The 144,179-nt window shown below is 38.7% G+C and overlaps 1 long non-coding RNA gene across 1 annotated transcript; it reads right to left on the reverse strand.

The window, feature by feature from the left end:
* Positions 1 to 23,482: 23,482 nt before the first annotated feature.
* LOC112646667 (uncharacterized) lies at positions 23,483 to 111,217 on the reverse strand. The gene is made up of 4 exons (XR_003127791.2): positions 111,048 to 111,217; positions 66,948 to 67,143; positions 26,359 to 26,462; positions 23,483 to 24,328 (listed from the first exon to the last, which is right to left on the reverse strand). It is a non-coding gene; the product is annotated as an uncharacterized LOC112646667 (long non-coding RNA).
* Between the last annotated feature and the right edge of the window lie 32,962 nt (positions 111,218 to 144,179).

Below are 144,179 nucleotides of genomic sequence, written 5' to 3' on the forward strand. Positions count from 1 at the left end.
TTTATCTGTAATCTTTTATTGGGTACAGTAGCCGAATTATTTAAGGCCAGGAGCTTCATTCCTTTTAATAATGGCAGATGTGGAGTTCGGAAAGGAGCTCCCCTATTACTAATTTTTTAAAAAGCTAGAATTCACATTTGAGTAATCCATTAACACACCTGGCCCTGTTCCCATGACAAATTTGAGGTGACCCCCTTCCTTTTCCACATAATTCCTCTCATGGTTTTTTTTTTTTTTCTTTTTATGGCTATTCCTCCGAACGCTTTCAATGACTATTTTAACTGGATTTTTATTAGAATAAAAATGTTGGAAGTTGGCACCACATGGACTCAATGTCCTAGGCATGCCTCTGGTCCTCAGTTAACTCTTGAGGAAAGAGATGTTGTTGCATTAGTTGCCCTAACCGCTGTCCAAGGTTCTGATACACTTTGCATAGACAGACATGAATGTCAAAGTAAACACTGCAGGAAATTCTGCCCTAATGACCACTCAGCTAAGATGAACTGTTCTAGTCTTAGTTCCTTCTCTTGCAATATCATTTATTTAGTATTTTGCTTAAATTGTGATTGGGATATACTGTCCTAACAAGGGGCATGGGGTGGGGGTCGGGGGCATTCTTCTTTAAATCAAATGATTCTTATCAGGAGTGATTTGGCAACATATAGAAACATTTTTGGTTGCCAAAATGGGATTGGGAGAAAGGTACAGAAGTATTACTGGTATCTAGTGGATAGAGACTAGAATATTGGTAAATATTCTGAAATGCACCAGACAGACCCCCACAACAAAGACTAATGCAGCCAAAAATGTCAATAGTGCCAAGGTTGAGGATCTTTATTTTAAATCAATCCCCAGAGAAAGGAACATTACCACGCTCCTTCTTCTACTATGGTAAGGTGGCTGGGTTCTGATGTCTGACAAAAAAGCTTTTTTTTTTTTTTTTTTTTTTTCAGAAAAGCTTCTAAAGGCAGGAACATCCTGGTTAAGAGTTTGAGCTTTGAGTCAGACAAACATGGATTTTACTCCCAGATCTGCCACTTAGCTCTGTGATCTTAGATAAGTTACATAACCTCTCTACAAAGGATTTTCTCAGGTGTAAAATTAGCACTGGTATTTCTTTATTGGGTTGCTATGAAGAATCAGTAAATTCACACAAAATGCTTGGCACAAACACAAGCATATGTTAGCTATAATGGCTCTTATTCTCTCTCACTCCAGTGAGAGTTTTATTAACTCTCATTTCAATACACTCAGACCAGACAGAACTAAGTCTTGGTGTATACCAGATCCAGAAGAATTCTCCAAAGGATACTCTTCCAACCTTTTTCTAATATTAACTATTTCTTAGCCCACTGTTGCTGTCGTGAACCCTTTCTTTGCAAAAGAGGAAGATGAGGATGAGAATGGCATGAACAACGTGGTTAGTCACTAATGTGGATTCATTCATTCACTACACCTAGCTGGGCTTGAGGGCAGGGGGAAAATAAGGAGGAGTAGATTAGCTCTGAGGGTGAAACAAAGATGATTAAGATGTGATTCCTAATAAAGGACTCAAGGTACTAGTTTAGAATGGGGGAACTAAGACACAGACACAGGGGAGGTAGATACAAAGTAAAAAATGATAAACTGCCAGGGGGATGAGACCAAAGTTCAGAGAGCTTTATGGGACTTCCATGGAGAAAAGTCTACTTCTGGATAGAGAAAATTTTGAGGAGGTGGTGATATTTGGGCTGGACCTGAAAATAAAGGGATTGTGTTGCTAGATAAAAACTATGCAGACAAAAGAGATGGCCCAACCAGTTAATCACACAGAAGCAATAAATCATTAGGTATATGGAAGATGTAATTTGGTATAATATGGCAGGCACATCAGTTATGTGTGATGAGATAAGGCTACAAATAAAGGTGGGGACTGGAATGCAGTAGCCCTGAATGTTGCATAGTCACTGCTCTTTGGAGCTCATAGGCCTTGGTTCAGACAATCCTCATGCAAGAGGTTAAGTTCTATCACAGAGGAAGGCATAGCAACTGTAAGAGGAGGAAAGGTCTGCCTCACCTAGTGGAGCCAGAGACAACATCAAAAAGAGGTGACCATTCAAGTTGAGATTTGAAATATGGGTAAGCATTTTCTAGGAAGGAAAAGAGCTGACCCTACACCATGGGAAGGTACTCTAAGCAGAAAGAACAGAATAAACATTGACTTAAGAAACTAAAAAGAATCTTTTGATATAGCTGAGCCAGGAGTTGATACAGAGGTGTGGAAGAGGATGAGATTTTAAGCGTAGGGAAGATCACAGAGGATTCTGTATGCCACATTACAGAATTTGACTATATGTCTGCAGCGATGGAGAACCTGAGCAGATTTAATACAGGGAACAATAAGGAGAGATCGGTTGTTCAGTACCGTCACTCTGGCAGCACTGGGAAGAATGGTTTGAAGAGATGAAGACTAGAAAAAAGAAAGAAGCTAGTCAAGCAGGTATCAATTGTTAAAACCCATGTGAGAGGCTGAGTCTAGCAGTGCTAGTGAGAATGTGCAGGGAGAGCTGAGTTTTCAGAAGGCAGAATGTTCATGACTGGATGACTGACAGGATCTAAGGTGGTGGGAGGAGTGAGGATAGACTCCGGAGGATAAAATTGGAAGTGACTAAGACACATGCTGTGATGATTGTTAAGAGCACAGGCTCTAGCGTCAGACTGTCTGGGTTTAAATACTGGCTCTATCACTTACTAGCTCAGGCAAGTTACTAAGCATCACTTTTCTCATTTTTAAATTGGAAGTGGTAAAAACTGTACCAACTTCATATGGTTGTAGGGTCTCCTGCAATCAAGAGAAACAAGTAGCATAGTTCTTGGCCTGGGCAAGTGTCCTGTAAATATTAGAATATCAGCTCCTCTTTCCATTTCCCTGCCCCTCTTCCTCCTCCTTTCCTTCTTCCTCTCTTTTTCTTCTTCCTCCTCCTCCTTCCCTGTATTATTTTTTTTTATCTTCAGCTTCAATTCATCATCATTATTATTTCTAAATAATTCTAGTTGAAATGGTGAGATGGTAAAGCTATTTTCTAATTTAACAAAGACAGTAGGAGGCACAGTGGAGAACTATTATCTAACCTTTTCAATATAATCTGATCATTTATCACAACGAGGCTATAGTGCACTCACCAGCTTGATTCATGCTTGTGTAGGTCAGAATCAACAAAGTAAAGTGAGCTTACTTTATATGTTCTTTTTAAAAATAGCTTTTATTTTTTAAGAGCAATTTTAGGTTCACAGGAAAATTGAGAAGAGACGGAGGTTTCCTTTATGCCCCTTGTCCCCATTCAGGCATAACCTCTCCCGTGGATAACATTCCTCACCAGAGTGGTACATTTGTTAAAAATGATAAACCTACACTGACACATTATTATCATCCAAAGTCCATAATTTTCATTAGGGTTCACTGTTGGTGTTGTACATTCTGGGGGTTTAAACAACTGTATAACAGCATGTATCCATAACTGTAGTGTCACACAGAGTAGTTTCACTGCTCTAAAAATCTTTTGTGTCCACCTTTTCATTTTACCCTCCCCACTGATTTCTTGACTGTCTCCACAGTTTTACCTTTTCCAGAATGTCATATAGTTATAATCATATAATATTTAGCCTTTGCAGATTGGCTTCTTTCATGTAGTAACATACATTTAAGTTCCCTCCATGTCTTTTCACGGCTTGATAGTGCATTTCTTTTTAGATGCTGAATAATGTGCCATTGTCTGGAGATACCACAGTTTCTTTATCCAGCCACCTACTGAAAGTTATCTCTTTGTTGCTTATAAGTTTTGGCCATTATGAATAAAGCTGCTATAAACATCCATGTGCAGGTTATTATGTGGATGTAAGTTTTCAACTCTTTTGGGTAAATACAAAGGTTGCAACTGCTGGATCATATGGCTAGGGCATGTTTAGTTTCGTAAGAAACTGCCAAGCAGTCTCCAAAGTGGCTGTATCATTTTGCCCTTCCCACCAGCAATGAGTGAGAGTTTTTGTTGCTCTATATCCTCACCAGCATTTGGTGTCAGTGTTTTGGATTTTGGTCATTTTACTAGGTGCATAATGACAACTCATCATTGTCTTAATTCTCATTTCCCTAATGGCATATGGTACAGAATATCTTTTCATATATTCATTTGCCATCTGTATATCTTCTTTGGTGAGACGTCTGGTAAGATTTTTGGCCCAGTTTTTAATCAAGTTGTGATATGCACTTTTAACTTGAATGAATTCAATTAAATACACTTGGCAGAGGGAAATAGAAAGCCAAGGGGGAAGTGAAAAAGAAGGCAAGGAGGAGATAGGAAAATTTATTTATTTATTTATTTATTTATTTATTTATTTATTTATTTATAGATTTTATTTATTCATGAGAGACTACACACACAGAGAGAGAGAGAGAGAGAGAGAGAGGCAGAGAAACAGGCAGAGGAAGAAGCAGGCTTCATGCAGGGAGCCCGACGTAGGACTCAATCCCAGGTCTCCAGGATCAAGCCCTGAGCTGAAGGTGGCACTAAACCACTGAGTCACTTGGGCTGCCCCAAGATAGGAAAATTTAAATAGTGGACCTAAAATAACCCACTAAATAAGCACTTGCCTCAGGGTTAGGGGCAGGAAAAGACTGTTTGGCCACATTGAGTGGTATTCCATTGTTTAGAGGTGTATGCTTCTTAAACTACATGTTCCCATGCACAGGCCAACCCTCTCTTCTGTGACCGAATGAAGACAGAGCTGTCTCAGCCAAGGCTAGTATATTAGACTCATGAGGTGGTTAGTCTCCAATGTGCCATTTTCCTAAGAACATTTTACAGGTAATTTTCAGTGTATATGATTTTTTGTTTTATGAGTTGGCATCAGAAACCAACTTGTATGTAAAATGTTATTCTACTCTGTGTACACTCTTGTTTCACCTTAGAAATATCTCTCATCCTGAATGTCCTGTGTGAATGCTTCCCCCATAAAATAATGCTTGATGCATAGCCGTCATGCTAAAAGTATTCATGTTTATTTCATTGATTACCTGAATGATATCTGCAGTGAGGTGATAGGCCAGATTTTCATTATAGAATGTGAAACTCTAAAGATATTTCCTTAGCAAAAACAGATTGAGAATTTCAGTTTTTGATGGAAGACATAGGAAGAGGGAAATTGCATTAATGATATCAGTGTCTAAACTATTTTGGGGGACCTCAGATGAATGAGATAATGACCTGCCATTGGTTGTAAATAATACCCTTTATATTTCTTTTTATGTTTATATTTTGGATTAAGGAACTGTCGGTGACTACCCTATTATACCTAGCTCTATAAAATGAAGGTTACTTTTTCTCTCAGTGATCTTGCCTACTGAATTTAGACTGAATTCAAATTCTGATTCTACCCATTCTTAGCCATGGGACCTCCGGAGGTTATTGTGACAACTCAAAAAGTCAAATAACATACCACATGAAAATGCCATGTGTGATAAATAGAAAGCTTTAATCAATCATTAGCTACTGCTGCAGTGATGCTCACTGATGTTATTCTTCCCTGAGCACAAGGTCAAGAGGCTTCAGTGGGAGCATGTAGCGTAGTTCATGGGGAAACCTGTGTTATGTACAACTGGATCTATGAAGAGCTGGTCATGCTCTGGCTCCCATTTTGATTCAATTCACTTTAGAGAAATAAAAGCTTCCCCAAATATATGTGATCTTTTCCCTAATAAACTCAAAGTTGATCTCTTGGGTCCTTTCTAGTGTCATGATAAGGGAGAGAATTTTCAATACCTGGTTAATCCAAGGTGCCAGCTAAGTACACGAATCACTCGAGCTGAAATATGGGGGTTGGGGTTGGAGCTTTCTGGTTTGGTTATGTCTGTTGGCCAAATGCACTGCATAATGACAAAATTTCCTCTTCCACCCCACACTCCAAATGCAAGCCTGTCTCTGGGATTTTGATTAGCATCAAAGGGAGGTCCAGCACATGCACACCATAGAAGTTGCTCACAGCAGAAATGAGATAATCTCCTCTTTGCAAAGGCCTTTGAAACCCTCAGACTGCATTGCCATTTCTTTGACCAAGAACATGACTAGAGTCCATTTTTTTCTTTTCAAAAATAAAATAAAATAAAATAAAATAATGCCTAGACATCTCAGGTGTCCTCCAGATCAAGGGCTTGTATCACTTCCCTAAATAGCAAACATCATATTTTCTGTCAATCTTTGTTTCTTACCAAGTTTAGAGCAATTTTATTCATTCCAAACCAAATAATTTATTAAAACGATTCCTGGAGTCTTCCCTTTTTCCCTTCAGCTTTGCTGGTAATTAATCACGGTTATTCCTGGCTTTTAATAGCATTCCACTTGTGCTTTACTATATTATTTTGATTGTCTTTTAGAAACTCAGCAGTGTCAGCTTACAACAATGCAGAGAATAGGTTCAGAAATGTAAATTAACCTTGATTCACCCCATCTCTTAGAGGGAGCTCCTGAGTCTTTAAGGAGAATGCTTCCCACCTTCCCCTGTCACTTCATGTGAAGTTATCCATTAGGAACCAGATGTCTGGAGTTTTTCACAGTGCTTTTAATAGGAGGCCCGATTATTTGGACCAAAAGAAGCATGTTCTGGAACAATACTGGACCATTTCCCTATTTAAATAGGATTACAGTGGTTCAGATCAAGAGACAAGAACATCAAAGAAGAAATATCGTAGGGGTCTTAAAATCTCTAATAAAAATTTATGTTGAAAAATATCACATCTTTTAAGACCTCTTTCAAAATAAAGAATTAAGTTTCTTATTGAGATGGTGATTTTGCTATTCCGAACTCTCTTGAAATTCTTATCAATATTTGAAGAGGAAAAAAAGAGGATGTAGTTAACACACACACACACACACACACTATAACAGTATGTAATTTCTCAGTGTTTGGAAGGTCTGTGGTGACAAAGGATCTGATTGGTGGCAAATACTGATAACACACTTGAAGGAGAGCAAATTTTCTTTCCTAAAGAACTTGAAGACAGATCCCTAAGTGGCTCAGTGGTTTAGCGCTGCCTTCAGTCCTGGGCCTGATCCTGGAGACCCGGGATCGAGTCCCATGTCAGGCTCCGTGCATAGAGCCTGCTTCTCCCTCTGCCTGTGTCTCTGCCAATCTCTCTCTGTGTCTTTCATGAATAAATAAATAAAATCTTAAAAAAAAAAAGAACTGGAAGGAAGTGATCTTATTCTTGAACAGAGACCCAAGGTCTGCAACAACAAAAAACACTGAAGCTAACCCAGTGTATTGTCTACAAAGTAAAAAGACAGAATGTGGAGGGGGTTGGTGGTCTGGTGGTGGAGTACTGAGTTTTGGGAGTTATAATTTCAACAAGTACATCGTGGAGTGTGGTGAAGACAGGAGGGGCCCTGGTCCAAGCAGGGGACCTTAGTGCTCATGTATTTCATCTTAGCTGCATGGAGAGAAGAGAAAAATCTAGGGAAGTTGGCTCAATTCAATCCTGCTGTGCATGGAAGGTATCTTAAGGTCATGAGATAGAAGCTAGTAGCCAAGCAGTTTAATTTGTTCTCCAGCTGTATACTTGAAGAGGGAATTCCACTCATATCTGAGGATATACTTGCCAGCTGCTCTGTTTAATATGCCCATCTACTATTTGGATAGTATAAAATGAACAATAGGCTAGAGCACCTGGGTGGCTCACAGTTAAGTGTCTGCCTTTGGCTCAAGGTCATGATCTCAGGGTTTAGGATCCAGCCTGATGGAGGCTGGATAGCACTCCAATCCAGCCCCAATCCAGCTCCAATGCAGCTCCAATGGAGCCTGCATAGGGCTCCCTATTCAGCAGGGAGTCTGTTTCCCCCTTTATCCCTCTTCCTGGCTTATGCACTCTCTCTTAAATAAATACATAAAATCTTAAAAAATAAAATAAAATGAACTGTAGGCTTCTGGATTGGTTAAGAAAATTTGCCTTTTCCTTTTGGTACACAAAAGGCTTTTCCTCTGTAAGTGGATTCTTTATAATCAGGGAAATGGGCCATCAAACCAAATGAAAGACTGAAAATCAGGAACAATGACAATACAAAGCCACTCATAATCTAATTTAAGGCAGGCCTCCTTTGTCAATGCTAAAACCTTTCTCCCCTTGTGTATCTCCCCTTCTCTTATTTACTGGGGTATTTTCTAGCCTGACCAAGAGAACACTATTTTTTTTTTCTTTTTTTCTCTAACTTTGTTTTCTCTCCCCAGTTGAGAAGCTGATCGCCAATAAGTTTGACAAATCCTCAAGTCATAAGACAGGTAGAACAATGGGACTATATTACAGTTTCATTTGGAGTACTGAATGTGATAATGCATGTAGAACACTCACTACAATGTCCCACACATAAAAATATAACATAAAAACCTAGAAAATGTCATGATCCAATACCCTCATTTGGGAGCAGGTCATACATACTGCTCTGTCAAAAGAGACTTGGCTTGCAGTCAGTGAAAAAAATCTGAACCCAAAGACAACTCAGTAGCAAAGGCAGGGGAAGCGCATCTAGGAGGGGTCACCTTGAACCCAGCAGGTGTGACATTCTGCTACATTGTATCCTTTTTGTTCAGCTATCAGATATCTCTTTTCTCTCATTAAAGGAAATTGGGCTCACTTCTCTTTCCTTCAGAAAACAAAGTAGAAACTTGTCCACATGATCTACAAGAACATTAGTGACCTCATCACTAGGAATTAGGAATTAATTCTCCAGCTGTGAGCTAGAGAGAGACAGGCTGAGAATGAGGCCATGCTGAGAGGATCTTTCTTGACACTCATATGAGGACCTAACTGGGGGCGAGGGGGGGTATTTTTCAATCTGCTACTGTAGTGAATCAGTGCTTTGGTACCTATAATCTTTATCTTGCTGGTTTACTATAGAGCTGTATCAAGGCAATGCTACATGCTCTAATAGATGACCCTCAACCTCAATGGTTTAACACAATAGAAGGTTGTTTCTCACTTGCCTCAATACCAAATCATGTGTTCCTAATCACAGGCAATTCCCTTCTAGGCAGAGATTCAGGAACTTAGCCTCCTTCCATCTTGAGCAAGTAGCTTCCATGAGTGTTTGAGTCAAGCAATTGCAGACAGAAAGAACAAGAGCCTTTGATGGGCTAGACTTTAGATAGCAGACATTACTTCTGTTCACATTTCACTTACTAGAACTTAGTCACATGGCCACACCCAACAGGGTAGCCTGGGAAATGTTGCCCAGTCATGGGACCAGAGAGGGCATGGTCAGTCATCATAAGGATCAGGACAAGCCATTCCATGAGGTCTGCTGACAAATGCATAGTCAAGAGAGGACTTTCGTCAATCTTGAATGAACATCCATGGCACACACACACACACACACACACAAGCACATACACACCTGAAACAAGGATTATGTAAAATCCTTTGAGTCAGGAAAATTCACAATATTTTAAGACTCTGTGGGGCACCCCACCCACAAAATTATTTAATCCAAGAAATGGAAAAATATGGTACCCTCAAATCCATAGGAAGGCATGGTCTCTTTGAAGCAGCTATGGAAGCCCCAAGGAGAGACAGGCTGAGAATGAAGCCATGCTGCAAATAGAGTCATCTTAAGAAATGGTACCTCATAGAAAATACAGCATCTGGCTTTTTCACATAAATATATATGATAAATATTTTCTTAAGCCATTCCATCCACTCTCACTGCTTTTGAAGGCTTACATTATACATCCAAATATTCATGATTGACACTTCTCCTCAGACACCTTCATTTTTTTTCTTCTGCAGATGTGTGGAGGTATGCTTTCTTATTTATTTTTTTAATAAAGTTTAGATCTTAACATACACAGGTATATTGGGAAAACTGATATAATGTGATATTGAATCTTCCCATCCAGAAATATATTACTCAATGTATTCAGGCTTTCTTTTAAGCCATTCAGTAACATTTTAAAGTTGTCTTCAATTTATGCACATTTACTTACTAGTAAACTTAACCAAGTCACTTAAACTTCCAAAGTATAAGTTTGCTTATTAGGATTAATAATAGTAGCTACCTTATAGGAGAGTATTGAATATAAAATGAGATAATAGGTATAAAAAGCACTTATCATAGTGCCTGACATACTAAAAAGTATTCAATAAGTGGGAACAATTATTATTATTATTATTGCTATATTTATTATAACATGTTTTCTAATTTATGTCAATTTTATGATTAGGATCATGTCCTCATGTTTTCTATTTTTTTGAAGATTTTATTTATTCATGAGAGACACAGAAAGAGAGGCGAGACATAGGCAGAGGGAGAAGCAGGCTCCGTGCAGGAAGCCCAATGTGGGACTCGATCCCAGGACCCTGGGACCACGCCCTGAGCCAAAGGCAGTTGCTCAACCCCTGAGCCACCCAGGGGCCCCTTTCCATGTTTTCTAATTGGCTTCGTAGATTTGAGGAAATAGTGTTTTTGTGTATCTACTAGATTCTGATTTACTAAATTCTGATCTTTTCTAATGGTTTTTCAGTAGATTATCTTGGTTTTTCATGTTTTTCATTATTATATTATTAATTTATTTTATTATAATAAACATTTGAACCAAATACCTCATTTTAGTCCTTATATTATCATATAGGTTAAAACTTCAAGGACAAAGCAAATTAACAGTAACAATAGTAAATGTGCTTGTCTTGTTTGTAGGCTATGAAGATGAAAAGTAGTTCTGTTAACATGGGATACATGGGCTGCTTGAACTACATAATATTTATACTATTAAAAAAAGCAAACTTTAACTGCTACTTTTTGGAGGGGAATGCTGTTTTTTTATTTAAAAATTATGTAAAATCATGTTGCTTTTATCATATACCTTATAGGAATAGGCCTGATCTAATACTATTTGAAATTAAATAAATAGAAGTTGTTGAACTATTTTCACATTACTAGGGTAAATCTTACTTGGTTTTGAGATGCTCTTCAATAAATGTCTGGGTTTGATTTCATAATATTATATAAAGATTACTGGATCTATATACTTGAGTAGGATTAGATTCTAGTATTTTTTAAGTCCATTGGCAGATTTTGGCGTTGAATTCATGAAATGATTTGGGAATTCTATGTCTATGTTCTAAAAGAGTTCACATAATATCTTTTTAAAAAGAGTTTGATGTAATTACTCATAAAACCAGCTGGAATTGGCACCTTTTCTGAAAGTAATTACTTGGCATACATTTTTAATTTCTTCTTAGCTTATTATTTATACTTCCATCTTTGATCTTCAGTCCATGTTTAAGTTATATTTTCCTAGAAAATCATCTACTTCACTAAGGTTTTCTTATAAAAAGGATAAGTAAAAGTACAGTGTGCTTTTAATTAAAATACTTTCTTAATTTGGATCCCAATTTCTCTATCTGTAAAATGTGAATAGATTCAATGAAAATTGTTCAAAATTTCAGAGAACTTTTTAAGTCTAACACTTTACAACTCTGATTCATTAATTAAACCAGGTCAATTACTTGTGTCAGTGGGAACAAAAGTAACTTTCTTGTGATATACTCATCTATTCCTTTGTACCTAGGCACCATCTCCCTGGCTCTCCCCATCTTCCTTATGAAATACTCCCATTCGACCCCTTTTCATTCAGTGTCACTTCCTCAAAACTATGTCAAGTATTAAGGCCAGATTTAGTTTCCTAAATTTAGTTTGCATACAATCCCTATTAGTGCACTGGTAATGCTTTCCTGTGATTACCCTCTACTTCACACTCACAGTCTGTTTCATCATATCTACACATGGCCTGAAAGCCTCACAGGATGTGATGCTCCCTTTTCTCTCAACACTTCATCTACTTCCTCCTGTGCAGCTCACCTCATTCTAGCCACTCTGGCTCCCTTGTTCTTCTTCCAACAATGCAACTTTTTTTTCTGCCTCAAAAGCTTTCACTTTTGTCTTTGTTCAAAATTCACCTCCTCACCATATCTGTCCGTAGTCATCAGTATACATAATATCAACTCTCATGACAATCTATCTTCTTACCTTGCTTTAATTGTCATGACCTGACAGTTTTATTATTAATTCATTTATTTAAATTTTACATATCTTCTCCACTAAAATGTAAGCTCCATGAGTGAGCTTTGCACATTACCCTGCAGTCTGCAGGAGATTGGTACAATAATATTCCCTTCAGTCTCCCTACTGCTACCACAATGTTTTCTTTGCAATTCATATGTACATCATCATGCTGAAATTAATATTTCTAAAGCCAACTTGCAACCCAATGACCAACTTGCATTAAGTTGTATGTTAAGATGTTGCTTATTGCTTACATAATTATGACAGAACTCCTCACTAGGATGACTTGATACAATCTTAGCCTAGATTTTAGATAATTATCTCTCACTATTCCTCTACTATTTATTTCAACCGAATTAGACTTTGCAATGCACTCAAACAATATACCCTAATCTCCACCTTCATTTTGCTGTACCCCCCAAATTTTACCACTTTAGAAGTCTTACCTCGAATCATTTCATCCTCATGAAGAAATCTCCAATTCTCTTTGATTGAATGTGACTTTTCCCCTAAACTTTGAAGAAGTTGGCCTATAACTCTTTTGTTGTACTTACCTTGTCTTTTTCTCTGTCCTCCATTTCATTACAAGGCCAAGACCATGTTTTTACTCATCTCCACATGACCCCAGCAAAGCAGTGTTCCTGACACCCAGTTGACATTCATTTATTGAGTACCTGCTGATTGTAGACAGGCTGAATGACCTCTGGTCCAGAAATAAAATAACTACCCGAGGTAGAAACTATTATTAATTCCATTCTACATCTGCAGTTGGATAACTTGTCCAAGGTCACAGTGGTGGAAACTAGGGCTCTCAACTCAGTCATCCTCTCTCCAGGGCATACTATGTGGAAAGGACAGTCACAAAGTACGTGATCTGAAAGAAGATCATGGAAAGACTTACTTGTAATGAGACTGCAGAATCTGGGGAATATAACATCTGGTTATTTGGGGTGTGAATTTTAGGATTTCTGTTATTCCTTCCTCATGGCTGGTGGCAAGGGTTTATTTCTGACACATCTCTGTGTGACATTTTATCTTTTTGATGGAAATGATTTGCCATCCAGATTTACAAGACTGTTGTGAAAAATATGCATTCTATATTTCTACTCAGTTGAGTCACCTGATATTTCAAGCCAGTCGACATTGCTTATCCAAAAACAATCAAGGGACCAGGGAGCAATTAGTCAGGAGGCCTTGACAGCCAGAGAGTAAATTACATTTATGAGCATACTCTGGAGCCATGACAAAAAGCTCTTTAATGAGAACATGGGCTATTTGTTCTTGTCCATTAAACAATATCTATATGGAGGTTGGTTGTTCATTTGTACACCCCTCAGCTTTTGTTTTTATAGGTCAGAGTGGAGATTCCTCACACATATTGTTGTCTGGACCACTTGCAAGGGAAAATGAGCTATATTGATCAGGGTACCAGCATTTCTTGGGCTTGGAATCCATACTCATCTTTTTTTTTTTTTTTTTTTTTTTCCATACTCATCTTTTGAAGGCACTTCAGCACATTTTTTTTTTTTTTTTTACTTCAGCACATGTTTTATTGGGTATTTGGCTATATGATATAACGGAAAATGTTGTTTTTTTTAAAGATATTATTTATTTATTTATTTATTTATTTATTTATTTATTTATTTGAAAGAGAGAGAGTGTGTGTGTGTGTGAGAGAGAGAGAGAGAGAGAACATGGCAGGGTGTGGTGGGGTGTGCAGAGAGAGGAGAAGCAGACTCCCTGCCAGGCAGGAAGCCTGACACAGGGCTTGATCCCAGGACCTTGAAATCATGACAGGAGCTGAAGGCAGACTCATAACTGACTGAGTCACCCAGGCATCCTTACAGGAAAGTGTGTTAAGCTTGAATTTGGGATTCTCCATCTTCATCTGACTATTTCATGACCTAGGCTGTCATTTTACCTCTCTAGTGTAAAATAGGGGATGGCAGATTAAGGTTACCTCCTACTTAAAAATTCTGATTGTATGTTGGTCATATCTTGATGTGAAGATGCAAAACTCTATAGTTTATAAAAACCTAGTATAATTTAGAGATAAGTCTTATAGTTTCTTGTAAGAAGGTTTCCTTAGCTTCAGGAAAAGATATTAATATGTGAGGGGTGCTTGGGTGGCTCAGTGGGTTGAGCATCAGACTCTTGATTTGGGCTCAGGTCATGATTTCAGGGTCATGAGAATGAGCCCCAAGTCAAGCACTGTGCTGAGTGTGGGGCCAGCTTAAGATTCTCTCTCTCTCTCTCTCTCCCCTCTCCGTTTGTTCCTTTCCCACATATGGCACAGGTTCTCCCTCTCTCTCTCTCTCTCCTTTCCCCTTTTCTCTCCCTCTCTCTAAAAGATCTTTAAAAATTAAAAAATATGTGAAACAATGTCTTCATACTTACACTTGGGAGAGGAACTAGATTAGATGTTATTGGTCAAAACCAAGCTCCAGAGTCCATGTAATGGGGTTGAATTAAGATAATTACCTGCGTTTCTGTTCCTTAGGTTGTACTGTTCTACCAGAACCAAGAAGTACAGTACCTCTTGATATGGAGAAATAGTAATGTAGCTCCCCAATTACCCTCAAGTACTTTTTTTTAAAAAGATTTTATTTATTTGAGAGAGAGAGAGACAGCATGAGAAAGAGAGCACAACCAGGGCAGAGAGACAGAGGGAGAGAGAGAAGCAGACTCCCCGCTGTGCAGGGAACCTCACATGGGGCTGGATCCCAGGACCCTGAAATCATGACCGAGCCGAAGGTAGATGCTTAACCAACTGAGCCACACCCAGGTGCCCCACTCTCAAATATTCAGTCTTGTGTAACAGATCATTAAAATGTGTTCAATTGGAACTAAAAGAAAATCCAACTTAAACTGCTATAAAAATAGAGAATTTTATTTAAAATGTTGTATACCTTCATGTATACATGTATGTATATGTATGTATGCATATAGCATATCTGTATAAGGTGCATAATATGTAATTTATAAATGTTATATGATTTAACACATACATAGCATATAAAATGGCTTTTAAACTTTTTACTCATTTGATATATTTGGAATTATAACATTATCATGTATATTATATTATACATTGTAGCATTATATATCTTTGATATATGAAACAATTTGAATTATTTTAACTATAGTACAGTGGTTGTCCATTTTAGGCAAGCCCTATACTTACCGACATTTAAATTGTCTAGTCATTTTCTTTCTTTCTTTTTTTTTATTTATTAATGAGAGACACAGAGAGAGAGAGAGAGGGAGAGAGAGGCAGAGACACAAGCAGAGGGAGAAGCAGGCCCCACTCAGGGAGCCTGATGTGGGATCCGATCCTGGGTCTTCAGGATCACGCCCTGGGCTGAAGGCGACGCCAAACCTCTGAGCCACCTGGGCTGCCCTAGTCATTTTCTTAAAGACAACATGTCAATGAGTTATTTGCCCATCAGAGCAAGGAGGCTTCTTAGCCCAGGCCATGTGTTGTGCCAGAGTCCTTCTTGCTGGTTCTGCCTGGCCAGCTTTTTGTGTGAACATAAGTTTTTACATCTCTGAGGGAAATGCCCAGGAGTGAAATTTTTGCTTTGTAGTCTTTCTAATTGGGGGGATATATTGTGGTTTTTTTTTGGTCTCATATATGATTATATGCAATTGGACAAAAGGGTAATCTCTGTTTTCAAATGATAATATTTGATAAATTTCAATTAAATATACCTTGTTGTGTCATTTAGATTTTCCAGTCATACTTACTTTTATCTATTTCATCTGTTCTGTGCTGAAAAATGTAGATTAATAAGTCATAAGGGATTTTAATCTACATTTTTCAGCCTGGGACATGTAGAGTTTCTTTTTATTTTATGAAGAACTTACTATAATTAACTATAATTTTTATCCTTCATGAGCTCTTATTCTGTGTTTTTAGATTAGTATTCATCACTGTCATATTTTTAGTGTTGATTATTCCTCTTATTATTATAATAAGTGCCTTATTTGTTTTATTTTATGCTTTTACTCCTAAATTCCACATTTTGTAATAGTAAGAACATATAACCTGCCTTAATTTTCTTGCATTTCCCTACTATGCCATTGTTCATCCTTTTATACTTTTCCAATGTTCTACTTTACTTTTTTTTGGGCTATGGCTGTTAGATACAGCATATAGTTAGACATTGGTTTATGATCAAATTTGGGAGTTTTAAACTTTCGACTGAGTGGCCTTATCCCACTTGTGTATGTTGGTAAAATACATATGTGGACCTAGTTGTGTCATATTTAAATTTATGCTTTTTATGTAATTTTCCTTTTTAAACAATATTTTACTGGCTGGTTCAGATTTGCTTTGCTTAGTTGTGTGTATGTGTGTTCCCTAGACTAATCTGGAAAGTTAGTTTTCTATTATTTTTATTTTAGTTCTGTTAATATAAACGTTTAGAACATCCATCAGTTTCTTGGTCTCCCATTATAAGCAAATATGAAATTAGAACACCACCAGCTGTGTTACTCTTTCCCTACTCTTTTCTCCTCCATCTGATTTAAGATCCGGTTTCTTAGTTTATTAACGATTAAATTTGTGTCTATAAGTATAATTTTGTAGCTGTTACATGATTTACCAACTTTAACTAATATATTTTGATCACCTGATTTATAATCTCTTCCATTTCTTGCCACTTCCCTTCCAAATTATATTAGTTCTTATATTTTTGTGTATTTATTGTGTCACCTTTACATTCTCTTTCTTGGCCACTGTTGCTTCCCATTACTGTTTTAGCTGGACGTGTTTGGTGCTTATCATCAGCCCTTTTTGCAAGTTTCTGCATTCATGTGTTAGTTGACAAAAGTCAGTCCTCAGAAAGTTTAAAAATAATGTTCAATCGTTTTTCTTTGAGGAGTTAGTAGGCATTGCATCAATTTATGGTTTTGTGTGTAGGTCTAAATGATTATGTTTCCTATCACAGGGAACATAATCCTTTTGCCTGCATACTCAAAATGTTCTTTATTTAGCTCTGACATCAGTTAACTTTGCTAGCATGTGTCTTAATGATGATCATCCTGTATCTTTTTATCTTTAACACAATATACGCTCTCTTTACTGTCTTTAGTCACGACTCTTCTTTGAAGGTAAGCTTAATGGTGGATGGGGCTCCATCTGTCTTCCACACTGCTGTGTCCCTTGAATATAGAATAATATAGTTAGCTCCACACTCTATATCCATGTCCTCGGAATATAGAAAATGCTCAATATCTGGAATTTCTTCCTACAATTGTAACTTTGAATCTTTTCTTCTGATCCACTATGCATTTATATTGGCAGGAGGGGGAGGGGTGACACACTAATTTTGCATATGTTATATATCCTTCATCTTCCAAATTAATTTTTCTCTCTAATCCTTTTCAGTTCTTCTCATTTCAACTTGCTCCTGTTGCTCAATTCTGCCTATCATTTATTTTGTTGCATTTTCACAAATATCTCTTCTCTAGGTTCCAAAGAGACCCTTATTTTCATGACTATTTTTTCCACTCACTTCTTTTCATAACTCCATGAGCTCATTTGTTTCTCCTAATATCTTTTTTCCTAAAGTTTCTCTGAATGCTGGCATTTCTACTTCAGCAGATATTTTTAAAATATACTATCATCACTCTCTTGATTTAATAGTTATTAATTTTAATGATTTTTATCTACTCTATGGTAACACTTTTCGGTGTGCATTTATTATCAGATATTTATTTTTCTCCTACTTTTCACCTTTTTAAATCTTCATTTCTATTTTGTCATATTTTATTTTATAGTTTCTTATTTAATTTTTTAAACAATGTTTTATTACATTATAGATTGGCTTTGTTTGATTGTTTGTTGGAGTTACTTTACTAACTAATCTGTTTGAATGAACTGTGTTCTAACTGGCTCAAGTATTTCAGGTGTGGAGGAATTTGGACACTATTCTGGGACAATAAGAATTTTCCTTGATTTCAAGAGAAGTCATTAATAACAGTGCATTATCTGTGACATGTTTAACTTTGCTTCTCCCATCCAACAAAGATTAGCAGCTGAAATATTGCTCCAATTCATATTTTATTTCCCCTAGCCTAGCTTACCAGCAAACTGTTTGCTGTAAACTTATAGTTTGTGTAGTCCTACAGGAGAAATCGTATGAAAATGAGAGACAGAAGCTCCTACTTTTGAGCCTTTTTCCCCCCAAAATGGGACTGTTGGGTTTGTTTCTTAACAAATGCCACCAAATTTGGAATACTGAACTCTGCAAGCCTTTTTGGCACTCCGCAGCCACAAAGCTGGACCTCTTCTCATATGTTCATGTGATACTACCTTTCTTGATATATGCAGATAAACTCATTTATAGCAAATATGGCATTTCTGTTGTGTTTATCCTTTTGGTTTGGGGACTGGTTCTGAGAAGAAGGAGGTGAAAACCTTTTCATTCTGCCATCTTTACACCAGAAATCCATCGTACTACTATATCCCAAAAATAATGGCCAGTAATGTAGGGTTTTTTTGGTTCAGGGTTCTGGAGTCAGAGATATTTGGAAGCTTCTACCTTCAGTATCTGATCAAAAATTAACACCAAACATGTCTTTGTTGGGATTCAAGGCATGTGACAATGGGAAGCATGGCTGAATGCTGCCTCAGCTTTTCTAAGGAGACCACTCAGTGTCCACATGAACCAAAGAGAATCTTTTCAGTTGGGATTTTGCTGCCAAAATCTTTTCAGTTGGGATTGCAAGGACCTGCCTATCTGATCTGGACAATTAATTCTATAGAAAATTACTAACTTATGTCTAACTTAGTGTATTAGTCTCCTGAGGCTGCTGTAGCAAATTGCCCTAAACTTGGCAGCTCCAGACAACTGAGATATTGTCACACAGTTCTGGAGGCCAGAAATCTGCCATCAGTGTCACTGGGCCAAAACCAGAGTGTAGACAGGGTTGCACTCCCTGCAGAGACTCTGAAAGAGAATCTGCTCTGTGCCTACTTCAGCTGCTGGAGGCCAGCAGAAATTCTTGGCTTATGGTTGCATCACTCCGATCCCTGGCTCTATCTTCACAAGGGCTTCTCTTCTGTATCTAATATTCCTCTGTCTTTCTCTCATAAGGCAACTTGAGATTACAATTAGGTCTACACAATTAACTTGGGGTGATCTCCAATTTCAAGATCCTTTGCAAATAAGGGAACATTTACAGGTTCCAAGAATTAGGACCTGATATTTTTAGGGGTCACTTTTAGCCCACTACACTATGAAAAACCCATTTCTAAAATTCCAGCAGTTAACACATCATCCACATCATTCCCACACACTCTCAGACTGACACTCATCTGTCTACATCTATAAATGGCTCTCATACAGGTTTTCAACTAAAAGCACTACTGTTTTTAATAGAGACATATAGGATTACATGAGCTAAAATGGAAAAAGAAACTTTAGAAACAACAAACAATCTTTCTCCAGTGATCTTTATCCATTAAGATTTAGTTTTTATCTGAGCTGGTGTGCAGGATAGTAGAAACAAACACAAACGAGCTTATCCATCAAGAAGCATGTGTGTGGGATATTTGTTGAAAGTCATCTAAAGTCAATGCCCTGAGTCTAAGAGACAAACTGCTGTAACCAGCAGAAAGAATTAGGTAGTTGAAAGGATTGTTACTTACAATAAGATAGTTCCCTCTGTCTTCTAAGCGTTATCAAAGTCAAAATTAAGTATAGCAGGAAGTATATAGCACAATGTAACTAATGGGTCCAGTGATTCAGATGAATGAAACTTGAATATATTTTATACTGAAAATATAACAAAGCCAACAAATTAACTCATCGAACATGAGCAAAATGTAACTGAAAGACTGCTTTACTCTCATTAAATAGATGTGTGGCTTCACTTCTCTGGAAATCTTTTTCATATCTAACTTGGTGTGGGTTTGGGGATTGGGCAATGAAGTGGCAGTTAAAAGTATGATGTCCAGCAATTCTTCAAGTCATAATAAAGGTGATGCCGTGATATCATGCCTTCCAATGTAGCTTTCCCAGGAGCATGAACTTTTGGGTTTCAGAACCTAAACATGGATATAATATTACAATTGGAAATAACCAAAGAGAAGACAATTGGATTAATTCCAGCTTTTATTTTTTGCAGTTGGTTAAAGTGGGTTGCATTGAGGTCAATGATGTGGGTTCAGTTCCTCTAAGGGCCAGATGACTTTGCTCTGTTTGGGAGCAAGAAGCTGCTATACTGGTCCTCTACCAGTCACCTCACTAATGTGTACCACTGGTCCTGGAGGACAAGAAGATAAATCAGAGTCCATGCCCTGTGAACAAACAGGTCAGCATCATTATGGAACCCACTATTTACAGAATCTCAGGGTTGAATGGAATAGTGTGACCTTCCTGAGAAAAAAGGAGAAATTAGTATCACTATTACTATGCTATTTTGAGACATAGTACTTTTACCTGTTTATTTTTGGCTTTTCTTTTCTCTGAGTAGGGAATTTCTTAGATTGGGATGATATATCACTTAGGGTTTCATAGAAAAGCAGAATCACTCTGCCTGATGTAGAGTAGGGTATTGAAGATAAGAGTTTGACTTCAAGTGACTCTGAGAACTGGCCTCTACCTCTGTGGCTGGGCCTGATCTCAGCAGGGCTGGCAGTGGGAAGGAGAGATGGATGGAAAGCGGGGAGGGCAGGTTGAACAGGAACTCACAAGGTGAACTGCTACTCATGGGGACATACTGGAACTCACATCTATGTCTCACCACCACCAGGCCCCCACCGTTTCATTGACATGGATGAACTGCTGAGGAAGAAGCTGGTATCCTTGTCCACAGATCTTCACATAAACCTGGTCAGGACTTGGAGAAATTGAAGGAGGTGGTCTGGCAGGAGCTAGAGGAGCTGAGGACTCAACTACTGCCTCACCACAAGGTGAACCAGTAGATCAACAGCCCCTATGGGCTGCACCAACATTGAGAGTGTAAAAAAGTTGTTGCTTCAAGCCTGTAGATTCATGCAAAATGTGACTTGTGACCCATGCTAACCTGAAGATATACAAAGATAAAGATTCTGGGAAACACACGTCTGGCTAAGCTAAACTGACAGCACAAATCTACCATAGATGAAAAGATTATACTTTAAAGAATAGTAAATGAAGTTCATCAGTTCCATATATGTATGTATAATTATGTGTATATATCTGTGTGTATGCATACACACACACACGCACATACACACAAGTCTCATCTTTCAAGAGTAATGATTGTATTACTTTTTCCCAAGAGTCTGGATGTTGAATCTCTCACCTGGGACAGACGGGTTGCTGGTGTCTTCCTTAGATTAGTAGAAAGCAGAAATCAACAAACTATAGATTGTGGGCCAAATTGGGGGCACTTCTTATTTTTGTAAAAATCATTTTCTTGGAAGTTAGGTACTTCCACTTATTATGTATTATCTACAGTGCTTCCCCAGTACAGCAGCAGAGCTGGGTAGTTGCAACAGAGACTGTATGTCCTGCAAAGTCTCAAATACTTGCTATCTTTCTGTTTACAGCAGAAATGTGCTGACCACTGGTGTAAAGCCCTACTTTAGGCTGTTCTTTTGACTGCACATTCTGCACCACCTTCAGACATCTTCCAACTCATCTTCCAACCATTCTGGTGATGAGAGGTAGGCAAAAAAACAAAGCCCTCTTACTCCAAGTATCTCCCCCATGAAACTGATTGTTCTGTCACAATTCTGAAAACTCCATGTTAGCATTAAGGTAAGCTTCAACAAAACATCTTCTAACACTGCCGATATACCACCAGGTTTTACACATTCACATTAAAAGCGATTAATGTGATTCCGTTAAAGCCAATTAATCAAGTTCATTTAATAAACACAATCCCGGAGAAACAGAATGCAGAACAGGAAGTCAGTGTTGGAGGTTCAGGATTGTGAACCAGTCATTTTAAATCTCAGGGCTCCATCTGTGTTGGACAGACCTCTCTGGGTCTTTAAACAAACAAACAAACAAACAAGAGCTAAGGATACCTATGCCCGGTGGTCAATTATGAGAGAAGTGAAAACAGAATACACGCTCTACTTCTCCATGTCGTAATTTTGCTAAGGATCAACTCTGTAAACAAGAGAGCCTGTTTCCTCTCCCAGGGTGAGCCAGTACAAAAATCAATCCAGAAAGGCTGAAAATTTTAAAAGAACACTTCCAGATTAAATCAGAGCAGTTAGGTCAGAATGTCTGCACCTAGTTTATAGCTGTAGGCCTGTGTATTTGACAGGTAATCCTTGACTCCATCAAGCTCATACTGTAATTGAAGCTCCAACTCTGTTGAGTCTGGCTAGTTCAGCAAGGGAGTCAATGACCACTCTTTTTTCCTTTTTCTTTCAAGATAAATCTCTGCTACAGGTATCTCCTTGGACTTCTTCTTTTCATCTAATATTGTGTATGCAGCAGGGTTCCTTATTTAGATGCCTGAGTTTCTTTCTGCAAATGGAAAACTTTATTAATAAGACACAGGGAAAATCTCAGGAGTGTTTTCTCCTGGGAAGTGACTTTCAGCTCAGTCTGAAGCTAACAACATGGTAAATAAAGGTTATTTCTCAAGGTCTCATGGGCTAGAAAGTCAGCAGCAATGAGAGCAAAAGAAAGGTCTTAACTATTATAGGGGCTGTTTAGTGTGGTTGTACAGCTTATTAATTACACAAAGTCACTTTATAAGCAAGAATGAGTGTTCTGTGGGGCTCAGTGTGTGATTTAAAATGGCAGGCTCAGTGTATCTTGAGGTTGCTATAATGATGGTGCTTGCCCAAGCTTTCCAAATCGTCCAAAACCTTTTAAACTTAATCCTTGCTCTCCTTGTTGATGTCCTATTTTTGAATGCTATGATTCCCAGTCTTAGAAACAAAAGCACAGTAAGAAAGTGTCCAAAGCATAAGAGAGAACACTCATAGCCTATAACAGTGGAAACTCGTGGTTTCTAAGGAAATGAAATCACTAAGCTTTCAAGAATGCAACACTTAATCCAAATAATCCAAAAGCAATCTACTTGGCAGTCTAATTATATTTCCTTAGGAGGAAAGTACGATAGTGTTTGTTTGCATTTAATTGCCTCACTTTAATATGTTTGTGTTGTACTCATTTCTGACTCCTTTCCCAATCTAAAGGTCCCTTGTAATATTTGACTTAGCTTTCCAAACTAACCCAGAGGATTATTCTTGGATTCATACATAATAGGATAAGGAAGATCTTATTTTGTGTATGTCAGATCTGATGTCAGTTTCTAGAAACAATCTTTTTTCCTAGACAGGTAGAAAGGAAAACTATAGATTTAAATCAACTCATCTGTTTTGTCCTACTGATGTAGTGAACATTGGCAACACAGAGAAGGAAAATTCTATGCCTCTCTTTCTCTCATTATATATTAAATGGTGTGGACAAAGGATACTAAGAAAATGACTCATCTTCAGCCATATGTAACAGAGCAATACCTGTTTAATAATTAGACTCTGGTGTGGGCCCCATTCCTTGATAGCAGTGACAATGCTGTTTATACTTAATTGGAAACACCACACTGACATGTCCTTCCTGAGTATTTTCAGGAATCTCAGAGGAGCTGGGTGAAGGTTGAGACCAAATTTCTTCTGACCAGCAGGAATGTCACACCACATTCTTAAGTTGAAATAGTCTTGCTTATATGTAGAAAGACAGGCATTGCTTTGAATCCTAGCAAGTGTTTTTCCTTTGTCTTGTGCTCTGGCATCACGATGGAGTTTCAATCCTCACTCTAGCTGTTACATCTTTTCACATGCTCTTCTTTGGCCTGGAACGTCCTCCCCAGGACTACTCTTTATTCCCGTCTTTTCTCCAGCACAGTGATGAAGGCAGACCGAAAGCAAACTTCTCTTATTAAAAAATCCTGCTAGACAAAATCTTGCTCAAATAATATTTCCTCTCTGAAATTGGTCCTAATATCACTCCTGACTCCAGAACCATAACATTTTGACATCAACCAGTTTTGATATAATATAATAAATGCTGCAGTGCAATAGCCTCCAACATAGTGTCCAAGGTCATATTTCTCTTGGTATCTCCAACATCTAATCATAGTGTCGTATGTGCTGCAAATGCTCATATTTGTTGAACAAATGGATGGATATCAATATTGTGATATGCAGTAAAAACCACCTTCTGCCACATTCAGGAAAGGATAATGTTGCACAAAGTCTTTTCATGCCCTTTTTAGATTCCACCCTTGGGGGAAAGAAAAAGATACATAATGAAAGTTTCTCTTGACTCAAGTAGGCATATTGATAAAATCTAGAGCTCCTGATAGTGAATAGGGTGCCTTGAGTCCACCAGGCCAGAACAATCTTTTATGTCAGAGGGCCCATTTGGGTTAAAAATTTCTATTTGTTAGCTTTTAAATTTTTCCCTTTAAGTGAACCATCCTTATGCTCCAGTAAAAATATTAAGAAAGTGAATAAACAAGTAAATGAATGAATGAATGAATGAATGAATAAAACAAAGAGAGAGTGCTAATTAAAATGCATAAAACTAAAAGTGGTAGCAGCTAAAGAGTATAGGGCAGTAATAAAAAGTGCCAGCCGTTGCAAGGACAATTTGAACTTGGCTCTGCACTATGCCCTCGAGGTCAGCCAAATGAGCCTCTGCAAGAAAGAATAAAGCAATTCCCGGAAAGGGGCCACTGTTTTTCTCTCCCTATCTTCTATGCCTAGTAAAATTCTTGGCCCCCAGATTCTGCTCATGTGAAAGCCATGACTTGGGAAGGGATCTTGGAAATCTTAAAGAAACTATTGTGAACATAGGGCAGAATTTTTCTACTTAACAAAATAGGAATCAATATATCAAACCAAAAGACATTTTTAACAGTGATTATCTCTCAATGTCCATCTGAGATAGATGTACTCATAACACCACCATTTGAAAGATATTCCAGCAAGCAGATGATGGTTGAGGCTGCAAAGATTTTGAATTAGAATATGTTTTCCAAGATACACTTTTATAATTATCAGACATATTCATTCATTCATTCATTCATTCATGTAACAAATATTTATTGAATATCTATTAAATATTCCAAGAGTATGAGGATAGAACAGTGAACAGAAATAGTCTCTGCTCTCATACAACTTACATTTTAATGCACAAGGATAAATAGGCAATAGCCAAACAAAATTAGCTGACAGCATGTCACATGGTAAGAAGTGGTATGAAAGAATATAAATAGAATAAGGGGACTGTTGGGTGGATCAATTTTAAGTAGACTTATTTGGAAATATCTTACCAACAAAGTGACTAACATCTCTCACTTAGTGATGTGGAGAGAAGAGAAAGATCTCAAGGCTGCACCATATAATTCCAACATTAGAAGGTCATGGAGGGGAGAAGGATAAGATGAAGAAAATGAGAATAAGTGGCCAGTCAGGGAGGGGTGCCCTGCATGCACAGGAAGGCCCAGGTAACTTGACTACAGACCTGAACAAGACTGATTTGTAGTGCCACAGTGATTGGGTCTACCATGTGACTACCCCAACAGAATGTCTGTTCTAGCAGGGCTCTGAGGGTAATAGTGATCTGGCCTATATTTTTGGGACATTGGAATCTTGACTGCTATGTCAATTTGGACTCAAGATTTTCCAGGGTCTTCTTAGCCATACCTGAATGAGGTCTTGCTATTTGGCACTTGAAAACAGTAATTAAAGGATTCATAATGTCAGAATTTTCTTTTTTTTTTTAAGATTGTATTTATTTATTTGAGAGAGAGATAGTGAAAGAGAGCACAAGCAGTGGGTAGAGAGAGAAGCTGGTTCCCCACTGAGCAGGGAGCCTGGGATTATGACCTGAGCTGACAGCAGATGCTCCACCAACTGAGCCACTTAGGCACCCATAATGTTAGAATTTAAAGCACAGAATAAACTGTGTAATTAAGAAAAAAACAGTAATTTAAATACAAAGTGTCTTCTGGTGTTAACTCCATCCTTCTTCCATCATCCAACAAGGTGAGAGTAGAGAAATTGTTCTATCAGGACTCTCATTTTGCTTGGTCATCATCCCCTGGCCTAGATTGCTGCGCTTTTTGTATATCCTCCTTCTTCCCACAATGGCCTCTTCAAAATTTACCAGGATCCAACAGGCCACTCATGGAGAGGTAACTGGGTGGTACAAGCCAAATCCCTCCTGCAAGGCCAGTTCTAGAGGAAGCACTATGAGTCACTGGTCAAGAACTACAATTCCTTGATGAGACGCGGTCAGCTGCTCACCATTACTTCTCCTTGAACTTCCTTCAGATCACACACATGCTGCTTCTCTCGGAGTGGACCTTGTGCTGGCTGGATAGGGTGTGTTGGTGCAGTGACCACTAGACCTAGAAGCAAGAGAGTGAGCAAGTGGGGTAGGTCACCTAGAACTATGGCAGGCCCTTCTGGAAAGGAAACCACTCACCAACAAGGTGCAAACTTCTTTCTAAGCATCTCTGTCCCTTTAAGACACCCTTAAGAAAGGAGATTAATAAGAAGTATTTGAGGTCTTCTGAAAAGTTTAGGAATAAACTCTATCTAGGCTGATATAGACACTTTCAACAATCATCTACTTTTCAACATTTAGTCATTTGTGTTATGGAATCTTCAGTGTTTCTAAAGCTGTAGCTAAGTGTGTTTTAATTAACTTTGTTAGATCCATGAAAATGTGGGGACTTGACAAGTCTTACTCTCCTACTCTGTGTTCTGTAAAGATGCCAGTCACAATTATTTGATGAGCCCCAAGAATGGCATCATCTCCCCCACAGGAATTTCATACATTTCCCTGAATTATGTCCAAAAAAAACACCTTTCAAGTTGAGTGTTAGAATCTTCCTTAGATAAAAATAAATATCTAACTGAAACAATTTAAAAAATCCATCTACTCTTTCTGTAGCAGACTGGGAGTTCTCAGTTTAAGACTCTCCTGCTCTCCCCACTCTAGTTTTGGGTAGGTTTTATTTTATTTTATTTTATTTTGGTTTTAAATTTTTTTAAAGTACATATATGCTTTTGGCTTGTTTAAATGATTCTCTGTTAGGGCTGTCCACCATGTGCATTAGCTTATTAAATACTTCTTTTAAAATTTATACAGAAAATGCCTACAGAATAACCACAGAATCATAAAGCCTAAGAAATTAATGCTCAAAGTAATTCAGAAATGTTTCCTATCTCACAGCATGGCAGGGGAAGGGCCTGGACAAGATCTTGGGCTTCACATACCTGTCTCACCACCTATAGCAGACACTATATGGATATCCTCTAACTATATGTTTATCCTATATCCCATATCTCTGCCTGTGTGAGGTCACTGACATCCAATGGAGACAGTTCCCAGCACACAATGGTCTTCCAACTAGAGCACCTAGTCACTCTTCTTGTGCTTTCACTGGAATTATGGGAGCATGATTAACTGTACACAGATTAATGCCCTTAGGGAAACCCTCCACAATTAAGGAATGAATAAATATGGTGGATTAAAGATTCCTACTTCCATGTCTTCTGAAACATGCCCCATGTGGTTTCTCAGAGGATCCTTGTAGGATTGGTTCCCAGTTTCTCACAGCACTCTTGATTGACTTTATCTCATTATCCTGCATTACCTTCCCCTTTTTTTCACTGAGCTTTTTGGAATTGCCTTTACAATAATCTACCAGCACCAACATCCTTGTTTCAATTTCTGTGCTAAACCAAACTAAAATACTATTATTGCCTAATATAGTTTATCATCTGTGAGTCTGAGTCAAATTTTCAATTGGAGTCCCAACTAATGCAAGTTACTGGATGGAAACTCAGCTACTTTGTGTTTCACATCCTATGGCCTTTCAAATATAGTAGCTGGTCTGTGTCTCAGAGATTTCTCTCTCATTAGGACATTTATCTGCATTGACTGGGTGGAAACTAAACAGTACATCCTACTATGGGTGACCCAGTTCTAGGATCATCTGAATGACTTACAGCATCACCAGAGGAAAATCCAGTTGTTGAGGACCTGCAAAGCCATATTCAGTAGTGATGGATAAAAGTCTTATGGAGATAGATTTTTTTTTTGACTCAAGAAGAGTCTCTTTTTTTGGTAATAGAAACATAAGAAATTTTAGGCCAAAGGTACATAATGTTATTTTATTTCATTGTTGATTTACTTCTATTTTGGCTTGGTTCTAGTGATTAGAACAGTACCTGGCACTCAGAACGGTGTACTGATACTGTATACCTTGGGCAGAATATTGGTACCATTCATGTGAAGACTGCCTGATGGATGAATAAGGCCTTGGTCAATATGACTGGTCAAGTTCTGAAACCAGTGGTCCTTGTGAAGTTAACTCTCTGCTGGTACTTACACCCCTTGAGCGCACAAATGGTACCTTGGCGGTGTTTATTCTCCTAAGTCATCTACCCATGTAATTTCTTTGACAGAGCATACATGTGTTCTCAATTTAAGAAAGGGCCCCTTGTGTGTAAAAACTTGAGGCACGTGGGCCCCTCCCTTTCATTATCAGGAGTCCCATCTACATCTTCATGCCTTCACAAAATAAGCATCAATTCTCATACTCCTCCCCTACAGGAAGCATAATGACTTCACCAGTAGCTACTAGTTCAATATAATAGAGTATAAACCTTTAGCTGTACAACTGGAGGTCAGGTCAATGGACTAACCACTCTTCTAAAGTGGAAGAAAAAAATCTATTCATTTTCTATTGCTGTATAACAAATCACCACAAACTTTGTCACTTAAAGCAACATTTGTTATATCACAGTTTCTGTAAGTCCGAAGTCCAGGCGTGGCTTAGCTGGATTTTCTGCTGAGCATCTCACATAGCTAAAATCAAGGTGTCAGCTGGGGCTGGGATCTCATCTTACAGTTAGGGCTCTCTTCCAAACTTATTTAGGTTGTTCATAGACTCAGTTTATTGTGGTTATAGGACTGAGGTCCCAGGTTTTTGCTGATTGTGAAATGCAGGTTGCCATCAGCTCCCAGAGTCTGCCCACTGTTCTCTGCCATGTGACCCTATCCACAACATCACTTTTTACTCCTTTGAAGTCAGCAGCAAGTGTCTCTGATGCTTCAAACCTCTAACTACCTCATTCTGACTTTTAGACACAGATTTAAAAGGCTCATAGATAATCTCCATTTCATTAACTCAAAGTCAATTAATTCATATATTTAATTGCATATTCAAAATCCCTTCAGTCATGCAAGGTGACATAATCACTGGAGTGAAATCCCATCACATCCACATATCCTGCCCACACTCAAGGTAAGGGAAACGTATAAGGCATGCATACCAGGAGTAGGTATCTTAAGGGACATCTTAGAATTTGCCTATTACAGGAAAGTAGAGGCTTCTATTATTTTTTTTTAAATCTTGTTTTTTTAAGCAGTTTTAGTTTTAAAAAATTAAAAAGGAGGTAGAGATTCCTCATTATGCCCTACCCCACACATGCACAGCCTCCTCTGGTATCAATCAATAGCATTCATCAGAATGGTACATTTTTTATGAAGAATGAACCTATATCAACACATTATAATCATCCCAAGTCCACAATTTGTATGAGGGTTCATTCTTAGTATTGTATGTTCTATGAGTTTGGACAGGTATAATGATATATACCTATCATTATAATGTCATACAGAATATTTAAAAATCCTCTGTGCTCTGTCTATTCATCTCCTCTCTACTCCTATCCTGCCTTGTTTTTTTTTATTGTTTCCATAGTTTTATTGAAAAGGAATGGGAGGGAAGGGACATCCTTGCTTGTATCTGATCTTCAAGTTCCTCATCATTAAGTATCCCATTAGATAAAGGTTTTTTTGTAAATGTTTTTTATCAAGTTGAGGTGGTTCCCCTTTGTTCCTAGTTTACTGAAGGTTTTTTTTTTTTAATCATGAATGGGTGTTGGATTTTGCCGTATGCTTTTTCTGCATCTGTTGATATAATGACGTGATTTTTCTGTTGATGTGATGGATTACATTAATTTATCATAGAATGTTGAACCAGCCTTGCATACCTAGAATAAATCCCACTTGATTATGGTATAAAATACTTTCAATGCTTTTGGACTTTGCTAATGTTTTGCTGAGGAGGTTTGAATCTGTGTTCATGAGAGATATTTGTATGTAGTTTTCGTTCCTTAAAATGTCTTTGCCTGGTTTTGGTATTAGGGTAATGCTGGCTTGCCTTATATAATGAGTTGAGTAGTATTCCTTTTCCTTCTATCCTTTGAAAAAGATTGTAGAGGATGATTTAATTTCTTCCTTAAATGTTTGATTGAAATTCACCAGTGAACCCAGCAAGGTCTGGTGCTTTCTATTTCAGAAGAAATTATTGAATCAATATCTTTAATAGCTATAGGTATATTGTTCAGTTTTACCTTGTGTGAGTTTTAGCAGATTACATCTTTCAAGGAATTGGTACATTTAAATTTTGTTACAGGTTTGTGGGCATACGGTTGTTAATTATATTTCTTTTTTTTATCTCTTAATGTCCAAAAGATCTATAGTGATGTAGCCTCCTTCACTTCTTATATTAATAATTTGTGTCCTTTCTTTTTTTCTTATAGTTATCCTGGCTATTAGTTTAACAATTTTATTGATCATTTCAAAGACCAGCTTATGGCTACATCAATTTTCTCTGTTGATTTCCTGCTTTCAATTTCATTGATTTCTGCTCTAATTATGCTTATTTTTTTTCTTCTGCTTACTTAGAATTTAATTGTTTATACCTCCTATGATGGGAACTATTAATTTTAAATCTTGTTTCTCTTCTAACATATGCCTTTAGTGCTATAAATTTCCCCCCAGGCCCTGCTTTTGCAGCATACCACAAGTTTTGATGATTTCTTTATTTTTAAGAGATTTTTATTTATCTATTTGAGACAGAGAGAGAAAAAGAGAGGGAGCAGGAGTGAGGAGGTGGAGGGGCAGAGGTAGAGGGAGAAGTAGGCTTCCCACTGAGCAAAAAGCCTGATCTGGGACTCAATCCCAGGACCCTGAGATCATGACATGAGCCAAAGACAGACACTTAACTGAGCCACCAAGGCATCCCAAGATAATTTCTGTTTTCCTTTTCATTTGGTTCAAAATATTTTAAAATTTCTCTTGAGATTTCTTCCTTGATCCATGTTTTATTTAGAAGTGTGTTGTTTAATATCCATGTATTTTGAGATTTTCCACCTGTCTTTCTGTTACTGATTTTTAGTTTAAATTGATTATAGATTGAGACCAGATTTTGTGTGATTTGTACACTTTTAAATTTATTAAGGTGTCTTTTATGGCCTAGAATGGATGTGTCTTGGTGAATGTTTCATATGAGCTTGAGACAAATATGAATTCTGCTGTTAGATAGACTATAGATGTCAGTTATATTCCATTTATTGATAATGTTGAATTCAACTACATCCTTACTGATTTTCTGTCTGCTGGATCTGTTTCTGACAAAGGAGTGTTAAAGTCTCCAACTCTGATAGTAGGTCCTTACAATTCTTCAGTTCTTGCTTTCTGTAGTTGTTAAGGGCATATATGCTAAGAATTGTTAGGTCTTTTTTTGTTTTTTAAAGACTTTATTTATTTATTCATGAGAGAGAGAGAGAGAGGCAGAGACACAGGCAGAGGGAGAAGCAGGCTCCATGCCAGGAGCCTGATGTGGGACTCGATTCTGGGACTCCAGGACTGTGCCCTGGGCCAAAGGCAGGCACTAAACCACTGAGCCACCCAGGGATCCCCCGAATTGTTAGGTCTTTTAAAGAATTGACCCTCTTTATCATTATGTAATACTCTTTTTTATACCTGATAACTTTTCTTACCTTGACATCTACCCTCTACCCTGTCTGAATTTCATATAGCTATTCCTGCTTTCTTTTGATTAGTGTTAGCATGGTATATATTTCTCTATCCATTTACTTTTAATCTATATAGGTCTTTGTATTTAAAGTGGATTTCCTATAAACAACAAATAGTTGAGTCAAATTTTTTGATTCACTATGAAAATCTATCCTTTAATATGTGCATTTAGACCACTGACATTCCAGGTGATTATTGATATAGTTGGATTAAGAGCTATCATATTTGTTACTCTCTTCTATTTGTTGCCTTTGCTCCTTGTTCCTATTTTTGTCTTCCACTTTTGTTTTGTTTTTTTTTTTTTGCCTTTTAACTGAGCATTTTATATGATTCTATTTTTTCCTCTTTCTCTAGCATATTGGTTATACTTAAAAAAAACTGGTTTTAGTGGTTTAAAGTATGCAATATATAATTACACAGCTAACCCACATTCACTTTCAAATAATGCTATATCACTTCATAGATACTGTGTCTTAGAATAACAAAAGAAGCCTTACTCCTTCCTTCTATCTTTGTGTTATTGCTGACATTCATTTAACTTTTATATGAGCATATATATGTTATATATATATATATATATATATATATATATATAGAACAGACTGTATCTGTTAGATCAATTAAAACAAGAAATAAAGTTTTTATTTTATTTTTGCTTTTTCCTTCTTCAATAGTTTTCCTTTCCTTAAGTAAATCTGGGTTTTTGACCTATATTATTTTACCTGTTTTTAAAAAATCTCTTTTAACATTGTTTGTAAGGCAGGTCTACTGCCAATAAATTTTCTCTAATTTTGTTTATTTGAGAAAGTCTTTATCCCTTATTTTAAAAGCATAATTTCACAGGGTACAGAATTATAGTGTTTGGTGTTTTTTTTTCCTGTCAATATTTTAAATATTTCATTTCACTTTCTTCTGGCTTGAATGGTTTCAGAGGAGAACTTGACTGTAATTCTTATTTTGTTCTTTGATAGTTAAGAGATTTTTCCCCTTCTGAAAGAAGTCTAGATGTAGCTTTTTTTTTTTTTTTTTTTTTGACATCTATTTTACTTGGTGTTCTCTGAGCTTCTAGGTCTGTAGTTTGTTATCTGACATTAATTTGGAGTAATTATCAGTAAATATTCTTTCAAATCTTTCTTTTTCCGTTCTTTCTTCCTCCCTTCCTTCCTTCCTTCCTTCCTTCCTTCCTTCCTTCCTTCCTTCCTTCCTTCATTCCTTCCTTCCTTCTTTTCTCTTTCTTTCTTCCTTCCTTCCTTCCTTCCTTCCTTCCTTCCTTCCTTCCTTCCTTCCTTCCTTCCTTTCTTTCTTTCTCTTTCTTTCTTTCTTTCTTTCTTTCTTTCTTTCTTTCTTTCTTTCTTTCTTCTTTCTTTCTTTCTTTCTTTCTTTCTTTCTTTCTTTCTTTCTTTCTTTCTTCTTTTCTTTCTCTTTCCTCTCCTTCTGGCAATCCCATAGTGTGTATGCTAGTCCCTTGTAACTTGTCCCATAGTCCTTGACTATTCTGATTTATTTATTTATTTATTTATTTATTTATTTATTTATTTATGTGAAAAAGGCAGCATGAATGGGAGGGGCAGAGGGAGAGAGAATCTCAAGCAGACTATACACTGAGCATGGAGCTTGATATGGGGCTCAATCCAGATCCCTGCATCATGACTTGAGCTGAAACCAAGAGTTGAAGTCTCAACCAACTGTGCCACCCAGGTGCCCCTCTGTTCTGTTTTATTAATCTTTGTTCTCTTTGCTTTTTGGTTTTTCAGGATCTGGTTGATATATCCTTTATCTCAGAGATTCTTTCCTCAATGCTGTCCAACTTAATAATAAGTCCATCAAAGGCATTCTCCATTTCTATTATGGTACTATTTTACCCCTAGTATTTCTTTTTTAGGATTTTTTCTTAGGATTTCCATCTCTATTACAATATACATCTGTCCTTGTATGCTGTCTCCTTTATCTATTAAATATGTTAGCATAAAATCATAGCTGTTTTATATTCCCAGTCTGATAATTTCAACATCCTTACCATGTCTTGTTTTCATGCTTGTTCTGTCTGTCTCATCAAGTTGTCCTTTTTGCCTCTTGACACATGCCTTATAATTTTTCTCAATTGCTGGACACAATGCACTGGATGAAAGGAATTGCTATTAAGTAGGCCTTTAGTAATGTGGTGCCAGGGAGAGGAAGCATTCTGTACTGACATGATAAGGTCTTCATCTTTTAGTGAGTCTATGCCTCTGGACTGCAAACTTCACTAATGTTTTTTAGGTTTGTTGTTGTTCTTGTTGTTGTCTCTCTTCCCTTTGCTACCAAACATACTAAACAGTATGGTTAGAGTTTGTTGAATTTGAGTATTTTCTCTCTCCTATATGGAAAGCTAGAACAAGCTAATATTGGTTATTTCCCTTCCCCAGGTCGGTTAAGTTGTAAGAACTCAGTTAGTTTGGCTCTGGCTGCTTGTTTCCCTGAGGTTGGATCTTGTTAAGAAGAACAGAATGCTTTGCCGTATTCCAAAACAGTTTCTTTCCCTCTTCTCCATGTAGAAAGCCTGAAAGGATTTTTCTCTGATATGCTATAGGAATATGGTTGAGCTCCTGGAAATGAATCTTCCAATATTGTGATCTTCACCCCACCTGCCCCCATGACTGGGGTAGTGGGGGAAGTTTTAGCTCTCAGAATTGTTCACAATGAGCTTCCAGCAATTTCTCAATTACAGTTCAGATTGGCACTGGTTCCCATGTTCCACTGGTGAACTTCTGCTCTGGTAAGCCATGATTCCCTATATTCATTGGTCTATCTCTCCAGTCTTGGAGGCAGTAATTTGTCCTGTGTCCTCCCTTTTCTTATGGGTCAAGAAGAGTTGTTAGTTTTTTGGTCTATTCAGTTTCTTATTTGTTACTATGGAGTGGTGATTTCCAAGCTCCTTACATTTGGAACCAAAAACCAGAAGTCCTTTTATCCCTTCTTGAAGTATCATTTTCTTATTAATGTGAAGAAACTTTTTTTTTTAATGTGAGTTGAACTTCTCCACTCTGTTCTATGTGGAGTGTGCAACCACTCAGCAGGGAGACATAGGTGTCAGAAGCTTAGAACAATGAGGTCAGTGCAGTTCACTTGCTCCCAGACTGAGATCTGTGCTGCTGTGACCCTCTGAAGGCTTAGGAGCCTTTTCTCCTACTGTACTGCTCAGATGTTCAGCATGAGTTAATGAGAAGAAAGGCACTGAGAACATGAAGTAGCTTTTGATTTCATCCATTTATACAGGAATTTTCCAACTTGGATCCTTTTCCAAGGTTATAAAGTAAATTCTAGGTGATTATTTTCCATGTGTTAAAGTTTCAAGTCTATTTGTTCCAGGACTCTATCTCATTCATGGCATCTCTCTCTTATTTTGCCTGAATATTTGCAGAGAAGTTATAGCATTAGGAAGTCCTGAACACTTGAGGAGACATCAAGCTGTCAGAGTCACAAGAAGCCCTAGAAAGCTTATCTGTAGTCACTTGATGAAGGTAGTATTGAGAGAATTACATGAGGGTAGTTGGACTGGGAAATTGCTTAACCCTCTGACATTATCTTTATGCCTTTCAAAAGAGCTGGTGAACTCACCTAGCATTTGTTCGGCTGATCTGTCCTGTCCAAAAACCACCATCTTCTCTACTTAGAGACAAAAGGCATCTCCCTTTATAGCTTTTCCTGACAATTTCCTGTCAGACATTTGCAAAGTTAGTCAGACACGCAGACAGGAGCCTTTGACAGAACAAGGGTGACATTTCAAAGAAAGAACGATGATAGGTTGCCTAACAGCACACTCCAGAAATAAGTGCCTTTGAAAGGTACAGTGGAAATTTCTGAACATCAGCCTGGTATTTCACCATGTAGTGCTATCCATTGAGTCCTTTCATGTAGCTCAACATGAGTTAAATTATGTAGAAGTTGCAAATGCCAAATCACAGAAAGGTGAATTTAAAATTCCTATTTTACAGCTCCGAATTAGTGTGGACACTTCCCATCAAGAAGGACATTTGTTTCACTTGAGTCCTTGGCACAAATATTGCTCTTTTATGAACAAATTGCAGGTGGAAAAATGATATTCCCCACAGGAAGAAGGATGGTATTGCTTTTACATTTCTCAATAACTAAATGAATATGTATTTTTGATAGCTACTTTAGAAATGCCTTCCTTATGGAGTGTTAGAAACTATAGTTACCACTATTTGAAAGTAGGCCTTAAGTACTGAGAAATAGCTTGCCCTTTCCATAATACAGAATTGAGCAGGAAAGTAAGATGCTGTTAGTGGCTAGATTGCCAGCTTCAGAGGCATACAATAGATGATTGAATTCAGTGAGGGCAGAGACAACTCTTTGGGCTGTTTTCTTCACTCTAGAATAGAGTATAATCCTCATAGATGGGATCCCACATGATGTTAGCATATCCATTCTGAAGGGTTGCGGGAGCATTGTAATACCTACTTCTTGCCTGTCTCAAATGTACACACACAGTGAACAGATCTTACCTTGTTCATTTCCTCTCAATGAAGGGATAAAAGTTTGGGGTTTAATCCCAAGTTGAATCAAATATATAATCTTTAGAAAATTTTCAACTTCCCTGGGACTCAATTCTTTAACCAGCAAAATGGAGAAATCTGCCTTTCCCAGAGATAAGGCTAAAGGTCTGATAATGGCCCTTAGGCCCTCCAAGGTCAGGCCCCATGTTGTTCCTACTACATATAAATACACCTATACTCTCCCTTACTTCCTCTATTCTAAATACATACTCCTTCTTGCTGTTTTAAATAGGCCTCACACATTCTCCCTACTAGGATTTTGTTCTGACTGTTCCTGGCAGGATCATGTCCCAACCATTGATTCTCCAAGGGCCCCTGCCCTTCACCCTATTTAAAATCACAGCTCTCTCTTTCCCTAGCACTCTCCCTCTGCATTCCTTGCTTTATTTTTCTCCATAGTACTTATACATCTGACATACTATATACTTCACAGTTTTGCTTACTTACCTTTACACACACACACACACACACACACATGCACACACACACTTGAAAAAAATCACAAACACAGAGATTTTTGTTTCATTATTCACTACTGTACTTTAGGGCTAAGAATACTACTTGGCACACAGCAGATGTTCCATAAATATTTTTTAATGAATATATAGTAAACATTTTTATGGGTCTTAAAGATTTTTTACATAATTCTTATTCTAACAGGAAAAGGTCATTTTATTTATTTTATTTTTTAATTTATTTATGCATGAGAGGCACAGGTAGAGAGAGAAGCAGGCTCCTGGTGGGGAGCCCGATATGGGACTGTATCCCAGGACTCCAGGATCACACCCTGAGCGGAAGGCAGATGCTCAACGCTGAGCCACCCAGGTGTCCAGAAAAGGTCATTTTAATTCCCTTTTTATAGATTATGAAAATGAGGCTTAAAAGCATTCAGACATATATAGGGCCTAAGGCCCTACAATTGGCATGTGATCAATTGGGATATACCGGGAGCCCCTTTTGAATTCAGATCCTTTTTTTCTTTATTACTCTATCCTTGCCTTTTTCTACCTCAGAGGCTGCTGTGAGAACTTAGTTTAAAATTATTCAAAGACTTTAAAAACTGTAATGTCCCATTTTCAAGAAAAGCATACTAAATATTTGTATCTGTTTTTTTGGTGAGAACACAAGCCAGTGCTCTTTTTTAGAAGCCATTTTTTCCTCCACACTGGATTTTGACAAGCATAAGCTCAAATGTATCCTTCATATGATAATAAAAGTGCTATCTTCCTTTTTTTTTTCCTACAAAAAGATCAGTTACCATCTTTAGTAGCTGCCATCATCTCAGTTCATCAGCCTCTAGGTTTGTTGCTCATCTCTGTCTGCATCTCAGTGAAAGTATATACCATGGTCCCCAACATTGCCTATGGGAGGAGTCAGGGCACCCCCACCTGCCTGCCACCCCACCTTAGCCTCACTGCCTGAATTGACCACTTATGTTACCTTGTGCCCTGTTCACATTCCATCACATGTCAGCCTCAGCTGTAACTGGGTATATGCCCACTGCTTCTTGAGTGGAATATACAGAAATATTCGACAATCAATCATTCTGCCTGTGGAGTATTCACTAATTACCTATGGGATAAGGGTGAGGGCCAGACACCATGCCAGTCACCTGGAGCTATAAGTAAAATAGCATACCTTACCATTCAGGAGTAAAATATATTTGGACAATGATTTACCTCCTCATGTGAGAAGTGTTTTAATAGAGGCCAACCAAAGTGTGGGTTGTCTCTGCCCTTCTAGCTTCTGTGTGTGTGCAGTCTGCCTCTGTTTCTAGTCTTTGCTAACCTTGGACAAAGAATTTGTCAGCTCTTTCTTTGGTTTTCTCCAAAGAAAAACATCTGAGTAAGAAATGTTGACTGGGATTTCATAGAGGAATTGGGTGAAGGGTCTACTACATTAGATAGCATTCAGCAGACCACATGAAGACCCACCATTGACAATGTCTCCAGAGTTTCTTTGGCCCTACCACTACTGATGAGGTTGGAGGTTCTCTCTCCCAAGTCCCATGCCTGGCTGACTCAAGTCTAGATGCTCAATAATAGTTATGGAAATTATTATTTTTATTGTGGTTAATTGACGGGTAAATTATTATTTTCTTATTGTGGTAAATATACATAACATGTAACTTACTGTCTCAATCACTTTGAGGCATACAGTCAGTGATATTAAGTACATTCATACTGTTGTGTAGCTATCGCCACCATCCATCTCCAGAACTCTTTTCATTTTGTAAGATTGAACTCTGCACAATAACTCCCAATAATGCCTTTCCCCCGCAACTCCTAGCAACCACTATTCTATTTTCTTTTTTCTTTTTTAGTTTTCCCTTTTCCTTCACACCCCAGCCACAGGTAACCATTATCCTACTTTGTGTTGCTATGAGTTCAGCTTTGTTTAATTCCACATGTGTAAGTGATATGCAATAATTGTCTTTCTGTGTCTGGCTTATTTCACTTTGCATAATGTCCTCCAGATTCATCCATGTTGTTGCAAATGTCAGTGTTTTATTTATCTATCAATGGATGCTTAGGTTGTTTCCATATATTGGAAACATATTGTAACATTATTCATGGAAATATGAATAATGTTACAATAAACATGGGAGTGAAGATATCTTGAGGTAGTGATTTTCTTTCCTTTGGGTTATTTATTCAGAAGTAGTGTTGTTGAATCATACAGTAGCTCTGTTTTTAATTTTTTGAGAACCTACATACTGTTTTCTATAATGGTTGATACAATTTACAGATTGAGTAAATGAACAAATGAAAAAGTGATTGAAATATGAAAGTAATGGTTTAAGCAAATCAATTTTTCTAGATTTCTTAAACTATGACTCATCAAAAAGACTTTTCTATAATCAAAATTTGAGTCCTTAAAAAAGCTACAAGTAAAGCATTTTTAAATGATTGAAAGAATTCTATACTGAATTATTGAAAATTGAAAAACTAAGAATATTTTTGTAAAAAATCAATAAATAATTAACAGAGTTAGGGCACCTTAATCAGCTTTTGTAAAGTTGGATTTTCTTGTATCAGGTTTATTCAAAGTTAAATGAATATGCACAGGAATCATGATCTCACTTCTCTTTTTTTAATTTTTTTTTTTATTTTGGAAGTTCAGGTTTATAAAGCAAGACCATATTTCCCTGTAAACATCCAGGAAGTGAAAGCTGCCAATATCTAACTGAAATATTCAGGGGGAAAAAAGACAAAATGTCACATGGGTGAGAAATAACTTTCAATCTCCTATCAAAGGAGCTCTTCAAGTTATGTATTGATCCCAACACAAGGAAAATATGCCTAGAAATTTAATTTGACATTTACAATCAATAGCACTCAGATGTCACTGGAGCAGAGGGTAGAAAAAAAAGATGACTTTAAAATTGCAGTCATGAATTTATAATTACAATAATGAATAAAAGTAAATTTATTGAATTAGCATTTCCAGAGTATAGAAAAAAGTCAGCATGCCACAGCATATTGCTGAAGAAATGGAGAGGCAGGATCTTAGTTTTTTGCCTCAATAACTCAACTGTTCCTTTCTCCTTATCTCATCATTTGGGTCTCCATGCTTCACTTTTTGAGCTGTGCCTACAAACTACTGCATACTAAGCTACTGCAAAGATTAGGTCATTAAAGGCTTTGCTAAATAAGCATGAAACTTTGCCTCTATTCACTATCTTATAGCTGTCCAAAAGTCCTAGAGAAAATGCACCTTGTGTTCTGGTGGAGGAATGCTTTGTTGGAAAAATAAAAAGCATTGCACATAGGAGGTGTTTAAGGATCCATACTGAATCAGCCAGGAGTCATTGGCTTTAGCAGTGTCTAAAAAAAAAAAAAAATCCATATAGTCACAGGACACACAAACTAGAGATAATAAATATAATTAGGTTCTTAAAACAGAAAGACTGTGATTTCACAGTTAGAACTATAATTATAAATATTCTGGGGCTTCTTTCTCAACTTGGTGAGTTCTTTCTTTCCTCCCTGGCACATTTCTCTTCTTTTTCTACACCATTCCCTTGATAACTTATCTGGTCTCAGAGGACTAAATGCCATCCTTTTGCTAACGTGCCAAGTTACTTCTCTGGCCATGAACTCTGTCTTTAACTATTTCTTTCCTCCTGGCTACCCAATACACATATTTTGATGTTTAGTAGGCACCTCACACTTGACATGCCCCAAATCAAAGTTTGTGATTTCCCCTTCTCCAAAGATGCTCCTCTTCCAGGCTTCATCTCTGTTGATGGCCATCTCATCCTTAAGACAGAACCACCTTTTGACTCCTCTATTTTATCACAACTCATACGCAATCTACAATGGATCCTTGTCATCAAAATACATACATTTGAATCTGGCCAATTCTTAACCATTTTCTCCCTGGTCACCTGCCTCAAACCATCATCTTTCACTTGGATTATTGCAATCCAAGTGCGATCCAAGGATATCTGACTGGTCTCCCAGCTTCTGCCCTTCTTAAGAGCTGACCTTCATCTATAGTCTATTCTTAACATAGTAAGCAGAGTTGTCCTTTCAGACCACACTCTCCTTTACTATGACCTCTGTGGTGCCCTCCATCTCACTCAGAGTAAAAGCCAGCTTTGTACAGTGGCTCCCCTGCGACTTCATTCATCTTACCTCCTTCATCTCTCCCATCTTTAATTGTATTTTGGCCATTCTAATCTTCTTGATGTTTCTTGAACATGCCAATCATATTCCCATCTTGAGATGTTTGATTGTGCTATTTCCTCTGCCAGTAGTGCTCTCCCTATAGATAATGATTTGGCTTCATTGCTTATTTCCTTCAGCTTTTTGCTTGCATATCACTTAATCAGTAATGCTAGGAACACCTGGATGGCTCAGCAATTAAGCCTCTGCCTTTGGCTCAGGGTGTGATCCCGCAGTCCTGGGATCGAGTCCTGCATCGGGCTCCCTGCATGGAGCCTGCTTCTCCCTCTGCTTACATCTCTGCCTTTCTCCCTGTGTCTCTCATGAATAAATAAATAAAATCTTTAAAAAAATGAGTAATGCTGAGCCTGACAACCCCACATGAAATGGCAATTGCTTTCTCCCCACCCAACGGTGCTGCTTCTGCCTTCCCATCCTCCTTCTTTGCTGTTTCTCTGTAGTTTTGATCACCATCTGGTCTACACTTCATTGGCCTACTTTATTTACTCCTAATATCTTCCTACTTGAAATAAGTTTCATGAGGAAGGAAATATTTCTGCTGCTTGTTTTTGTAGCTATATTGTCAGTGTGTAAGACAATGCTTCAATAAACATTAGAGTGAACTAAATGGATTATAGTTATCATTCATTCCAAAGCAAAACTGTATTTGCCATTTGGAGGAGTCCAAATCTCTGTATTACTCAGCAACGTCTTACACATGATTTCAATACTACAGGACATTATGCTCTGGGTTTCACCTTTGGGTTTGCATTTACTAATAGTTTATGAAAGAATTAAACATTTTTTGGAGCTATTCTAGGATATGCTATTAAAGGTTTATTGAGTTGAGATAACATGTTTTTGTATATGGATAATTTGGCTCTTTAAATTCTCAGAGGTCTCTTTTATTTTTTTATTTTTTTCAGAGGTCTCTTTTAGCTAAAGTGGTTCAGGTTTGGTAAAACAACACTAGATCTTAGATGCTCTAGGAAATATATCCTCATTTAAAAATGTTTTTCAGGGGCACCTGGGTGGCTCAGTCAGTTAAGCATCCAATTCTTGATCTCAGCTTAGGTCTTGATTTCAGGGTTGTGAATTCAAGCCTCACTTTGAGCTCCATTCTAGGAATGGAACCTACTTAAAAAAAATGTTTTTCAGGCAGGTTTACTGACATTTTTGGGAACGTACCAGTAATAACTAGTAGCTGTGGTTGATACCTGCTTCTAGGAAAGCAGTAAGAGTAAAAATTTGTCATGTCTTCTTGAGCTCAGCACTGTACCAGCACCATGCCAACAATGTTACTGACAGATAATTTTAGATGAGGCAACATCTGTCCCTTCTGGTCATATGCCACTTTGGTTCTCCTTCATCCAAGCCTCTAAAGGGATTATAGACAATATTATATCAGGTCTTCTTCAATGATGAATGAAAACACATGAAGACACATATATGAGGGACACACCTGTTTACATGTATGGAATGAATTTGGGGACATATTCAACTCTTCAATCCCACAAAAAAATAAGTATTTGCAACATAGAAATATTTTTAGTTCCAAAATAAATATTTTTTAGTTCCAGACCAAAGGAGTATTCTTTGGCAGGGAAAGTATAGAATGGGAGTCAGATTGTTTTGAAAGAACACTGCATTAGAATCAGAGAATCTTGTCCCTTACTTGGATGGCTTTATAGCTGGATTTATTTTCCTATGTTTCTATCAGTCAAAAACCCTTATTAGTCTCTGTTCCAGCTATAATGGACCTGGAAGACCTAAACATGTTCTGTACTTTGAGTACTTCTAAATACAATTCACATGCTACCTTTTTCATAAAGCTTTCTCTATGACTCCTAAATTAATATTAACCTTTTGCTCCTTTGGACTTTTCATAACCACACACACACACACACACACACACACACACACTTTCATATATATACACTCACACCTGAATTTGCAAGACTGTGGACATTAAGGGCTACCCATTCTTTCAACTTCCCACTTTGTAAGTAAGTCAATTCCCTGATGTCTTTAAACAATGACTACCAGTCTCTGCTTTAATCACTTCTATCATAGTGGTGCTAGTGCCTGTTCTTTTGGTGTGGATTTGGCTCTCCACTGACAATAGCTTGGACTAGGAAAAATTTCCCTATCCAGTTTTTGAGCTGTATGTAACAGGGCTTTTGTATGGGATGATTTGTTAAAAGAAAAAAAAAAATCCTGGCCTAACAGTAAGACAGTGATGGCCCACAAAAGGATTTTTTCATTGAAAATTGAAGGACAATATGTACTATAATTACCAGGAATTCTAGAGAAGAACTTGATGGTAGAGACGGTGTTTTAAGTGATTAAGGGATTTTTTTAAAATCATCTTTTCTTTTTCAGGATTTGAAACAGCTTAACTGCCAAAAACAGGTTTTCTGGAGAAGTTTCTTGGGGAATGGCTATTGGGGCTTCAATCCCAAATGCCATCTTTTAGGTGAATGCCCTTGCTCTGTGTTCCCATTAACCTGAGACATGCTTTCTTCTAACATATACTGTACTTTGTTGTAATTATTGTTCAACATGTATCTTCAATGAGAGGCTGTGAATCTGGAAAGGCCTGGTAATCAAGGTTGTCTTGTCAGTCATTCAGTTCCCAAGGCCAGCAATTACTTGCAGAATGGATAAATGGCTGTGTGTGGTGATAGTGTGAAGTGGGTGAGCCAATACTTTGGGAACTGGACTGCGTGTTTGTGTGTGTGTGCGTGTGTGTGTGTGTGTGTGTGTGTGCTGTTTACCAAGATACATGCCCCAGACTAAAATTTTATCAGAATTAGTCTCCTTTCTTCTCCATAATGTGGACATTTAAAATAGTACAACTTAAAAATTTGCTTTATGACATCCATGGATGTATTACAGTGGACAAAATAGCTTATCTCAAATGCTATCCAGAACTAAAATTATAGAGAATGGAAGTTGGAAATAGGATACAATGAGCATTGTACAAGGAAAAATTACATACATAAACAATTAGACATTAATTACTTTCTTAATAACATCCTCCCAAAAACTAATAGGAGATACAAAAAATATATATATAATGCTGATGTAAGTCATTTGCTTGGAAAGCTCAACGGTGCAACACAATAATGTAGTAGATTCTTGACTGATAGATTGAATTGCTTGGAATAACAGCAAATAGGTAAGTGCTGATGAAGTAAACACCTGGTATTATTGCTTGCTGTGATGTAAATTGATCGAACAAATATTGATTAAATGCTCATTAGGATAGCCATAATAACAAATGATTTACATCCATTAATTGATATGATCTTCTTAGACATCTGATTAAGAATTTTTATTTTTCATGTTACAAATGAAAAAATTAAAGGTCAATTATGTTGAGTAGTTTTTGAGAGATTTTATAGCCAATAATTGGCAGAGCTGGGCAGAGCTGGAGTTTCAATTCAGTTATAATTTTTCCAAAAATCTAAGTGGTTTTAATCACATCATGATGGAAATAGAAGAGAGAAGAGCTAAAACTTCTACAAAGACCAAGAGGTAGGGGATGTCTGAGGAACAGGAAGACAATTCGGTGTAGCAAATAATGATGGGAGAAGGTAGCAATGGTTATTGAGATACACAAAGAAAATTTGGAAACATATCTGAAAGTCTCTATGTGAGACGCATATAAGCAGGCAAGGGATGCTCTTTGAATGGCTCTGTAGATGATTCTGGCTGCAATGTGGCCATCCAGGGAGGAAGTGAGAGATACCGAAAGGCTGGGCAGTGCTGGATATGTCCATCAAAATCACCTTATCTAGATGAAGGCAGAGAGAATACACCTTTGGCTTAGAGGATTCTTCCAGAAGAATCATGGATCCTGATAAACTGTGTGTGATTTCAAGGTCTTTCTCAAGTTAAAGATTATGACTTTGAGGAGGACATGATATTAAGGATAATTAAATAATTTTGGATACAAATCAGCTTGAAAGTGTTTTTCAAACCATAATTAATATATTAATGAACATGTTCTTGGCAAGGAAAAGAATGCTTTAAGAATCACCCAATCATAGGGGCGCCTGGGTGGCTCAGTTGGCTAAGGAGTTGGCTCTTCCTTTCAGCTCAGGTCATGATCTCCGGGTCCTGGGATCCAACCCCACAACTAGTTCCACGTTCATTGAGGAGCCTGCTTCCAGATTCTCTCTCCTCCTGTCCCCTTGCCCTCACTCAAGGGTTCTCTCTCTAAAATAAATAAATACATCATAAAAAAAAAAAAAAGAAGAATCACCTGATCTGAGGTGCCTGGGTGGCTCAGTTAGTTAAGCTCCAGCTCTCTATTTCAGATCAGGTCATGACCTCATGTGCATGAAGTCTGCTTGGGATTTTCGCTCTCCCTCTGCCCCTCCCCTCTGCTCCCTTCCTCTAGTTCTCCTTCTCTCTCTCTAAAAAGAAAAAAAAAAAAAAAAAAGAAAAGAAAAAAAGAATCACCCGATCAATATAGGAACAAATTTTTGTTATACAGAGTATACAGGACAAATTAAAATTTCCTTCTTCCCTTTCTCCTCCCACCACAGAGGTAAACAATTTGATGACTTATGTTTTTCATCTTCTAGTTACTTTTCTATGCAATTCTATGCACAAATATGAAATATATTTTTAAGAATTGCAAAGCATCCTATAGGAAATATATGTTATAACTCAGTTAACCTTTTCTTTTTTGATGGATAATTAGGTTATTTGCTGCTTTGAATAATGCTGCAATAAATATCATTGTGCCCTCATCTTTGTATTCATGTACTGATAAATACGTAAACATAAATTTTCTGATGAATACCCACATGTGTGTTTCTTGGATAAAAAGGTATGTGTACTTTAAATTTTGACAGATATAGACAAGTTACCTTCCAAACTGGCTTCAACTATTCACGTACTTAACAATAGTATATTTAAGTGCCTCTATCTTCCTTCTTTTCAGCCTACTTCTTTGTTGTCTTTTAAATTGTAAACATTCCAGAATACAGCAAATAAGTTAGGAAGTAAAACATTGTGGATAGCAAACATAGCATTGACTGTATGGTTTATCCCTAGTTCAGCCTCTTGCCTTCTCTAATAGAGGTGATCAGATTTAAATTTTGTGTTGATTATTTTCTTGCCTTTCAATTACTTGGACTTTTTAACCTAATAGAGGGTACTTCCTGTTTTTGAATATATGAAAACAGTGTCATTCTACCTAGATTTCTAAGGAATTTTTTTTAATTCAATTTTGTTTTTAAGGTTTATCCATGTAGATGGTTAAAGCATTGTCACTGCTGTATAACATTCCATTGTGTGAATATAGCAGAATTTATCTATCTTTCATGGACTACTGAGTTGTATCTGCTTTTTTGCTGTTTGGATAATATTTTTATTGGTATTCTCAACATGTCCAATGGTCCATGACTTCTTGGTTATAGATATCAGAAAGGAATTACTATATTTAATGCATGCAAATGTACATTGTTATAAGATAATGATATTTTCCCTGAAAATTATTGGCCAATATACTGTCCTGTTAGGCAAGCTTTAAGAGGATTTTTTGACCCTTTTGTCCTCTCTGTAGAAATCATTGTTACCCCAGGTATATGGATGATTCAGTCCTTCATCTCCATGTACATCTTGACTCAAATATCTCCTCAGTAAGGCTTCTCTGACTGTCCTATATATAATTGTAATCTTATTCCTACCCTTGCACCTTGCACATAGAAGGCACTCAATAAATATTAGTTGAAAGAATGGTTGAATGATTGAATAAAAAATTCAGACATAATCCATGGAAAAATACCTCATATGTCAAAATATAAATGTTTTTATGTTAATGTATAATGTACTGGATTCCATGAACCTTGAGATAAAAAAATTAGGAAACATTGGGTGCATGAAAAAAAACATGTATATGTATATATGTGTGCGTGTATATATAAAATTGTATGATTCTTTACATTTACATAAGTTTATGTAAGTTTACATTTACATAAAATCAAGATAGAAGAAATACACAATTTTTAAACATCTATCAGAAAAATCTGTCAGGTTGTAGTTATACTTGATAAATATAACTTTCTAGACATCCACTTGATATATTCTTTGTGTTATTCATTAAACAAAGATTTACTGAACTCTATTATGGGAAAGACTCACAGAGAGATATTGTCCTGAAGGAGAATTATGAAGCACATGATTTCTTTTTATTTCTTTTTTTTTTTTTTGGCCAAAACTTACACCTCTTAGGATAAAAGAGAAAGCCATGGGGATAATTATGGAATACATTTTGATTTAGAACTTCATTTGATAAATACTGAAATTAAAAAAACATGGAAAAAATTAGCCATGTGATCTTAGATTCTATAATATTAATGATAGGGTAAGACATACAAAATTATTCATGTTAGTGTTTATAAAAGACACATTTTGAGAGCAAACACGGGAGGATGATGAAATACTTACTCTGTAAGAGGCAAGACACAAATATGGATAAGTTTTTCTCAGTTAGGGTAAATTAACAAAAGAATATGTTTTAAGGAAAAGTCTGACACCATAAAATACAATCTCCAAAAGAAAATGATATATTCAGTTGAAAGCTGGTAACAATAGTAAACTCTACCTGTGACGTGTGCCACAGGGAGATAGGGGTGGTTTAGAAATCATCTCACTGTTTTGTGTTTCAGAAAAAGCTCATTGCAAAGAATGACCCTTTCCCATATGACTTACATAAGACTAACGCGTTCTCCCCTTTTATATTCATTATAAAGCCAGAAAGACTCACCTCGTTCCCTTTTTTTCCCCTCAGAGATGTTTAGCTGAACTATTTGTCACCCCTGACCAATATTTGTAAAATACTTGATAACTTGACCAAGTTTTAGTCTCACTCTCTCCCCTCAGATCCTGAACTTTGGCTTACCCTTAGCCTGATCCAGCATTGCCCTGTGGCTCCTCCTTACAGCCCCTTCCAAGAATCTGCCGACCAGAAGAAAAGGCATTTCCTGCTCAACTATTTAGCCCACTCCCCTACACCTGATTCTCTGTAACCTTGTTTATCCCTCCCTACAAAAGGCATTCCTTTCTGCCCACCCCTTAAATTGCTTGCAGATCTTATGACCTGAGAGTTCTCTTTACTTCAGTGTCCCCCTTTATTGCAGTAATCTTTTCAAATAAAGATTTCATTTCTTTACTTAAGGTGGGATTTGTTTTTTATTTGACCCAAGAAAAAATAAAAGATGAAAAAAAGGACAAGTTAATGGAAAATAAGAAACAATATGATGGTACAAAGTTCTACATAGAGTAATTGTTGGGGCACCTGGGTGGCACAGGTGGTTAAGTGACAGACTCTTGATTTCAGCTCAGGTAATGATGTTGGGATCTTGGGATTGAGCCCTGTGTCATGCTTCATGCTCAGCAAGGAGTCTGCTGGAGATTCTCTCTCTCTCTCTCTCTCTCGCTCTTCCCTGCCCCTCTCCCTGCTTATGCATGTGCTAGCTCTCTTTCTCTCTCTCTAAAATAAATAAGTACATCTTTTTTAAAAACAGAGTAATTGTAAATGGATTAGATCAATTAAAAAGTAGAGAGTCTGAGATTTAATTAAACACAATGCAATAAAACCTGCTGACAAGACACATATTGAAGAAGAGAATGGCTAAAAATGAAAGAATATGAAATGATATCTCAAATAAAATTGAACCAAAAGAAAGCTGGACTCATAGGGACAGGATCTAATTAAATCTCACTTAAGGGAAAAGCAGCATAATGCTCAAAAAACATTATTTATTTGTACAAAGTATAATAAAACAGCTGTATATCCATATATGCATTTAACAATATAGTTTATCAAGCATCAACTATCAGGAAAGTTGAGAGAAAGACAGCAGTTGCTGGGAATTTTAGCACTTCTTTTAGAAATTTGGACATTAAAGAGGCAGAAAAAGCATATTCATATTAATGATAATCTACACTCAAAGAATAAAAAGTATTTTTAAGCACATATAAACACTGACCAAAAAAATGGTCTTGAATTAAGAAACAAAGTCTCAATACATTTCAAAGAATCAACATAATATAAAAGTATTGTTCTTGTAAAATCCAATGTATTTTGAAACTAAATAATTACTAAATAACTTTTGAGTTAAAAAGGAAATACTAAAGAAAATTAACAAGTATTGAAAATGAATGATAACAAATATGTTAAAAGGCAAATTTGTGAGACAGAGCTAAAGCAGTACTTAATGAGAAATGTGGAGCCATAAATACATTTATCAAGAAAGAAGAAAGGTGAAGGTAAATGAACTGAGTACTCAATTCAGGAAGTTAGGGAAAAACAATCAAAGAATCAAGAAGAAACAAGAAAATAATAGAGGGGGCATCTAGGTAGCTCAGTTGGTTAAGCACTGGACTCCTGATTTTGGCTCAGGTCATGATCTCTGGGTCATGAGATTGAGCCTCACGTTGGGCTCCATGTGTAGTGCAAGTTTGCTTAAGACTCTCTTCCCCTCTCCCTCTGCCCTTCACCCCACCACTCATGCTCTTCTTCTAAAAAATAAAAAATAAAGAAGAAAGAAAGAAAGAAAGAAAGAAAGAAGAAAGAAAGAAAGATAATTGAGTTAAGAGAAGCTTCAGTGGAATTTAGACAAATGAATAATAAAAAAAAAATGAACAAATGGAAAGGTGATTACTCCCAAGGGATTATAAAAACACTTATATGAGGACTGACCCTCCCCCAGAAAAAAAAAATCCAGAGTGAGAGAAAGAGAAAGAAAGAGAATATGCAAATAAACACATAAACACAGTGGAGCACGGAAAGGTAAAAGTAGCTACAGAATAAAAATTTAAAAAAATAAAAATAAATTTTAAAAGAATAATTTATTTTATTGTTATTTTTTAATTTATTATTTTTAAAAGATTTTTATTTATTGGAGAGACAATGAGAAAGAGCATGAGTGGATGGAGGCAGGGACAGGGAAGGGAGAGGGAGAAGCAGGCTCCCCACTGAGCAGTAAACCTGACAGGGGGCTTGATTCCAGGACCATGAGATCATGACCTGAGTCAAAGACAGGTGCGTAACCCACTGAGCTACCCAAGTGCCCCCAGAATAAAAATTTTAAAGGAGGTTGTAACCATACAGATTTGTAAATGTGTTATGAGCTATCATAAATAATGAATTTGAAATCCTGATGAAATGGACAAATCCCTTTAAAAATTAAGAAAACAAAAGAACCAGAAAAATTATGTCAGATTCCTTCCTTAGAAAAGCATGAGTGAATGAATGAGCATTTGTATTTTCCTAAAATCTGGTTTACAATAGAGATTCTAATTCATTTATTGAGTAAGATAATAAATGGGTGGGTGAATGAATGGCACTCAGATGCCTCCTGACTGAATGACAGTTCAGTTCAATGGCCACAGCAAAGTCCTGTTTTAATGGTAAAACGATTGGGATGGGAATTGAGATGGCTGAGATAGGAAACTTGTATGCAGAAGGAAGAATGGTGGGGGGAGCAGGAAGGCAATAGATCCAAGGTTTAAGATCTTTTAAAAATAGTCTTTGAGAAGAGGAAAATGTTCACGCAAACAAAAACATTTTCTCTTTTCACCAACTGCTTTAATTTGGGGATAACCAAAGTAAAGTTTCCTTTTTGCCTTTTCATGTTCTGCATCCTAAAGCCAATTTCCATGATATTAGAAGAACAGAATTACTAAGAGCAAGGCGGCTTCTTTGGGGTAACATTGAAGAGCCTGAGGGAAATCTGAATAAATAAACTGCAGATAAGGAAGCCTGTATTTTTCTTCCTGTTGCTGAATGGCAATTGGCTCTGGGTGTGCAAGTGAGCCTGGAGAAAGAGAGACACTGCTATGGCAACATGTTTCAGAAAATTAATAGGTTAAATATAATAAATTTCAGATCCAATTAAGGGAAAACAGCTTAGTGGCATGGTAATGGTGTTAATGGCATTCTCAATTGGTGCCATTTCAAGGCATTTAACTCAAGTTGGGAAATGTGGTGTACCCACCAGGCACGAGTCCCGGGGCTTGTGCCAGTCCCCGGGGTGCACAGCTGGCCCAGATCGCTGAAAAGCTGCACGTGTGCCAAGAAAGCACGCTTTTGTAAGGGGAATATAGATTCTCCTCATCCCAGGTGTTTGCGTCCTAAAGACTTTGCTCTCCCCTTAATATATTTAGTCAATGCACCAGGGAAGGTGAGATCTGATCACATCTGTGTTGGATGGACTCCTTGTTCCCACTGTTTCGGTGCTAACTTTGTCTATCCATCTGCCCCTCCTTTCTCTCCTTCAACCAAAATGCTCTTCAAAGGGATATTTTCTTAATGCCCCCGCTTCACAGAAGTCTTGGAATTCAATCCTGTTTCCTTTGGCATCTACCTTTTTCTCCTGACTTCTCTCTATACATTAGAAAAAAAAAAAAACTTTTTGGATTTCCTTTATATTTATGGCTTCAGAGGAGAGACGTGTGAGGTTAAAGGCTCCAGGTTGGAAAAGAAAGTGCCTAAAATCTCAAAGATGGCCTAATCGTTAATTCATAAAAGATAAACTGCTACTTTCCACTCTGTGCCTGGTCTCTCAGCCATGACTGACTCTGGCTTTTTGTTTTGTATTTTTTAGGAAAATTAGAACACTCAGGCTGCACTGCTTGCTTTCCTGAATGTTACTTCCTCTTGATCCTATAAAATCCTGAATCCTTTATGCCCCACTGGAACTCTATTGAGGCAAATCCTTAATTCCCCCTGCTTCAGTTTTCCTATTTGGGCCCACTGTTAGTACATTCCACTTTAAAAAGGAAGGTGTTTTTCTATTTTTTCCTTAGATTTCACCCTATACCTTTAAAGCCTCTAAAGTTGCTGACATTAGGGAAAACATTTTAAAATTTGTAGATCTGATAAATATTTGAAACAAACATAACAGATAAATGGTTATGTATTTATAACCATTATATAAATCTTAATACATAAAAACTTCATGCAAATTGATGAGGACATCACTAAGACCAAAAAGAGAAAATCTAATATACAAATGTACAAAATGCAAAAGAAATAATGTAGATATCTGAAATATTTATGACTTTCTAGTAATCACAGAAATGCAAATGAAAATATTGGGATTAACCTTTTTGCCTATAAACGAACAAAGAATAAAATAAACATTATTAATGTCGGAGGGTGCAATGAAATGGTTGCTTTTATAGACTATTTGAATATGAATTACACAAACATCTTAGGAAGCTATTTAGTAATGTTGGTAACATTAAAAATATTTATTCCTTTTAAGCAGTTTTTCCCTTCCTAGGAGTTCATACTAAAGAAACAATCAGAAATGTTCAAAACGACTAATGCATAATCATGTTTATTTATAAAAGAAGAAATACTTTAAAAAAAAAAAGCAAATGTCAACAAACAATAGAATGGTTAAATTAATTATGGTCCCTCCATAGAAAGTAGAATATTATCCAACGATTGAATATTATGTTTACAAATATCTTTAATTATGTGAGAAAGTTCTTCTAGTACTAAGTGAAAAAAACTGGGTAGAATGACATTTAAAGTAAAATCTCGAATATATCCATTCTATGTCTCTGTGACTTCTATCTATCTCCTCTTTCCTTTCTGGAGTTTGTTCACTCTCTCTCTCTGTACTTAAATATGGAGAAAAAGAACAATTTTACATTAATCCTGCTTCCTAATTTCTCAAGCATGACCCCGAGGTCTGAGTGGTATAGGTTTTTAATATGATGGCTTCAATATCAATCAGTGATAATTCAGTCAGTCAACGAATGTTTATTGAGCACAAGCAGTGTCCATCAAATTCAAATATTTAGGTACTAGTGATTCAGCAGTGAGTAAGGGAGAGAAAGAATCTGCTTCAAGGAATTTAGGCAGTTATCTGCTATGTGTATGATAAGTAAGGAGGCAACACAAATTAAAGGATATTGAAAACCAAAGAGTCATTGGAAGGAGATAGACTAGAATAATAGTAATGAGATAGAGCACAGATGCAGGTGAGCAGTTTTAGTTAGATTGGCTGGGAGAGGACTCTGAGCAGATGACATTAGATTTGAAATCTGAATAATGACCTAATGAAAGAATAAATGCAAAGGCCTTGGAATGGCATATTAGAGGAACACAAAGAAGGTTAGTGCACTTAACTAACTAGTGTAGGAGTAGTGGAGATAGATGAGATTGGAGAACTGGACAAGGATAAATTCATGGACTGTACTAAAAAGATTTGCTTATTTTTTTATAATTGGAAGCTATTGGAGGGTTAGTAGGAGTGAGACAATATGATCAAAGTTATTCTTACTTTTACACAAAGTAAGTTATTAACATTATCCTGAGCGTATTGTGGCAAATGGACTGTGTGAAGCAAAAAGGAGACAAGAAGACCTCATAGGACAATGTAGCAGTGATTCATGCTAGAGATAAAAGTGTTTGAATTGAGACCATGTCATTGAAGATGGTAAAATAGGGTCATATTCAAACTATTTTGAGATCTAACCTATAAGACTTGGGACTCACTGAAAAATTAGATGTGAAAGATGATGAAAAGAAGGAAATCCAGACTTTTGGCCTAAGCAACTAGGTTGTGAATGCACTGTGTAGAGACGCAGCAAGGCAGATTTGGAAATTTGGTAGAGTCTAATAAAGAGGGAGAAATTGATGCAGGAGAGAAGAAGAGGATTCCAGAAATGAAGTCCTTTCTGGGACATTATGAGATAGAAACCAGAGCTCCATTGAAGTCAGTTATCTAAAATATTAGTATGTGTGCTTCTTTCATTGAAATAGTTTCTGGTGGAAATGGTGAAAAGATGAAATAACTCTCATCTACTTTAATATAATTTCTCTATCAAGTCCATGTTGGAGTGATCAGCGGAGAGTATGGGGAATATGGAAAGAAAGGGGGAAATTTGGGAGAATAGTATGAAATAATCATCTGAGAGGGTGGGAAATGAATTTAACCAGGAAAGTGAGGAAATGTTAGTGATGTTTCAGAACTGTAGCCAAAACTTAAAGTAAGTCCTGTCACCATGGTTCTGTCATTTTATTTTTCCCCTTGGGCAAAATTCAGTGGGCCATATGCAAATATGAAATAAGCACAAGTTTGTATTTAAATGAGGTTCTATGAGGTAAGTAGAATGGAGAGAAATAGAATTAGAGAGGAAGGATTAGAGAGTTATGGAGCTTACTATGACTTCTACACTGGGCTAGGAAGAAAAGAAGGAAGATAAAGCATTGGAAAGATAAAATGGGGAAGGATCAAAAGACAGAAGACCTCACCGAGAGGATAAAATGGCAAAATCTGATGATACGTACCATAATGGGTTTTGAAGGAGAAAGTAGGAAAGGTAGTTTGGAAGCATCTATGGAAAACATGGGGGAACTCCTACCCCAATGTAGTCCATTTTTCTCAAGGTATGCAGTTCTTGGGAAAAATAAAAAAGCAATCTATGCCTGATATGCTGTAGGTGAAATAATGTTGTTGGAACAAGTCAGTTTCAGCTAGAGCAAAAAGTGAAAGGGGCATTTAGAGAATGTATTCTGAGAAAGTGTGTGCATTTGAGGGGCTTGAGGATAAACTCTGAATTCCAGAGGTGCAGTGGAATGGAAAAGCCTGGGAAGGCAAAGAAGGATAACAGGTTAGGGATAGTACAGAGAAGAATGGCAGTGTGCAAATGTGGGATCACAATGAAGCTTTAACTTCCACTGGTTCCTAAGATAAACAAGAATGTGATGCCAATGCCATTGGTCCTAGATGCCAGAGCCCTCAGACTTGACTGTCAGACTGTTCCATTTGAGGATACAGTCATTTCGGTATACCCAAATTTAAATCAAAATTACTTTCATCAGGAAGTTATTTTCCTACAATATCACTTGCCCTTCCACTGGCATGATGTGAGGGAGTTAATGATGCTGGCTTGGGCATCAGGAATACCAAGGCAAGTCATCATGAAAGAAGCAAGTGACAAAATGGGTTATTGCATTGGAATCCGAAAGCACCAAAATCGACAAGGTTTTAAAAGCAAACAAGAAGCAGGAATAGGAAAACCAGAGTAAGGCCCCTAATAATAATGACTAGTATTTACTGGGAAGTTACTAGGGACAGGTATTTTACCTGTATAAATTCATTTACCTTTGCACAAGCTTTGAAGATTGATACTTTACCACATCTTACAGACAAGAAAACGGAACTACAGAATGGTGAAAATTGACAGAAAGCACCACAGCTAAGAAGCACCTGTCAGGAAGGGAACACAGAGTCTGGCTCTAAAGCCCAGTGCCTGAACCTCCCTGCTGGCTATAACTGAAGGTTATAGGTTCCCAAGCACTCGTTGCTTGAGCCAGGGTCTGAGAAATCATCCCCAATTTCAAGTTTTCCCTTAACAAATTGGCCACCAGGTGCAATTGGTTCCAACCTTTAAATGATCTTCTGCCCACTTTTGTTCCATGCCCACTGCTACCACCTGCTCCAAGCCCCCTTCCATTGGGATTAGAACAATTCCATCCTAAACGTTCTCCCAGTATCTTACTTTTGCCTCTCCAACCTAAGCTCCTTAGTGGAGCTGGAGAGATCTTTCAAAAGCACAACCTTATCATATCACTTTCCAGCTTAAAACCTTACTAACTATTACTTTCCCTTGCCCTTGGGATAAAATCAACTCCACTGTGAAGTCAGCAGAATCCATGATCTCACCTCTACTTACTTCTTCAGCTTGATTTATTTTTCTCTCTACCCTGTGCACTGCGTACTCCATCCATCCTGGACTTGCTTCAGTTCTTCAGAAGATATGTGTTCTCTCGAAATCTTGGCTGTTTCCCAGGTTGCTTCCTCTGCCTCCAGTGTGCTATCTGCCTTTCTCTCCCTCCCCCATTTGTTAAAATGTTTTCAGTTTTCAGTAACTGAAAATCCAGCTAACTATGGGCATTACGATGAGATGTAGATAATATCCTCATAAGAATTCCTAATGTTCCCAGGATTTTTCTACATTGCCATTCTGCTATTTGTAGTGTTGGCTTTTGCCATGAAGTTTCTCACTTTAGGGTCTGAAATGGTGGATGTAGAGTGTGTTAAACACAATGATAAACCACCCAAATCCATCCTGAGGAAAGCCCCTGTAGACTCAGCACTTTGGAAGTACTGTTAGCAGAACAGCCTTTAGCTGTCAGCCTCTTTGGGGATTGCCTTGGTTGCAGAGACCCATATTACACAAATTACAGACCTTCCTGGGATGATCTAAATACAATATAGTGTATTGCATATAGTTCATAAAGACCCAGCCATCTTGTCGTAATGGGGAACAATTCTGAAGAGCCTTTTTAGTTTCAAAGTTTCTGGTTGCTAAGGCATCATATTCAACTTCTCACTCTATCAAATCTAGCTTCTGCTCCTTTTCTTGTATAGGTGTGAACTCAAGGGCATTCACAAACATCCTTCACGCTACACTCTTGAAATGGAAATGGTTGTTACAGATGGTCAAGGACAGCAGCCAATGAGATGGAATTTTTGAGCTGCGTTACTTGCTACCAGGTAGCAAGGAGGATCCCCTGGATGGTAGTCAGTTATCAAGGATAGTCCGTGCAAAAACCGGTGAAGCAGATGCTTGGATTTCACCGGTGGTGAATTGGGTTGGTATATCAGTGGAAGAAAATTCACTAGCTGGTATAATTTATCAAGCCTTTGAGAAATATGAAATAATAACTGTAAGAACAATAGAACTGGGTGGATAAGTTGAGCCCTGGAAAAGAGTAAAAGCTAAGGGCAAATTAATAGCCAATAGAAAACTAAGGATGAAACTAAGATGCCTTGTTGGTAACATACAAAAAACATCTTATGTCCTCCAAATATAGGGCAAAGAAGGCTATGACCAGGCTCAGGACTTAGAACTTCAGAGTAACAGGGGTTCTGAAAGTTTAGCTTTCAACCAAAGCAAGTCTCTAAGACTTTTCAAATGTATAGAACTCAATTTCCAAACTTTATATCTCCTATATGGGTAAAGCAGCTGAAATCTCTTGCTCAGATTTTTTAGCTGCAAATCTGTCGCTTTCTTCTAGGCATCTTGTAATTTTCCCTGAACATGTGCAGTTCAAGGTCACCCTAGTTTTTTGAGATCTTATAAACAGAATTGGGCATCCTCTCTGTAGCTTATGGGAGTATGTGAGAGATTTTGTTTCCCTTTGATTTCTAGCCACTTCTAGCCAAAAAGACCAAGGTGTTTTGTTTTATGTTTAACTCTCCAGCACCATGTGCTCTCAGGGAAAAGTCTGTTAACATCATGGGCCTCACCCAGTGAGATTTCCTTCCTTCAGGAGTGAATCTTCTCAAGTTTTTTCCTGCCTTTGACTTCTCCTCGGTAACTTTAAATAGCTGCTTTTTATATTTTATCCAGAGCTTACAACTGCTTGCTGTGGGAGGATTTGTTTCATACAAGCTTACTCCAGAATTACTAAGATGAGAACTTTCAACATTAGATTTTTTGAATAAGAAAAAAGTAGAAGACAGCTCCCACACCATCCACCCACCATCAAATAACACTACTTTGCCTTGCTAACTCCTTCTAAATTTTTATATTTTAGCTTAAACATCTCCATCTACAAATGATCTGTCTTCCTTGACTTTCTAGAGAAAATTAAGCTTACCCATCTCTGATATATGTTACGGTAGCGCCCAATGTACCCACTCTTATAACACTCATTACAGTTTATTGAAATGACACATTTTATATCTGTTTCTCTAAATAAGCTAGAAATTCTCCAAGGACAACAATTATGCATCTCATTTTAATTGCTGTATTACAAGGACTATCACATAGTAGACAAATGAAAAATATAAATGAATAAAAAAGTAAATAAATTCAGATAGGAGAAGTCACATGGTTTAGGATTCCAACATAAACATAAACACAAGAAAAGGTTCTGAAAACTGTAACTATAAATGATATTGTCTCCACCGACTGTCTCTCAGCCACCAATTCTTGAGCATCTGTCATATTTTCTTACCCATGAAATCCTCACAGGGCCCAATGGCGAAGTCCATTTGGGTTGAAAGTATTTTTCAAAAAAATGCAGGGGCAGGGACCACTCGTGATGGTTCCTATATTTGCTCTGAGAAATTTGGACCCTCCCTTTTGCAAGAAAAAAAGACATGACTTGGGAAGAGAGAGTCCAAAGGCTTCCTGATCAACTATCCTCCTGTCCTGGCTGACAAGGCAACTGAATCAGCCTGCCATAACCTTAAAATTCTAAATAGACAGTAGACTTTTCACACTTCAAGCACTTCTGACACATGCATTTTGTGCTTTGGTTTTTGTTCATAGAGTTGGCAGTTGGTAAATACATATGTTTTGCATTACCTCTTAGAAGATTGAAAGATGAGTATTAAGAAATCAGAAACACTCTGTCAGCACCTCTAATCTATGAAGGCAATTAATCAAACATATACTTTGTCAAACTTCTTCTTATTCTCTTTTATGACTCTATTATTATTTCATCAACACAATAAAAAGGATGGATCTTCATTACATGGAAAATATTTGGGAGACAGAAAAAAACATGCCTTAGCCACCTGTCTCTACCTTGTGGTTCAAATCAATCACTGGGACAGATTGAATTATTTTTAACTGTAATATATTTATTAGGCCTTGTTGGAAACATTTTAATGCATTATAGGATTTTCTACAGTATCAGAACAGAGATCATCACTTGGAACGAAACTGTTCCACAATCCAGTTGCTCTTGCACTGGCTGCCTTCTCTAATAGGATATGAACATTTGCAGGAATCGATTAAAATAGAAGTTATAGCTTTACACACACACTTGCAAGAGCTTTGAGATTGCAAAGCATAAATGTAAACCTGGAACAGTTTTTTAATCAGGAAATAAGTAATTAATCCTGGAGGCATTGTGAGGTTTCTCAGGAGGATCTTTAAGGGGTTCATTTGCTTCCAGAACTGAAAACTCCTCAGACACATGGGTTATTTTTCTAAATCCAGTGTCATTCAGGTTGAGAAGCAGAGTAGTCATAAAGACTCATGAAAATGACCACTGCTCCATAGACGAACATGTATTATTGAGCATCTAGTATGGTATGGACAGTGAATTACATAATTTAATTATGTAATTACAGTACCAGGGATGGCTAGAAAGATTTAAAACTTCTGTGGGATGCCTGGGTGGCTCAGTGTTTAAGCATCTGCCTTTGGCTCAGGACATGATCCAGGAGTGTCAGGATCGAGTCCCACATCAGGCTCCCTGCATGGAGTCTGCTTCTTCCTCTGTCTGTCTCTGCCTCTGTGTGTGTGTGTGTGTCTCTCATGAATAAATAAATAAAGTCTTAAAAAAAAAGTTTAAAACTTCTGGTCCTATGAACAAGGTACTTTAATCTAGTTGGGTGGGTCCTTCTGAGAATAAACTATAAGTTAATTGTTTAAGTCAGTATATGAAAATGTCCAGCAGAGTGGTATGGACATATGTCACTAATCAAGTGCAGGAGCAGACAAGCTGGAATACAGCGTGGGCTCGAGGGATCCTGCAAATCGAGGAGGCAGGTTCAATGTGTCATAGGTACCTGAGAGTTCAGAGGAAAAACGTCACAGTGTTAATGAGAATCTTACAGAAATGTTTATAAGTGGCTTCACACATTTTCTTTTCTCTGGTATGATTTAAGTGTCAAACTGGAAAATTCTACCAGGATAAACTTATGTGAAAATAGTAGCTTCAGGACGTCGGATGCCTCCTTTAAATCGCCTCTCTGAAAATGACACTCTTTTGTACTATAAAAGACCCCGAACTACCATGTAGCTGTGTGACCTTGGACCAATTACTTTATCTTTCGGAGTGTCAGTTTTCTCATCTGAATAAGAAAGGACAGAGCTAGATAACCTTAATGATTCCTTGTAATTCATGTATAGTTTTATGAAGAATTCTGTCATTTTGGTAGAAAACCTAGCTGACCACCCTGATTTGTGGATCCATCTCTGCCTTTCCAGTTAGCAGCCTTTGCCCCATTTTGCTTGGCACAGACAATTTCCCTGTGCTGCCAAGAGAGGGTAAGCAGGTGAAGGAAAGTGGCCTGTTCTGTTCTGGTTAGTTATTTAATTCTAATTATTAATGCCATTCCTGTTCTTCTATCACCTTGAAGTTGTTGGATGCCAAGGGGTATTAATAAAGGACAAGTTTCATGAGGTCAACAGGAAAGATGCCAAAATATGGTTAGCCAAGCAGAAGGCTGTGGGAACAGGGTTAGGAGAAACGAAGGAGTGACAGGAAACACATGTTTAATCTAATGTCAGAATTCTGAAGTATATAAGGAAGGAGAGATATTATAATTGGGAAGTCTCCATGCAGAATTAAGCCTGTGATAAATTAATATCTTTGAGGGGCAATCAATACCAACAAGGTTTGAATTGAGCTGAAAAGCTCATAATAAATAGAAACGTTTGGGCTTGTTTGTTTTTGTTTCCCTTAAAATTAACCCTCTGCAGAAAAGAGCAAAGGGAAAGTGGTAGAAAACAGGAATCCTCTCTAATGAAGAACTTCTATAAATTTGCCTCTAGAAAGGCCAGGGCCTGACTCTGTGATCCGAAATGTGAAATGGGCACTGACCCAATGTAGAAAGATCATTGAAATTAAAGGCATGTGACACATCCCCCAAGAATGTTGTCCATGGAAGGCTTGCTACCATAATTGAGTCTAGCTATTTGACGTGTGTTCTAGATCCAGAGGTAAAGCCACTAAACACATGTGGTCAGGGCAACAGAGACTGGTACTGTGTCTACAAGGGGCCAAGCAAAGAATTATTTATTTACATGTTTTTAAATGAAATGGATTACCAACTAGTCTGGATTTCACTAATTTGGATGCTTTATAGGTGAGATGTATACACAGAATAGCCTCTGCAAACACCTTTCAGTCTCTGGCAATGGAATATTCTTTCACTCCAAAAGTTGTTAGCGATATTATATAGATTAATAAAGGAAAAATCTAACATTAATCAAACATGAACAGTGTGTCAGACAGTCTTTTAAGTGCTCTACATACAGTGTTATAATAAATCCTTATAACCTGATCATAGAGTTATAATTATCATCTGCATTTCAAAATGAGAAATCTAAGACTCAGAAAGACTAAGTTACCTTGCTCAAGGTCATACCCCTAATAGGAGAGTGGACTCCATCACTGCCTTACTGTAAGACCTGGCCTCTTAAATACCATCATATATGCTGCACTGCGTGTATTAATAACAATAATAGTTACCAATGAAGTCTCACATACATTGCTTTAGTTAACCCTCATAAGCATCTGAAATGCATGTTGTCATCCTCTCTAATTTACAATTGTTAGAACTGTGCCTTTGAAAGCGGAGAAGACAAAGTCACATGTTGGCAGAAGTGTGATAGCACAGGCCCACGGACCCTGTCCTTCTCAGCAAGCTACCATATATCAAAAGGCAGCTCACAGGCTTACATTCTCTAGCAAGGAAGTGATACACAGAGTATTGGTGAATGAATATTTGACAATGTGATACTGGAGTATGAATGGACAACCAGACCAATGGAATAGAATGTCCAAAAACAGACATTGGTACATGTAGATATTTGGTATATGACAAATGTGGTGTCTCAAATCACTGGGGAAACAATAGATTTCTTTTTTAAATAAATAGCATAGGGGCCTCTAAGCAACCCCTGGGAAAAATATTAAACTGGGACCATTCCTCACACCATACACAAGAATAAACTTTAAATAGATCAGCAATCTCAAAATGAAAAATAAGACCAGCAAGAACTGAAGGAAAACATGGGTGAATCTCTCTTTAACCTCAATATCGGGAAAGGCTTTCTAAATAGAATTTAAAATTCAAGAATTAAAAAAAATTGTACATTTGATGACATAATATGTTTAAAAAGCATGGTTTAAAAAAAAAAAGCCAACACCAAAAAGTTAAAAGACTATTAGGGAATTCAGAGAAATCATTTGCAACACACAAAGTACATTGATATCCCAACAATATGTAAAATCCTTAAAATTGAAACAGAAGGGACCAAACACTTCATATAAAAATGAGAAAATACATAAACAGACTATTCACGATAGCATTAAATAATGGCTCTTAAGTGTACAAATATATATTTCACCTCGCTTATAATTGTAGAAACACAAATCAAAATGACACTGAAATGCAGTTTGTCATCCATCATATTGGCAAAACCTTTCCAAGTCTGACAATACATTCTGTTAGTGAGGCTATCGGGAATAAGCCCTCTCATACACTGCTGTGGAAATGCAAAATACAAGTTAATGTTATCCTTCATAACATTTAACATAGTTATATATTCACCTACCTTTTGACCCATTAAGCCCACTTCTAAGGAATTTATGTTGAAGATATACCTTGAGCAACATAAAAATATATTTGTACAAGTTTATTCCAGGGATTGTATACCCATATGCTATCAATTAAAGTGTGAGCATTGAAATTAAAAACATAGTGCCATTTGTAAACTCAAAAGGCAAACAAAATAAGTGTGAATTTCACAAAATAAGTACAGAACTTGCATGCTGAAAAGTACCAAATTGCTGGTGAGAGAAATAAAAGATCTAAATATGGAGAGACATTCTGTGTTCATGGATTGGAAGACTCAACATAGAAAAGATGTCAATTCTCCCCAGAGTGATAAACAAGTTTACCACAATTCCTCTCAAAACACCAGCAAGATATTTAGTAGAGATAAACAAGATTATTCACAAGTTTATATGGAGACTCAAAGGAACTAGAATAGAACTAATTTGAAAAAGAATAAAGAGGGAGGATTTAGTCTAAGTTTATATAGCCACAGTAATCAGGACTACGGGTTTGGTAAAAGGAGAGACACATACTTTTAATAATGGAATGAAGAACTCAGAAATAACCGTGAACAAAAATGCCTAATTTAATGTTAACAAAGATGCAAAAGCAATTCAATGAAGAAAAAAATAGCTTTTTCCAACTGGTACTGAAGCAAATGGGCATTCCTGCACCCCCGCCTGCCAAAAAAAGAATGAACTTCTTCTAAGTCTCACACCTGAGACAAAAATCAAACCAAAACAGATTATGGCCTTGAGTGAAAAAACACAAAACTCTAAAACTTTTGGAAAAAAATAGAGAATCTTTAAGATCTCTAGGCAAGGTTAGGCAAAGAAGTCTTAGATTTGATACAAAAAGCATGATCCATAAAGGAAAAATTTGACAAATTGGGCTTCATCGAAATTAAAAACTTCTCTGTAAAAGAGTGCATTAAGAAGATGAAAATACAGATTACAGTCTAGGATAACATATTTACAAACCGCATAACCAGCAACAGACTAGTATCTAAAATATGTAAAGAACTTTCAAAACATAACAGAAAAACAAATAATCTTATTAGAACATGGGCAAAGATGTGAACAGACATTTCATCAAAGAGGATATACTCATGGCAAATAAGCATAAGAAAAGATACTAAACATTATCAGCCATGTGCAAAAAGGAAATTAAAATGAGTGTTATCCCTACACACCTATCAGAATGGCTGAATTAGAAATAGTGACAATACCAAATGTTAGTAAATATGAGGAAAATTAGATCACTTATACATGGAAAGTCAGAATATAAAATAGTACAGCCAATTCGGGAAACATTTTGGCAGTTTCTTAAAACAAAACTAAACATGCAACTACCACATCAACCAGAAATTTTGCTGCGGGCATTCATCCCAGAAAACTTATGATCACATGAAAACCTGTACAGAAATGTTTATGGCAGCTTTTTCCTTAATAGCCCCAAACTGAAGCAACCCAAATGTCCTTCAAGGATTACACGGTGTGATACATCCATACTATGAAGTAGTACTCAGCAATAAAAAGAAACAAACTATTGACACACACACACACACACACACACACACACACACACACACCCCGTGAGTCTCCAGGGAACTACACAGAATGGAAAATAGCCAGTCCCAAAAGGTTACATAATATATGATTCCATTTATAAAAAATTCTCAAAATGTCAACGTTATAAAAATGGAGAACATAATAGTGACTGTCATAGATTAAAAAGAGGGTGAAGGAGGAAAGAAGTGTGTGTGGCTATAGAAGGGCAAAAAGAGGGATCTTTGTGTTGATGGAAATGTTCTGTTTCTTGCCCATCAATGTCAACGTCCTGGTGTGATATTGAACTATGATTTTGGAAGTTGCTAACTTGGGAGGGAACTGATAAAGGCTATATAGAGATTATCTGTATTATTTTTTTAACTTCTTGTGATTCTATGTTTATCTCAAAATAAAAGCTTAATTAAAAAAAAACAAAAATTAAAAAAAAATCACCTGTAAATTTCATGTGTCTTGTGGTAGATAGGATAACACTACTGAGGACACTACTTAATTTCTGTGCTATTTCAGCCCCCAGAAAGCATAACATGAGCAATCTCAAGGAAACATTTTGCAAATAATCAGACACTACTTTGCAAAGCATCAGAGTATCAAAGACAAAAAAAGAATGAGGATTGTTCCAGATAAAAGTAGACTAAGGACGACTGTGTACAATGGGAGGTCCTGGATCTGATCCCGGATTGAAAAAAAAAGGACATTAATGGGAAAATTGGTGAAATTTGCAGGTCTGTGGATTAGATTTTGGGGTTTCAGTGTTACACTTCCTGATTTGGGTAATCATACTATGATTTGGGAGAATCTGGGTGAAGATTGTACAGATATTTTAATACAATTTTTTTTCCATTTTTGTGTAAGTCTGCAATTATTTTAAAAATAAGAGTTATAAACAACTTTAAATATATTTTAATTATAAATTGATGCTGGATAAATAAATGAGGAAAATAAAGCCTTGTCGTTTGTTTATTGCTGGGTGAAAACTAATACCTAAAATCTTAAATATTCCCCTCCAGTAGAGAGACCAGATATCTCTTAGTCACACAGATGTGAGGAGTCACCCCAAGAGTCCAATCAGTACATTGCAAGCTGCTCATTTCAAAATAGGGAGAGGCTGACTTTTTTTTTTTTCTATGACAAAGAACCATACTCTTTAGAAGAACTGAGATATGCAGGCTCAGAAAATAGATTTTAAGGCTGAGAATTATTCTAATTTGTGTCCTCTCAAACCTATTTGAGTTCCTTTCTTTTCTTTCAAAGCAGAACTTGCAGCTCTGAGTGGGTTGCTGTTGTGACTTGAGCAGGCAAGAGCTGTTTAATACATCTTGGCCTGACAGTGGGAGAATCGGATCCCCTCAACCTGTCATCTCCATCCTTTGGTTTCATTTATTTTACTGCTCTGCCTCTCTGTTCTGGAGTAATAGCAATAGAGGCAGCGCGGTCTCCAGCAGCAGTCAAAGCGGCATAAATATTAGTGATAATTGTATGGTACAGTAATTGCAAATAGCGGTGATTAATTCTTACAATAATAGCTGTCCTAAGAACAATTGATTTCCCTTCTAGCCGAGCCCAACTTTCCCATGAGAAAGCTTTAAAATGGTTATTATTATTAGTTTAAGCTTTGGGGAAAGAAGGGAAGATGAAAAGGGTGGTGATTACTTTGAATTTGTCAGCACTGAGTCTTCATTAGCGTGCAGAGCAAGGGCATCCATGGTACCACAGGTAGAAGAATACTGCCCTTTCCCACCAGAAAATCAACCCGATCTGCAACTCACTGAGTGTGACTCTCACAGTCAGCCAAGAATTTCCTTGCCACTCTGATGACAAGGCACAGGAAATGAAAAGGCAAATCCTTACCCTCTCTTACTTCAAGAGAGGTGATAACTCTCTTCTGTAAGTCTTATCCCACACTACGATTTATTTTTGAAATCTTCCTGATATGTCTAGCTCAGTACTATCATTGCCACTGAATGTATGCTAATGGAAATATGAGGCACTAAATTGCTTCTTTCAGACCATTAAAGAAGTCAGTGATAATCCACTGCTCCCATTTTTAATGATCAAATTAAGAAGCTATATCCAAATTTCAGGGCTAGTTTCCCTCACTGCCTGGTCTTCACCTCGTCTTCTTTAGCGAAGCCCGCAGGTAAATTAACCCCAGATAAATTTATCGGCATGTATTCACAATTTCACTAAATCCAATCATTCTATTAGTATGTTAATATAGAAATTTCTCTTAGTGATAAACATCACAGTTTTATTTTGGTGACTCTCTAAACTGGGGGAAAACAATTTGTCTTATCTGTTGTCATTTGTCTTATCAGGGAATTATTTGATGTTTGAGTGATATATACTCATATGCATAAATTAAATAGTAGCAATAAGAGTTTTAAGTTCACAATATATTTAGCACTTATTGGCCCTATATCCACTTTCACCTACTTGTCCTTCCAAAGTCATGTATGCAGAGACTGATTAGCAATTTCCTATTTTTCTCATCTTTATATCCTTTGCACATCATTCTTATGTCCTTAGTACCTAGTGCAGTGTATAATACAGCACCTGGCACATTGTAGTGATCAAGAAATATTTCTTAAGTTGATAGATGGATTATGCCCACATTTTATCCTTTTATTTCATAAATATGGTATTGACTTTTTTGTTTGGGCACCATATTAATCCTTTCTGACAATATCCCCCCAGGACACAGGGGTTTTGACTGGATCAGTTAGCTATTGCTGCATAACAAATTATCCTGAAATTTAGCACTTTAGAACAACAGATATTTGTTATCTCACACAGTTTCTGAGGGTTAGGAATCTAGGAGGTCCAGGCTCATGGTTTCTTACTAAGTTTCAATTAAGCCATTGATGAAAACTATAGTCACTTCAAGGATCAACTGGACCTGGAGAGTCTACTTCCAAGCTCACTCATATGGCAGTTGGAAATTCTTGGCTCCTTGCTTGTGATTGACCAGGGACTTCAGCTTCTTGCTATGGTTGTTTACAACATAGCTAACAACATGTCTCCCCCAAAGCAAGTAATCTGAAAGAGAGAGAGAGACAAGGTGAGTAATTACATACAAAATAGAAAATGCAAAATTTTTTTGCTAATCTTAGAATAACAAACTACCATTTATTGGTCACAAAAACCAATCCTGGTACAATCCTACACAAGAATGTAAATATCAGGAAGCAGGCATCAGTGGGAGTCAACTTGGAGATTAGCTAGTAGAATGACAATCCACCATTTTACATATAGCCTTCCCAAGCATACATAATATACTGTTAACTAATAAGTTAGTTTAGATGAGGAACATGATTCTTTAAGTTAAAAAGACCAGAACCACCTAGGAGTTGAGAATCTCTGTAGTGGAAATTATGTTAAACTCATCTCAAAAGATTTCAACACTAATCCTAAATGGAAAAAAACATTGAGGGTAAATTTGGAGGTGGAAGGCCAGGATGGAAAAAGAAGACAACCAATTGAGGAGCAAGTGTTTTTGCATGCCTCTTACATAGACAACAATCGGCACTTCTTAATTTCCCAAATTTTAACCTCTTTGAGCAGGGAAATCCTGTATTTCCACCAAAAGTTGGAAGGCCCACCCTGGAAGTATGAAATAGATAGTGGGGGTGGTTGATGGGTTAGTAGGATGACTGTATAATTTATTGTCCTAACCAAGACACTATTGAGAGCAAAACAGAGTGATATTAATAACTATGCCAAGGCAACAGGCATAAATTGAGATGGTCCAGGACGATCTGGGACACATGTTTACTCTGTAAATTAGGGATATATATATATATATAAAGATTTTATTTATTCATGGGAGACACACACACAGAGAGAGAGAGGGGGGCAGGGCAGAGACACAGGCAGAGAGAGAAGCAGGCTCCATGCAGGGAGCCCAATGTGGGACTTGATCCTGGGTCTCCAAGATCACGTCCTGGGCCAAAGTTGGCGCTAAACTGCTGAGCCACCCGGGCTGCTCTAGAGCCATATATTTTGGGTCATTTTTTCTGTGAAGAGGCTGGAGTAGTGATTCTGGTCAAGTCCCTTGAAACTTACCTTTTGTGCTTCCCACATGAATATCTCACCCAGGGGGGGAGAAAAAAAGAATAGAGAAAGAAGCAGGCAGCACAGTGTATTATTTCTTGACAAAGGACAGCCTCTTGGGGAAGGATTGATTTGTAAGGATGTTGTCTAAGAATTCACGTCCCTCTCAAGGAAATTACCAGTCATTAGGGATTTGAGCAAATCTTCTACTGCAGTTTTCCTCATATCAGTTGCAAATAGAGAGTCTGTTTAATTTTGCAAAATTTCTTTTCATATGCATCTAATTAAAGTATCTGTTGAGTCCATCGTGTTGTGTTCAAGTTAATTGAATAGAAAAAAAAATTTAATGGTCCTCTATTAGATTTTCCTGGTTAATGTCACAGGCATCTATTGATTTTTTTTTAATTAGAGATTTTTGTTAATGGATTTGCACAAATTAAAATCTGTCTAATAACTAGTGCTCCTCTGGCAGTTCTCAGGACACTTGCTGGGATTTTGGCAAGCCCCCTTGATGGAATTTTGGGGAGTCTGCCTTTTCAATGACACATTCTAAAGAATGCTAAAATAAGATTAGAATTCCTGCTGATACACTCCGTTACTCCATGGATTTTTTTCCTCCTCTTAAAAACAAGATTTTTAGAGAGATTCTAAGGGAGACAGGATATAGATAGTAACACTAATTTCCACCCAAACACACACTATCAAGCCTAATGCACTAGAATAGAATTGCTGGAACTCTGGTAGAAAGTTGTGCACCTGATTTTTGGGCTTTCCCTAATGAAAGAATCACTGAGGGGCCAGCTTGGATTTTTGGCATGGCTATAAATATAAGAAAGAATTGTATTCAGGGTGATTATATTATAATCCACTCCTTAATTACCTCTTCTTTTGCTTCCTCAAAACACAAATAAAAGAAGCCACAGCAATTGTCAGGAAGTTAATCTTAGAAAAGATACTTACTCATGTTTTGTTTGTTTGTTTGTTTTCTAGGAGAACATTTAGCCCTAGACTCGACACACCACAGTCCTTTTCTCGGTGGTTTAAGAGGATTTAAGGTCAGAAAGAGGTTGCACAATATTCTTACTATAACTTGTTTCTTCCTAGCAAATCACTTAAAATTCATTTTAGACTTGAATCTGCTATAAGACAAAGAGAAGCCTGAGGGAAGCTCAAGGGTAAAATAAAACGTCTTCAAGGTCAGCATCTGGGCTGGGAGAAAAATAAAGATGAGGTTACAGAGCAAAGGAAAAGGAAAGCCTTTACCTTCACAGCCAGGTGAGCTTTGGAGTTGCTCAGAGCACACTTGTCTCCTTTTAAAAATGGAAGAAGAAAGATTCTCTAATAAGAACCTCATCTTCACAGAATCAGATTACAAGAGAATTACTTCTGGTCACTCTTAACCAACAGTCCAGTTGGCCTACCAGTTGCCACATACTCAAGTCTATGCAGACTCAACCCAATCTCACTGCCACATGAGGAGATACTGTTAATTCATTTCCTATTATTCCTGGGAAACCATTCCCAAGGAAAAAATCAGGAAGTCACCAAAGACAATAACAAAGCCCTGCTTGGTTTCACGTGTTGCTTGAAGATCCTTCCATTGATACTTTTCAGGGTCTGCAACCCTACCTGTTCACCCAAATCATGCCCATGCTAGACTCCATGACTACTCCCCGCATACTACCACCAAATTTCATCTCATCTCTCTTGTATCTGAATATGGCAATGCATAAAATATACAGAATAAACTTGAGTACTTCATTACTTGCTGTTTTTCATTATATTTTAACAATTTCATATAAATCACAAGGGGGTAATATTTTGAAAATATATTCATGCAATTTTCTCATATACTTCCTGATACTGATTTCCCCACCAACTCCCTGTCTTTCCCACTCACCCCACTTTCCTTCTTTCTTTCCGGAAGATACATTAGGAGAAAAAAGACAGCGCTGGGCTAAAACTTTAAGACAGAGGCACCTGCTCACTCTGAGAGCCAGATAAATCACCCCTCACTGGGACTAGACAAGAAAGCAGAACCACTGGGCCACTCTACATGGCCATCCAGGGATGGATGATCTAGGGTAGATTGAAGGACTCCTCTACTTTTCCTAAACTTCCATTAAAATGCACTAAGCTGCCTCTGTCATCCAAATACCATTTTGCAGTAGTGAGGTGGGAGTAAAATCTAAAAGAATGGGCAATGGCTGAAAGAAACTGAGTCTTCCAAAACCACTCTTTGGCCAGCTATGTTTGGGAGGAAGAACTTTGCATAGAACAAAGAGTCTGGGCGGGAAATTTTTAGATAAAAAAACAATTGCAGTATTATTATCATCCAGTAAAGTTCAGTTGCCCCCAGGGTAGGGTTTATCACAAAACTCAGATGAATTAGAAAAAATATTAAGATCATTTTCACTATACATCTAAATTATTCTTTGAGCAAATTCGAAACCTCACTGTTTGGTGACATGATTTGATATTTTCTCCTCTCCAAGGTAAGCCCCTTAAGATTAGGGAGTGGTGTATCCTTCTTTTGTATTTCCTGCTGGCTCAGCTAGGAAGTGGGTGAAGCAGGTGCCCAGAAATATTTGTTGACATACTGTTCCAGGTCCTAGTGAAGGGAATAGATCTCTCTAGTACCTTTTCCTAGCCAATTAAAAGAAAGAAAATAACACACTTATGTGGTTCTGTTTGGAACAATTTTCTTTCCTCTCATCTAACTGTCTTGGTAAGTGTTGGTTTGGGAATCAAATCTAGCCTTGCTACAGCCTCCTCTGACTGTGTTATATAACCCAGGGAGCAGCTCCAAAACCAGACAGGCCAATTAGTAGTGCATCTAATTTTTGTAATTTCCCAAACTCTCTATCACAATGAGGCTATTACAGGAAAATTAACCTCTAGCAGTTGAAATCACTCAGTGTGGAGTTTAGCCAGGGGCATGAAACAAAGCTGACTTACATAGAAAGAAAGCATGGAACTTTTCCTTTCAAATGACTATGTGAAAAGTCAGCCAAAACATGGAAATCTTGTTCTTCCACTGACTTTTACATTCCTTTGGCAACCAGAGAGCTGAGGGCAGACTTAAGTTAGGGAGGTGATAGACTGGAATCAGTTTGGAAGGATTGGCCTTGGGTGAATAAGCATGAAGAACACAAAATAGAATAGTCAGAGAAAGGAAGGAAGAAAACCATTTTGAAGACAATGTCCAGCACACAGAGGACAATATATGAATGATTTAATGAATGAATGAAGATTTGAAGTGGATATGTGTCAGGTAATCTAATAGGTATATTCTTAAAGAGTTGAACATGAACAGATATTTTTTCAAAAAATCAAATCTGATTTAAATTCTGTTAGTGAAAGATGCCAGGACCTGTTATTGTTATGCTTTAATAAGGGAAAAAATAAAGTTTGTTTGATAAAGTTTGTGTAGCAAATTTGCAACTTCCTTTTTTTTTTTTTTTTTTTTTTTCTCTTTGGAAACACAGATCATTTTTGGTGACCTGCCTGATGTCTTCTCAGGAAATAAAACCCAAAGAAGAACTTCACACACTTCACACATCAGACCAATGCAATAAAACCCCCTGACAATTCCTTCCTTGAAACACATATACAGGAAGCATTCACTTCCCTTGCTATATCCTGAAATGAATCTGAGTGAGAGTTTTGAGAAGCTGCCTTTTCTAAAATGTAGTCTGAAGTTCTTGATTGTATTTCTTCAACAAACAAACCTGGTTAGAGATCCCCTTTACTTTAAGAGAATCTAGCAGGGGCCTCTACTCATTTGGTCAGTCGATGAAACAAAACTTCCATCTACTTGATATTAAAGGCAGTAATAGGATATTAAGTTTCTTATTGGACCCATCTGATCCTCTTTTTAGGATGTAAGCTTATTGCTGCTTACCTACCCTGACCAATGAGGCCTAGAAGCTAATCACTATTTCTCTGGCAATATCCAATGATTAGAATTTTTATAAAAACAAGGACAAGAAGATGTCTGGAAGGATGAACATTTACCTACCCAGCCCACTGTCATGTGTGGACAGCACAACTGAAGCAAAGCAGAGTATTCAAAGTTCCTCTCTGGGACTTGTCAGGCAGGAATGGGAAGGAACAATGTTTCTTATGCTTCACTGCCCATAAATCACCTGAGGATCGTGTTAAAAATGTAGATTCTGACTCAAAAGTTCCAGATGGGGCCGGGATTAAGCATTTCTCACAAGCTTGAGGGTAATGCTGATGCTGCTGGCTTAGGGACCACATTTTGAAACGTAAGGCATGAGGTAACATGACACTGACTTAGAATCAAAAGTAAAACTTGTCGATTTAGGTCTCTGTTTTTTTTTTTTTTGGTCCTTATTACCTTCTGTGTAAGTGCATAAATACCAGCTTAAGAACTCTCAAGCTGCAAACAGGTGTGGTTATGGGGGGCTGGAAATAAAAATGGAACAATTTTTAGGGGAGAGGATCAAGTAAACATTATCTTTCACATGGGACCTAATGAGGCAGAATTTTGTGTTCCTATTTAGGGCTACACCGACTGAAGATTTGAAGTTCAGCGAAGTAGCTTAACCTTTACAAAAGCACAGGGAAAATGCTGCTGAGATGGGCACTAATTGGAAGAAGGCAGGAGAGTAATCCTAAATGGCTTCCCTTATAGCAATAATAAATAAGCAGCAATTTTCACTTTGCCCCTATTTAAAGACTCTCAAGCCACTTTGCATATTTAATACCAGGAACTCTCATGTTACTAAATAATACAATGAAATACAGATACTTCAGTGTTATGGAGGCACAAGTACACCATACATCTATGTTGTGAAATATGAACATAAATGTGCAAAAGGATCAGATCACCCAACAGAGTCAACAGCCAAGCTATGAATGAATGAGAAAGGTCAGCATTTCACAGAGTCAAGTTTAAAGATCCTTTCGTGAGGCACCTGCATAGCTCCAGTTGGTTTAAGCATCTGCCTTTAGCTCAGGTCATGATCTCAAGGTCCTGGGATAGACCCCAGCATCAGGCTCCCCGCTCAGCAGAGAAGTTTGCTTCTCCCTTTGCCCACCCCTACCCACTCATGCTCTCTCTCATGTGCTCTCTCTCTCTCTATTTCAAATAAATAAAATCTTTAAAAAAGAAAAAAAAATCCTTTTGTAAAGCCTTCCTAACACAAAAAAATTCTCACAAAAACAACAGTCCCGAGCAACACATAAACTGGGGGGGTGGGTGGGGTAGATTGTCCTTTCCACAGAAAGGACAGAACCAAGAAAAGCCCCAGAAGTGTGTATGCTGTGAGTTATAGTTTATTATTTACACTTTCTGCCAATAATATTTTTAAAAGGCAAAAAACAGTCCAAAGAAAAAACAGATTGAACTCAGGATTACAAAGAAATATTATATATTGAGATTAGATGATCTAGCCATATGTCTGCAAATTTACTTTAAATAAGAGACAATAAAACACCTGAAGCATGGTTAGGGCATGCATGAATCTTCAAAATCTACAGCTTGCGATTGGAGAAGAGAATTCTAAAGCAACCAGAGAGACAATGAGTAAACCACTCCAGGGCTGGATGTATGTTTTCTTGTTTGGTGATTAGGAAATTAGAAAAAAAAATGGAATCAGTAAAAAACCTGCAACATAAAAAAATGGAGAATAAAGCTCTCAAACTGTACATAAAGGATATATACATATTTTTTAAAGACATGGCAGAAAATAAATTTTAAAATATATCACTCTGTACTCAAATTTTCAAAGAAAGATGGGCTGTATATAATAAGAAATTACAGATGAAATACAAAAACCAAAAGATTAATATTTGATATGAAAAAGAGGCTTGCATAGAAGCACACAATTGTTTAAAAAGTGAAGCAAAAAAAGGATTTAAAAAAATCTAAAACTATAATCATAGATTTAATGTCAGCATTGAAGCATTAAAGAACATGTTTGAATCTAGTGGAAATTAAATCAGTGTGTGTGATGGAAGGCAAACTAACACACATTTCAGAATTTATTGGAAAAGAAAAGAGAGAAAAATGGAGTCCTGATGATATATATAGAAGAGAATGAGTAATGATGTAACATACACATAATTGGTGTCTCTGAGAAAGAAGACAAACAGAAGCAATAATTTAAAACATGATAGAATCATTCCTTTGTATTCAACAAAGTCATGATTCCACAGATTAAAACATTCCTGAGGGGGCACCTGAGTGGTTCAGTCAATTAGGTGTTGGCCTTTGGCTCAGGTCATGATCCTGGGGTCCTGGGATCGAGTCCCACGGTGGCTCCCTGCTCAGTGGGAGGTCTGCTTCTCCTTCTGCCCCTCCCTCTGCTCATGCTCTCTCTCTACCTTGCTCTTTCTCAAATAAATAAAATATTAAAAAAAAATTCCTGAGTACATGTGAGGATATAAGTAAAGACTAATTAAATTAACCTGGTGAAATTTTTAACTTTGAAGCATAGAGATAACTATAAGTTCTGGTTATTTTTCTTGTGGAAAAAAAAAAAACTGAATCCCATTGAAAACTGAAACTAACATCATTATGCTCACAGATTTTTGTGGGTCAAGTGTTGAGGAAAGCACTCAGAATGGTTGAAGACAAAAACGCACCTGAACTAAAGATGTGATTTTGTTCATGCTTTCGAAATAAGGAAGAATGTTCATTAATGAGGAACATTCCAGAGGGAAAAAAAAGGGGTCTAGGATTTTACAGAGGCAGGTACACAGGGCACTCATCCATAAGTCCTACGGGAGTCATGAGGAAGAATTGATTGGGTGTTAGCTCGAATAATGTGAGGTCAGGGTGGTCCCTTATGGTTAGGTGTTTCCTGGCATATGAGGGTAGGAGGATTTCTCCAACATCACTGCTTTTTGGGAACACAGGGCTCCAATAATGTTCAACAGTGTTAATTGCTTATCTCTGTCCCCTAGCATGTAGGAACTCAACTGGGAATCTTTGATAGCTAGAGATGACTCTGTGGCTGGAATCACCTGAAGGCTTCTTTATTCACACATCTGTTGCTTTGGCGGGGAGGTCCTGAGGGCTAAGCTGGCAAACTGAAGTGTGACCTCTCTATGGAGCTTGGCTTTCTCAGAGCACAGCCACCTCACGGTGGTTGGACTTGCTCTTCAGCAGCTCAGGGCAACAGGTGTGCATTCTCCAAGCACACCAGACAGAATGGCATTTTCTTCTATGGCCCAGTCTCGGCAATCACACAGCCACAGTCCCACCTTATTCTAGTGGTCCAAGAAGCCACAAGCCTGACAAGACCGCAGCTGAGAGGAAATAGATGCTAATTCCTACAACAAGAGTGTTAAGAAATCTGTGGGCTTTTAAAAACATAGCCACAACCAACACTCTGACTAGAAATGATGCATATATTCTAGCACACAAAACACATACTTATTCCCTCTACCAAGATACCCCAGTAATAGTATGTGTGTGTGTGTGTAGAGAATAACATGCATGTATACACATATCTGATGACATAAAAATGTATATTTTTAGAAAAAGATACATATGTACATATATACATAGACATATGTATCTCCACCTCCCTCTGTCTAGAGAGATTTATCTTAAGGAATTGGTTCATACAATTGTAGGGGCTGCTACCAAGTCTGAAAAATGCGGGTAGCCTGCAGACCCAGGGAAGAGCTGATACTGCACCTAGAGCCCAAAGGCCGTCTGGAGGAACTCCTTTTTTGGAGGACTTCAGTCTTTTCTTCTAGGACCTTCAACTGATTGGATGAGGCCCACCCACATGATGGAGGGTAATCTACTCAAAGTCTGCTGATGTATATGTTAATCACATCTAAAAAAATACCTTCACAGCAATATCTTTTAAAATTTCATTTTTTTTTTTAGAGAGAGAGAGAGAGAGAGAGTGATCGAGAGAGAACACAAGCAAAGGGAGCAGCAGAGGCAGAGAGAGAAGCAGGTTCCCCACTGAGTAGGGAGCCCAATGGAAGACTTGATCCCAGGACTCTAGGACCATGACCTGAGCTGAAAGCAGATGCTTAGTGAACTGAGTCATCCAGGCACCGCCCCAGCAACATTTAAATGGGAGTTTGACCCAAAACTGGGCTACCGTGTAGCCAAGTTGACACATAAAATTAATGATCACATTGTTCTTCCTGGTTCTTGCTCCACCTTCTAAGTCACGGTTCCCTTCCCAAGGAAGATTGTGTTTGCAAATGAATAATGAGCTCAGACCTGAAACCCAAAGGCCTCTGTATGTGGTAATGTTTGTACTGTCTCTCAGTCTTTGGGGTAAAGCTTATGCCTCCCCTTCTACCTCCTCCTCATTGTATAAAAGCTAACCCTCAAAAATATGCCCTGTGCCATCCTAGCTCTGCTGCATGAATACACTCACTTAATCCTCACAGTAGCCCTGAGAAAGAGGTATAGCTTTTTTTCTCTTCTGTTCAGGGCAGAAAATGAAGCAATGGAGAGGTATTTGCACAAGATCACATAGCCTTACTCACCAGAGCTGAGATTCTAACCAAGTACTGTATCCACACGCTTACAGCTACAGCACAGCGTATGTCACATGTAAGTAGAAGCCTCTTGTACTGAACTGACTCACCTTCTCTCAATTCAATTGTATCTTCAAGTAATTTGTTAAAATGTAGAGGACATGGTAGAGGCAGCCGTCTTGGTTATGAAAAACAGACATCTGTCAACTTTAGAGCTTCCAGAGGTGTCCAGAAAGAGCAAGACTGATGAACTAATAGATTGTCTTCACAGCGTAAAGCCAGGCGGAGGGGTGGTGCAGGGAATTCAGCTGCAAATAGCCTAATGACTAATTGTGTTGAGTCCACTTGAGGAGCAGAGCAGGATCTTCTCATTTTATTATTTCTCTCTGTTCTTTGAGAAAAGAAGGAAAGATATTGGTGGGCTGTAGCAGTGGTCATGTGTTCTTTAATTACTGTGCTCCTCACATCCAAATAATTGGCTGTTCTCCGGAATTTTCAATAAGTTACAGAAGAAAAAAAGTCCTATCGCAGAGCAGAGAGAAGAAAGTAGCAGGACATGGTTTAAATAGGGCTTCTATTTTTGGATCTTGCTTTTTTTTTTTTTTTCTCTTCCCCTCCTCTCTTTGATGCCTCTGTTGTGTTTTTCCTATTCTCTTTACCTTTCTGGAAAAAAAGAAAAGAAAGGAAAAGAAAAACTACGTATACACATTTTCTTCCCTTTCTTTTCGAGTAAGTCAAGAAGTCAAGAAGAAGAGAAAAGTATGTGAGAAGTTTGAAGAAAGTAACCCCTTTGCAGTGAAAGGCACAGAGGTCTCCAGGAGCCGTCCCAGATTCTAGAGGGCATTCTCTTTGCCCCCCACCCCACTGCCCTGACTGAAATTGGAGCAGATGCCTCTGCCGGCAAGCCATCTGTTTGGACATGTGCAAGGGCGTCCTATGGTTCTTGCGTGAGATCTATTTGCCTGCTTCAACAGTGTGGCAGTTTGGGGATATGAAAATCTAGTGTTCAACAGGGATCTGCCATCACTTATTGATCGCCTTTTTTTCCCGGAGTCTGTTTTTAAATAGATGGAGCACACTATATGTTATTGCCTGGCACCTAAAATCCAGCCTCTGGAAGAGGAGATGCTAGAAGCTAGGAAGCAAGAAAGATGTGTTTGATCAGAGATGTCAGAAACAGAGCATAATTTTTAACCAGTCACGTCAGGGCCAGCGACCAACAAAATTATATTCTCTCCCAGGAGTCAGCTGGGAATATCCCTAACATCTTCCTCTTTCCTCGGCATTGCCCATTTCTGGTCCCCTTACCTGAACTTGATGTTGAACCAGAATGTATCTACTGACATTCGCCGTGGACCTCTCCTGAGGCCCCTCATTTCAAAGCATTTGGAATGACTTGTCCAGGAACACTTGGCAAAGAGCAAGTAAAGGCCACCCTGCAAGTCATACTTAATTACCTTGTTACAGACACACTGTAGGCCATTGCATCTAAATGCAGATATTTGTATTTGAGAGTTGATTTGGATATGAGAAGTCAAACGACTGCTACTTTATATGGAAAGGGATTGGGGCTAATTAACTGCGAGAGCCCAGGTGAGCAACAATGAGACAAATATTTCCTTGCTTCCTTTAGAATCGACACCCCCCATTATGTGTCTTTTCCTGAAATTTTATTTCTATTCTTGTGCTGCTGGGCTCATTTTGCTGATGAGGAAGATGAAGATAAACAGCACTTAGAAGAGCAGATTACAATAAAGCAATGACATGGTGAGACTGGGCAGCCTGCCCCAAGCCTGGTGCTTGCTGAGTCTGGGGCCTGACCATTCTAGCAGTGATTTTCCAACTTTGAAGCACATTTTAGAGCATTCCACCCACACCCACTACATATCTATAACATTTCACAGACCTACACTTGCCCTTATTATTGTACTTTATTTTCTATTTTCTTCTACTTCATCCTACCTAAAAAAAAAAAAAAATGTTTAAATACTGATTGCAATCCAGCTAAAAGATTTTACGACCCAATAATGAATCTTGATCCTCAGCTTAAAAAAAAAAAAAGAAGAGAAGAAAAAAGAAAGAAAAAAAATGTATTAGATGTTGCTCCTACTCACAGGATTTCTAAGCTTTATTAAATCCCCAAATAATGATGGAAAAGTGTTCCTAAATAACACCACCAGCCCAAAGTGCTAATTATAAAGGGTCAGCCTAAAATCAGATAAAGCAGCAGGACCGAGAGCAGCAGTAAAAGTGTGCAGTGGAATTTGCTACAGACAGTGTACTTGGCAGCGGAAAGTCTCCCCCGGTGTGCTGGCATTATGTTTAAAATGATGCCAGCTTCCAAGGGCATTTTCTGATCACAAATGCAAGTGCTGGCTGTGCTTGAATGGTTCTTGGGCCCTACCCTCTCTATCCATCACCCCTGCTCAGACTGTTAGACCCCTGCGGGTCTTGTGAGGTAAGGTGTCCTCGTGTCCAATGCCCACCATGGCTATCACTTCTCTCACTACCTTCCCCACTGAGTTTGATGTCACTACCTTTCATGACATTCTTTTATGTTAGACAGCTCTATTTTACAGATTCTGGCTTGTCAATCAATAGGCACCCTTCGTCAGGAGTGACCCTCAATTCATCTAGAGCCCAAAACATTAATGCCACACATTTTAACTTAATTAAGATAGAGTACAGGGAAATTATGAACTTCTGGAGAGAAGGGAGGGATGGGAGGTGGCAGAGGAAGAAAGAGTATAGAAAATATTGATTGGGGATGCCTGGGTGGCTCAGTGGTTGAGCGTTTGACTTTGGCTCAGGGCATGATCCCAGTTGGGGGATTGAGACCCACATCAGGCTCCTGTGAGGAGCCTGCTTCTCCCTCTACCTATGTCTCTGCATCTCTCTGTGTCTCTCATGAATAAACAAATAAAATCTTAAAAAAAAGAAAATATTGATTGAATGCTAAGTGAAATAAGCCAGATAGAGAAAGACATGTACTGTATGATATCACTTATGTGTGGGATCTAAAAAGAACAAACTCAGAGAAACAGAGTAGAATGGTGTCTACCAGGGGTTAGGAGTGTGAAGAAAACAGATGTTGATTAAAGGGTATAGACTCTCAGCTACAAGATTACCAAGTTTGGGGATCTAATGCACAGCATGGTGATTATAACTAATAATACTGCATCATACACTTAAACGTTGCTAGGAGAGAAGTTCTTAAATGTTCTCAGCATGAAAGAAATGGCAACTCTGTGGTGAGATGGAGATGATAGCTAATACTATGCTGGTGATCATGTTGCAATTTATAAATATATCAAATCGGGATCCCTGGGTGGCGCAGCGGTTTGGCGCCTGCCTTTGGCCCAGGGCGTGATCCTGGAGACCCGGAATCGAATCCCACATCGGGCTCCTGGTGCATGGAGCCTGCTTTTCCCTCTGCCTATGTCTCTGCCTTTCTCTCTCTCTGTGACTATCATAAATAATAAATAAAAGAAAACAAATTTTTAAAAAAATAAATAAATATATCAAATCAACATGGTATGCACCTTAATCTTACACAGTGTTAGTGTCAATGATACTCAATAAAGCCTAAAGAAGAAATAAGAAATAAAAATCTATCTCCACATTCCCCAAAATACAGGTCTGCCTGGGTCCCCAGAGCATGTTCTCGCTAACATGCACAGGGACTTCATATTCTCACTTTGAACCACAAAGGATATCAGTTGGAACTTCAACAAAGCTAATCCACTCCCAGCGTTGTATCTCCACACTCAAAATTTCCCTACACATCCATAAACTCCAAGGAAACATTTGAGATAAAATAAAAGCTGAGCTTGAGATCATGAGATTGACTTTCTAGATCACTTGATGGGTCAGGCAAGATATTTCCTTTGGGACCTGAGTGAAGAAGATAAAAGGAATAGAGAGAAAGGAAGGAAAGTCAGGCGGTGGGGGAGAGAGATTTAATTAGATATACCACTCCAGAGGAAAAAAAAATTGGGGATAGGTACTTTCAGATAACAGAAGTTATAATGGAAAAGGTTTGATTCAGAACCAGTTGTCAACGTCCCCTTTCTTCCCTGTAACCAAGATCCACTGTGGAGATTCGGACTTTGCTCCTAATTGCGATAGACATGACTTCTTTTTAGAGCCCTAACCTTCAAAAGCTTTCCATCAAGTCAAGTTGATGTTTTTATGATTGTTACTTAATGTCTTTGTGTAAGGAAGTTACCTATTTATAATTGAAAACAAGGAGAAAGAGTTTTATTGTGGTTTGGGAGCTACTCCCTAGAAGAGGGGCCCTCTGCCAGGTGCTAATTAGATTCCTGTTGTTATTTTGGCTTCATGCTTCCCACACGAGGGAGAGGAAGAGTTGGGGGAGGGTGTGGAGGGATGGAAGATAATTGAACAATGTAAAAAGTGAATGCTCGTTAAGTTCCAGAATACAGGAGGACTCATTTCATATGATAGGGCTGTAAATATGACTTTTAATGAAGTTATGACACAATTGCCAATAAAAGTCATTTACTCTGCAGTATTACAGTTAATTATACACAGCTGGAGCCATTTATGGCCTGTCCCATGTTAGCTTTGCCTCCGCTGCATATTAACCCTTGCGGCACAGATTGACCAGGAACCAGGCAGTTTTCAACTTAAAGGAAACATGAAATAAATATCCCGTATGAGTCATGGTAGTTATTACCAGTTGTAAGAGAACATACCCATCTCCCCCACCCCTCAGCATAGCCTCTGGTCAGAGAGCACATCGGAGGAGGAGTGCAGATAGAAAAGGGAGAAGGAGAAAGGAAGAAGTATGATTTTTCCCCCCCTGTTCCTTTTTGAAAAGGAAACAGTTTCTTTGATTTGTGTGAAAATGTACAGACATAACTTTTTTATCACTAGTTTTAGGAGCATTTAAATGCAGTCCAAGTGATAGCAGTGTAACAAAAATACTAGAATAAAACCATCATGAAAAAGTGAAGTGCCATACTGTCTTTAACAGCCTAACTAATCCTCTTGACAAAGAGCCTGGAGGGAAGAGATTTCCCTTTCTGAAAATCTTGCATTCTGAGATTGGTCAATCATCACAGGAACCCACAGGATAATAGCAATCACAAATAACCAAGGCGTCCCACTTGGGTATATTGGAGCCAGAATGGTACATTCCTAACAGTCCTGTTTCCCGGATGTGCCATGAACAACAGAAAGATCCCGTTTAAAAATGTTATTAAAATGATCTCAACGATAGATGCAGCTTTCTATCTTTATTCTGGGAACCTGGTTGTTGTGAAAGCAAGGGAGTGCCTTGTGTCTATTATGCGGTGACAGTGGGAGTATCTTACTCAGTGACCAAGACAGTCACAGGATTTTTTTGGTTTCAATTGGCATTAGCAGTTTTCTGTCTATGAGGACTTAGCTACTGCAGTCCCAAACATGCAGTGCTCGGTGAATGTATTTCACAGGTGTCTTTATTTGTTCCACTCTTCTTGGCTCCTAGAATGAGTTGCCATGTATAGTAAATGGCAGACGCCGGCTGAGACGTTTCTGGATTATTTCTAGTTCATAACTATATGGTTGTCTGGTTTATTTCTGGATCATGACTGATGTGAATGATTTCTGTCACTAATTAATGACCATCTGGTTTCTCTGCACCAGTGTAAAGTGCTAATAGAAGGATCCTGTGTTGTATATCTGTAGGATTTCATGAAATTTCCGTTGACTCAAGCCTTCCCGTGTTTCTGACAGAAGGTTCAAGGAGGATCTCTTTTATGAGCCCAACTTCAACTCTGTGGTTGAGAAACTTGCCCCATGTCAAATTGTATACTATTGATCTTTTTTCCTGGGGAGGGGGTGGAGTAGGGCAGAGTAGAAAGAATCCACAAGTTGCTTGCCTACTTGCCTATGTCTATCTTTCCTAGAGGGGTTGCTTGCATACAATCCCCATTATTTGCCTTTGCACACTGCTGTCAATTTTCTGTGTGTCTAAAGGAGAAAAGCTAGGGAGGGAAGAGAATGATAATGAATGGTCTGTTTATAACTTTAGCACCTTTTCATCTGTAGTCAGATTATTTTAGGGGACATGCTTAGACATTTGTTGATCAGGAGAATCTGTCTTATTTTCACACTATATGATTACCCAAGATGAACATGCACATGTACCATTAAGGGGAAGAAAGCATATAATAAGCATAACAATACTGTTTTTTTTTTTTTTTTTTTTTAAACCTGGAAGAGTATGGCATGGCTTGGACAGCAGAATAGCTGTATGTATTAATTGTGTGGATGAACTTGAAGGAGGTGTGGAATGCAGAGCACATGGAATTGACACAGCCTCTCTGGTGCCTGCAGAGCTCTCATTAATGCATATCTGTCTTCTGGAGATGTTGAAGGTTATCTATATAATCTGGCCTTTTCCTGCTTTTTCCTCCAAAAGTATCATGAGTCATACCTTCTGAGGATATACTCCAAAATCCCTACCTCAGTAACTTGGTCTCAGGACAGCCCAGGTGGCTCAGCAGTTTAGCGCCACATTTGGCCCAGGGCGTGATCCTGGAGACCCGGGATTGAGTCCCACGTCGGGCTCCCTGCATGGAGCCTGCTTCTCCCTTTGCCTGTGTCTCTGCCTCTCTCTCTCTCTCTTTCTCTGTGTCTCTCATGAATAAATAAATAAAATCTTTAAAAAGTAAAAGAAAAATTAATAAATATTCCTAGGTGGGGCTCTAACCCAGGCAAAAGGGCTTTTTTCTTTTTTTTTTTTTTATTTATTTATGATAGTCACAGAGAGAGAGAGAGAGGCAGAGACATAGGCAGAGGGAGAAGCAGGCTCCATGCACCTGGAGCCCGACGTGGGATTCGATCCAGGGTCTCCAGGATCGCGACCTGGGCCAAAGGCAGGCGCCAAACCGCTGCGCCACCCAGGGATCCCCAAAAGGGCTTTTTTCCATTAGAGATAGAGCACACCAAAAATGTCCCAACTTATCCAAGACTTTAATAGGATTCTTTGGATAGGTACTTTGAAATATTTTTAAGCATGGCCCTGATATGGCTTTCTCTAACTCTGGAGGAGATGAACAAATTAGAATATCTTAAATTTAAAGGAGAGAAAGAAGAAACCGAACTTTTAATGCTTTAAGTGCACTGGCCTTTTGAGAAAAACTTCTCTAGCAGCTCAGAAAAAGTCAAGCTGTGCTGACAATGGGAGATTACTAGATAAGAAACAAAGAAATGAAAATGAATATCAAACTAGCAACAAATAGTCATAAAAATGCATTAATAAGAGCTTCTGATACTCTTTTGACACATAGTAAATAAATGACAAATTGTGATAAGGTACTATTTTATCTAATATGCATATTAATCAAGGTCAATCCCTTGATAAATTAAACAGGTTTGATAACTTTGGTTTAAACTTTGGTAATATAGCTTCTCAAATTTACCACACTGAGGTATAAAATAATTTAATATTTATATAAAGATTGGATTATAAACATTAAATTTATATTTTATGAATAAGATATTTTACTTCGTACTTCCTAAATTCCCAAGGATGTTTCATGGTCAGAAAGATCATCATTATTTCCACACACTATTTAAGGTTATGAGAATGGACACATATATATTTATCTAAGTGAATTATAATAATGATTGTCTTTTTAAAGATTGTTTTGTGTGAACTTTAGACAATGCTACAAATCATTTGGGATTGTTTCCTCTACTTGCACTGTACAAAAATTTAAATGTCATCTCTCTGATGAAATATCCTTGTCTATTTGCAGTTGACCCTTGAATGACACAAGTTTGTACTGCATAGGTCCGCTCATACACAGATTTCTTTTTCAATAAATACATTACTATACGGTAAACGCATTTTCTCTTCCTTATGATATTCCCAATAGCATTTTCTCTTCTCTAGCTTATTTAGGAATACAGTATATAATACATAAACATACAAAACATGTGTTAACCAACTGTTTAGGTTATTGGTAAGGCTTCTCATCACCAGTGGGCTATTAGTAGTTAGACTCGAGGGAGTCAAAAGTTATATGCAGATTTTCAGCTGTGCAGGCGATGGGCAACCTTTGTTCAAGGGCTAACCGTATGGGAGATGTGCTCTTTGTAAGGCTCCAATTAAGATGGCAAGTTCAATGTGGAAAAGCCATCCTCTGACTAGGTTAACATATATATTGAAGTTAAAGATCTTAAATTTGCTATCCAAATAGATATTTGCACAAAGGTATGTTGAAAGTATTAAGTAAAGTTTATAAATGATAAGCCAATTAAAAATTGGTTGTGAAGTATTCAGTCTGATGTTACGACTAAGTGGTAAAGGTTCTTATTTATATTCTGTGCAATCTGCCCAGAGGGACCTCCTCCCAGCATTCTCTCATTTAAGAGTTCTATAATATGGATGTGTTGTTTTGATTACTTGTGTCAGGCGTAGGATTTTTTAAATCAATTTTATTGAAGTATAATTTACATATTTAAAAATGGATCAATTTTAAGGAGTTCAGTGGCACAATGGATAATGTGTCTGACTACAAATCAGGAAAAAAAATGGAACAATTTTAAATATATGGCTTGGTGAATTTTGAAAACTGTGTACATGTACACATGTCCATCATCCCCAAAGTTGCTTTGCTCCCCTTGCAATAATTCTCCCTACCACTCCAGTTCTAGGTAACTCCTGCTAGACTTCTGTCTCTATAGATTTATTAGCCTTCTTTAGAATTTCAGCTATTTGGATTAATAAAGTATGCAGTCTTTTGTGTCTGGCATCTGTTGCACAGCAGACCTGTTTTGAGCTTCATTTGTGCTCTTGAACATACCAGTTTATATTTTTTATATTACTGAGTAGTATTCTATTTTGTAGGTATTCAACAATGTGTCCATTCACCTGTTGATGGGCATTTAGATTGTTTAGATTGGGGCTATTTTGAATAAAGCTGCTATGGATATTTATATATGAGTCTTTCGTTTTGGACATATATATTTTTTTCTCTAGGATTGGTATTCTTAAAGTGAGATTTTAAAAATAAAATTTCCTCATTTCTAAATAAGCTGAAGTTCCTTATAATTGATAGGGTAATGTCTTTGAGATTTATATTAAAACATTGCCTTTCTGTTTAATAAATAATCAATATACAATCATTTTAGATACTTATAACTTCTAACCATTCCTCAAGGTAAGGATAATTGTCCTCTTTCAACTCTTTTTTATATTGCTTTTCCCAAATTTAGCTCCAAAATGAAGAACAAAACCATAAGGTTTTTTTTTTTTTTTTTTTTTTTGCATCTAAATTACCACTTCTTTAAAGGCCTCATGTTTTACTCTCTTACTTTATAAGGAAAGAGATACTAGAAATAATTGGGTATATTATTTATATTTGCTATATTTTTAATATGCTCAAAACTATATTGGGGGCTATTCTAGTTCATCAAGATCAAAATAGGGGAAGAGCTATCTAATCAAAAAGAGAAGCTCAATCTCTTTGAGATTGAGTAAATTATGTACACTAAAATGTTATTTATGTAAATATAACTCGCCACTAAATCACCTTACCTACTTGTGTTTGCCTGTGCAAAGATAGGCACAAGAACTTCAACAAGTTAATTTTAGGAAGTTTTATTTCTAGGTTTGGAATGCCCTTATCAATTGGTGATAATTTTACACTGTATGGTTGGATTGGAAAGGCCTAGAGATCTGTCAACTCCATTGCTATGCATGATATGCTCTTCCCATCAGGATAACCACTGAGTAAGCCTCCATGAAACAGTCATGTGTGATCCTCCAATAGAGGATTGTGCTCTCTTCTTCGTTTTGAGATGTTGGTTCCTGAAATATAATAACTGAAACTGTGTAGTCTGGATATCAATACAACAGTCAATGGCTTTTCTGTCGTAGTTGTCTAAGGGACTCTACTACCAATTTCATGTAAGAAATGGAACCTTGTGGATATGAAACATCAAAAGACTCATAGCTTCTGCAAATCTATATACTTGGTCCTCTTGCTACTGATGTCAGAGCATTCAGAGATACTCCTGATGCTGCGGGGCTTAGATTTGTGGGTCCATGATCCCAGCCTGGCAAAGCTGACTGCCATTTCCTGCTCTTCTTAGGGGCTGCCTAGCCACTGAGCTTTCAATTCTCAGGTACAGGTGACACAGGATGAGAAGCTGTTTTAAGGAACAAAAAAGACATTTACTGAATCCTTTCGATAAGATTCCCCAATTTTAGTATCATTCTTACCTATTTTTCCTTTAGCCCTTCAAACCTGATTAAGAACTGCTGCTTGGGACAGTGCCACCACAGCTTGGGGTGGGTGGGGTTGTTAAACAGAATATACAACCAAGAAAATGAACGGTCTAGAAGGAGGAAAAACAAAACAGGATGCCCGGATGGCTCAGTGGTTGAGCATCTACCTTTGGCTCAGTTCGTGATCCCAGGGTCTTGGGATCGAGTCCCACATCAGGCTCCCTGCAGGGAGCCAGCTTCTCCCTCTGCCTATGTCTCTGCCTCTCTCTCTGTCTTTCATAAACAAATAAATACAATCTTTAAAAAAAAAACCTGCCTGGAAGAAATATAAATCTGGTCTCAGCAATGCACTTCTTTACAAACAGATGTATGGATTTGTGTGTCCTGTGAGAGCGTGTCCCTCACTAACGGGTCGGGCAGGCATAGGAGTGAGCCTTACTGACTGGAGCCAGCGTTGCCTCTCGATAGCTGCCCCTCTGCAGTGACAGAGAATAGTGGTGACTTCACTAGTAATCCAAGGACTCTCCAAGTCCTTCTATGATAGAGTCCTGACCCTCCCCCGTGTCCACCAAGATTTGCAGAGAAATGAAAATATACCTAGTTTCTCAACTTAGGAAATGGATCATTTTCCCCAGAGCTGCACAGGGTAGAAAGCACAGATCTGAATGAGTCACTCAATACATAGAAAGGAAAGGAGGCTTTTGTGTCTCAGACCCTGAAGAAAGGGAATCCCATGTGGGCATGTGCAATAGAAGCAGTCAAGGCTCTGACCAGAACCCCTGAGAGCCCCTTGCCATTTTTGTGCACAGAAATTTTCACTGTTTTCCCTTTGGTCCTAAAAGGTAGCAGGCATCTCCGTCTTTCTGCTGGAGAGCTGCCCTAGGCTGTCCAAACCCACATGCACATCTATGGAGCCCAAGGGCCCAGGGAATGCATGCTCCCCAGGAGGCGGCCCTTTGTCAATGACCCAATAGCTCCTCCAGCTCCCACGTGCCTCATCAAGACAATTCTGAAGTGTGACCTAAGTCCCCAGAATTCCCCTACAAAAGTGAGCCATGCTCCCTGTGAGACTGTGGTTGATAGTTCTTGCTTATTCTTGTTCATTCTGCCTCCTTCTCCTCTTAGTCCCCCATCTGCATTCCCCTATCCCTTTTTTCCTAGGAACACTTCTTAATCAATCCCTCTCATGCTACTTCTTTCCTCTGGTCTACTTGCGGATAACCTGTCCTAGGACAACGTGGCTCTTTTCCAGCTTTCTTCTGTCTCCTTGGTGCATAAAACCCCTCATCTCAAAGCCTTGTCTTTTAGTTCCACAGTTCCAGTGTCCTCTTGTCTCTCCCCCAGGAACAGGTTCCCTGTTATGGCCAGCACCTTCAATGTCAGGCATCAGAGTGGCTTCTATGGCTGTTCATAGAAGGTCTCCTCTGCCCACATTATGCCAGTTTCTGATGGTGAAGCATGGGTTCTGGCACCGGATATGGGAAAGTAGTCAGTTTCCAAGTCCTAGTCAGTTTTGCCACCTGTTAGAGCTGTAGCAGGTAACTAAATCACCACAGCAGTTCCAGAAAAGCAAACACACCTCAGGAAAGCAAGCCTTTCTTCCTCCTTATTTTCTTCATCTTTTCCTGCCCCACTGCCTCCCTGCTCTTCCTCCTTCTTCTTCCTCTTTTTTGTTATGCAACTGAGCATGGTCTAGTTTTATATGGGCAAAAGATTCTTTTCTTAAACCTATGTTTCACCTTGCTCCTGGGGAGGAATCACCAAAAAATTATATTTTAGACTTAATCCTAGAACTATTACCATGGCTTGGCTTATATTACATGAATCACCACTCTAACTGTGAATGGCTCTGTCTTGGTGCCAGGGCCTGTTACATTCTCTCTGATGCACACATCTGCCTGTAATAGAAGATGGATATATGTGGAATCAGCGCCACTTAACCTACCTCTAAGAAGGAAATATGGACCACACAATCCATTTATGCAATGACTTGTAGGGATGTGAAGAAACCTTTATGTTTTTTTTTAAAGTCTATGATACCATATCAAAAACACGAAAAATCTTACTATATGAACTACTCAATAGTATACTGAAAGTATTATGAAGACACATATTAGATAGTACAGCATCCTAAGAGTTTAAAATTTTATTTTCAATTCTGAAATATTTAGTATTCTTTTTTAAAAAAAGATTTTATTTATCTATTCATGAGAGACACACAGAGAGAGGCAGAGACACAGGCAGAGGGAAAGCAGGCTCCCCACGGGGAGCCTGATGCGGGACTCAATCCCAGGACCCCGGGATCATGCCCTGAGCCAAAGGCAGGTGCGCAACCACTGAGCCATTCAGGTGCCCCTGAGATATCCAGTATTCTAAAGTAAGAGAGTAAAGTGGCCATCAATCTGAATACTGATTCTCATGGCATAAAAACATAGATGTGGGTTAGCCAGTGTGAAAGATTGGGTTGAAGCTGCATTGACCCTAAGACTTAATTTAAAATTTATAGTTTTATTGTTTAATCCAGTCTTTGAGGACAAGTTATTTTATTATCAAAAGCCCCCTACCTATTCTCAATGTCATCCACAAATACTTCTTACTCAGATAATCAGATTAAAATGTTACTGTGTCTTCAGAATTAGAATGTGCCATCTGCCCTGAAAACCAGTAAGACAGGAATTGGTAGTTCTAGCATTTATTTCTCTTTAATCTTTTTACCACACCTACAGTTCTGGGAAGGGACTTTTAATGGGCATAACTTGTAAAAATTAGTTTCTCAGCCTCCATAGAAGCTAGACATGGACAAGGACACAGTTCTGGTTCAAAGAATGTAAGTAGGGCAGCCCGGGTGGCTCAGCGGTTTAGCACCATCTACAGCCCAGGGTGTGATCCTGGAGACCCAGGATCGAGTCCCACGTCGGGCTCCCTGCATGGAGCCTGTTTCTCCCTCTGCCTGTGTCTCTGCCTCTGTGTGTGTGTGTGTGTGTGTGTCTCGTGAATAAATAAATAAAATTAAAAAAAAAAAAGAATGTAAGTAGAAATCACTAGATGTGACTTCTAAGAAAGCTTGGAAGGGGCAGACCCCAACTGGTAAGGTGTCCTTTTGACCTTCACCCTTCCTTTATTCTTGTCTGGAATGCGGACACAGGTTTGAAGGAACCATTGTGCAGCCATAAGGGGACCATGAGTTCAAGAGAATTTCAGGGACGTTCAAGAGAATTTCAGGGACGTCAGACCCAATCATTATAATTTGCTGATCTAATACTTGCTAGCATATCCCTACCTGATTTTACAGTAAAAATAAAATTTCCAGTTTGTTTAAGCCCCTTTTTGTTATTGTTCTGTTTTTGACTTTTGTTATTCACAGCTGAACATAAATCTCTTATTGATACAGCCCACAGATATTTATCCAAGTTTTGATCTAAGAATCAGAGTCTAAAATTTGTAGAACTGTGATCTATCTCTGTCCAGTTTTAGATACACCATTGACTTCCCTGTCTTATTTTATGTTACAAGAAAGAGTGGACATGGACATCATCTCTGCTAAATCGAAAAAAAATAGGATGCTACCTCCATAGTGGAGCAGCAGAGCCTTTAAACTTCTTTGGCAATCCCCTCCCCACACCCATTAATAAGCTGATTTCTTTTTTCTTTTTTTGGTAAAGATTTAAATTAATTAATTAATTTATTTATTTTTATTGAATTTTGATTTGCCAACATATAGTATAACACCCAGTTCTCATCCCATCAAGTGCCATCCTCCGTGCCTATCACCCAGCTGATTTCTATAATTCACCAAAATCTTCTGTAATAATATCATCATGTAAAGGGAAAGAATAGACGTATATTTATTCGCCATTATTTTTTTGTGTTATAACAGCTTTGTTCGAATTGAGTTATGATAGGAAGTTTTTTTTTTTTTTTAAAAAAGAGCCCAATTAGGAACATATAGGTGAAGCAGTAGTCAGCAGAGGCAAGAATGCTTTTTTCTTTTTTTTAAAGATTTTATTTATTTATTCATGAGAGACACAGAGATAGAGGCAGAGACATAGGCAAAGGGAGAAGCAGGCTCCCTGAAGGGAGCCTGATGTGGGACTCAAGCCCAGGACCCTGGGATCACAACATGAGCCAAAGGCAGATGCTCAAGCACTGAGCTACCCGGGTGCCCCAAGAATGCTTTAATATAAGAAGTTTTATCCCACTACACATTGTTCTTGCATTTAAGATTTTCCTTCATTTCTAGTCTTTCCCCAAACACCTGATGCAAAGGCACCCATTTATCAAGCCTAACCATTTTATCTTTCCTGTTTACTTCTGTATATGTCTGTGGACTTTGCTGTTCACAACGATATCTGGTGTCTGGCAGTTGGGTGATGCCTGCACCCCCAAGAATCAAACAAGGACACATCCTCCCAACAGTTGTTAATAATGGGGCCAATGGAAAGGCTAATTGGTTAAAGTTCTGTGAGTGTTCATTAGGAAGCAGAGTTTGAGTAAATTATTCTGTGGATGCAGTGCTCTGCAGGAGAGCCCCATTCCTCAATGAGGGGAGTTTGATACGCCGTCTGCTCTGAGGGGCTTGGATTAGGCCATCTGTTTCTAGTTTTCAAAAACCTGAGGTGAAGAAAATAAATAACAGGAAAAACAAAAATGAAAAATGCCTCTGGTTCCTGAATTGCAGTAAGTCTGCATGTGCTCCTAAATCACCTATCGGTCCAGACACACCAGACTCTGCCAGATACGCTGCACAGCAAGGGAAAGGAAGCGTCCAGATTTTGCTTTTGAGGACTTTTACATATTGAGAAATACAGCCCATGATTACACTAAAAAGTGACATTTCCGATTATTTTGGCAAGGAAACAAAGGTAGCACTTAATTAAAGAAACCATATTCTCCTTTTTAAAGGCCATTCACACATTTCCAACTGAGGCCTATTTGAGCCTCTGTTTTCCCGAAGCAGAAAGATACAGCCAAAGAATCAGAGATATTTGCTTAGAACGGCATAATTACAACCTCCAAATGTTTAGAGTTCACTGTGGAAGAGGGCTTATGCTCAGTGGCCTTAGTTCCAGCAGGCAAAATTAAGACCAATAGGTAGAAATCACCGGGAAGATTGCAAAGTGTAGAGAACATTCTAATCAATGATCTGTTAAATTTTACAACAACTACCTTGGATGACAATGGAGATCCATATGTGTCAGAGATTAAACCAGAGACAGAGGATCGGGAATCGGGGTTGCTGCCCAGAGGGAAGAAGTGAACCTCCATGGTTTCTGCTTTGTTCTCTCCCTCTACATCCAACTCATTGCAATTTGTTTTCTGTGCTCAGACTTCTCTGAAACCAAATATTGGCCTATGGTTATGGATTATCAGGGGGAGATGCTATCTGTTCTGATAGCTAATTGCCACCAAAAGCCAAGGCTAAGGTAGATTTTTTTCCCTTTGGCAGATTTTTTTTTTTCTTTTCCCTTTCCTTGCTTTTAAACTCACCCTTTCACTGAAGTCCTTAACCTTAACCACATCTGTAAAGCCCCTTTTTCCATGTAAGGTAGCACATTCACACATTCCTCAGATTAGAAAATGAATGTTTGAGGGGTGGGTGGGACAATAGTGTCTATCACAGATTCCTGGTAATACTGCCATGGGTGGGTATGTTTTTCTAGAAGGATATAGGATTTCAATACATTTTGCAGTCCATAAGCCAATCAACCACAAAATAACTATAATTCTTAGGTCATTATTACAGAAAGGGATTTTGGATCACAGTGAGTTAATTTTCACTTCATATATATATATATATATATATATATATATATCCTGAGAACTTCAAAAGAAGTAAAAAATTAACTCACTGTGATCCAAAATCCCTTTCTGTAATTATTATATACAGATTTATATATATGTGTGTGTGTATATGTATCTATATATGTATATATACACATATGTGTATATATGTATGTGTATATGTGTGTGTATATGTGTGTGTATATGTGTGTGTGCACATGTGTATGTTTCTGGATCAATTTTCCCTTTACTGAAGCCACAAAGCTACTACCTGTGTCAGTTTAAATCTCCATAATGAATATCCTACTTATAACTGCCTTGTCCAGGCAAATTTATGTGTCTGAATTTATTTCTCTTGCTATATAGTTTACGTGCCTTCTAGTTCTTAACTTTAAAAGAACCTGTTTATTTTCTCTGTTATTTTAAAATTCTGATCTGCTCCACAAGGAAGCAATGTTTTGACTAAAATTTATCTCCCGGTGATTTCTAAAGTTGAGAAGATGTAGAATGTCATAGAAAGGACAATACTGGGAATTACAGAGATAAAGGTGCAATTCCTCTCCTGTCACCAACTAGTCAGGGGACCCTGGGTTGAACATTTCACCTTACTGATTTCACTGATTTCTTTTCATCCATTAGGGTAAAAAGAAAGGGTTGGACTAGACCACCACAAAGTCACTTATACTCTATTCTAGATGGGGGCTCTGAGAATTCCAGATCCACTACTTTTTGCTTTGGAGAAGCAATCCTTTATTTGGAGTGCTTCAATATAAGAGGATCGATCTACCCTCAGGCAGAGCTGAAATCCTTTCTCTCTCTGCTACAACACACTCTTCTGTTGTGGCAAATGTGGCTTCGTCATCCTTCCAAGATATAATTGGAAAAAGCTAAGGTATTAAGTCTTTCCTGATCAGTGTCTACCTACTTCCCCAAGTCATCTCCCCTGTCCCCCCAAACACACTTACTCTCTAACCTCATTGAGATACTCAGAGGATTACCAGGTGCAGGGGCTCTAGCATTCTGGAGGACAGTGCTATCTCTGAGCAGCCAATCTTGCATGGTTTCTTGAGGGGCCAAAGTCAACCAAGAGGGGCAGGGAAGAAAAATGGGGTTCTCCGGAATTCTGGATGTGAGGGACTTTGTGGAAGTCACATTACATGAGAACCAGACCAAGTTGAAATCTGAGTTTTTAATCACAGTAATATTCCTTAAGAATCCTGGGAGGTCTCAGATTACTTTAACAATAGAATGTGTACAAATGCAGGATGTAGCTCAAACTTGTATAAATTATGCTGTATTAGACTTTAGACTATGTTGAATTTATCTTTGTCCTATTTCACCCTCTCCCAACTCTCTACCATGGACAGTTCAGATTCTTAGACATAGCAAGAGTTTGGAAATATACATTGGATAAGCCTTATTCATAGGATAGAATCACAAAGTAAATTTAATTAGTCCTCTGTATGCATTTGAATTTCATCAGGAGGGCAGCCCCCATGAGAATATGTGCAGTAACATAACTTGGTTTTTGCACAGAAAATACAAAGTCTATATGTGGAATTTAAGGAACAAAACAGATGAACATAAGGGAAGGGAAGGAAAGATAAAATAAGATAAAAACAGAGAGTGAGGCAAACCATAAGAGACTCTTAACTCTAGGAAACAAACTGAGGGTCGCTGGAGGGGAGGGGAGCGGGGTATAGGGTAACTGGGTGATGGGCATTAAGGAAGGCACTTGCTGGAATAAGCACTGAGTAATATAAAGACTGATGAATCCCTAAATTCTACCCCTGAAGCTAATAATACACTATATGTTAACTAAGTTGAATTTAAATTAAAAATTTAAAAATATGAAGTCTGACATCCACATTCTCAAATCACGGTCACTTAGTCTAAAAGCTAAGGTTTTGGTTGTTTTGGAAATTAGGCTGTTTAGTCCCATAGAATAATCAACCCATCCAAAGATAGTTCTCCCCTCCTCCTCCACCTAAGGCTTATTTCAGGCAGAAAGTATGTAGCCAGGAAAGAGAGGTAAGAGTAGCATCTCCTCTCTCTCCTTCCCTGCTGTTTTCCACTAGTGTGGGACATGGAGGATAGGTAGAGAACCAGGACTGGTGTTCTGGATGTTTTTGACATGTTTGTTCACCACTCGCTGCACAGACTCCTATCAAGCTCTCTGAAGATGTCTGGGCTTAATGAAGGCCTTTTCTGCTGATGGAAGTGAAGGGGAAGGACCTTTCTAACCCTAGAGATAGTAGAGAGGGATAAGTGGGCAATAATAAACCATCAGCCATCTCTCATACCATCTTTCCCACACCTCTCTTCTGCTGACCCTTTCTATATCCACATCTGGTAAGGAATTTCAAACACTGAGCTCTTCTCTGACAACTACAATCTTCCATTTCAATGGAGGAGGGGGAGTCTGTCTCCCAGTTTGCTTTGATAATCTCATATGCCCACCCAAGAACCTCAAATGGAACGTCTGTTTTAGTAGTCTGTGGCTGAAAATGAGAAAGTTCTCAGGGAAGGAAGCAATGGTACTTGGCGGGTGTCAGTCTAGAGAACCACCAGGTCATCCAAGTATAGAAGTCCTGGCATCCTTCAAAGACTATTTCTTGACTGAAAGGAATGCTCACCTCTGCTGTCTTCCGTCCTCAGTCCTCTCTTTGCTCCCTGTTATCTGCTTATGCATCTAAATTGAATTTTAACTGAAGTGTGTTTGCTGCTCCTGCCAACCATATCTTTTTAACCCAAGAAAAAGTTTGGTTTCAGAACAACGGAATAAAAAGTCCCAAAGCACCCGTTACTGGGTAGGGCAATGGACCCCTGAGTGTTGGAGGCACAGGGCTTGACTATTCTGAACAACCTCAGGGATTTGCTGTTTCCTGGGAGCTTGCTAACTTGGAGACTTTTATAGTGGCAATAAAGAGCCTGAAACTACCTCATAAGCCTCTCCATAAGACAGCAAGTCCCCTAGCACTCCTCCTAATTAACTTCTAACCTGCTGGCCATGGGGATTTTTTTTTTTCTCCTTTAACTGCTAATGAAGTCTAGAATCTCAAAGTCTCTCTTGATTTTTTACTAGAGCCTTCTAGTCGTTAATTATGAGCCCTGTGTTTTTCTTGCTCACTTGGACTTTATAAGGTGCACTACAGTGGGAACTTACCAATTTTTTTTCCTTATTTAGAGTTAGCTCAATTTCCTTCCAAATTTTTGGCTCACCTCTGCAGGATCAATAGAAACTTAGAAAAACCAACAACAAAAAAACAAGAAGGGAAAGTGGGTAAAGAGATTTGGGATGTGGGGACAAACCAAGGGAGAAGTGCAAGGATGTAATAGTATCTAATTTCCCAGAGAAACACTATCCTTTCTCTTCCTCACTGAGTGAGAAATGTTGGTCTGAGACTGGAGAAAAGAAAATTCAACGAAGTGAAATAATCAGAATAACAATGCATTCAAATTAGCAGAGTATATAGAACCCATTTGAACCAAACACCTACTTATTCACATGTTCATTTATTCGGCCAGCATTAATAAGCCACCTTTTATATGCCAGGCACTTTTCTAAACACTGGGGATGAAGATATGATCACGCCCTCCTGGAAGACCATGCTGTCAAAGGGGATCTCAAGCTCTCTCCCTGAATGACCACTTAGTGCTTCAGAGGTGACTTGCCCAGTGCTTAGTCCAGCTGCACAGGCAAGGAACCCATTATCTTCAGAAAATATGAAGGAAAATGCCTCACCACTGTATGTGTCCCATGCTTTTAAAAGCACATTGTTTTACTTTACACGTTGCCATACTTCCCCCCTGAAAAAGAAGGTATTCCAATTAGGGATATAGTGATAAACAGTAAGATAAATTTGTTTCTCATCTATAAGTTTTATCTTAATTGAAAAAAAAAATACCTCAAATGACCATTTCATAGTTTAGCATGTAACTCGGAGATTTTTTCACCCTAGTTGTGAGTCAGAATTACCCAAAAAACTTTTAAAAAACAGAGAAGTTGAGGCAGGCCCTCTATAAGAAGGTTCTGGCATTGTAAGTATGAGGTAAGGCTTACATAATGGGGGGTTGCATTTTTAAATTCCACACGTAATCCTGATGGGCTACTAAAGGCAAGAACCACTGGAAAATACTTATTTATGATCCCCCCCCTCCAAAAAGAGAGAGAGAGAGAGATACTCCCTTACAAGGTATTATTTTACTATCAGTAGAAAGTAGAAAAATGGTTATTTAGATTTTTGGTCCTAAATGAAGATCTTCCAGTGAATCCTGCACAGAATAAATATTCATTGTTAGTTATGATATTTAGCTTTCTTCTCTGTCACTGTGTTGCAGACAGAAGTGCATCCTAGCATTTCCTGATTCTGACAACCATAAGAAGTCACAAGCCAACCATGCTTGAATGCCCTTCCTTTCAAATGACTCATCCATTTATCTTAATACTCGGATGTTAAAACAGAGCTGCCCTCAGAAAAGAGACTTGAAGAAAGCTACATCACCTTTCCATTCCCTTTGACATCTTCTCGGTGGGCATACTTCTAATGTCCTTTAACGTATCCAGAAGAAACTTGGTTAAAGCACACATATCACCCAGAATTTTCAGTTAGAACGATTGACCGACTTCCTTTTTTTTTCCCCTCAATTTACTTTTGATTGCTGTGGTTATTTTATATTTTTAGAATTTGCCTTTGTTATGGGAATCAGAGAGCTTTACATTCTTAGATTGCTTATCTGAGATCAACTCTCCATCTCGTCTTTAATGAAGCCAGATGTTTTTTCACTGTAATTCTGTCGGTATCTTTGGGTGAGATAAGCAAGCAGTCCAGGGACATGACATTTCCCTTTATGTATAAGACAGGAAAATGATTCAATTAAAGTGTAATTTTTTTTTTTTTACAAGGAGAAAAGAAATATCTACCTAACTAGATCATCACAAGGTATCTTTAGCCTCAATATATTCATTTAAAAATTCAGCTGATTTGTTCTCACCTTCCTTTGAACAGTGTGGGATGGGCTGGTGGCTTTTTAAATTCAAAGCATAATTTCCAAAAACTTAAAAGTGTGACTTTCATATAAATATAATATGGACCCATTTCAAGGAGTTCAACTCATTAATAAACAAGGAAACCAGTGATAAGGTAAAGGCCGATTCAAAAAGCATTTTGAGGCTTTGAATTTTTACAGGCATCTTGAAACAATGATAGGACAAGAATGGTAGGTTGAACGCAAACCTGCCTGGTGTCCGGCAACTGTTTCTAAGGGTTATCTTTTCTACTTGACAGAAAGTATTTGAATTTCTACTGGAGCAAAATCTGTAGTTTATATATATTTTACTAAATCTTTATTCAGTAATAAGCAATGAGTCCAACCAAGTACATTCCCCTAGAATAAATAATCCTTGGGTGTATCTGTTAAACAGTGCCTCCGTTTAACGTTGAAAGAACATGCTTAATACCTTTTTACCCAATTCTCAGGCTTTAAACAATTTTCCTTATAATCAAATGGGAGTAACAATTTCAAAGCAGCTTGCCCTGAGATAGTTGTGAGGACAATATCTAGGTGATGGTGACAAGTCCATTGTTTCCTCCTTCCCAATGCCATTCCTATATATGTGTACACATGTGCACATATATGCATGCATGAAACATGGCAAGTCTGGCACAGCATATGCAAGGTGACAAATTTTTAATCTGTGAAAAAATAAATTTGCTTCTTGGAAAGTTTAAGCAGGCTAGTCCTTAGAGCTAGCCAAATTAATTTCCTTTCTCTACTATCTTCTCTAACTCAGCCATCTGTGTATGCTTCCTGAAGAAGTAGCCACGTGATGATCAGATCAGCATAGCTCTTTGGGACTATTCATGGAACCCACTCCATTGTCCTTCCCAAGGGGCTTTTCCACAGATGTTAGAAATCGAGAAAATAAGGAATGAATTTTCCCAGATGTATATCAAGGAGTGGGTTTACTTCAAGACCTTGGCAGCTTGTTTGTTTTCCGTATAAATTTAGTTTAAATTCCTTTCTATTGAAGTCAGTTACATTCCCTGATAAGCTTTCTAGACCACAAAATAGTAATCTCTTTCATATCTTCTATCATCTCGAGGAAAAGAATATTAAAATCAACTCTTCCAGGGGTGCCTGGGTGGCTCAGTCAGTTAAGCATCTGCCTCTTGATTTTGGCTCAGGTCATGATCTCAGGGTCGTGGGTTGGAGCCCACCGTCAGTGTGCTCCCGGGTAAGTCTGCTTGTCTTCCCCTCTCCCTGCCTGTGCTCACGCTCTCTCTTTCTCTTGCAAATAAACAAATCTTTTTTTTTAAATTAACTCTTCCATTTGCATCTTATATCCTTGCTTTCATCTTGAAAGTTTCCTGATAGGCAGAGAGGTCCTTAGAGGCTCTCCTCTGATGCTGAGGACCATGGTGATACCAGGATCATGCAGACTAAGTGCAGGTGTTACTGAGTTTTGAAAACACTTTGAAGAGAGCCTGCAGGTTTAGAGTCTTATTTTTACTACACAGTATTCAGGATAAAGGGCCAAATCTTTTGGAACTGGGTCAGATCTGATCCTTGCTACTGCCAGTCTGTGGTGGCATTGTAATTTTCTCCAATTTACTAACGAAGGCTAATTATCCAAATAATTCAGCCTATCTGCTCTTGACCACTGCAAATGCCCCTGCTGTTCCTCAAAGCTCTGTTTGTTCCCGATTCTTCTCTTGTTTTAAACCTCTCACTGTTCTGAGTGCCTTTTATTTAAAGAGAAATTGGATACCTACTGTGTAAATTTCTGCAGGGAGTCTTTTAATGTAGACTGTTGCAATTTCCTCCAGGAATATGCTAATAATTACAATGGGGAGGGACCTGGACTTTGTTATCTACGGAGGAGGAATTGTGTGAGAAAAAGAGGGGGAAAAAGCTCAACTCTTTACACCACTGAAAAGAAAACAAAAAAGAACAAAATAATAAAGGAGAAAGGAAAACAAAGTTATTTGTCAAAGTGCAGGCTGGAAATAGATGGATGCTTAGAAGCAGCGATGGTGGCCACTGGTCTTTGTGCAGGCTCTCAAGAAAAGCCACACATGGAGAGAGATTGGTGAACTTTGGTCCCTCGGGGAAGCAGGCTGAGTTCTGGCCTCCGTAGTCATGGCAACAGAACATCTCCTCTCGCTCCTGGGGAGTAGCAATGGGACCTACTTAGTCCTCTGTCGCCTCTGCTAGAGGTATAGGTGTCTGACTGGAAACCTCACACTCCTGAATTGCTGGTTACAATTGATTTAAGGAGGCGTTAGCTTTTTGTTTCTTGTTTTTGTTTAAGAGACGAGTTTTTGAACTGAATTGGATAGTTGTGCTTCAGCAGAAAGTTTCTGGAAAATAAATATCGTTACCCCAGAACCCGACTTGTATGGGAGTGAGGTTGCATTCACACAGAATTTGATCAACAGCATAACCCTACCCTACGTTGTTTGTGAAGTAGATTATTTAAGATGACCTGGAGTCTTCTCCTTTTACTACCAAGTTGCTCTCAGTGGCCACAGACCGACTGGATCTGACCCTAAACACTCAGAACTCTGTTAGCTTGTCTCAACTAAGAGAAAAGAAAAACGAAAGTCCCTTTTTAGAATTCCTATAGGAGGAATGAGGCAAAATAATTATTTCTGCATCTTGATGTAAGAATTGAAGCATTGGTAATGAGAAGAAATTTGCCTATGGTCCAACCAAAATCAAGTCCTGGCAGGACCCAACAAGGATCCTTAAGTTCTTTGCTTGTCTTTATAGGTGAGGCTTTCGAAATTCTGGTTTGGTGATTGCTTTAAGGGCTTCTTTGGGGACAAAGCAGTCAGCAAACTAGGGGTGTTGGGTGGCTCAGTCGTTGAGTGTTTACCTTTGAGTGATCCCGGGGTCCTGGGATGGAGTCTTGTATCAGGCTCCCCACAGGGAACCTGCTTCTCCCTCTGCCTATGTCTCTACCTCTCTCTCATGAATAAATAAATAAAATCTTAAAAAAAAAAAAAAAGGAAGTCAGCAAACTAGAAAGGATCATGAATTCATGAATTCACTTTAATTAAAATGATAATAAAACCAATACCTAGTAGTGTTTTTTTTTTGGAGTTTCACAGAAGGGGAAGTTCTCAAGGGCAATCAAATAACGATAATATTATTAATAATAATATAACTAAATTTATTGAACTATGCAAATAAGTACTACACAGTTTATATGAATTATATCTTTTATTTATTTCTAGTTGACTGATGAGGAAGCACAGAATTTAAGGATCTTCCTTCAAAGTTATATGGTTTGCAATTGGTAGAGTCAGAATCTAAACTTAGGCCCTCTAACCACTCCACTGCCTTCTACCGTGCTTCTACACAATCATTTAAAATCTACATACATGACAGACTATACAAGATACTCTATGGAAGATAGAATATGAAATGTTTATAAGTTATTTAAAAATCTACTAACTGGGAGCACCTTCATGGCTCAGTCAGTTAAGCATCTGACTCTTGGTTTCGGTTTAGGTCATGAACTCAGGGTTGTGGGATGGAGCTACAAGTTGGACTCTGTGCTCAGTGTGGAGTCTGCTTAAGATTCTCCCTCCTTTTCTTCTTCTTCTTTTTTTTTTTTTTTTTTAGGGTTTTATTTATTTATTCACGAGAGACACAGAGAGGCAGGAACATAGGCAGAGAGAGAAGCAGGCTCCCTGCAGGAGCCCAATGTGGGACTTGATCCCAGGACTCCAGGATCCCTGGGCTGAAGCGTGCTCAACCACTGAGCCACACAGGTATCCCTCTCTCTTCTTTTCTATCTGCACTTCCCCCACCTCTCTCTTGCGCTCTCTCTCAAATAAATAAATAAATCTTTTTTAAAAATCTACTAACTATAAGAAGAACCACTAGCCACTTCCCTCAGCTGCACTCCTACTATGTGTTAGGTACTCTACTAGGCACTGTGCACATACTATCTCCATCCCTCAGCACAAACCTGTCAATGAGAGAAACACTATCCCCATCCTATATCTGAAGAAATGAAGCCAAGAGATTTTTAAATTATTTGCCCTGTATTATATTTCAGCACAGAATGAGGTGGAGAGAGGGCCCAAGTGTGCATGATTATAGACCATCAGTGTTTTCAATTTTGTTTGAGGTGTAGCTTTAGTTTTACCAAAAATGACAAGGGGTCAAATCTCTCTTCCTAGTCCTTGACCTTACATTCCTACTAAAGTTTGTTAATGAGACAGAAGTATTAGAAGGATTGTCCTCAGAGGTGCCTGAGAGCTCAGTCGGTTAAGAGTGTGTCTTCAGGGATCCCTGGGTGGCGCAGCGGTTTGGCGCCTGCCTTTGGCCCAGGGCGCGATCCTGGAGACCCGGGATCGAATCCCACGTCGGGCTCCCAGTGTATGGAGCCTGCTTCTCCCTCTGCCTATGTCTCTGCCTCTCTCTCTCTCTCTCTCTCTCTCTGTGTGACTATCATAAATAAATAAAGAATTAAAAAAAAAAAAAAGAGTGTGTCTTCAGCTCATCTCACATCATGATCTCAGAGTCCCAGGATCAAGCGCTGCATCAGTCTCTCTGCTCTGGGGGGAGCCTGCTTCTCCCTCTGTCTCTGCCTACTGTTCCCCCTGCTGTGCGCGCTCTCTCTCTCTCTCTCTCTCTCTCTCTCTCTCTCCCTGTGTGTGTGTTAATTAATTAATTATTATTATTATTTTTTTAAAAAGAAGTATCGTTTCCAGACAACATGAAGTAAAATACACAAATTACCTGAGGGGAAGATGGCAGTCTATCTTTCTAATCTAGATTACCATGGCTCACTGATTAACTGGATTTTCATTCTTTACTACTTGAATGAGTGAAAAATGAATGAATGAAAGAATGAACAAATGTGACAACCTAAGATCTACTAAATTTCTAGCAGGTAGGAACTACAAAAGGTGATTTTATATCCTGATTTTATGCTTTTTCCACCAAAATTCTGCATTTAAGAGGTTATGTTTATTACTGCTGTAGTTAAGGATGAGTGATTGGGGCTTACTTAGTAAGGCTAAGTGAATTGCTCTGAGTTTCAGCTGGTGAATGAAACAGTGGGAACTAGAGTCCAAGGACATTTGAACCACATTGTTCGAGCTGCTCCATCCACGTTCAAATTTCTCTTTAAAATTTTTTAGAAGTATTCAGATACAAAAGAACAGTTTAGAAGTATCTGTGAGGAATACAGAACAACCATATAAGTAGCACCCAAATACCCATGTCCCCAGTTCATAAATAAAATATTACCTTTTAGATTAGATTAGATTTTTAAATTTCCTTGAATGCTTCCACATCTCATCCCCTTTCTATTTCTGAGGGTGTTTTGAAGATTTTCAGATTTGTTCATATTCCTAGAGAACACATTATTTAGGAGTGTGTGCTTTTGAACTTTAAGTCAATTTAATCAACCTATATGTGTTTTTGTCTTACTTGACATTTTTCCTGAGATTCATCCATGGCATTGAATAAAGCCGTATCTAATTTCTTTCTGCTGTTGCAGAATATTCCGTTATAAAACCTTGTCATGATTTGTTTTTCTATTCTACTTTTGATGACTATTTGTGCCTATGTGTGTGTCTTCTGTTATTTCAGAGTGCTGACAAGAACCTGTGATACACATCTCACAGAGTGTATCTGAGTGTCAGTCATAAGATTTCCACATTTTTTGGTTTGTTAGCTAATACCATATTGTTTTCCAAAGAAGATGGAGCAAGTTCTAATGTTGTACAATTGTGCAGCTTCCCCTCACCAATATTTGATATTGTTACACTTTAGATTTTTACTACTGATTGGTTTAAAATGCTCTCGTTTTGTAGTTTTAATTTTAATTTCCCTTATTACTAATAAGGGTGAGCACCTTTTTATGTAGTTTTGTTGGCAATTCCTCTTTTGTGAAGTACCTACTCTTTTTTTTTTTTTTTAATTTTTGCCCACTTTTTCTATTGGGTAATTTGCCTTTTTCTTATCTATTTCTAGGCCCTTTTATACATTCTGGAGATTAGGTACTGTCATTTAATCTATTGCAAATAACTTCTTCCAACTTACATAGTGATCTCACTTATTTATGTGGACTTTTGATGAACATAAGTTCTGAATTTTAACATTTGCGTACTTGTCAGTCTCTGCCTTTATGCTTTACCTGCAAAGGCAATCCTCCTTAATCCAAAGTAATGAAAAGATTTTGCCCAAGGTTTTACAGTTTTTCCTTTTACATTTTTGTATTTAATCCAGCTAGAGTTAGTTTTTGCTTACGGTGTTATGTAGAAGTCCAATTAATTCATATTTTTCTGTGTAGATAACCAGCTGTTTCAGACCTATTTTCAATCCTTTTTTTTTTTTTCTCATAGTTCTGCAATGCAAATTCTGTGGTCTCCATATACATGTAGATATGTTTAGGGGCTCTCTAGCCTGCTTTTCCAGGTCATTCATTCCTGTGATAGTATGATACTGCCTTAATTTTTTTATAGTTTATAGTAATATTTGATATCTGGTAAGGCAAATTCAATTACTTTGGTCTTCTTGAGCAATGTCTTACTATTCTTACACCTTTGATCTTCTCCATAACTTTTAAAATCAGCTTGTCAAATTCCCCTCAACCCCCAGTCTGATGATGTTTTTGGCTAGAATTGAATCTCATCACTTTTAAAGCAGTTTGGTGAGAATTTACATCCTTAGGATATTGCCTTTTTCTTATTAATTTGTAGACTATGCCTGCAGTATGGTTTTCTATTCATTTAAGTCCTTGAAAACATTTTCTTCAATATAATTTTCTCCGTAAAAATTTTATACATGCATTGCTTGATTAATTTCTTGGTACTTCACTTTCTTTTTATTTGAAGCCAATATAAAAGTTATGTTTTAATATTTACCTTTTATAAATTTTTTGAGCATCAATTGCAACTAATCTCTTTATACTTTTTTAATAAACTTTATATTTTAGAGCAGTTTTAGATTTACCAAAAAAAAAGGGAAAATGATAGAGTTCCTGTAAGTCTTGTACGCGGTTTCCTCTATTATTAATTTCTTATTTATATAATGCATTTGTAGTAATGAACCAATATTGATCCATTGTTATGTACATTTTTACTCAAACTTCCTTAGTTTTAGCCTCATATCCTTTATCTGTTCCAGGGTTTCACTAAGACACCACCTTACATTTAGTAACGATGTCTCAGGCTCCCACTGGCTCTGACAGTCTCTAAGTTGCCTTAATTTGATGACCTTAACAATTTTGAAGAGTACTGGTCACATGTTTTATAGAACCCTCTATTGGGATTTGTCTGATGTTTTTCTCAGATTATGGGTTTTGGGGAGGAAAACCATAGAAGTGCCATTTTTATTCCATTTTATTAAGAGTGCATAGCATGGAAGTTGCCCTTGATAATCTGGCTGAGGTAGTGTTTATCAGATTTCACTACTGTAAAATTATTCTTTTGTACCCCCTTCCATACTGTATGCTTCAGAAGGAACTCACTATGCCCAGGCCAAGCTTAAGGAGTGGAGACTCACGTTCCACCTTCATGAGGATCTAATATCTGCATGAATTATTTGGAGACTGTCACTTCTCTCTCATTTATTTATTTATTAAATAATTTATTTATATCAGCATGAAGTCATGAATATTTAATTTCTACTCTGTTATAACCTGATATTACTTTATTTATACTGTTGCTAAAATTGTTCCATCTTTGGCCATTGGGAGCTCTTTCAGTTGACTGTGTCCCTTTGACATAGCCTGTAAGGCCATCATTGTGGCCTTGTTTTTCTCTCCCGAGTTCTGCATTTATAATGGATTTTTAAAAATGTATATTGATTTTACATCCAGGTGCCTTGCTGAATTCTTTTAGCAAATCATAATTTGCTTTTTTCCACAACCATAAATAACCATGGCAAATAATGACAGCTTTTCATCCTTTCAAATTATTACAATTCTTACACCTTTTACTATTTCTTTTGCCTTATTACACTTAAGAAGGACCTCTAATATGATGCTAAGCTGAAATCATAATAGTGGATGCACTTGACTTGTTTTGGATAGTACAGTGAATAAGTTCAACATGACGCCATTGAATAGTGTGTGTACTGTAATTTTTTTCAAAATGTCCTATATCAAGTTAAAGAAGTCTTCTACCAGCCCCATCTTACTATCTTAATTTGTTTTCCCCAGAAACAGATTCTGAAACAATGATTTGAATGCAATAGCTTATTAGATGATCTTTGGACACCCTATAAGGTGAGTGCTTACTGAATTAGAAGAAGGAAATCAATAAAAGGTGCTTTAGAAAGCCCCACTACTAGGAGTCAGAACAAAACCCATTCCTTAGAGTTGCTCACACTGGGAGAGGAGAAAGCTGGGAGTTCTTTGAAGGCTGCCAGGGAAGGAGTAGGAGGTGAATTCTCTGGCAGTCTGGCCTGCTTTATGGGCCACAAGACAAGAACAAATTCTTAGGCAGATACTGCCAGTAGAAGCCTGCCCTGTGTGTACTGAAGTGAGGCCAAAGCACATAGACACCAACAGCACCTGGTACACTTGCAAGGATGCTTGTATTTCATTGCCCTGCAACAGAGGTTGGCTTTATCCAATACATTGTGTCTATTGATGGTCCTTTGATTTTTCTGTTCTTATCTGATATTTTACTACTACTATTATAGATCTTACATTATATTGTATTCATAACAATTGTCTTTTGAATGTTAAATGATCTTGTGTTCTTGGGATAAATGCAACCTGACCCCATTTTCTTTAGGATTTTTACATTCTTGTTCATGGAATGAGATTTGGCTAGAAATGTTCCTTTTTCATATTGCCTTGATCATGTTTTGGTTTCAAGACTATGGCACATCTCCTACTGTAATTTGGGACTTAATTTATTATTCTTAGCTCATTCTCTTTCCACCACATTGGTATTTTTCTTATACCCTAAGTAGAAGACAGTGGCATGTGTAATTATGAGTTAATACAGTGTGGTGATATTGGCAACAGAAAACTGGGTAAAACTGGTATCAACATAAGTGTGTCACCCCCAATAGCATGGGTAATTAGGAATAAGAGGACAGATATACATGTTAACTTCATAAAAAAAGATCAGTGTTGGATCTACGTTTTCTCTTCTTTAATAATTTGGTTTAACCTTACTTAGCATGTCCTTCTCAAATATATCTATACAATATACTAAGCATCATTTTTTAATTGTTGGGAGACAGCTGTATGTCTCTACTTCTTCTACTCCCACACCAAAATCCTCACTCATCCTCTCTAATTACTAAAGTATTTGTGAAGTTGACTGGTGTTGAGCTGTGTTCGGCCACTATACCAGAAACCCTTAGAAGATAGTCAGGTCATCCAGAGAATTCGCATCACATTCTCTACTCAGGGGCTCTCCCACCAGCAATACATGAAGAATACTAGATATGGTTTAATTCTATAAAAATGGTACATAGGCTATAAGGACAATGCTGTGAAACAGGATGGGGAGTACACATACCACATATGTACTCTATTGTATGACTTTGGAGTCCTAATGATCTCACTCAATTTAAATTTTTATAAAAACTAAAAAGGGGGGCAGCCTGGGTGGCTCAGCAGTTTAGCGCTGCCTTCAGGCCAGGGTGTGATGTTGGAGACCCAGGATCAAGTCCCATGTCAGGCTCCCTGCATGGAGCCTGCTTCTCCCTCTGCCTGTGTCTCTGCCTCTCTCTCTCTCCTCTCTGTGTCTCTCATGAATAAATAAATAAAATCTTAAAAAAAGAAAAAAAAAACTACAAATGACCTCTGTTTTAGATCCCATCTCTATCTACACATTAAACTGAAAGAAGACCTTGACAAAATGAGTGCTTTTATGAAATCAAATATAGAGACCCTTTTTGGCCACTTATTTCTCTCCTTAAGCATGTTGTGGAGTTGAGTCTCTGAGATGCACCCCTAGCCCCTGACCCAGACAGTCAGCTCAACTGCTGACCCTTCTCTCTTTACTGAGCAGCTTGCAGGGCCAACTGCCCATAAGATTTTGCTTCAGTAGTGCTTTTCCTCATTTTCTCTCTTAGATCTGTTTCCTTTCATCCATCTTCGCCATGTCATGGAGTTAACTCCTTCTATGCCTCACATACAAGCTAGCCCAGACACGTTTGTGAAATTGCCAAAACCTGAATTATGTTCCTTTTCATTTGTTCTGTTCCTCCAGCCTCTTACTTCCTATCTCTTCCCTTTTCTGATGACCCTCTCCCAGTATCTTTGGATTAAGAGCCCATTAACTCTCTGCAAATCAATTTTGCAGCCTTAAGATATTTTTTATAAATAAATACAGTTGACCCCTGAACAACATAGGTTTGAACTGCACACATCTGGGGCGCCTGGGTGGCTCAGTGGGTGAGCATCTGCCTTTAGCTCAAGTCGTGATCCCAGGTTCTTCTCCCTCTGCCTATGTCTCTGCTTCTCTCTATGGGTCTCTCATGAATAAATTTTTAAAAAGGAAAAAAAAAAAAGGACCTGCACACTTTAACTTACCTAGGAATTTTTTTCGGTAGATACAGGACAGGCATGTAAATATATTTTTTTATTCCTTATGATGTTGTTGATAATATATTCTTTCCTCTGGCTTACTTTATTGTAGGAATATAGTATATAATACATAAGATATGTGAAATACATGTTAATCAACTGTTTATGTTATCAGAAAGACTTCCCGGTCAACAGTAGGCTATTAGTAGTTTGTTTTTAGGGGGTCAAAGCTATATGTGGATTTGCAGCTGTCAGTGACTCTAGACCCCACATTGTTCAGAAGTCAACCATAATTACTTCATTCCTACATCACCCTGTCCCTGCATTTGAAATTCACAGAAGAGCTAAGTTATATGCCAAAGCCATGCAAATATGCATGTACTCTCTCATGACTTTCCTTTCTTTCTTTCTTTCTTTCTTTCTTTCTTTCTTTCTTTCTTTCTTTCTTTCTTTCTCTTTCTCTTTCTCTTTCTCTTTTCTTTCTTTCTTTCTTTCTTTCTTTCTTTCTTTCTTTCTTTCTTTTCTTTTTTTTTTTTTAAAGATTTATTTATTTGAGACAGAGAGAGAGAGAGGTAGAGACACAGGCGGAGGGAGAAGCAGGCTCCACGCAGGGAGCCCCACGTGGCACTCGATCCTGGATCTCCAGGATCACATCCTGCGTGGAAGGCGGCACTAAACCGCTGAGCCACCCGGGCTGCCCCCAACTTACCTTTCTTGAAGTACATTTCTTGTGTTTCCTTGAGCTTGCATCCTAAATTATTATCCTCCAGGCCCCTCACCCCAAGCCTGCACATGCAAAGGTCCTTACAACTGGATACACCTATGCCAGACTCCACTGGAACCACAAACTTCACTGAATATAGGTTACCCTTTAATGGTACACAATCCTCTAATCGCATCAACATGTCGTTATTTTGGACAACTGAAGTTACGTTTCCTTGGGACGTCTGGGTGACTGAGCAGTTGAGCATCTGCCTTTAGCTCAGGTCATGATACCGGGGTCCAGGGATTCCCAGGGGGATCCTGCTTCTCCCTCTGCCTATATCTCTGCTTCTCTGTGTCTCTCATGAAAAAACAAATAAAATCTTTCTTAAAAAACATTTCCTTCATGCTAATATTTCTAATTTAAAAACCAAGATCCAGACCAAAGGGAGAGGAGCTGGGGAAAAAGGGTACTATGTGGTTTAGGGCTCGGTATCTAACAGAAGCAGCAAGGGGACCATTTTTACCCTGCAGCCTTATTGAAATCCAGCACACAGAGAGGATTCCAAACTTTGGTGTATATAAGAGTATGAAAGAGCTTTTTAAAAAGTTAACTTCTTTTCATCTCCTTCACCCCCATTAAGATTTAGCAATTCTCCACTGGGTCCCCAGGACATGTTTTCCCTGAGTGCTCTGGGGAATTGTGGCAGGTAGTCCACCCAGCGGACTCAGAGAACCCCCTGCTGGTTGGTGAGAAAATCGGCAAGAGAGAGGCTCTCAAAGAATTGTCTGATGATTTGTGAGCAGTGGCGACCTATAGGGAGCAGGACTCTTACCCTGATTTTTTTCAGCTTCCAATTGTTCTACCCCGTGCAGCACAGAACAAATGGGCATCCCTCCCCATGGCAATAGCCGCATCCCCACTACAGAGATGTGAGGGAGCTTGAAGAAGAAATGAGCTGAGTTTCATTGTGTCATTGTTCTGTGTCAACCCAGACTGGACTTCACTGCAATACGCATCTGATGCCAGCTACTTGGGGTTACTGCAGATGCCACAAGTTAAGGGCTTAGTCTTCCACGAGACCGACCTCACTTTATTACTTTTTAAAAATATTATTTATTATTTATTTATTTATTTATTTATTTATTTATTTATTTATCAGAAAGAGAGGGAGCACAATGTGCAAGGGGAGCAGCAAGCAGAGAGAGAAGCAGACTCTGAGGAGCAGGGAGCCCAGCAACGTGGGGCTGGATCCCAGGACCCCAGAATCATGGGGACCTGAGCCCCAGGACCTGAGCCAAAGGCAGATGCCACTCAGGTGCCCCTGAGACCATTCTCACTTTAGATGGAGCCTCCAGGCCCTCCTATATTTGACTGACTGGACATAAATTCAGAACTAACTACCACCACCTCAGGTCTGATCATTTTCCAGAATGACTCACAAAACTCCCGGGAAGTGCTCTACTTACTAATACAGTTTCGTTTATAAAGGATACACACAGGGTGAAGTCTGGGATGGTCTGGGAAACAGATCCTCTGTGATATTGTGATTTCTAATAATATATATTTGGACTTTTTCCCTGTGTGTGGCACAGAGCTCCTAAAACCTTTCGAATCACCTGTGACAAGAGTGATAAATGTATCTTATGTTAATAAGGTGAATTTAGAAAGGATCTAGGTGACCTAAGCGCGGGGCTTGGTTGCCAGGGGAACCAGTGGTGTGAGCAGAGGGTTGGAACTTTCAGCCCCACCCCCTGACCTCCAGGGAGGAAAGAGGCGCTGGAGGTTACAATTGATTGCCAATACTCTGTGATTTAATTAACCAGGGCAATGTAATGAAGCCTCCATAAAAACTCCAAAGGAAGGGGTTTGGAGCGCTTTCAGTTGGTGAACCTGTGGAGATCTGGGGAGAGCAGTGCTCTCAAGGTATAGAGGAGCTCTACATTCCCTCCCACATGCCCTGTGCATCTTCTATCTGGCTCTTCCTGAATTTTATTCTTTTACAATAACCCAGTAATCTAGTTAAGCAAATTATTTTTTGTGTGTTTTGTGAGCCACTTCAGCAAATTAACCAAACTCAACTTAGGCATCCTGGGAACCTCCCGTTTGGAGCCAGTCCATCAGAAGCACAAATAACATTCTAGACTTACTTGTGATTGATCTCTGAAGGGGAGTGCAGACTTTTGGGACTGAGCCCTTAACCTCTGGAGTCTGGTGCTACTTCCAGGTAAATAGTGTCAGGATTGAATTGAGCTGTAGGACACCCAGCTGGTGTCAAAGAATTGCTTGGTGCGGGAACCCCACCACATACACATTGGAATTGGAATTGTTACCTTCCATATCTTCTTCCCTTGGAATCAGGGATTATTACACTCCCAACCAATCAGTGTGCTCACCAATCAAGAAGCATCTCTGAGTTCTGGTGTCCAGAGATTTTACTGGGGTTTCATTATGTAGGAACAATTGCTTAAATTATTCATCATGTGATTGAAGTCAATTTCTAACCCCTTTTACTACCTAGAGGAATGGCTGGCCAGAAGTTCCAATCCCCTAAGCACAAGATTCGTCTTTCTGGTAACTAGCACCCCTCCTAGATAAGGGGCCCATCAGGAGTCATCCTTGGCATTGGCAAAAAAAAGACACTCCAATCATCCTGTAAATTGCAAGGGTTTTTGCCAGGACCTGAGGCCAGAGGCCAGATATATTACTGTATCACAGTTGTAAAAGGCATAGATGTGTATGTGTGTATGTGTGTACCTCAGTGCACACTATACATACTGCTAGAGTCTGAAAACAGAAAAACAAGAGTGATGGGAAGGAAGTCGAAGAGTCCTCTAGGGTACAGTGTACCCAAGGTATAAAGTTTGAGACCTCCCTGGCAAGCATTTAAACAAGTAGAACCTTTCACCCTGAAAATGGCTTATAACATTCCTGCAAGCACCCTTTTCCTGCTTCCCATTCTTCTCTTCTTTTCTTTTTTCTGTTTTTTTTTTTTTCTTTTTCTTTTTTGGCTTTTTCTTTAGTACTGTAATTGGTTGGAACAGACTGAAAAACTGTATGAGCCCATTAGGACCTTAATTACCTGTTAAAGATGAGAGCATCCAGTGAGGGACAACAGAATTTAATCCTTTGAGGGGAACTAATTGAAATTTCTCTTTTGAATCCATGCCCGAGTAGGTTGGGTGAGGACGTCAAACACAGAAACCTGGACTCAGACATCAGCGATACTAATGCCTTGGGGATGAGTTAGGACACAAAGAGGTTGCCCAGTGAAGGGAATGAGAAGTTCAAGTCCAGTTCAGTGCTTTTCTTTCCTCCTGAGCGGAGGCCTGTGTACTATGAATTGTGAGAATAAAAAGAACTATATAAATGCAGAGAAACATTATCATAATTACTTTTGGCATAGAAATATTTTTAGCTAATGTTATTTTAATAAGAGCTGCTGTCAAGGGGAGAAGGCAAATCATTTAAAGCAAAAGTTTGTTCTGATGTTCTCTGAATTAATGTCCCCCTGCCTGTTCTGCTGATTATTTCAAAGCCTGTGAAGCAGCAGCCTAATAGGGTAGCAAGCCTCTTACTCATTCCCAGGGATAATATTGGGCAACTCTCTACACCAGATATAGTGCTTAATATTGCAGGGAAAGGGGGAAGGTGATGGAGCAGTATCTGTCCTCAGGGAGCTTACAGTTTAGGGGTGTGAAGAGCCAGGCATCTGGACAACAAAAATACGAGGCGGAATGACAACTGGGTACAAGCAAGTTATGTGGGTACAAAAAGCAGGGCTCAGAAAATTGCAAGGACAGATGCAGAAACACTTCTTCCCAGGAAGGTCCCACTTGAACAGCTGCTTGAAGAGGCTGTGTGGAATCATATCAGGTTACAGAAGAAAGGGCAATCCAGGCCAAGGAGAGGTCCCAGACAAAGGCAGGGAGTTCTGAGAATGCATATGATTCAACATGTAAATATCAGGGAGTTTTGCCGTATAAACCTGATAAAATTGTATATCTTCAAAAACTCTGCAGAGACATATTGCAGGTTAGAAACACTTTTTTTTTTTTTTAACCAACTGAGACCCTATTCCAGGGCGACTATGCTACAATATTTGTGGCAGATTCCAGCAAACAGTTTTGCCAAGTTCTCCAGGTGATTGTGAAGCATGCTAAGGTCTGAAAACAGATGACACAACTCAGTGATTGTTTTCCTTCCTTCTGGTCAATTTCCCTTTCCCTGATCACATGGCTATTCACATTTTTCCCTTGTCTTCTTAAGCTTCCTGTCTACTGCCACCATTCTTTCTTTTGGCAGATAACTTCCTACACAGAGGAATAAATGTGGCCAAGGAGGAACCTTTCCAGCTTTTCTCACAATCCACGATGAAATCACCTCAAGGGTCCTTCTTCACCTCCTCTCCCTCCTATTTCCCAGCAAGAAGTGCCCTGCTTCTCTATAGTCCAATGGCTCCTTCCATTGTGTCTTCCACAATGTCTTCCAGGCTTTGCTCTGCCATTTATCTTATCTCCCAGGCATATCCCAGGCATTTTATCTCCTTCCTTACTGGCCCAATTCTCTCTGCTTATGAATGTGGGCAATTTCTAAAGAAAATAAAAATAACAACAACAACAAACTACTTAAGAACTACAAAAATCTTCTCTTTACTCTTACTTAAAAATTATCACTATCTCTCTTCACTTTTGATTGTCAAAATCCTTGAAGTCAGGAAAATAAAGTTGATATCAAAATTCAATGACAAATATTTGGTTCTAATTCTATTTGTGATTTCTATAGTTTTTTATTGTTTTGAATGTTTCCTGCATTTAAGTTTGGTCCGCCACTGATATCTGGACTCTTACCAATTCCTGATTCTCCTCTGTTCCTGACTTTTCTACTGTTTATTATCTTACACTTCTGGTCCTTGCTTCTCTGTTCTTTAATCTCTGTTTTACCTGCTTTAAATGGTTCGCTGGCTGATATTGGTAACTTATGTTCAACTATTGACTGTATCTTGTTTACTATTAAATCTATAGTTAAATTTCTGACCTCCATTCTGAAGTGAAACCCTAATTTCAGCTATCAGTTGGACATTTGCATACCAAAAAAGGACTCTTTATTCCTCTAAATTAATTTTTTAAATCTTAATTCATGGCAACTACTTAATATATCAGATCAAAAAGATGGAAGTAAGTTTAATCCTTTCATTTATTCCAAAATCCACATTTATTTTGTTTCCAAAGCCTATAAATTCAACTTCAGAAATGGTTATAAATTGTATTTTATTCAGTTGCATATCTGGGAGAATAATACCATGCTGAACAACCCTCCTGCTAAAACAAAAATAAAACCAACTCTCCTCCCATAAAAGTACTAGAATATACACACACCACCACCACCAGTATGATCAAAAAAGCCGGGAAAAAAACAAAACCAAAAACAAAAAACAAAAAACAAAAAACAAAAAACAAGGACTCCAAATATTGAACTTAATGAATACAGTATATAGGGGCACCTGGATAGTTCAGTCAGTTAAGCCTCTGACTCAATTTTGGCTCAGGTCATGATCTCAGAGTTGTGAGATCAAGCCCTGTGTTGGGCTCCTTGCTCAGCAGGGAATCTGCTTTAGATTCTCTCTCTCCATCTTCTTTTGCCCCTCCCCTGCCATACTCTCTAGAGAATAAATAAATATATCTTAAAAAATACAAAATATATATATATAAAATAAGTGTATTTGCCATATTTAAAGCCTTAAATGATTGGATTAAAAATATGAACAAAAAGCAGTAGGCTGTAAAATTACCAAGTAGATTTCAAAAAGAACCAAATAGAACTTTCGTGATGTAAATATATAATTGAAATGAAAACCTCAATAAAAGGGCTATACAGGAGATCAGACACTGCTAAAGAGAGAATTAGGGAATTGGAAAATAGTTTTGAAGAAATTCTCAAGCCTAAAACACAGGGAAAAAAAAAAGAAGAAAATGTATTTAAAAAAAAAATGGTAAAGGAATGTGAAAGATATAGACAGGTCTATTATATGTCCAGTTGAACTCCAGAAAGAGGATAGAGAAAAAATGGGAGAACAAAGGAGAAAGGCTGGACTATTTAAGAATTGATTAAAACTTCTAATCCTCAGCTTCAGGAAGGAGTAGAAACAAGAAAATTTTACCTAAATGTCATCATACACTAAACAAAAAGACAAATATATGATCTTAAGAATAGTCAGAAGGAAAAAATAAATGACCTCCAGAAGAAGAACTAGAATGACTTATGATCCTCAAGTTCAAAGTCCAGTAACAACTGTAAATTTAATTCTTTCCCTGACTCCTCCAGCTTCATTTATTCCTCCTTCACTTCTCACCTGATTTATATTGTACATACCTCCAGGTTCCTATTCTCCCTCTTTACATTGTATTCCACTCAGCTGCCCATTATATCATCCCCATATTGCCAAAATCCCTATTAATGTAATCATTCCACTCTGTTCCTTAGGATTTCTGGTTTCCTACTGCAAACACAATAAGTTACAAGTTGTTTATTTCAGAATTCAAGGCCATTTTCAAACTATTTCAGCAGACATTTTTCATTTACAATTTTCCGCAGTTCCCCTGAGCTCCTGCATCACTGAACTTCTCACCAGATCTTGAGTTCACAGGCTCCAAATCTTTGAAAATACTATCCTTTCTTTTTTTCTTTTTTTTTTTTTTTACTATCCTTTCTTTAAGATCTGTTCACTACATCCTCTAAGGCTACTTTTCCTTCCTTGCCTATTAGCATCAACCTATTAGTCTGTGAGGGCTGTCAAAACACACAGCTCTCAAAAGGAAAAGCACAAATTGGGGGGCTCAAACAACAGAACTTAATTTTTCTTGCAGATCTGGCAGCTAGAAGCCCAAGATCAGGTCTCAGCAGCATCGGTTTCTATATTGTCTCTCCTTGGTATGTAGATGGCTGCCTTTTTGCTGTGTCCTTTCATGTTTATTCCTCTGTTCCTGTGCCCTCATGGTATTTCTTTCTCTTGTTGTAAGGACACCAATCCTATTAAAATTAAACCACAGTCTCACTCTTATGATGTCATTTAATTTTAATTACCTCCAGAGATGGGGGAAGACATAATTCAGTCCCTAATGAAGGAAAGCAATATATGCCAGTTTGGCATGTGGATTATTTTGAGTCAAAGGTAATCAACACCCAACAGACTCAAGAAAAACTTTTATCTCTCTCTTAACTACTTAAAAATAATTTAGATAGGGGGCTGGACCCAGAAAGAGAGTTATTACCAGAGATAACTTTTTATCTGAAGACCTATCTATATGGCAGGAAAATATCTAATTACCAAGCATCTGCTTCTTTTTATGGCTTTGTGAATTACCCTCCTCCCCTTTGAAGCCCCAGGCCCTTATCCAATTCCTTAGCTCAGGATGGCATGTGAGCCTCAATAGCCCAACTTATCCTTGGATCTCATATTTTTTATGGGGCTCCCATATGTACATAATAAAACTTGTTTTTCTCCTATTGATCTGTCTTACACCAACTTGATTAATAGACCAGCCAAAAGAACTTGGAAGGGTAGAGGAAAAAAATTTCCTCCCCTACAAAAACAACCTCTCCTTTCCTTTGAGAATCCAGTTTCTCTGAATTATCCTCTGAATCTTTTCCTGAAGAGCCTCAGCACTGTTTTATCCTGTCCAGTAGTAGATATTTTTCACAACAGAGTGACTGTACTCATAACTATGAGTGATAGTATACATATGTAAAACTCAAGAACTTTGAGCCCTTTGGGGACAGGGACGATATATACCCTTCTAATTTGAATCCACAGAATCTAGAATGCCTGTTTTATAAAAATTACTCAATAAAAGTGCAAGTAATAGATAGAAAAAAATCAAGTGCCTGAAGTATGAATTTGATCTATTGTGGTGTTGTTTATAGTTTAAAGGAATACTCTCCTTTAGGCAAAAAAACTCAATCAATATATGCTACTTTCTGTGCAAGTGATTAAAATTTACTATCCATGTATGCACACCTACAAATCTCTTGTACCCGTGGTAACTGGACAAGCTTCACATTAGGTATGTAGACACTGTTCCAAAGGGGGTTGGGGGTGGGGGAGGTGGTGAGTAGAAGGAACCACTGTAGGCAGCATATTCTTTGTTCCTCTTGCATAATGCATGTAGATTATGAATGATTTTGCCCCTCGGGATGAGGCACTTAATAGCTACAGCATAGGTTAACTTTTAGGATGTGCTTACCTATAATTTATCTAACATAGCCTTCCAAAATTGCTTTTTTTTTTCTTGTATCCTGTGCTCCCTTAAATTGTTTTGCTGTTGGTAGGACTGTAGATCAAGATGAAGGAAAATTGTGGGGGTACAGGGGATGGTGCCCCCTGGTATTTTCTTTCTTCAGGAGATTCTACATACTAGATGAAGTTAGCTTTTGGAGCAGTCAGAATTTTGGAAAGTAGATTCCACTGGTAGATATTCTCTCATCTGTACGGAGGTGAGGAAGGCTACCTGTAACTGAGATCCTTCTCATTTTCATTGTCACTTATGACAAATATGAAATTAAAAGATGTCTACAACAGCCTGCTTTAAGATACAGGTTTTATTATTATTCAGAGATGGTGAGGCCAACAGATCAGGAGAAGGTTGCCACCCAAAAGGTGATTTGTTATTCATGGTTCCCAACAGGTTTCCCACACCATAAGGGGGCCACACAGGGAAGTACCAGTTTCCATCAGGAGGCAGAGGGTATGAAGGAAAAAATGTGAGCAAGAGCCTTTACTATCATTTCTGTAGGAAAAAATGGGTATGATGGGGCTTAGGTTTGGCTAATTTGGATAGTTTCAACAGGCTCTGTCTGGGGTATAGGAACTGGGTTGTCTGGTCCCAGGCCCTGGGGGATAAAGGAAGGTGGATAGTGGTCCTGAGGATGACCGTCTGATAGAGGAGGTCATTCAGGGTGTGCACTCTGGTTTGATTAGCTCGTATACGAATGGTGGGCTCACAGACAAGTCCATTCTTATCTCTAGGAACTGGGTAGCCCTGAGAGGGATAGTCCCTCCAGGGTCAGCAAGCTCCCAGATGTCAAATCAGCAAAATAAAAAGACACATTTTATACACAACCCTTGAAGCTCAAACTCAAAAAAACTTGGGAAGTTTTCAATTTTTCTATGAGAGAAAATGGAAGATAAAATAAATTGGCAGAATGGGATGGACAAAAAATGAAATCTCTCTTCCAAAAAAGTTGTGTCTCTATCTTCAAAAAGGGGTTAGTCAAACAGGTCCATGGATAGATGGACAGCTCAGTGGCTAGATCTGCCACAGGCAGCAATAGCACCCCCACCCATAAACCCACCTGATGCTGTCTTCTTTGGGGCATCTCTTAATTTTATAAGAAAATAGTTGCTATAATATCTTGCAGTCTTTGCTTCCTCTGAACATAAAGATTAGAAAACCCTGATTTTTTTTTATTAAAAAATAAACTGAAACACCAAAACTTAATGTCCTGGTGGGAGTTTAGTACAATAAAAAAAATAAGTAGATAAAGCTCACCTCAGAACATCACTTGACTTGATAAGGGTAATTTGCACATTTCCATTCCACGCAGTCCTTTCTGGGCCGGCACATTTCTTCTCTGCTGTCTGTCCCTTTGGCACCCTGCAAAGCAGCTGCTTATCTGATTCCTTCTGCACACTCGTTGCTGCTGAGAAAATACATCGCACATCCTGCCTTGCATGTGTTGCCTTGAATTATCTTTCCGTTTTACCACTTGCTGGAAAAACTGCATCTCAGCAGTGCCCCAGCTCCCCTGGGAAAGACATTCATCAACACAGACCTGTTTTTCCCCTTAGGTGCCTGTCCATTTTGGTGCCTCTTATTAAGCCTCATAGGTTCCTATTCATCAAAATCATGCCAAGGAAGCCTTGAATTCTTTCTGAGGTGCATATTCAGCAGAATGCCAAGGAAGAGTAGAGACACACAGAAAGCACTGAGAGAATGTGCAAATTAGGCTACCTATTTTTATTCAAAAGCCCCAAAAATACAAAGGAATGAATTGGAGTTTTAAATAAAACCCATCCCTGACTCATTAGGAGCTCCATGCCTACCCTTCTCTGTAATTAACTATCCAAAGAAGCAGGGAACTTAATAGTAGAAAACAAAGTTAGGAATATCCTAAGGGTTGCAATTCAGTAGGGAAGGATGCATAGGCTTTGGTTTATCTACCTACCTACTAGCTACCTACCTCCATAGAATACCTAACACATTTGAAATAAATGTGAATGGGAGAATGTCGCTCGTCATATTAAAAAATATTAGAAGAAAAGGAGACTATGATCAGAACTGTGATCTTGGAATCACTTTGAATTTGAGTACATGTCCAGTGTAATAGATTACCTAGGAATTGAACTGTAATCAGGTTTTGGAAGATGTTAATAATTATACTATTTTTAGGAGAAATAATTACTGGGCAATGAGGACACATCTTGTAGTTCCATAATGGCTGGAGGGGAATGTCATCATTGATAGGAAGCTAAAAGACAGGACTCTTCTCCTGAGGGGGGATGTAATAAATATACTTGAACAGCTAAAGAAAAAATGGCACCTTTCCACCTTCTAGGAGCCCTTCTTGTGCATGTGTTGAATCTCTTTGCAGAGTATGCTGGCCTTGATTGGAGGCTCAGTTGATGAGGGGGAAGTGGTGAGTTGTGTGCTGGGACAGGTGAGTGTAATTCCTATGGTTCTCATGTGCAAAGTTTCTGAAGTCACTGGGCTTAGTGATTGACATGGAGAATGGTTTTTGTCTAAAGTGGAAGAGTGGCATCAGACTATAGGATGGAAAGACCGTGGTTCTTCAGGAAACAGAGAAAAGAGGAAAGTTTCAAGTGGAAGAAACAGTGGATATAATTTTGGCTTTCTCTTTAGGCAAAGTTTGAAGATTGCTTTCTATCTCTAATATCTGTCTACAGAATGTTACCTTGATAAATGAGGTGACAAGTATCGGTGATGGTGCTGATGATTCTCTTTGAGGGACGAAGCAAGAGAAGCATGGAGAATGCACCTGGAGTCCATGTTATTGGTTATTAGTTCTCCAGGGAGATTAGCTGGGACAATAGAGAAGCAAATCTACCAGAATTTTTTTTTTCTCCCATCTTGACATAACCTTTTTTTCCCTGGAATTTGTTTTTTGCCTGTATGGCTTTGAGATGAGACACTCTCTATCATGTTCTTATAAACAGCATTGGATATTGGACGCACACAGAACTATCTCCAGGCCCCAGAAAATCATTGAAGGTGGCCTCTGCCTGGATCTACGTGATTTTCATCAGTTCCACCATGGACTATGCTTTCTAGAAATATATATCCTGTAATTATTTAGGTTACTCAGAAGTGAATATAGAATTTGCAAATAAGGAGCCTATGAGATGAAATTTGAGATTCTAAAATGAAATCAAAACGGAAAGAATTGGAAGAGATTGTTTCATGGATTACATTCATATAGATTTAAAGGATTGCTATTTGAATGTGTACCTGTACCCTCCATACCCAGAACATAGTCTGTGCTCCAAGTTCATTTGACTCAGGGGTAAAGATATTTCTGCATTTAAAATTTTTACACTTGCTTCATACTGTGCTAGATAAAATGGGAAATAAAAAGGGGGAAAACATTAGCAGAAAGTTTCTGAAGACTGAGAAATGGTCTCTGGGTATCAACTTCCTTTTCATTTCCTTCAATTTATGCTAGTGAAAAGTTACCCTAGAAGAGTGGCACGTGGGGATCCCTGAGTGGCTCAGTGGTTAGCGCCTGCCTTTGACCCAGGGCATGATCCTGGAGTCCTAGGATCGAGTCCCACACCAGGCTCCCTGCATGGAGTCTGCTTCTCCCTCTACCTGTGTCTGCCTCTCTCTCTCTCTCTGTCTCTCATGAATAAATAAATAAAATCTTTAAAAAAGAAGAAGAGTAGCACATAAGGGAGCCTTGGGTGCCTGACGATCTCTGACTCAATTCAGGTGATCGCTTCTCAGCCTTTTGGCTAAGATCAAGTGTGATTCAATTCAGGTGTACATTCAAATCCCCCTCACCCATCTCCCCATAAATATCACCCAATACGCAACAAACGTCTTGTCATATGTGCCTTTCAAAACAAGGCAAACAAGGACATAAGCTTAGCTCACTCTTGGAGCAAAGTTTGCCGATTGCTTTTTATCCCTAACTTCCTCTTTAGTGCTAGAATTTTACCAGGATAAATAAAGCAGAATTCTTCTGTACTCCAGGTAAAAACAAAGTTTGCCGTCAGAACTGCAGATTATCGTGCTGGCATTTTCTGTCCTCCCATCAAATGGCCTCTGCCTCTGTACAGTGTGTCTCACTGTCAGCCGAGTCACTAAGAAGCCAGGAACCAGGCAGCTGCAGGACCTGCCCTTCTCAGGCCCTCTGCCTTCTCACATCTTCCACCAGAAGCTGCTCGCTGAATGACTCCAGTGCTTCCTACCAGCTCAAAAATTGTAGTCCCAAGTTTCTGTCAGGTCTAATTGCAGAAGTTTTTTATGTTGGCTATTCTCTCAAAGACATGTAAGAAATGCAAGAGTCACAATAGAACACTCTTTTGAGATGGAGTCACTTTCATGAAAGGGATTAGGATCCAGTTTTGCCATTTCAGTTGATGGACTTTCAGAGGAGTGCCTGGGAAGAAGTCTTCTGGTTCCCAGTATTTTCAACCATGTTTTGGTTTTGTTTTGTTTTGTTTTGGAGACAAGCAAAGTTTCTTGCAAAACAAATTTTTTTTTCCAAAAATTTTTTTAAAAAGGCTTCTCAGAGGCACCTGGGTGGCTCAGTGTTTGAGCATCTGCCTTTGGCTCAGGGTACTGGGATTGAGTCCCACATCAGGCTCCATGTGGGAAGCCCACTTCTCCCTCTCCCTGTGTCTCTGCCTTTCTCTCTCTCTCTGTCTCTCATGAATGAATGAATGAATGAATGAATGAATGAATAAATAAATAAATAAATAGGTTGCTCAAGGATAGTCATAAAACTTTATTACTTTTTTCCCCTTAAAACCTTATCTTAAGACATTTGAGGCTGTAGGTCAATGGAAAGAGACTCCAAATTTTCTTATTCTATGTGAACGTGTGGCTGTTCTGAATGTGTACGTCTGAATGTGTGTTTAATCCATTTGCAGATGGAGTTATTTAAGCTACTCTCCACTTATCTAAGTGATGATCACTTTGTGGGAGTTGCAAAGTGTGGAAAGCAAGGATGAGCTTTTAAATACGTATTTTGTAAAAAGTTGATCTGGGTATCAAACTGGTTTGATACTTTTCTATTGATAGAGATTGCTTCTCTATTGATACAAACCCTGCCAGTCGCCTTCCAGCAGGCTCCCATGCACATTCATACACTCACATGCAGACTCTGGAGGGAACCCTGCTTCCAGTGGTCAGAATTAATTTCAAGAATGCTGATTTTTAATCTGTCCTGCAATTTGCAGCCCAGCTATGGCGGTAAGAGCTGAGCAGGAGGGACGTGCCACCATCCCAGCCTCTACAGGTTGGTAACACAGTAGAAGCAAAGAGAAAAAAATGAGTCCAAAAGAAAGAGAAGGAGCAGCAGGGGTTCTGGATTTCCGAATCCGCTCAGGTTCCAAGATCCTGTGTTTTGATAAAGAGCCTCAAGAGACTAATAGATGCTGTATTTTCAGTCTGATTTGTGAGATTTTTCTGTTTGTTTTTGTTCTTTGCTTTGTGTTTTGTCTTTTTCATCAGAGACATTTTCTCTCTTGTCTCAGAAAATTATGGCGTAAAACTTCTAGGAACTTAACACTGAAGCTTAAGTTGAATGAAGGGCAGAAATTTAGCAGGAAACTCACCAGTCTGAAAGCACTGTTTTGACTGACAAAAATACAAGATAGGGAAACATCTAAAAAGAGAAAATAGGGATGCTTGGGTGGCTCAGCAGTTGGGCGTCTGCCTTGGGTTCAGGTGTGATCCCGGGATCCTGGGATGAAGTCCCTCGTGAGGCTCCCTGTAGGGAGCCTGCTTCTCCCACTGCCTATGTCTCTGCCTCTTTTTGTGTATCTCTTGTGAATAAATAAAATCTTTAAAGGAAATAAATAAATAAAAATAAAAAGAGAAAATACTTTGTTTTCTCCAGAACTACCTGATATCATCTTCCAAATTTGAGTCCTTTTATTTGAAAATGGATTTTTTTTAAAACAGCATTTGTTTATTTCCAATTGTACCTGCATGCAGTTCAAAGCTCCAAGTTAGTTCTTTCTACAAGGCTTGTTACAAAAAACAGCATCCTGACCTTCTCCCTTTTTTAATTCCCCAAAAGCAACACTTTTCAACCCTTCAACTGATGTTCTTTGAATGTACCTACCTATCTCTAAAGAACATGCATTTATTTCTGTTAGATTTTTCAGTTTTAGATATTACCAGTCAACTCCCCTCTATCAGAGATTAGCTGTCCTTGCCCAGCCCCTCACCCTAAGTACAGACATATGTTACAGTCCTCTTGTTCACACAATCTGCCATTACACTTGTATTATGATTTCAGTTACAGTATTCTGTGTTTATACAATGACTCAACAAACATACTCTACAGCTAAACCACAATTGCTTTTATTTTCCTCCATATCATGTTTTGCTTCCCTGGAGTTAATAATTATTTTCCTTTCTTTGCTGATTGACCTGTTTTTTTGTTTTGTTTTGTTTTGTTTTTGTTTTGGTGTGTGTGTGTATGTGTGTGTGTGTGTGTGTGTATTTTAATTAAAAAAAAACCTTGAGGGGCCCCTGGTGGCTCAGTCAGTTGGGTGTCAGACTCTTGATCTTAGCTCAGGTCATGGTCTCAAGGTCATGGGATTGAGCTCCACAGCAGGCTCCATGCTCAGCACAGAGTCTGCTTGTCCCTCTCCCTTCTCCCATCCCCTGATAGTGCTCTTTTATTCTCTCAAATAAAAAAATTTTAAAAATATATACATTTTAAAAAATGAACCCTGAGCCTCTCATCCAGTGGTAAATCTACACAACATGTTCAACAGGTTAAGTTTTTGATCAGTTTCATACTTCTGAAGAAATGTTTCCTAGAGTTTTATTTGCTCTTATGTGATTGGTATGCTATTGTCATCTTGCCATCTCTCTTCATTATTACCCTGGTAGTTTCGTTTCTCCCCTTCATATTAGATTTCCCATTTTCCAATCCCATGTATTCTTCCTCCTTTGATTATTTGCCTAATTTGCCTAATAGGATATATATTATTTAGTAGCTTCTCAAGAAAGAGTTCATTAGAAGTAAATTTCCAAGACAATTTTGATGCCTGCCTAAAAATGACTTCGTTCTATCCTCACATTTAGCTGCTAGCTTAGCTAAGTATAACATTTTAGATTGAGAATCATTTGATAGTGTGGGAATTAATTTTTTTAAGAAAAGCAAAACAATATCCTGATGTAATAGTCAGATTGTGCTAAGAACTACTGCAGTAACAAACCACCCTCAAAATCTCATTTATTTTACAACTATAGTTTATTTATCACTCTTTTTATGCTGTCAGCAATGAGTCATCTGTAATTGGGATTCATGTACCTTCTCACTTTAAGATCTAGAAAGAAATAGCAGTTACCATCTAAGCCCGACCATTTTTGTGGCAAGGAAAAGAGTGACAAGGTTGGCAATATCACATGACTTTTAAGTTTCTGCTCAAATGTCATCGACCAAAGAATGCTCATGTCAAGCTGGCAATGGAGTGCAGAATTACATTTCTTATGCAGGAAGATAATACAAGTTATTCGTCAACTGGGGGGAACTTATTATCCCCTTGAGGGAAGGGGAGTAAATAATTAGAATATTACAACTTACAGATAAAGTTAATGATAGTTTTATATTTGTCTTCATGGAGGACTTTTTTATAGCCTGTTTTTCTAAGAGGTTTTGTTTTTAAGAGCTTTTTAAAGAGCAGTAAAATGGGTGAGTAGTAATATTTAACTGCTTCCATTTATTCACCTGTGTGTTATTCTTAAACCACTATGAGTATGGTGAGAAGAACATGTTGATGTTTGCTACGACTAAATCATAGAGATACATTTTCAAATTTAGAATGAACAATTGGGACCATTTTGTATAAACCATTGATTAGGTACAAATCACTAGATTGAAAATCCTGGAAAAAAAAAAAAAAAGGAAAATCCTGGCTTTGTTTCAATTCCCTAAATTACATGTTGGAGTTTAGATTACTCATACACAAAACAGGGATACTGAATCAATTGATTCACAAGACTATTTTGAGAATTAAATTAAGACCATAATATAATCAAAGAAACAGAGCCAAGCATCCAACTTCTGTATTTCTGCATATTAGTTAAAATTGAATTTCTCTAGATTATGAATTAATAAAAGCTCAACATTATAGACAGAATAAGAACTAAGTATACATTAGTCCTAAACCCCACTTATTAGAGATGATATTTATTATCATTATCGGTAGGCTAAGATAATGCATTATTACTTACAATCAACATGTTTATTGTTAACCCACAAAAGCACAGATTTGCAGAAATGCTGAATCAAAGGTAGATTTAGAGGAAAGCCAAGGAATGCCTTTTAACCTACTTCTGATTGCTACTTACATACATGGTTCATACCGATTGTTTACAAACATTTGGCACATGAGCCTGTACATATGTTCATGGCTGTCATCATTGAGCAGATTGTGAAATTTCCCACTATCTCATGATAGCCCATTCTGGCTTCCAGCCAGTTGTGTTTGGTCCTAGTGGGCAGCCTGAGGAGATCCTGGGGCTATGGAGGCAATGTTTACTTAAATCAATCTGAGATGCAAGATGGTAATTTCCCAACTGGTCCCATCACATAATATAAAGTTTAATTTTATTTTTGAAATCTGTAGTCAGGAGAACTCTACGACTTTTGTGGAAACTTTTCTTCCAACAACTTTAATTTTAGAAAATTCAAGTTTTGACCTCCACACGTACTTTGGGGTGATTGGAAAAGAAGGCTGTAGCTTAGAGCATTTTGCTATCTTGGTAATATCAAAGGTAAATCATGTCTGATAGTACACTAATGGCTAATGCTGCCCCTCAATGCTTTCCCCAAGAGAACTGTATTTCCTAGGTGGGAATGATGAAGCTGTTATTTATAGTTTATAATCTCCATAAGGCACTGTCAACAAATAGAAGCTCTATCTGTTGATACATAGGTACCTCTTTCATCCTCTTTCCTTCTCTTTGTCCCTTCTTCTCTCTTTTTTCCTCTCTCTCTCTCTCTCTTTCTCTTTGTCACTCTTTTCCCCTGAGGATGAATTCATATTGGTCTCTATCTTCTTTTCTGACATTTGTCCCTATGTTTGAAATGACAGTAAATAATGCAGAACTTAACAGCTGCATCAAAACCATATTCAAGTCAGGATCAAAATCCCCTTACCTTCAACATTTTTCTTACTAATAGAAACCTAGACTTACAGTTCTTGGGGAAAAATTACATTGCTGAAACCTAAAAATATATTAGCTCTTGATAAACAATTCTCCAAAGCCTTGGATGTTTATTATTACCTAATCTAAAATGCTGAAGATGAATATTTGTTTCTCAGGGTGTGAATGGAAGTGTGCTAAATCGTTCCTTAAGGACTGTGGATTTTAGTGTTCATTTTAGCTTCCTAGGGCTGCCATAACAAATGACCAGAAATTGGGCAGCTTTAAACAACAGAAGTGCTATCTTTCACAGTTCAGGAGGCTACCAGCATGCAATCAGGGTGCTGACAGGGCTGCATGTATGTCAGAGGCTCTAGGAAAGAATCCTTCCTTGCCTCTTCTAGTTTTCTGGGGCTCTTGGTGTTCTTTGGCTTGTGGCCACATCTCTCTCTGCTCCATCTTCTCATTGCCTCTTCCTCTCTCTCTCTCAAAATTCCCTCTGCCTCTCTCTTATAAAGATAGGTGTGATTTTATATAGGGCCCACCCAGATCATCCTGATAGCTGCTTCTCTCAAGATGGGTCACTTAATCACATCCTTTGCCAAATAAGATACCCTGACAGGTTCCAGTGATTTGACATGGGTGTCTTCCAGCAGGCCATTTTTCAGCTGACCACAGTTCTTATTCTAAGTGCTCATGGCTATAAAACCAAAGGAAATTTTTCTTTTGAGTGGGCTAATGCTCTGGAGAATCTTCCCAATGGGCTTACAATATCCTCTGTTAGGAAGGAGACTTCCTCCACTAAAGTGCAGTCTAACATCCGAGTCTTCACTCTTCCCCTGCTCCCCTTCCCCACGCCTCACCCCAACTCTTTCACATTTGTTTTCTAACATGGACACACATGGATTTTCTGGAGGCATTGTCCCTTTTTCACATTGTGTGGTAAGTTAGCATATCAATGGGCATTGATATGCTAACAGTAAGCCATTCCAGATTTAAGGTAGTGCACAATTTAACTTGTAATGGTGGATTACAGTACCTCCTGGGGTCGGCCAAGATTGATTCCCTTCCATATTGGTTGCTGAGGGATGACTCCCTTTGGGGCTTAAAGACTTTTAAGTAAATGGTCTTGGTGTTTAAGGATGTTCACCGAAATCTGATTTTGCCATTGGTCTCCATTTTTCAGGGATGAGCAAGAAAGGCGAACACCCATTAGTAGGTATGAGAGGAAGTAGAGAAGAAAGGGGTGATATCTGTCCCTCTTTCCCATCACAACTAGAACAATCGGGATGTGTGTCCACATACTCTAACCATCTCCACACTGATAGGAAATGTGCCCTAAACATTAAGTGCAGAGGCCTTGCCTGCGCTGGACTTGGTGTACAGCTGTCAGTTCTTTTCCTAGGAATAACCACAACCAGTATTTACTCCTCAATTCATACATGATTCCTGCTTATTTGCCCTCTGATCCTTCCTGCCAGACTCAGTCCCTCTTCACTCCAAACTGCGGAATGAATTGCTTGTGCCTTGATCCATTGCCAGGAATTGGCCTGACAGGGATTTAAATGAAATGACTACAGCAAAGGGATGATCTCTGGTGGATTGGTTCTGAAATGGAGTAGAGTGAAAAATCAAGCTCAGAGCATAGTTTAATGCTCAGGTAGTAGCTATATGTATCAGCTACTCTGTCCACCTTCAGTCCGTTTTTCATGCCTTTGTCACAAGGAACTTACAGAGTGTATATGGATGGATTATCTTATATCCTGGAAAGATAATTCACATTTCATGCCTTATATCCAGCCTGTCCCTAACATCTTTTACCAGTAGCCACCACCGCCCTACGTCATAAGGCAAAGAAAACACTGGGCTGCTCATAGCTGATACATTCAAAGTCCATTTATAAAAGTTTATTTCCAGGAAAACCCACAAAAAAAAAAAAAAAAAAAAAAAGATAGAAGAAAGACAAAGCATCCCTACCAAGGCTACTAGTTTCTTCGGACTTCCATAGTAAATTACCACAAACTGGGTGACTTAACAACAGAAATGTTTTCGCTCACATTTCCCAAGCCAAGAAGTCTGAAATAAAGGTGTTGGCAGGGTCATGCTCCCTCTGGAGGTTCTAGGATAGAATTCTTCCTTGCTTCTTTCAGCTTCTAGAAGCTGTGGGTGTCCCCTGGTTATGATGGCATTTCTTGAATCCGCCTCCCTCTTGCCATGGCTTTCTTCTCTGTGTCTGTGTCTTCTTTCCTTTATATTGCTTATAAGGTTACTGGATTTGGGACCTACTTTCTATACTCTTATTTGTGCTCTTAAACCCCAAAAATGAGGTTGGTAAAAACATGACTTAAAGTGATCATCCAAGAAGGAAGTCTATTTCTTTTTCACAGTGTGCTGCTGTGAGTTGGCTTCAATCATGCTAGATGACTAGACAAGGCAATATAAAAACATGATAATGTGAAAACTGGATACCCTTTATATCCTTTGGATTTTAATGTTGAAGTTTCAATATTTTCTATTTCTTCAGCCCCATAATCCACCCTTCTCCCATGTGCATTTTCTTCTGATGTCAAAGAGAGAGACAATATTTTCTTGTCAAAGGTGGTAGCTCTTCTTTGGGCTCTGATTTTGTTAATGTGAACACAGGATGGTAAGAACCATATTTCTAACCATAATGAATTATTAGTCTTACAGGTGATGTTTCTCCAAACACCGTCTTATAACCTCCAAATTATATGGAACTATTCTTTCTAGCACTACAAATAAGTCTTTTGGCTAGCTTGCACTTTAGTTAATATTCAAATTCCCTGAAGCTCCTACTAGTTAACCCACTGAGTGGCCATAGGTTTACTCTGCATGATCTATTTCCATATTTTGTTCCTTAAAAAAAAAATCACACTTCAATATGATCTCTGTGAAAGAGTGTACGTGGTAGATTTATAGTCATTTTGGTTGAGTAAATAAATTCCCCTTTGGAAAACACCAGCTGCTCTTCTAAGAAATGAATGACCTGATTTGACCATCAACTTTGGGATTAATTAGGAAAATATGACAGTCTCTTATCCCAAAGACAAATTATCATTCCCTTCTGAAGCTTTGTCAAGCCCAGTGGACCCTTTCCCATCATATATTCCAGGGGTTCAGTTTGTCTTCACACAAGACATTTGGACACTGCTTCTCAAATTTTACTGTGCATAAAGATCAACAGGAGATCTTGTTATAATGCAGATTTTGATTGAGTGAGTCTGACTGAGGTCTGAGATTTTGCATTTCTATTGAGCTCCCAAGGTGATGTCCAAGCTACTGGTCTGTGTACAACCACATTTTGACTAGCAAGATTTTAGGATACATCATATAGTCAAAGTAATAAAAGTATGGTATTTACCAAAAAACACTTGGTTTGGGAAATAATTAATTTTGGCTCTAGAATCTTGGGAAATGAGCATTGATCTTATGGTTTTCTTATGGAAACTGAACTCTGTAATTATGGACATTATTTTTACCATGTAAGCCTTTCATCTGCTCTGCATCTGTATTTCCTTTGAGGAACCTCTCCTGCTCCATTTCTTGCATTCCTGGAGAGAGTGATAATTCTGGGGTTGATTTTCTAATTACCATTAGCACTTTTTTTTTTTTTTAACTGTAAGAGTAGTACATGCCCCAGGGATGTATATACATACCACTCTGGATAAATAAATGGATTTTTAAGAGGAAATCCCTCTTCTGATGAGAATATTAAGCTGCAAGGATATGATTTTGGAACTGCTTATAAAAAAAGAAGACAGCATATAGAAGTAAATACAATCAACACCATTGTTTTTATACCTGGATCTCCCATGATTAAATCCATTTTGGATTTTGGATTTTATTACATAAACATAAATTTCCTAAAGTATGTTCAGTTGTGCTTTTTTTTTCCTGCTTGTAATTGAGAGTATTCTGACTCCTACATTTGCAGAGATTTAGGTCAATTGGTCCCACTGATGCAAAGGGAACAGGAAAGTGAGGTAGGTAGGGAAGGAGAATCAATGGGAAGGTGTGCTGTTGAGCTGACCACTGCTTGATACCAAGCCTACCTGATTGTAGGATCCTCCACTGAGAAGCTATATGAACTCCGTGTCTCAGGAAAGTCTGCCTGGGGTGGAGAATGGCAGAAGTCACCCCCTAGAAGTCTTCCCCATGGTCTTTTAATTCACTTATACTTCCAGGTTGTGTATGTGTAGACACTTAGTCTCTTGGTATTTTAACTCTTGGCAACAGTAGAGCCTCAGGGTTGGAGGTGAAAGGGGGGGCCCTGGCATGAGGAGAAGCCTTTTCAGACTGTCCCTACATGATGTTAGTTGGTCACAGCAGTGATATCCATAGTAGAGCAAGTGTCAGTGTTCCTGGAGATGAGTGAGTGAGGCCAAAAGATATGAGCTAGTGCACTGTCATGTGCTTTTGAAGCCCGTATGGTCTATCCTGCATCGTAGGGGTTAAAGTCTCTATTTGTCCTGGCAATCTTGCCTAAACAATATAGTATGCAGCGTGATTCTCTGTTGAAGGCTTAGAGGCTGAGAGTACCCTGGTGATACCAGGTGTATTAGTTTCCCAGGGCTGCTGTAGCAAAGTACCACAATCTAGGTGGCTTGAAATAGCAGACATTTATTTTCACATTTCTGGACACTAGAAGTCTGAAATCAAGATGTAAGAGGGCTATACTCCTTCCAAAGCCTTTAGGACTAAATCTTTCCTTGCCTCTTCTAGCTTCAGATGAATCCTGACTTCCTCACCTTCCTCTGCCTTTGCCTCCATCTTCACGTGGCCCTCTTCTATGTCTGTATCCCCTCCTTATAGGGACACAATCCTAAACTGACTCTAAATCTAGTGTGATGTTATTTTGAAGTTCTTAAGTATTTACACCTGCAAAGATACTATCTCCAAATAACGTCACATTCTGAAGTTGTAGGTGGACATGAATTTTGTGGGTACACTATTCAACCAACTACATGAACATAATCTTGCAAGGAGAGAGAGCAGCTTAGCTTGTAGATTGTGTGCAATCTCACTGACCTCATGATGTGAAAATGATGTATTTGTGTAAGGTGACTTCAACACAGAAGTATATGATCTTCTGACTAGTCCTTCCTCAGCTTTTGATATAGTCCAAGTCTCTTACCACATTGCAATATAACTCTGATTTCTTCCAAGCTCATTGCCCACATATTAAAATAACAACCCATATCCTAGAATAAGCAGTGGGAAACATTAATATAGAAGACAAATATATTTTAAGTTGTCCTAAGGGTGCTCATTTGGTAATTTTCTCTCTTTTGGTGGGCCTTGTTCTGCTGTAAGATATAAAGTACCAACCAATGCCCAAATTCAATGGATGTTTGAAAATCCTAGTTGAAATCGTTAGGTTCCCTATATATAGAATCCAGGGGCTGAAGGTACCACTGAGGATCATACTTATTTTCACTAAAGTCTGCATCACCTTTCACTAGAAATAAGGTAAACATCAAGATTGAGGGGCACGTAGGTGGCTCAGTCGGTTAAGCATCTGCCTTCAGCTCAGGTCATGATCTCAGGATCCTGGGATCAAGCCCCACATAGGGATCTATGCTCAGAGAGGAGTCTGTTCCTCCCTCTCCCTCTATCTCTCTGCCCCTCCTCCTTATTTATGCTCTCTCTCTCTCTCTAATAAATAAATAAAATCTTCAAAGATTACACAAATTGAAAAAAAAAGCAAATATAGACAACATAAAAATCTCCAGACTAATAATACCGTAAACCAACAAAAAAAGAACTTTTCAGAAATACAAATATATAGACAGGATAATTTCTAAGATGCAGATTAAATAGATAAGACAGAGTTTGAGATATTCAATGCTGACCTTTCCCTCCAGGACTAGCCTTGCAATAACATGGATTTCAAGTTTTAAATTCCTAATGAGTGAATAAGTAAATGAATATGTATCTTATTTGAGCTCTATTATTATATACTCCAATGTTGCCTAGTTATGCCTGAAATTCCCTTCACTAGAGTGTTAGTCACCCCTCTTTCATTTAAGGATCAGGCTGAAAATTCATGGGAAAGATGCCATAATGACTTGAATTCACACTAAGGTGCAAATGCATATCAAAGAATTTTTTGAAAGAATATTTCAATTGTAAGATGCACTAGAAGCCCAGGAGGGACCATGAGAGTACAGAAAGCAAAGATTTACCTCAAGATACATGTTTACACTGTAGGATTTCCATCTAAGATCTAAGTTCAAACACACCCACCCTTCAAAAATGGAGTTGGAGTTGAACTTTTTAAAGCTGAATAAACTTGTAACCTAACAACCCAGTAGGAGGAGGAGGAAGTAGAATTCTTGGGACTAACTCTAAACTGGATCAGTGATTGAGTAAGAAAAAAAGGTGAAATATGAGTGCTCATTTATTGTTGAGCTCCCACAGCATACAAATCACAAATTACAACATTACAGTTTATTTACTTTTTTAAATGATTAATTTATTTATTTATGATAGACGTAGAGAGAGAGAGAGAGAGAGGCAGAGACACAGGCAGAGGGAGAAGCAGGCTCCATGCCGGCAGCCCCATGTGGGACTCAATCCCGGGTCTCCAGGATCGGGCCCTGGGCCAAAGACAGGCGCTAAACCGCTGAGCCACCGAGGGATCCCCAACATTACAGTTTAAACTCTTTTTGTGGGGCACTGGGGTGGCTGGGTGGTTCAGTGTCTGCCTTTGGCTCAGGTCATGATCCTGAGATCCTGGGATCAAGTTCCACGTTGGGCACCCTGCAGGGAGGCCGCTTCTCCCTCTGCCTGTGTCTCTGTCTCTCTCTTTCTCTCTCTTTCTCTGTCTCTCATGAGTAAATAAATAAATAATTCTTAAAAACAAAAAGCAACAACAACAAAAAAACTCTTTTTGAATACATTCTGTTGCCACCACCTTCCTACATTCTGCATTGGTTTGGTAGTTTTTCCTTAAAAGAGCAAGAGGAGTGAGCATGAATGTGGAACTTAGGCCAGAGGTATCTGATACAGTTTTTTAGTTTGATGACTTTTGTCTGAGGGACTAAACACACTCAGAGACTGTTGATTAGAAGAGGTTTTTATTTTATTGAGGCCAGTGGGTAAAGGGGAGAGGAGGAAGGGGACCCCAGGGTTAGGGAAAACTCACTTATCTGGTAAGTCTTTGACCATACATCTTCTTTAGTTGATATTACTATTGGATATCGTATTTATAGAGAGTGCAACCTCAGTGCCAGTTGAGTTCCAATAATTTATGTCTCCTAGAGAAGTTTACTTTAAGAGGTTTTTTTTAAGTCAAATGCATCAAAATGCCCCCCATCAGCCCCATATTGGACCCCAGAGCTTCCACTCGTAGAGGAGTCTCTGAGAATTCCCGAACACCGAGTTATTATTGCAATAATGCATGCCCTGTGTGCACGCTGTTCGCTTCCACAGACTCATTCCTCCTGACCTTCATTGACCTCTGCTGCACCTGTTCTCCCAGCTCCTGCTGCTTGGAATACTCCAACATTTCACCTGCATTCAGATCATCAGAACCTTTCTTGGGTGGCACGTCCTTTTTCTTTGTCTTCATCTCTCTCTCAATCTTCTTTCGGGAAACAAGAGAAATATGTTATTATACATGCAAACTTTCGGAGCAGAAATTTGATCCCAAGCCTTGTTGTGTATATGTATCATGAGAAAGCTTTGTTTAATCTGTAAAATCCTGCCCCTGCCTTCAGACATTCCGGTGCCAGAATCTTTGGTCCAGTGGCACTTTGGTCCAGTGCCAGAATCTTCATAGATCATCTGATGTAGAAATGTACTCTTTTGTTCAACTTTGAGAGGTATTAATTTGTTTATTTTTCTTCTTGCTTCCCTCCCTCACTCTTCTTCTCCATCTTCAATCAATGGCTCTTCTCTGCCAATTTATTCAAGGAGGTATATGGCGGGGCAGAAAGCAGAAAAAAGTTACTTTTGTACTGAGGTATGTTTCAAAGGTCTGTTTCCATAGACTTGAGGGATTTGAAATGAACACCCTCATTTTGGTCACATGCTAGATATCAGGTGACATCCCAGGGAAGATTCACTGCAGAAGGGAAGCATCTAGGTTGATGGACACATAGAAAGTTTGGCCAAGAATTCCCAAATCTGTGGATGTGGAGAGAAACCAGTAGTATCACCAGATTTGGAGGGCCCATGTGTGCTGGGATGACTGATGCGTCCATAACCTGCCTACACAATGGCTAAATACCAGCTGCCCCCGTACTCCAATGCCCTGGTACTTTACAAGACCTCAGTGTACTGTGGCATAAATGAGGGTCTTTCATTATCAACCCCAGAAATGACAATAACTAACAATAACATCACAGTTTTATGTCCTGAGCATTGCAATCAAAGCTTTAATTTTTTAAAAAGATTTTATTTATTTATTATAGAGAAAGAAGCAGAGACATAGGCAGAAGGAGAAGCAGATTCCTTGCGTGGAGCCCAATGCAGGACTCGATTCCAGGACCCCGGGATCCCAACCTGAGCCAAAGGCAGATGCCCAACCACTGAGCCACCCAGGCATCCCTGTTCTCAAAGCTTTAAATACAGTAGCTCATTTATTCCTTGCAACAACCCTATGATGAATGTATTATTAGCTTCATTTTACAGATGAGGAAACCAAGACACAGAAAAACTAAGTGACTTGTTTTAAGTCACATAGCAAGGAGCCAAGCTGAGATTCGAGCCCAGAAGGCATGGGATCTTGTCTGAGTCTGCTCAGTTTGCTGTAACAAAGCACCATCATTGGATGGGTGAAGCAGTAGGTATGTTTCCCAGTTCTGGAGGCTGGGACATTCAGACTCAAAATGCCAGCTTATTCAGTTCCTAAAGAGAACTCTCTTCACAGAGGCTAGGTACCAGCTTCTCCCTGTGTCCCCATATGGCAGAATCAGTGAGCTCTGGTGTGTCTTCCCTTTCTTACAAGGGCATGAACCCCTCAAAGGGTCACACCCTGAGAACCTCAACCAACCCTAATTACCTCCCCAAAGCCTCATCTCCTAATTCTGTCACTTTAGAGATTCGGGGTTCAACATATAAATTCGGTGGGAGGGTAGGTGCAGGACAGGTCCCACGGACATTAAGTCCATAATAGGACTAGTGCCCATGATCCTAATCAAAAGACTGCAGTTTAAAACAAGTCTATATAATTCTGGGACTCCTGAGTTTGTGGATTGAGACTCCTACATCTTCTGCTAGAAAGCACAGCAGCAGACACAGTACCAATCTAGTGGCACCATGGAACGGGCTACAGATCAATTGCATGCACCCTACTAATTAAATAGTTGGTGCCGTCATCCAGGGCTGAGAAGCAACTGGCCCACGGAAGTTTCCTATAGGGACTCGGACTCCATTTGATCTGCCACTAGTTCCCATTTAATTGCTACTGAGTAGAATGCACAAAGAACACTGGATTGCCTAGCAGCTCCTTGTGCCATGTTAAGAAATTGGAGGGTGAAGGCTGGAGGTGGAGACAAGGACATGAAAATGAAGAAGGTGGAAAAAGAAGAGAGTGGCCCCGAGCTCCAGAACTTAAAAGAAAGAGCCCATGTGGAGGAGAAGGGGACACAGATACCATCAAATGCTTGGCAGCCGGGCCGTTTTAAGCCAATGAAGCTGAAAGGACCTCAGGTGTTGCTTATTAAGAAACAGGCTTCTCACCTTTGCATCGCAGCCAGGGCTTCTTCCCACACCTGTTCTCCCACCAGAGCCCAGAACTGTCTGACACGGGAAAGCAGGGGTCAAAGCTGGGAGTCAGAGGAAAGTAAAGGAAGCCCTGCAGCAGGAAGGCAGGCCGGGCCGTGGGGATCCAGCGTGGGGCAGGCCCTGCCCTGGCTGCGTGCTGTCCCTCACTAACGGGGTCAGCGCCTGATAGCAAGTGGTTCCTGGCTACCTATGAAATCATTTACCTTAGACACAGAAATGAGTAAAAGTAGGTTCAAGGTAATCCCAGTAAGAAGGCATCCCTCACTTGGGTTCCTCCAAAATAGGGACAAAAGTAGCAGTATCTCTCACCCTTGCCTTTGCCAGATACCTGACACCAAACCCTAGACCATATCTTGAGCCAAGGGAATGACAGACTTGTTGTTGATGACTTGGGCCCCCTCAAACTCCATAGGATTCTTTCTTACTGATTGACTCTTTGCTTCAAAAGTGGATGGTTTGGAGAATGAGTTGTGATAGAATTATGAAATTAGTTTGGAAATGACTTGGATTTAGTTTGGAAACAGCACAGCACCGCAGCTTGGGAAACTGGTAAGCAAAGCAAAGGAAAGAAAGGCGGTTGGGAGAGAGTAGGATAGCAATAGAAATGTGTGGTCAAGGATGGCATGAGGAATTTGGGGATTTCAAGAGTAGAACAGGGTGTCGCCTGCAGCTTATGTGAGATATTCAGACAGGAAGTGGCCAAGCGGAGAAAGAATATTTTCAGTACCAGTGATTTAGGAATGAGATCCTCCTTCAGAGCTTTCGGAAAGATTTTATTATAGATTTAATTTGCTTTTCAATTACTTCTCTCAACACCAAGCTGTCTGGATCTGACCCTGTCCAGAGCTCCTTAAAGCAACAGGGGGCTAGCCTGAGTTTACCTGGGTTACAACACTGCAGTGAGGGACAAAGGCGACATTAATTCTCGCTGGGATCTGAAGTTGTGCATAAGCATTGGTCTGTTTTTTCCCACGTGGCAGTCCAGAGCTGGTCTCGTACCTCCGTGGGCATGCATCACACAAGCAATCACCTCCCACTGGCATGCCGTGGCTGCTAGAAGGTTCAGAGAGGCTGATGAGGGGCCAGCTGCCATATGATTGAGCAGGGAGACCAAGAGGGGGAATCCAGCTGCTTCTCTTTGCTGGGTCCTCCCCGCTGCCTGCCCTGTCCCACCTTCCCATGGAGGGAGTAAGGCCAAGTTCCTCCAGGGAAGTCCACACCCTCCAGCTTCCCGAGAATTATGAATCCTCTTGGTGCAAGGGTTGCACGGAGAGGCCTATTGTTAACAACATCCCAGATAGCCAGGTTTTGTTTTAATGGCATCTTTTTCATCCTTCATCGAGAAGTCTGTCATAACAAGCTCCTATAAATTACCGCCAGCACTCCCTTTTACCACCTCCAGCCTTTGAGCGGGGATACAGGGCCCATCAATCTTGTCAGACCCATCTCCGCACTCGGGGCTCAGCTGCCTCCCCAGGCTCCGCCACCCTCTGTGCACCCCCCCACCCCCCGCCTGTTGGCCTCTGGGCGCCCGGCCAGGATGGAAGTGGGGCTGCCTGCCGTGGAGTTTAATCAGACCCGGTGGGGGTCATGAAGATGAATGGGATTTAGGACTGAGGGTTAAGGGGTTTGGGGGTGGGGAAGGAGAAGAAACAGGTCAGCTGAAGATAGGGCTCAAAGAAACTAAATATTTCAGCTCCCAGAACTGGCTAGAGACAGTTGCAGGGGGAGAGAGAGATTGACACAGACAGGGAGAGGAAAGGAGAGAGAACTTTGTACTACTAGATACACAGACTTCAGCAGGTTCTGCAGCTCAAAGGATAGACTTGTTCATTATTGATTTTTGTCCATGTTTGATTAGAATCAGGAATGCAGAAAGGAGGGAGCAAGGAACTCTAAGCCCTGGGCACACTTTGATGTTTGTAATACATCAGGGTCTTAATAGTTTTTTTTTTAAAAGGGGGTAGATATCTAATACTTTTCCTCCTATATCAACTCAGGAGGCATTCTTCATCTTTTTCTTATGGTGAAAAATGAGTGCCAGACCTGAGAGGCCACAAAATCCCCCTGATTCAAAACACAACGAATAAATACATTAATAAATAATAGATAATGATAATAGTCACTTCCCATGGCAGACATTTACTATTCGAAGCTGCCCATGTGTCCCCGTAGCCTTGCTTCTCTTTCCTGGGTCCGAGGAAATGGAAGACTTTACACATTCCTTCCCCTTTGCTCTAGTTTTCCAGCTCCAACATGAGTTCTTCTCCACCTTGACATTGCTGAGTCTGCCACAAGGGAGAGAGAGAGAGAGAGAGAGAGGAGAGAAAGCAGGAAAGCCAAAGGAGCAGCTTCTCCTGATCCTGTTGAGGGCTTTGCAAGTTTATACTAACCAGCCACCAAAGTCAAGTGGAAGGGAAGGAGACAGCAAAATGTGGGAGGTGGGATTGGAAGCCGTTAGTGTTCCTTTCTGAGCAAGCTCTGCAACCCATGGTCTTTGCGCCCCCTGGCCACCGCTGGCTTTCACATATTGGTTCCTTCTTGGGTCCTTTCTCTTTCTAGCAGAATCCTGAAACCTTTCCCCGACCTGAGGCCAAGGTCATTTCCTTAAAGCTCCCTATCTTTTTCGACATCACTCTTGCCTCCTCTCCGGATGCTCTCCCTACCCCTAACTGAATCACCTTGCTTCCTTTCCCTCCTTTATGCACTTACTTGGCTTTTACAAAAGCTCAGTCTGTGATGTTCAAATACTCCCTTAACACCATTCTACAAGCACCACCCCGAAGAATATCCCCTCCCTTGTGACTCGCTGACCACAAATATTCAGATGATTTTATAGCCCCTCCCTGGTCCTATCTGATCATCTCAGCTCTGGTGCTGCCTTTCTACCTCTTCCCGGGTATTGGCACTTCCATATCCTGTGATAGATACCACTTAGCCCACTTCTGTTACCATCAACACCATTTCTTCAGCTCAAAGTCTCAGATCTAGCTTTGACTATTCTCTCACTTATATCTTTACTTTCCCACCAATCGCTGTGTTCTGTGAACACCCTGCACAATGTCTAGAATCCCTTTCTTCCTGTCCTTTCCCACTGTTGCCGGCCCTAGATTCCCTTACTGCTCTGCCTCTTGCTTAGAGATATATATGTATAGCTCTTGATTGCCTGGCTATTTCTCTGAACTCGAGTTCCTGCCTACTTCAGTTCACTCAGAACATCTGTCATACCCATGTGGCTTTCTTCTCCTCCCTCTCCCCTCACCCCCAGAATGAAAACCCTCTTGTTTATAGAAAATCCTAAAATAATGGGAGGCAGAGCCCTGCCTTTCACTATAGTTATTGAAAGGAAATGAGTATGTATATCTCCTTTCTGGTCCCTTGGAAGCCAGGGCACAGGCATGTGACCTGAGCCTGGCCAAATTTATGGTCCTACCAGGAAATCTGAATCTGGAAAAGAGCAGCACAAAGACACCAGGAGAGTTAACGAAAATTTGCAACAGAAAGAGTTTGGTAACATCGCCACAAATGATCAGCACTGGCAGGGCCAGTGCTATGCTTCCCTACCAGGATGACCTAGGACAGAATCTTGGCTGTGTCTCTAGATGCCTAGCCTGTCCAGAATCCTTCCCCCTTTCCAATCGAATTTTACATGCTTCTTGTCAATTCTGAGAGCGTCCCAATGGTCATGCGGCAAGTTCCATTCTTGTTTAAGTTATCCAGATGTAGGAAACATGTTTTCTAGTTTCTTTATTTGATGTTTGGACATGCTGGGGCCTTGCTGACCCTGGAGGAACTGTATGTCCCTGGGCTCGTCAATTCCTATAGATGAAGGACTCGTTTAACTTTCTATTTTTTTAAAGCTTTTACTTATTTGTTTGACAGAGAGAGAGAGAGAGAGAGAGAGCCAGAAAGCACAAGCATGGGCAATGACAGAGGGAGAAGGCGAAGCAGAGTCTCCGATGAGCAGGGAGCCCAATGTGAGACTTAGTCCCAGGACCCTGGGATCATGGTCTGAGCTGAAGGCAGACCCCTAATTGACTGAGCCACCCAGATGCCCCCTTATCTGCCTCTCCTATGCAAACCAACCAATTCGGCACTCACATTCCAGCTACCTCTTTTATAGACCCTTTTATTTCCCTGTCCTAATCACCCCAAGACCATGTGCCAGAAAACTAGGGACAGTCCCGATGCCCCAGAGCCCACTGAAATCATTTAAACTAGCCAAGCCAAAGCCTTGCTCATTCCTTCTCATGGAAACCACAATAAAGGCTCTTGTCCATTTTTATTCTTCATTCCCTCGGCCTCTGGACCAACCTCGGTGTCCATCTGGTCACCCGGGGTGGCATGTGTACCTCTTGTTTCTCAGGATCTGTGAGCATTAAAAACTTTTTTCTTTCTGACAGTCATTTCCATGTCTGTGTGTCTTACCTTATCTGACTAAAACAAATCCCCGCACCCTTAAGACCTCAGGTTTTGTTCGAACATTTGCAGCCAGGAACCCCAACTGGTATAATGCTTATCTTATCAGAGTCTGATGGAGGTGGGAATGATCAGGAACAGGAAAACACTAACTTCAGAGGGGTTTTACTAAAAAACAACAAAAGGCAGTCTCAAAGATGTCCGAGAATGGGAAAAAAACAAAACAAAACAAAACAGCCACATGATATTTGAACTAGGAAAACTGGGATCCAAATCCCTCTCCCCCATCCCTCAGGCTTCTAATAGCTTCTCTTCTCTGCTCCTCCCCATCAATCTGCTGCTCTATCATTTTCTCTCTGATTTCAAGCTTTCTTTGATTAACTGTCAGCATGCATATGGCCCCAAATGGCTGCTCTAACCTGACTCGATTTCCTCTTTCATCACGATGTAACTCAGTGCCCAGGAAACCACAGCCCATGGGCCACATTTTGCCTGACATCTGTTTATGTAAATAAAGTTTTATTGTCACACAGTCATTTCCATTCATTTATGTATTACCCATGGCTGCATGTGTGCTGCCGTGACAGAGCTGAGTAGCTGGGAGGGAGAGCAAATGGCTGGGAAAAGCAAAATATTTCCTGTCTGACCCTTCACAGAAAAAATTTGCTGACCACTCACTAACTGATTCAGTCTGTCTGGTACCCAGCTTCTGAATGCAGGTAAAACAGTAGAGAGATTCTGCTCTGGTTAGATTTCTACCCCTAGTCCAGTTACCTAAGAGAGAGGACATGGTATTGTGTCATCCTTTGGAATGTTTTGTTAAGTTTGTGGTGAAGGGACAAGTGTCTAAGAGATAAAGAAGTTGAAGAGAGAAGAGTGACTTGATCATCACTGTTAAGTTAAAAGTAAATCTACCAGGGGCACCTGGGTGGCTCAGTCCGTTAAGCATCTGCCTTCTTCTCAGGCCATGATCCTGGGATCCTGGGATCGGATCGAGCCCCACATTGGGCTCCCTGCTCAGTAGGGAGCCTGCTTCTCCCTCCCCCTCTGCTTACCACTTCCCTTGCTTATGCTCTCTCGCTCTCTTGCTTTTTTTTTTTCTTTCTTTTTTTTTTTAAGATTTTATTTATTTGACAGTACTCATAATGATGGGGAGAGGAAAAGATGGGCCAGTCAGGTTGCAGACTGAAGAATGGGCTCTCCCCGAAAATGACTGCATGATCTAATGTTCAAATGTGCCTAGTGACCAGAGTCTGCTTTGGGCAGGAGTTAATATCTGAAAAGTCTAAGAAAAATCAGTATAGACTATGAAAGAGAAAGTCCAAGTATCATCTACTCTGTCTCCTGAAATGATCTAAATCTGAATTCATGGGGGCCAGAGCGGACCTGTAAACAGAATCCTACCCCTCACAAGACAGGGCCAGCCATGGCTTCACAGCTAGGCTCACTCAGATTCATGGAGTCCAGTGGGAAACTAGAATTCTGGAGAGAAACTAGTGGAAAAAAATTAGATTTGGGGAACAGAAAAGTGAGGGGAGTTTTTAAAAGCTAGTATTGGGTTGGCAAGCCTGTACCAGGTAATCACTCCAGTTATCTAGACACCCGGCTGGAAGGGAGAAAGGCTAATTCCTAGCTGGGCAGCCAGTGAGCTGGGGCTTCATGCTTAGTCCATGCAGAGCTCTGCTGTGAAAATGAACCTTGCTGAAACTGCAGATACTAGGAATCAATGGTTCTTTCTGAGATGGGCGGCAAAAAGTAGAGTATTATATTATTTACTTCTTTTCCTAAGAGGCAGCAGCACCAGGATGCTGGCAAAAGGGAGAGCTTGACAGTCGGTACAGAGCCCTGCTCGAGAAGTTTCATCTTGTAACAGTCCGTAGGGGCTGGCCCAGGCTTGTCCACCCTGCACGTTGAGGCACAGAATCCACATGGGGTTGCAAACTTAGGTGAGGTTCATCCTTCTATCATTCAATCTTATAGAACAACACATGGAGTTGACAGAGCTGAAACTCAAGTCTGCACGTTGGAAAAGGAGAATGACTTCAATTATCCCATGACTTGTGTTGGTGGCAGTCAATGTGGAGAAGGAAAACCATGGTGGCTTTACAGTATATCAATTTTTTAAAATAAGGCTTCTTATTCGCTAATTATTTAACATATGTACACTTTGAATCCAGTACAGAATTATGAACTCTCAGAGGTCAGACTCGTGTTGAGATTCCCATCTACACATCCCTACAGGCAGGCCGTCCATTCCTACACCTGGTACGTGGTATCGAACAGGGTGTTGGACGATTGGCAGAATGAATACTTGAAATGTTTTTCTCTAGGCAGATTCCATCCAGGTATCCAGCAGGGCACTGGCAAGAGGCCTGCTTGAGAGGATGTTCTGCTTCTGTTTTTGTTCTAATTATGTAACCTAAGCAAATTGTTTAATAATCAGTATTGTTTTCTCATCTTTGTCAAAAGGGGAAATAAATGCCATCCTAGGTTTATTATGAGGATTACAAAAACAAACGCTATATGTCAGCTGACACCACGATGTATCGCTCCTCACCTCCTACTCTGGCTCAGAGAAAGTGGTTCCTGCTCAGCCATTATTTCCTCAGCATTTGGGCATTATCTGGAACTGTTTAATTTTGGCAATAATCAGTGCCTTTTCGATGTATGAGTTATGAATCCAAAAAATCCAGTTAGCATTTAGAGGGAAAACCGTGATCTCCATTAGCAGGACTAGAGATCCCTAAAGACAGAGTTTACTTCAATTTCACACATTTCCGACTTTTGTCATTTCTGGAGATCCTGGGAAACAGGAAGACAGTTTCAAATGAGGTGTTTGCTCCTCCCTTTTGAAAGTAATTCTCTTGTTCTGTTGTTTCTATGTGCCTCTGAAAGCATCGTTTCAGCTTCAGTTAGACTTACAATTACTTTTTTTTTTTTTTTTGATGAAATAACATTCCTGGTGGCAGGAACAAAGCTTTTTATTTGTGTTCCTTCACAAATATGTTCCCATCACACATGTCTAAAAGGCCATTTACAACAATTAAGACACAGTGAACATAAAAATAGTGTACTGCTAACAGTCCTCATCACCCCAAGCTGCGCTCGGCGTCCTTATGTAAGAAGCCCTCTGTGTCCCTCCCCACCAGAGATGTCACCGTCACCCGGCAATCCATCTGAAATATTGCATTTTATTGAGCCATTCACCCAGTATGCATAGTATTATGAATCAAGGTTATTTCTCATAGACTTTTGCTTTTTAGTGGTAGTCACAGCTGTGATAAAAAAAAAAAAAGGCTGATTTATTCTTATTTTTTGTTCTCCATCTCCATTCCCTTTGGAGTAAATTCAATAGAAAAGTGGGAGGAGTACAAAATCCACAAATCCCCGCATCGCGAAATTCATCAGAGCAGGATGCTATCTCTTGGGGGCATTAATTTCTCTAAAGGGAATGTTCTGCTCCATGTAATCTATCCACGCACCCAGGCAGGCTGCAGTCCGGGGCGCCAAGCAGGCAGTGTCTATTTGATGGCACGTAGTGTGACTGGGCCCAGAGACTTTGAGAACAAAACAACTACCAACTTGTCTTGGCTGATCTTTGTTAAAGTATGGGAACACTTCTGCTGAAATATGAAAAGTTATGGTCAAATCGAACCTCCTATAGAAAGACTCTCTAATTCTGCTTAAAATCATTAGAGG

The sequence above is a fragment of the Canis lupus genome, chromosome 16, assembly GCF_003254725.2.
Source record: "Canis lupus dingo isolate Sandy chromosome 16, ASM325472v2, whole genome shotgun sequence".
Lineage (NCBI taxonomy): Eukaryota > Metazoa > Chordata > Mammalia > Carnivora > Canidae > Canis > Canis lupus.